Source organism: Piliocolobus tephrosceles, chromosome X (genome assembly GCF_002776525.5).
Source record: "Piliocolobus tephrosceles isolate RC106 chromosome X, ASM277652v3, whole genome shotgun sequence".
Classification (NCBI taxonomy): Eukaryota; Metazoa; Chordata; class Mammalia; order Primates; family Cercopithecidae; genus Piliocolobus; species Piliocolobus tephrosceles.
In genome coordinates this window covers 73752212-73875928 of record NC_045455.1, presented here as the reverse complement: position 1 = coordinate 73875928, position 123717 = coordinate 73752212, and the positions used below count along the sequence as shown (strand labels likewise).

At 40.2% G+C, this 123717-nt stretch overlaps 1 protein-coding gene across 1 annotated transcript; it reads left to right on the top strand.

Moving 5' to 3' along the window:
* Positions 1 to 10150: 10150 nt before the first annotated feature.
* DNAJC15 (DnaJ heat shock protein family (Hsp40) member C15) lies at positions 10151 to 92286 on the top strand. Its single transcript, XM_023187291.2, has 6 exons — positions 10151 to 10678; positions 48535 to 48586; positions 51056 to 51129; positions 61046 to 61122; positions 68087 to 68157; positions 90275 to 92286. Exons 1-6 carry the CDS (start codon positions 10571 to 10573, stop codon positions 90343 to 90345), a joined length of 453 nt encoding a protein of 150 aa, XP_023043059.1. The 5' UTR covers positions 10151 to 10570; the 3' UTR covers positions 90346 to 92286.
* The last annotated feature ends 31431 nt before the right edge of the window (positions 92287 to 123717 follow it).

Below are 123717 nucleotides of genomic sequence, written 5' to 3'. Positions count from 1 at the left end.
CAGCCGGGCGCGGTGGCTCAAGCCTGTAATCCCAGCACTTTGGGAGGCTGAGACGGGTGGATCACGAGGTCAGGAGATCGAGACCATCCTGGCTAACACGGTGAAACCCCGTCTCTACTAAAAAGTACAAAAAACTAGCCAGGCGAGGTGGCGGGCGCCTGTAGTCCCAGCTACTCCGGAGGCTGAGGCAGGAGAATAGCGTAAATCCGGGCGGCGGAGCTTGCAGTGAGCTGAGATCCGGCCACTGCACTCCAGCCTGGGCGACAGAGCAAGACTCCGTCTCAAAAAAAAAAAAAAACAAAAAAAAAAAACTTACTTTTTAAAATATAAACCCTAAACAACAGGATTTGAAAAGCTTCTGGGCTGGTGAACACGTTGAGATGATGAGAGGATGGGGTGCCCGGAGAGGCATAGAGGCTCTGTGCACCCCTCCTCCTGATACCTTGTCTTGCGCATCTCTGCCATGTGGCTGTTTATAATAGTTATATCCTTTATAATAAACTAGTAGTAATAAATAAAATGTTTCACTGAGTTCTGTGAGCCATTACAGAAAATCCTTATACCTGAGGAGGGGGTGCAGGGGGTCATGGGAACCTCTGATTTATAGCCGTCAGTCCGAAGTACAGGTGGAAACCTGGGACTCGCAATTGACATCTGAAGTGGGGGCAGTGTCATGGGACTAAGCCCATAACCTGTGGGGTCTGTGGTAATTACAGGGTAGTTAGTGTCAGAACTGAATTGTAGGACATACACTTGGTTGCCAGGAGTGTGAAGAACTGGTTGGCATGAGAAAAAAACCCACACATTTGGTATAAAAAGTGTTGTGTGGGTAGCCAGAAACGATTTTTCCTTTTACAGACCATGTGTTTATTAGGAACATACTTTCTACACATTTCTTCTCTTTTTAGGACAGAGAGAGAAGAGGGAAGAGCTGAATTTGAAAAAATGTAAAACATAATAAATTTTAATTATAATAGGTAATACACAGAACTTGTTTTGCTATCTAGTAGAAAAAGTTCTCCTCTGTCAACTATAAATTTGGCTGAGAGACAAGGACAAAATAATTATATATTCACCTCCATCTTTCAGTAAAGGCAGAAAGAGCTTTCCATTTCAAATTTGTTTTGTTTTGTACCACATGTGGGTTAATTAGATAAAACCATGTCATGTGCCAGATTCAATCAGCCTGAAAATAATCAGAAAACCGAGTTTGGCATTGTTTATGCTGTTTTGGCTCAGCTAGACAAAAGCAGAAAATGTAAATTGGCTCCAGAAAGCAACATATGTGTACGGGTGCCAGCTTTTCTTTCATGGGATTATCTCTAGCTGGCACCTGAGCAGCAGAGGCTGCTCTGGGTGACCATTAGACAAATCTACATGATGTAGATACCCATTTTCCTCGATTAGACAGTGGACACCATCATGAAGGGGACTTATTTTACTGCTTTGACATAGGCCAAAACTAGCTTACCAACTATTGGCTGTCAGTCAATTGAAAATACATGTTAAGGTTAAAAAAATGAACCCACATTTCTGTTTGGCATATCCCCTTGTGGCTTCCTTTAAGCTCATTTCTTGATTTTTAATTGGTTGTAAGATTAAAAATAAAGGCTGGGCACAGTGGCTCATGCCTGGAATCCCAGCACTTTGGGAGGCAGAGGCGAGAGAATCACCTGACGTTGGGAGCTCGAAACCAGCCTGCCAACGTGGTGAAACCCCATCTCTACTAAAAATACAAAAATTAGCTGGGCGTTGTGGTGAATGCCTGTAATCCCAGCTACTCAGGAGGTTAAGGCACCAGAATTGCTTGAACCTGGGAGGCAGGGGTTGCAGAGAACTAAGATCGTGCCACTGCACTGAACTCCAGCCTGAGTGACACAGGGAGGCTCTGCCTAAAAAAAAAAAAAAAAAAAAAAAGGTTAGAAATAAAGCCCTGAAACCACTCCTCAGCTGTATTTCCTTATTGTAGGCAGTTCAGTGAAATATTATTAAAGAGAAGAAGGCAGAGCATTTCACTGTCTTCCTATCTTACGGTGGTTTTTTAGTGTTTCAAGGGACAAATATTTTAGCAAATATCCAAGCAATCACAGAGTGAGAAATAGTCATTTCAAAGACCTAATCATCTGACTGATGATGATAAGCTCCACATGAATTGGTTTTCTCTTCTCTTTTTGCTGTATAAACTATTTGACATTGCTACACAGAAAAATAGCGTATGTTGTTCTTTTTATACTTTTTTTTTTAAAGAATACTTTCTAGAATATTCTAGAATGTGGGATGGGTGGTGATCATTGTCTCTAGTATGAATTAAACTCTTCTTGCTTAGGTCACCAGTGATCACCTAGTTGCAAATCTCATGGGAGCATTTTATCTTTACATTTTATCCTTACTTGACTTATCTGTGAGCACCTGGCATTTCTCAGTTTTTGTTGTTGTTGTTTGAGACTGAGTCTCACTCTCTCACCCAGGCTAGAGTGCAGTGGCCAATTTTTGTATTTTTAGTAGAGATGGGGTTTCACCATGTTGGTCAGGCTGATCTCAAACTCCTGATCTCATGATCCACCTGCCTCAGGCTCCCAAAGTGCTAGGATTACAGGCGTGAGCCACCATGCCAGCTCTATTTCGTTTTTTTAAAACTTGCTTTGTTCCCATGACCCCACTCTCTCCTGGCTTCTTCTATCTTTTCGTTTTTTTTCTATAGTTTCTGTCACCTCCTCCCCTCTCCTTCCACTGTCTATTCCTTGAGTCTTGGCGTCTTTAGAGCGTAATCTTCACTTTCTTTTCTTACTCTGTGTATTTTTCCTAGCTTGGTAGTTGCCAATGAAATAAATCTAACAATCACTTTGGATCCTCCCTTTTCTTTATCGCTCCTATTTGTTCAATCCCAAATCATCTTGACTCTATCCCTTTATCATCAAGTTCACTCCTTGGATCAGTTAGAATGCTGTGGTTGCAAATACAGAAAACCCAACTAAAACTTGGCTTTAAAATAAGGCAATGATTTTCTCAACAAGTTAATATATTTAAAAAGGTGGAGAAAGGGAATTTTTAAAATAAAATAGGACTAATATGACATAATGATTGTCTTCATCTAGTTTTTGTTGCTATAAAAGAATACTACGGACTGGGTAATTTGTAAAGAAGAGAACTTTATTTCTTACAGTTCTGGAAGTTGGGGAGTTGAAGGGCATATGGTGCTGGTGTCTGGTGAGGGCCTTTGGGCTGCATCATCCCACTGTGGAAAAGTGGAAGGGCAAGTAAGCACATGCAAAAGATAAAAGCAGGAGGGACCAAGCTTGCTTTATAATAACTCACTCTAGTAACAACTAACCCTGTCCCATGAAAATGGCATTACTCCACTTATGAGGAAGGAGCCCTCATTACCTAAACACCTCCTATTAGGCCTCAACTCCCAACACTGCTGCATTCAGTATTAAGTTTCAACATGAGTTTTGGAGGGGACATTCAAACTATAGCAACCATTTACTGCTATGTGTGGACTTTGTTTGGATCTGAGGTGAACAAACTAGCTATTTAAAAGTTTTCTGTAACAATGAAATTTGGATATTAGATGACACAAAAGGTGATCAGTAATTTTTGTTACATGTCCCAATGGTGCAGCTATGTCAGAAGATGTCCATATTTGGGAGGAATGCATACTGAAATGTCCAGAGTGAAATTTCTTGATGCATTTTAAATAATGAATCAGAAAAAGGAAAATAAATGAAGAATTGTGGCAGAATCTTGAAAATAGTTGAATCTGGTTTTGGGAGATATGAGAGTTCATTATACTATTCTTTCTACTTCTTCAATGCTTGCAATTTTAAATACACAATTACAAAATTATAATAAAGGAAATTTTTACTCTCATAACTAAAATGTTTAGAAACGGGGTAGCCATCAAGTGAAGCTTCATATAGTCAACAATATCATCAAGGACTCAGTTTCTTTTTAATTTCCTCATGGCTTTCAATGGTGTTTGCTTTATCCTAAGGCCATCTCTTCTCATGGTATAGGGACCATATATCCTGGTTTGCTAGACAGTCTCAGTTACATCTATTGTCCTAACATAATTATTTATAGCACTATCTTTCTTTCAAATGTGACCTCGTTTTAGATGATAAATTAAATAGTCACCCTAGTTTATGGTTGTCAAATGACTGCCAACCACAATTAGTGCTTCACGCTTCTCTGTTCATGTCCAGCTAAAGAGAGAAGCTGCTGTCCCAGAAATAACCAACAAACCTTTCCTATAATCCCAATGTTCCAGAAGGGCAAGGTGTCCATGATGCTGAAATAGACATCATGGCTAGAGTGATGGGATGCATTGGTTGGCTTAGGTCAATCAGGGGCTACCCTGAGAATAGGGGACAAAGTCAATGGATGGGTCCATGGTAGGTGGGGCCAAGAGGGATTAAACGTGGGGAAGAATCCAGTCAAAGTCACTATACTCCTCCTTGCCATATCTTCTGCCAGTGCCATAGTTTAGGGCTCAGCATCTCTTAGACTATTGCGATAACTTTTTAGCTGATCTCCCTCCTTTATCTTTGGCCTATCACTACATTGCCGCCGCAGTGATCTTCTTAGTATGTAGATCTGATCATGTCACCGCCAGATTCAACAGTTTTTGATGTCCTGCTTTCACCTGTGAGATAAAATCTAAATGCCTCTGCTTATAATATAAAGCTGTTCAATACTTGGCCTTTGTCTGGTTATTTGTCTACCCTCATCCATCTTCAGTCTCTTCTTTAAACTTTAGCAAAACTGAATGACTTTAGTATTGTTTACATACAAGGCTTTCTCACACCTTCTTTCCCCAAGTCTGCCTCATATTTATCAGTTCAGCAAATTTGTTTTCATCCTCCCATTGTCATCTTGACGCTGACTTCTCCGACTCCTTCTATGAACATTTCAGGCCTGTTTTTGGTGCCCACTGCACTTTGTCATACAGTAAAGCCAGCCTCATTTCTGACCAGACCAGGATAGTGGTTGGTGGGTTAATTGAAAAACCAATTAAAATCTGAGATCACAACAATATACATATTTTAACCTTTTTTTTTTTTTTTTTTGAGACGGAGTTTCACTCTTGTCACCCAGGCTGGAGTGCAATGGCGCGATCTCAGCTCCCTGCAACCTCTGCTTCCCAGGTTCAAGCAATTCTCCTGACTCAGCCTCCCCAGAGGCTGGGATTACAGGCACCCATCACCACACATAGTGAATTTTTTTTTTTTTTTGAGACGGAGTCTTGCTCTGTTGCCCAGGCTGGAATGCAGTGGCACGATCTCAGGTCACTGCAACTTCCACCTCCCGGGTTCAAGCAATTCTCTGCCTCAGCCTCCCGAGTATCTGGGATTACAGGCACCCGCCACCATGCCTGGCTAATTTTTTGTGTTTTTAGTAGAGATGGGGTTTCACCATCTTGGCCAGGCTGGTCTTGAACTCCTGACCTCATGATCCACCCACCTCAGCCTCCCAAAGTGCTGGAATTACAGGTGTGAGCCACCATGCCCGGCCAGTAATTTTTGTATTTTTAGTAGAGATGGGGTTTCATTATGTTGGCCAGGTTGGTCTTGAACCCTTGACCTCAGATGATCCGCCTGCCTCAGCCTCCCAAAGTGCTGAGATTACAGGCATGAGCCACCATGCCTGACCACTTTAACCATTTTTTTCTTTTACATCATATATACGTCATTGTTTCTCAACCTTTTTTTTCTTCATTATCTCCACCCAAAAGCTTTTTTTGACTTTTTCCCTAATAACACTCCCTCTACCCACCCACATGAAATTTTAGTGTCACAACAGACATATTGTATATCTATTCATGTATTCTATGTGTATCTGCAGGGCTGCAGGGCCAAGGCCTTTTATTTGGATGTGGGTCCTCTGGTTCAGTTCTGCCTTGGATTTCTTCCACACTGATAATCCATCCTCTGTGATTCCTAACTTGAGTTTGTTTAGAACAAAGGTAGAGCAAGACATTTTAAAAGCAAACAGTATAGAATCATAGTCAGTGTTTGTGATTCTCTTCCCATGCTCACCATTCAACAGCTTTTTACAAATAACTTGTTCTATTAAATTTTTCCAAGGTATTTAATTTCATTTCCATAAAAACAACTATTTCCTCTCCCACAATTATATTTTATCACTACGCAATGTTAGTCAGATTTTGTAATTTCGAAGACAAGACAATTGGTTGGGGATCAACACAACTGCTGGGGGAAGGAGGCAGAGCTAGTGAGAGAAAATACATGAAGAAATAAATCGGTGAAAGAGGTAATATAAAGAAAATAGTAACTAACAATTTTGTAGAAGTTACTAGGTATGAAGCACTGTTCTAAGAGCTTTACAAAAGTGAACTCATTTAATTCCCACAAGGGAGTGCTATTATTATCACCTACTTTACTAATGAGGAAACTGAGGCACTGAGCGGTCAGCTGTCTTTGTCAAAAGTCCTTTCAAACAACAAATTTTTAGAACATTTTCCACTGAGATGTTTTGAAGACATACTACCAATGCAATCTGCCTTTCTTTTAAAAAGTCTACTGAACATAATGTAATCTGTCTTTGAAGTGGCATAACTAATAAAAGCAGGCCAATGAAAATTTAATGTGCCCTCCCTTTTGGGTTTCACAAAAATATTTTTCTTTGTTCTCAAGAAGCCAGAAAATTGAGTTTAGCTAAATCAGGAAGAGATCCTTATTGGGAAGAGGAAAAGGACTTCATTGCCCTTTTTTCCAGCCTTTCTTTCCTGAGGAGGGTGAATTTACCAAAGAACCAAGGGCTGGGAACTGAGTAATCTTTGTGGATGAAATTTTTCTTTAAAATTGGCTACATCTGCAGGAGTGGATACCTGAGGCAGCAGCGGAATGAGGTCAGTCAAGTTTACAAGCAGCCAGCCATCTGCTCTCAATAGTTTGGGGTCTGAGCTGAGATGCAACCCTGCTGAGTCCACCTTACCTCTACCTTGCTATATTTTCCCCTTCCCACTTCTTTTATTCCTCCTTTTCCTGGCTTCTGCTCTGAAAGCTTCTCTCCAGTCCCTGAGCAGGAGCAGTAGCTGCCCTAACAGGGGCTGAAGCTAACCTGGGTCTTGCTCTAATTGTTCATTTGTTCCAGGCCAGCAGCCTGCTACTGCTAGGGCCCAGCGGCTAGGGTACTCCAAACTCCAAGGAATCAGAGACCTTATTTGTATGTTTGACTCTATAGGTCCAATGCCTAGCATAGTTCCTCATATCTAACAGATACTCAATACATATTTATTGAATAAATAAATGAATGGAAGAATGACCTGTAGGCCTTGATCCAATTCATTTGCTTAGTTTACTCGTGTCCTTCATAGTTGTGGATCCGCCTAACAAAAATTAATTTCTGTAATGAGATTATTTCTCTGAAGAGTCCTGGAGTACTTTTTACCCAGTCCTGTGAATCACCGTTTTTCATTTCCTTCCATTTGTTTCCAGTTGAAATTTCTGGCATTTCCTCTCTTTCATCTAAAAAAATCTTACCCATTGTTCATTACCTCATCTCAGTGGCTAAGTCTTCACTAAACCTTCTCCGATGACCCCTGTTAAATGTGGCCATTCCCTCCTGTAAACTCTGAGAGCACTATGGTTGTAGCTCTTTTCATAAGTGCATTATACAAATTGCTTTCATATCCTCTTGTTTTCTTTATCCTTATGTAAATGAAAAGTTTTCTGAAAAGGAATTTAGAGGAGAGAGACTATCCCAATAAACAGTTTGTAAACCTGAGAGCCACAGATTTCGGTGTAAAAGGAAGGTTTGGTTCTATTTTAAGTTAGTCCTAGTTAGCCAGTTGGGATCCATCTTGAAGGATTGGCTCTTTGAGGTTTGAATTTGTTTACACAACTTCCCTGAGTCAGAATGTTGGACAAATGTTATTCTCCTTTTACGGGTAAGATTTGGAGAGGTTAATGGACATGTTCAGTTACACAAGCCCAGAAAATAATGGAGGTACACTAGAATTCAGACCTCTACCTTATTCCTGTAACCACCCAATGGGTTTACTCTGCTGGCAGTCTAGACAGAGCCAATTTATAAAAACAGGGGAATTGCAATAGAGAAAGAGTAATTGACGCAGAGCTGGCTGTGTGTGGGAGATTGGAGTCTCATTTCTACTCGAGTCAGTCTCCCAGAGCATTCAGGGATCAGAATTATATATTTATTTATTTATTTATTTATTTATTTATTTATTTATCTATCTATCTATTATTTTTTGAGACGGAGTCTCACTCTGTTGCCCAGGCTGGAGTGCAGTGGCACCATCTCTGCTCACTGCAACCTCTGCCTCCCAGGTTCAAGTGATTCTTCTGGCTCAGCCTCCCGAGTAGCTGGGACTACAGGTGCGTGCCACCACGCCCAGCTAATTTTTGTACTTTTAGTAGAGATGGGGTTTCACCATGTTGCCCAGGATGGTCTCAATCTCTTGACCTCATGATCCACCCACCTCGGCCTCCCAAAGTGCTGGGATTACAGGCGTCAGCCACCACGCCTGGCTGGGATCAGAATTTTTAATTCTGATTAAAAACTGGGAAGCCAGTGAGCTGGGAGTGCTAATTGGCCAGGTCAAAGATTAAATCATAGGGAGTCCAAGTTGTCTTCTTGCAGTATCAGTTCCGGAGTGGGGGCCCATGAGATCAGATGAGCCAGTTTATTGATCTGGGTGATGCCAGCTGATCCATGAAGTGCAGGGCCTGCAAAATATCTCAAGCACTGGTGGTAGTTTTTACAATAGTGATGTTAGCTCCAGCAGCAATTTGGGGAGGGTCAGAATCTTGTAGCCTCCGGCTGCATGACTCCTAAATCCCAATTTCTAATCTTGTGGCTAATTTGTTAGTCCTACAAAGGCAGTCTAGTCCCTAGGCAACAAGGAGGTTTGTTTTGGGAAAGGGCTTTAGTCATCTTTGTTTCAAACTATGAACTATGAATTACATTCCTCCCAAAGTTAGTTTGGCCTACAGCCAGGAATGAAAAAGACAGCTTGGAGGTTAGAAGCAAGATGGTGTTGATTGGGCCAGACCTCTTTCTCGGTTGTAATTTTGCAATGGCGGTTTCATTCCCAGTCCAGTTCTCTTTATAGTGCTGTGCAATGCATGTGCTCATGTTCTGGTATGTATTATTATTCTTCTGTGTCAGTGTTATCTTCCCTACAAGATTGTAAATTTCTAGGACCTAACTTCTTAGGCATGCTGATAATATTAACTCAGTGAACAAATTAATAGACCCTCAAAACTTTAAATTCAGGAATAGAATATAAAAATAAAGATTTTTATTCCTGTCAACTGATTCTGCAAAGGGTATAAGGAGCAAAAGAGCTGCCAAGTTGGTACAGGAGTTGGAAACACCATAAGCTTCAACTGCTGGTTAATTTTTGCTTTAAAAAGCTTGATGGAAGCCAGGCGCGGTGACTCATGCCTGTAATCTCAGCATTTTGGGAGGCTGAGGCGGGCGGATCACCTGAGATCAGGAGTTTGAGACCAGCCTGGCCAACACGGTGAAACCTCGTCTCTACTAAAAATACAAAAATTAGCCAGGTGTGGCGGCACATGCCTTTAATCCCAGTTACTCGGGAGGCAGAGGTTGCAGTGAGCCAGAGATCGCGCCACTGCATTCAGCCTGGGCAACAGAAGGAGACTCCGTCTCAAAAAAAAAAAAAAAAAAAAAAAAAAAAAAAAAAAAAAAAAAAAAAAAGCTTAATAATAAAATGGGCTTTTATATATACAAATCAGCACAAACTCATTTGAGGGAGAGTAAGATTTACAGACTTGCTTACAACTCTCTTTCCCTGCTCAGGCTCCTGAGTAGCTGGGATTACAAGGACGCGCCACCACACCTGGCTAACCTTTGTATTTTTAGTAGAGCCTTGATTTCACCATGTCGGCCAAGTTGGTCTCAAACTCCTGGCCTCTGTGATCCACCTGCCTCAGCCTCCCAAAGTGCCGAGATTACAGCGTGAGCCACCGCGCCGGGCCACAAGTTTCTTCTGTGTAATTTCACCTTAAATACAGCCATTTACTTGGGGGTGGTGTAAGCAAATTGTCTCTTCAATTTCTCTCCTGGGGTGGGAGAACTGTGGCATTAAACAGAAGTGCGAACAGTAGTTGAGGGTAGGAAGAAAGGCTGCCCGGAAGGGGGTCAGGAAAGCTCAGGCAAGCCCACCCTCAGGCACTACAGCTAGACTCCGAGCTTAATGGGCGGGCATCTGATTCGACCAACATCAGATCACAGGGCTTAAGCCCAGTCCCTTAGGGAGGCCTGGGGAGGGGCCAGGCCCAAGTATATAAAGCTCCCTGAGGGTCAGCTTTGGCTCTGCCAAAGTGTGATTCGACAACGTCCCAGTGCCCTTGGCTCTTTTCGGAATCTGACCCCGAGCTTGCACGGGACACATTGCCCAGCTCGGGTGAGAAGGGTAGCTTCTGGGACCCTCGCCTTTAATAGCACAGGGAGCGCAGAGTGCAGTGGAGCTGCGAGAAGAAACCGCGCTAACTAGTTTGTCCCTAAGGCCGCCTCGTAGTCGTCGCCGCGGCGCCTTGCGTCTCCGGGCCGCATTGCCATGGCTGCCCGTGGTGTCATCGCGCCAGTTGGCGAGGGGTTGCGCTACGCTGAGTATTTGCAGCCCTCGGCCAAACGACCCGACGCCGACGTCGACCAGCAGGGACTGGTGAGTGCTGCCAGCGGGCCCCACCCCCCTCTGGCTCCCTTGTAGTTTCTGCTTCGGCCTTCTCTACCGCCTCACCCTTGAACCTTTGTACTCCTCCGCATTCGCTCACCGTCTGTGCCGTAACGCGCATTTGTTCAGTGGAGAGACCGCCTTGTGCTTGGCTTTGACGATTGGGCGTGGAAGACGGAGCAATTCTGAGGATCTGTCTCCTCAAGGAGCTTCCAGTCTTGTCTGGGACACAAACCAGAAAATAGGCAATTGCAAATACAGTGTAAGTGCTGTATATGGATTTTCCTATCTCATAGGAGGCACTAATACCGTTTTGCAGGGGATGTGGTGGGATCAGGGACGCTTCTTGGAGAAAGCTGTAGTTAAAAATTAAGATCTGAATGAATAAAAGCAGTTCATTCAGCAAAGAGAAGGGGAAAATGTTTCAGGTACCAGGAGTAGTATCTCCAACGTCTCCGGCACAGAAACAGGGCTCTGTTGGAAACTGCAAGTGGTGTATTCAGGATGAACCGTGGAGGTGGAAAAAGGAAGGGTCTAACAGAGAAGTGTCCAACAGAAACATAGTGTGAGCCACATACGTATTTTTACGTTTTCTGTAGCCATGTTAAGCGAAGAGAAACAGGTGGGTTTAATTTTAACGATGTATTTTCTTTAACCTGATACATGCACAGTTGCACGGTAGTATTTCAACATTCAATATGAAAAATTGTCCAAGTGGTGGTTTAGGCTTGTAATCCCAGCGCTTTAGGAAGGCCAAGCAGGAGGATCACTTGAGACCATGAGTTGGAGGCCAGCCTGGACAACATAGGAGACGCCATCTCTGCAAAAGAAAAATGAAAAATATCAGCTGGGCGTCGTGGTGTGAGCCTGTAGTCCTAGCTACTTGGGAGGCTGGGTCTGGAGGATCATTTGAGCCCAGGAGTTTGAGGTTATAGTGAGCTATGATTTCGCCACTGCACTTCAGCCTGAGAGACAGAGCTAGACCCTGTCTCCAACAAAGAAAAAAAAAATGAGGCAATAGAGATTTAGAAAGTTTTAATTAACTTGTCTAGGATCATCCCTGGTAAGTGGCAGATCTACGATTCCAAATGCTACACCTTTTCCACTATGACTTGCTGCCTCCTTAGAAATAAGGATTTCTGGATATAGTATTCAGTGTATGATATAGCTGAACAAGATTAGGCAGAAGTGATCGTTTTGTGGAGAACTGTAAAAACTGAAAGCCAGTATCAGGCTTTCAAGGTAGTTGGGAGCTGTGGTAATTGGAAGATAGAACTAATATTGGTGATTTTTACATCTGTAGGTATTTTTACTTGGAAGAGGAGAGAGTTTACAGAATCCAGAGTATCAGATAGGAAGCATCTTTAGTAGTCCAGGTACATGAAGGCTAAAGTGTAGGCCAGTGATTCTGAAACTGTCTGTGTCCTGTAATATCCTGAAATCCTGAAGTCACATGCATAGACAATATAATCTACGTATAAACATAACTTTTATTTTTTATTTATTTATTTTTTTTGAGACGGAGTTTCGCTCTGCCGCCCAGGCTGGAGGGCAGTGGCTGGATCTCAGCTCACTGCAAGCTCCGACTCCGGGGTTCACGCCATTCTCCTGCCTCAGCCTCCGAAGTAGCTGGGACTACAGGCGCCCGCCACGTCGCCCGGCTAGTTTTTTGTATTTTTAGTAGAGACGGGGTTTCGCCATGTTAGCCAGGATGGTCTCGATCTCCTGACCTCGTGATCCGCCCGTCTCGGCCTCCCAAAGTGCTGGGATTACAGGCTTGAGCCACCACGCCCGGCCGTTTTTTTTTTTGTTGTCTTTTGTTTTTTGTTTTTTTGTTTTGTTTTGTTTTTTTGATTTTGTTTTTTTTGTTTTTTTTGAACATAACTTTTAATAATCAATATAATGCTTTAATTGAGACATAAAGGTGAAATATTTTATTAGAAAACATGTCTACAGGCTGCGTGCGGTGTCTGGCTCCTATAATCCCAGCACTTTGGGAGGCTGAGGCGGGTGGATCACTTGAGGTCAGGAGTTCAAGACCAGCCTGGCCAACAGGGCAAAACCCTGTCTCCACTAAAAATACAAAAATTATTTGGGCATGGTAGCACATGTCTGTAATTCCAGCTACTAGGGAGGCTGAGGCAGAACTGCTTGAACCCAGGGGGCAGAGGTTGCAGTGAGCGGAGATCACGCCACTGTACTCCAGCCTGGGCGACAGAGCAAGACTTTGTCTCAAAAAAAAAGAAAATAACATGTTAACATGTCTACAATTTAAATATGTAAATACTTAGACATTACTACATTAGAAAACATAATGAGTAATTATTAGTTGCTGGCATATTGCACCAATTCATAGAATCACTGTGTGTGTGACGGCTACCAATGCAAATTGTTTATCAAATGTATTATATTGGCTCTTCAAATAGCAGAAGGACCATCGTTCTTTACAAACTTATTTTTCCTAAATGGCGAACAATTTCTGGTAAAAATTTGAACAAAAGAGTGGAATCTCCCTCAATTTACATGGCACTTGCACTTGTGGAAGATTCAGTCTGTACTAAAACAGTGTAATAATGATATATTTATATATAATAAAGTTCTGGACTAAGATTATCATAAACTTTTCACCTACTTAATCTTTTAAAATTGACGGATGCAAACAGTTCTTTGTTATACAGGATTGTCTCATGTATTTTAGGACTTCTTAGGATCAATAGTCCCCCATCCACCAAATACCCTCCCTTCTATTCAAATTATTGTGCAACCAAACAGGGCCTCATGTACTTTCAGAATGTCCCTTAGGGATTGTTCTGCTTCTTTTGGGAGTTCCTGGTCCAGGCAATGACAAATAATGAGGCAGAAGATTGTTGATAACAACTTTAGGCAACTTGGAAGTACTAAAAGCAGTGAGAAGCTGACAAAAGGTAAATATTAGGAAAGGAAAGAAATGGCCTAGGTGTGGGGCATATTTGGTATTCTTATTGAAAATAGAAAATAATGTTTGTCAATGAGTTAAAGAAAAAAACTTTCACGCTATTTTAGAAATGTAATTCATTTTAAGGTTTATGAAATATATCTTCTTGGGCTGGGCATGGTGGCTCATGCCTGTAATTCTAGCAATTTGGGAAGGTCAGGTGGAAGGATTACTTGAGCCCAGGGGTTCGCGACCCAGGCTGGGCAACATAGTGAGACCCCTGTCTCTCTAAAAAGAAAAATCAAAAAGAAATAAATATATCTTGTCATATTTATTAAATAACTTTTTCTTAGGTAAGCTTCCCTTTTGAAACTAAGAACTAGTGTTCAGTAGCCTGTTTAAAAGATTAAAATAATTTTTAAAAATAGGCAAAATATCTAGCATTTTGAATAAAATAGCATTTTACAATTAACGGTTTAATAGAAGTTGTGATCAAACTTTGCACTAGCAAAGCTGTTTCTCATGGAAAGGTAGAAAAGAAACTTTAAGAGGAGATTATTATCAAATTTTAAAGCAGTTTGAACAAAACTCAGTTTGTATGAAATGATAGTCATTTAGTTTCATTACTTTCCTGAAAACTGTAACTCCTATTATTTTTATTTTTCTTCAGTTTTTATTTTAAGTTCAGGAGTACATGTGCTAGATGTGCAGGTTTGTTACACAGGTAAATGTGTGCCATGGTGGTTTGCTGCACAGATCGTCTCATCACCTAGGTATTAAGCCCAGCATACATTAGCTGTTCTTCCTGATGCTCTCCCTCCTCCCACCCTCACAACTGTTGTTATTATTAGAATAGTGTAATGTGTAAAAACAACTAGACACATACATGTTTCATTATAAACAATCCTGATATGTGAAAACTAAAACCTGTCAAACACACATATTTTCAGGCATTCATTTCCAAAAATAAGACAGTACTTTTACTATTTTGTAATGATAACATGATTTAAAACATGCTTTAACAATACTTTGAAGCTTACATTGGTAATCAATCACATGGATTATGTACTGTATACCTATATTTTTCGCTTTTTTTTTTTTTTTTGAGATGAAGTCTCGCTCTGTTGCCCATGCTGGAGCGCAATGGCGGGATCTCGGCTCACTGCAGCCTCCACCTCACAGGTTCACCTGAGTCTTCTGCGTCAGCCTCCCAAGTAGCTGGGGCCACAGGCGCCTGCTACCACGGCCAGCTAATATTTGTATTTTCAGTAGAGATGGGGTTTCCCCATGTCTGCCAGGCTGGTCTCACACTCCTTACCTCAAGTGATCCACCCTCCTCAGCCTCCCAAAGTGCTGGGATTTTAGGGGTGAGTCACCGCACCCAGCCTAACTGATTCTTCCCCACCGTTTTTTACACCATAGTAGAAGGCTAGAATGTTAAGTTTCATGGACAGGGACTTTATTTGTTCTCTGATATGTATTTCTAGCATTTATAATGGTGCCTGATGTGTGGTAAACATTCCAAAAAGAAATTGTTGAATGAATGAATGTTATTCTTGAATGGGAAGAAATGAGAAGAACTTTTCTTTTAGTGAATGGAGTCAGTAAGAATTTCCAGATGTGTACCATTGAGAACCATAAGCAAAAATAGAAAATTCAGCGTATTTAAAATGTAGCTCATTATAGTCTTCCCTGAACAGGCTGATTCTCCTGTTCTTTCCCCTTTCTTGACTAGTGCCATCCGTCATCAACTCCACTTTCTCCTTTACCTCCACCGATCAGTTCATCAGTCACTTAGCCTCATCTCTGTAATTGTTTTCTTGCTATTCCTTCCCTTGCTACTCTCTTAGTCTTTATCGTCTCTACTCTGGCCTGTAGTGATCGCCTTTAAAAACAAGTCTCTTTGCTTCTGGCATTGTATGCTTTTTAAACTTCACACTGCCATCAGTTACTTTTCTGCAATACAGACTTGTTAATGATACCGTCCCTTTTTATGAGTGTAACACGATCTAAACCTTTCTCAGGATCTTATACAGGACTCTTCATGTACTGATCCTCAAATGACGTGTCCAGCCACATTTCCCATCCCCTCCATTGCACTGTACCCTGTACTGTAGTTACATTAAGTTTCCTTCATGAAATTTTATGGTTTTGTGACTTTACTAGAGCTTTCTCTTCTCTCTGAAATTCTTTTCCTGGCTAACTCATATTCATTTTTTTTTTTTAAGACACTTCCAATGTGAAGCCTTCCCTGACCCCAGTTCCCCTTGCCTAGTAGAAGAAAATTGTTTTATACTGTGTTTCCTTAGGAAGTTGCACAAGTTTTTATTATAGTTTATTAAGATACATCAAAATAATTTATATTAGTATAAGCACCTATGGCGTGAAGTCCTCAGGGAAAACACTGTGTCTGTGATTGGCATTGTAATTGGCACATGATAGTCATTTAATTGTTTGTCTATGAAATAGCTATTCTGTTATTATTGAGCAACTTAATAAATAAACATGGATATTTGATTTTAATATCATATTGACACCTGTATTTTTTCCTTGTAGAGTCCTCTTACATGTTAACATCTAAGGGAGAGCAAGGGTCTGTGTCTGTGTTGCTCACTGCTCTTTCCCCAGAACTTAGCATAAGTCCTGGCACATGCCAAATAAATGCTTATGTGGTAAAAGCTAAGTAAGTATTTTTTGAGTGAGTGAATAGTCTCCGTCTCTCCTGTCTCCATCACAACTACCACCCCTCTTGTGAAGAGGAAGAATACTTTTTTTTCTTCTTCATTTCCCTCTGGTACAACTATTGTTTTTCTTGGACTCAAATTTTCAGTCTCAAAATGGAAGATTTAGCATTTTATAACACTTTCAGGCAATTTATGTTTATCTAAAAGGTTATTTACTGCTTCTGTTGTTTACGGAGAATAAAATGCCTTAGGGAATTTGTTAAAAATTTTGATGCCTTCCCCCCGTCCCCCAGCTGTAGCAACTATGATGGAGTGATCTGTTTTCCCAGTTTTCAGAAATTTTTTGATTCATGGTAGTGGAACGTTTGAAGTAATTTTTCTGTTTTTTAATTGTTGTTGTTATTTTGACTTTCTAGTGGATATTTGAAACCAGGTAGTGGTACCAGATACCTGACACAGCCCATTTGTTGATTTGCTGCCATTATTTAGATAATGTTTCTTCTCTTTGAAATATGCCTTTTTAACTAAAATTGGATATTCTTTATAGATGGGGATGAAGTTTTAAGAATACTCATTCAGTTCCCAACATAGTACCAGGCACATGATTGCTCTGCCTCATAAATTTTTGTTGAATTATTAAATTAACAAACGAATGAAACCAACTAGCTTGGAGATAAGTAGATTAGGGAAATGTTATAGAGTGATGAACGGACAGCCTTAAGGAATTAAAAAAATAATAAGATAAATGAGACTATGCCTCTTTGACTTTTGTAATAGTCAAGAGAGGCCTAAAATGTAAGCATCTAATAAATATGTGTGTAATCAGAGTACGTGTAATACTCTGACTTCTGATGTGCTTTTTCAAGTTTTGATCATTGCTTATTAATATTTCCAATAACACAGGCAGTCTCCAACTTAGAAATAGGTTCTGTTTTTAAAATTTGTCAATTAAATTCATTTTAATAGATTTTTGGGTAACACCAAATATATGGACGCTATAAACTAAGTGTGTATGGGGAGGATATAGATAAACCAAGATTGCCACCCTCAAGGGCAGAGGATAGCAAACTTAATTTGTAAAGGGTTACATAGTAAACATTTCAGGCTCTGCAGACCATATAGCCTCTATCACAACTACACTGTTGTAGAGTGAACACATAGACAATAAATAAATGTGGCCATGTTCCAGTAAAACTTTATTTATAAAAACAGTTGCTCTAGGAGGCAAATTTGGATCAAATTTAAATGCCCAGTTAAAGACAGGCTCTCTAAGTGCTATCATATTTTTGTTCATTTATTTATTCATTCATTTAACACTATTTATGGAGTCATACATTACTAGGTAAGGTTCTGAGCCTAAGTGCTATAGTGGATACAAAGATTAATCAAATATGCATTTTCTCCTCAAGGGACTTGACCAGAAACTAAATCTAGACTCCTAGACTGGGAACTCCCCCGCAGCGGAGATCCTGTCTGATTCACTTTTGAGGAATTCTAGGGCCAATCACAGTACAGGGTAGGTTGCAGATACTTAATAAATGTCTTTTCAAGGATAAGTGAATGAAAGACTAAGGCATAGGTGTGTCGTAAGAGAGATACATGGATAAAATGCTTGATTTCATAGGAATGAGCCGTTGTTGTTTGGGAAATCAGAAAACTTTGTGAAAAGTGAGTTGAATGAGTTGAACATTGAGAAAAGGGAATGAGAAAAGGGAAGAATATGAGTTAAGTTAAAAAAATAAAAAAATCTTAGGCAGAGGTAGCAAATTCAGATGCTTAAAGGGGCTAGGCAGGTAGCAGAAACAACTGAGGGGATGACTGGGTTAAATGGTATTGTATTACATGAGTGATGATTCTAGCAAAATGAGAGAGCACTTGCTTTTCTAAAGGAGGCAGATCATTGGAATAAACCATTATTACCAGACATTTGATTTTTCAAAAGAAACCAGAAAGAGAAAAACAAGTTTTTCTAAAATGTGGGTTATATCAAGGAAGAAAAATAAGGAAAAGTAGGTTGAGTTACAACTGTAGATAGCTCCAAATGGCAGGTTAAGGAATGTGGACCAAATTGGTAGGCAGTTAGTTTTGTAGGAGTTGTGTGATCAGTGGAGGCCTTCAGGAGAATCACATGCGTTACGGTGGGCGGTACTCTGGGAGTATAGAGGAGGAGATGATGGCGGCAGTAATAGTGATGATAGCTGAAGTGTTTTGTGCCAGGCTTTATGCTAATGTTTTAAATGCGTGAGCTCATTTAGTCTCTTTAGTAACCCTAGGAGGTATAGATACTATTATAACCCTCTACTTGTAGACAAATAAATTGAGGCTTAAAGCACTGAAATAATTTGTGCAAGGTCACACATTTGAGAAGTAGATGAATCCCAGAGGTATGCCTCTGCTCTTATTCAGAATATTCTCTTTGTTTCTCTTTCCCCTTAAACTTTTCTAATTATGTCAGTCAAGGTCTACCTAGGAAAACATACAACTTAAATATGTAAAACAAGGGAAATGTAATTCCAGGAATTGGTTTCATAGCTAATGGAGTTGTTGAGAAGCGAAACAGGATAGTGAAGCAATCCAGAGACTAGGAACAGCAAGGAACCACTAGCACTCCTAGAGCTAGCTATAGGGCCAAAGGGAGGAGTTGGTGTTTTTCAAAACCACTCTGCATTAATTGGAACCATGGATGTCTGCTTAGGGGGAACTGGAGCCACTGCTGCTGCTGGAGCAGTTGCTAAAGACGGAGAGGAAGGGGCGGTAATACCGTTGTTTCTTCCTTGTTTTCACTGTCCAGTTTTTCACCGTCGCATCCCATTGGTCTGACTCTACTGGGAGCCAGCTGACACAAGAGCCTGTAGGACTTAGCTCTTCTAACGGAACAGAGAGTAGCCAAGGAATTGATTGGTGAATGCAGCTAGGCCTAGGACCAACACATCTGTTTTCAGCTGTATTTTGAATTCCACTGATACTGAGAAATTTGAAAGCACAGTCTCCTTAAAGCAGTGTTAGAAAACACTTTTTGAAATGCTAAGTATTCCCTTAATCCACAGTGTAAGGGAAATAGAGTATTATTTTGAGGAATTCCATTTGCACTGTCTTATGTTCTTGGAATATAATTTCCATGCTATTGGGGATGAAATAAGTACTGTTGCCAGGCATGGTGGCTCACACTCGTAATCCTGGCACTTTGGGAGGCCAAGGCGGGCAGATCACTTGAGGCCAGTTCAAGACCAGCCTGGTCAAGATGGCGAAACCCCACTTTTACTAAAAAATACAAAAATTAGCCGGGTGTGGTGGCGCACACCTGTAGACCCAGCTACTCAGGAGGCTTGAGGCAGGAGAATACCTTGAACCCGGGAGGTGGAGGCTGCAGTGAACCCAGGTCGCACCACCACACTCTAAAGAACTCACTATCACAGGAATAGCACCAAGGGGATGGTGCTAAACCACCCATGAGAAATTGCCGCCATGACCCAGTCACCTCCCACCAGCCCCACCTCCCACATTGGGCATTACAGTTGAAAGTGAGATTTGCTCAGGGACACAGATCCAAACCACATCAAGACAATCTAGTGAGACCCCATTTCTACAGAAAACTTTAAAAATTAGTCACTTGTGGTGGCATATGCCAGTAGTCTTAGTTTCTTGTGAGGCTCAGGTGGTAGGATCAGTTGAGCCCAGGAGTTCAAGGTTACAGTGAATTATGATCATACCACTGCACTGCAGCCTGGGTGACAGAATGAGACCCAATTGGAAAAAAAATAAAATAAACCAATATTGATACATTATTATTAACCCAAGTCATATTTGATTCAGATTCCCATGCTTTTTAGCTGATGTCCTTTTTCTGTCCCAAGATCTCAGCCAGGTACCACATTACATTTAGTTTTCACATCTCTTTTGGCTCCTTGTGGCTGTGACAGTTTTTCAGACTTGCCTTATTTTTGATGACCTTGACAGGTTTGAAGCATACTGGTTAGGTATTTTGTGGGATACCCCCTACTGGAATTTCTTAGATGTTTTTCTCATGATTGGACTGGGTTTTAGGTTTTTGGGAGGAAGATCAGAAAAGTGAAGTGCCAGGCTGGGCACAGTGGCTCATGAAGCCTATAATCCCAGCACTTTGGGAGGCCGAGGCAGGTAGATCACCTGAGGTCAGGAGTTTGAGACCAACCTGGTCAACATGGCAAAACCCATCTCTACTAAAAATATAAAAATTAGCTGGGCATGGTGGCACATGCCTGTAATCCCAGCTACTTGGGAGGCTGAGGCAGGAGAATTGCTTGAACCTGGGAGGTGGAGGTTGTAGTGAGCCGAGATCATGCCATTGCACCCCAGCCTGGGCAACAAGAGCAAAACTTCATCTCAAAAAAAAAAAAAAAAGAAAGAAAAGTGAAGTGCCATTTTCATCACATCATATGAAGTGTACATACTGTAAACATTTATTGCAATTGATGTTGATCTAATCTGATGCGGTAGTATTTGAGTTTTCTTAACTGTAAACTTTATTTGCATACTGCACTTTGTGAAAGAAAGTCACTTTGTGCAGCCCATATTTAAGGAATAGAGAGTTATGCTCTCCCTCCTTAAGTGTAATCTGTCAGATTATTTGGAATTCTTCTGTGTGGGAGATTTGTCCTTTTATTCCCATTTATTATTTATATTAGTTTGGTTTCATGGATATTAATTTTATGCTTTGGATTATAATCCACTACTATATTTTGTTGCTCAAGCTGTTTTATCTTTGGCCATTGGGATCTCTTTTAGTTGACCCTTGTGTACCTTTGACACACCCCCAACATTGTGGGGGGTTTTTTGAGCACTTCCTTGCATTCTGGCACTACATGGTGCTCTAGGCTCATTTTGTGTATTTCCTGCCACAGTCCTAAAATCAGGCATTTCTCCAATGAGTCCAGTGTATATAACATTTGATCTCATTGGGAACTTCATTCTGGGTCATAACTTCAGATCCTAATCCATTTTTATCCTCCCACCCAAATCTTCCCCAATTCCTTTGTCTTTTCCCTATGTAACTGATGAGGTAAGAGTAAAAGATATAAAAGATATCCTTGTCTTGGTACACATGGCTGCTGCTTTCAGTCCATCAAGGACAGTAAAATTTTTCCCTAAGCTTCAGTAAAGCGCATTTGTGTGTGTTTGGTTTGGGCTTTTTGTTTTTCAATATCTGGTGTTAGGGACTGCTAATGGAGGGAGGGTGCTGCCAGGGGATTGTGAAAGGAAGTAGAGAGAAAGAGACTCATTAACCTTTCTGCCATTTGTCATTATATTTCCAGTTTGTTATAGAATCTTAGTACAGGTCAAGTGAACAGTAAAGAACCTATCTCTGAGTATAAGGTAAAATATTATTGCATATTCATTCCTCTAAAGGACTGAATATGGTCTTCAGGAGAATGATTTTCACTTCCTTTTGGAATACCTAGAATTCAACAGTCACCACCACACTGAAAAACTAGTTTTTACATAGTAGGCATTAGAACTGAAGAGAACTAAACCAAGGGAGAAAAGAATGGTACTTTAAACTACACTTTCCTCCCCAAATAATGCCTAGCTGCAGTGATGTTAGAGTTTAATTCAAGGACTTCATTACTATATAGTACTTAAGAGATTTCTATATGTATTATGTGGTTTGTGAATAATTTCCGTATTGATTTGTAAATAATTGTTTTCAAAGTACCAATTTATTTTTTAATTTTTAATTTTTATTTCTTTTGAGACAGTATCTTGCTTTGTCTCCCAGGCTGGTGTACAGTGGCGTGATCATAGCTCACTGCAGTCTCAATTTCCCAGGCTGAAGTGATCCTCCCATTTCAGCTTCTCAAGGAGCCGGGACCACAGGAGTGTGCCATCGTGCCTGGCTAATTCTTTTATTTTATTTTATTTTATTTTTTTGAGACGGAGTCTCGCTCTGTCGCCCAGGCTGGAGCGCAGTGGCCGGATCTCAGCTCACTGCAAGCTCCGCCTCCCAGGTTCACGCCATTCTCCTGCCTCAGCCTCCCGAGTAGCTGGGACTACAGGCGCCCGCCACCTCGCCCAGCTAGTTTTTTGTATTTTTTAGTAGAGACGGGGTTTCACCGTATTAGCCAGGATGGTCTCGATCTCCTGACCTCGTGATCCACCCGTCTCGGCCTCCCAAAGTGCTGGGATTACAGGCTTGAGCCACTGCGCCCGGCCTGCTAATTCTTTTATTTTTATGTTTTGTAGAGCTGGGGTCTTGCTGTGTTGCCCAGGCTGGTCTTGAACTCCTGGGCTTAAAAGATTCTCCCACCTCTGCTTCTCAAAGTGCTGGGATTACATGTGTAAGCCACTGTGTCCAGTCCAAAGTACCAATTTAATTTTACATTTTAAAAATTGGATTCTGAAAGTCTGCCTTCTTATCTGAAGACTTTTTTTCAGATTCCATTTTATTTTGTTATTTTTTTTTTTATTGTGATTGGAGAAAATGTTTTTCAGTTTCTTTTTTTCTTTCTTTTTTTTTTTTTTTTTGGGACAGGGTCTCGCTGTCATCCAGGCTGGAGTGCAGTGATGCAATCTCAGCTCACTGCAACTTCAGCCTTCCAGGCTCAAGCAGTCCTCCGACCTCAGCCTCCTGAGTAGCTTGGGAATACAGGTCGCACCACCACACCCGGTGCAGCCCTCAACAGAGAGGAGACCGGAGTGTGTAGCTCCTGTCTGCAGGCAGGTCATCCTGTAAGGGTGTCTGGCTGAGTCTGCAGGGTTTTTTTGTGCTCAGAATGGAGGAACTGCTTGTTGATTGGTCCGTGGGTGGCCATGGGCAGGCCTGGAAAAAGCACCATCCAATTGGCCGATTGGTCATCAATGAACTTCATACTCCGGTTGGTGGACTTCACCCAGAACTGGCAGCCTGGTCCCCAGGCTTCAGGCCAGTCCTAGCTTCAAGGAGGGGGTTCCACGGGGACCCAACCCTTCCTGCCCAGGAACCTCACAACATCCTGCTGCCCCCAACGTGCCCTTCACGGCACCCTGGCTCTAGGTGCTGCGGGGAGCCCACAGGCCCGTGCCAAGCTACCCTCAGCCCCTTGGCCGGACCTCCCTCCCGGGCTTGTGCCCGAAGTCTAGAGGGGGCCGAAGTGGCAGGGGGCTGGCCTGTCAGCACCCGCTCTTAGTGCATGCATGCCCGGCTGGGTTGAGACAGAGTCTCAGCTTAGCCACAACTTTGCCCCACACTGGGTGGATGCCGGGAGTGGGGAGAGACCAGGGAGCGGGAGCAGGCACTTATGAGCCTGCAGGGGCAGGGGGCTTCCTGGGCCCCTGAGAGTGCAGCTGGGCAGCTGCAGCTGCGCCCAGGAGCACTGGCTCCTACCCTGCCGAGCTGGTAGGTAGGGAGCCTCCTGCCTGTTCCCAGCTCCCGGCAGCTCTGCTGAATGCCCAGCCCCCACAGCACCTTCCGCTCTGCAGGCAGCGACCTTGTGGCGGCCGCTCCAGACAGGCCGTAGCAGCCACTGCCTTAAAGTAAAATGGTTTGCTTTAAGGGAGTAAAAGTAGCTTTCATTAAAGGGGATGATTTCCCAAGCAAAAAGAAATAAGCAAAACTACAGAATGTTGCAGATAAGGTATACATTAGATATAAGCTGAAAAAGAGTTTGAGGGGTTCTTGCCAGAGACTTCAAAGTCAGTATGATAAAAGCTTGTCGGAGTACTTGATAGGAAGGAGGCCAGCTAGAGACGCAGTGGGATCATTTTTATGATCAGGGTGCAGATTTAAGTGTAAGGATAAAAAGGGAGACACCAAAGATCAATGTAGTTGTTCTTATGAAGAATGTCAGGAAGAATTCATTTTAAAAGTTTATTTTAAAGTAGACAGGTCAGAGGGTTTTCTGCCTTCTGAAGTTAAAACTTGTTAAACTCATCTCACTAGGTGAGATCTTCCTAAGATTTTTCTTTTTTAAATAACCTTTATTTTTTCCCCCCTGATTTTAAAAAGAAATGATTATGTAATATATAGTAATTGTAATAGCTACCATTTGTTGACTGTTTATCCCATGTTAAATATACTAGTTTATGTATATGAATGACCTAACTTATAAAAATTCATAGCAACCCAAGGAATTAGGTACAGTCATCATCCTCATTTTACTGATGAAGAAACACATAGAGGTCATGTAACTTGGGCAGGTCATGGAGCTGACAAGTAAGGAGCCAAAACTCATATTTCTTTTATTCTAAAGTCTGATGATTCCAAGACTATGTTTTAATGAAAACGTTCGTTTTTTATAGCCTGCTTTTATTCTGTACTTAACATATGGTTGTTAAACATTCCTCAATAATATAATTGTCGATCCATATTTTACACGTGCCTTAATTTATTTAATGATTCCCCCATTGTTGGATAGTCAGATTGTTTCCATTTTTTTTTTTTTTTGTATTACAAATAAAACACACTGATGAATTTTCTCTTAATTGTTTTAATGGATTTTTCTGATTATTTTCTTAGGATACATTTTTTGAATTGTAGTTACTAAGCCTCAAGACATTCGTATATTTAAGGTTGTTGACTCCTGTGATGAAAGTAACCTCTAGACACATTGTCCTAATTTGTATTCCCAGCATCAGTTCAGGAGATTGTTCATTGAACCATTCTTTTGACAGTTTGTAAGACTTCAATTTGTTGGCCAAAATGTATACCTCTCGTTATTAACAGGCTGTGTACTAGAGATATGACAGATTGTCACCTGGCCCCATCCAGAAGAAAAGCTGAAAGAGAGACTAGTAATGCCACCTTCATACTTATCAAACTATTTAATTTTTTTTTTTTTTTTTTTTTTTTTTGAGACGGAGTCTCGCTCAGTCGCCCAGGCTGGAGTGCAGTGGCGCGATCTCGGCTCACTGCAAGCTCCGCCTCCCGGGTTCACGCCATTTTCCTGCCTCAGCCTCCCAAGTAGCTGGGACTACAAGCGCTCGCCGCCACGCCCGGCTAATTTTTTTGCATTTTTAGTAGAGATGGGGTTTCACCGTGTTAGCCAGGATGGTCTCGATCTCCTGACCTCGTGATCCGCCCGTCTTGGCCTCCCAAAGTGCTGGGATTACAGGCTTGAGCCACCGCGCCCGGCCTTTTTTTTTTTTTTTTTTTGAGACGAGTCTCGCTCTGTCGCCCAGGCTGGAGTGCAGTGGCGCCATCTTGGCTCACTGCAAGCTCCGCCTCCCGGGTTTACGCCATTCTCCTGCCTCAGCCTCCCGAGTAGCTGGGACTGCAGGCACAGGCCACCTCGCTCAGCTAATTTTTGGTATTTTTAGTAGAGACGGGTTTCACCGTGTTAGCCAGGATGATCTTGATCTCCTGACCTCGTGATTTATCCGCCACCCCGCCTCGGCCTCCCAAAGAGCTGGGATTACAGGCATGAGCTACCACGCCCGGCCCAATCTTGAGTAATTTTTATAATCCATTAAAGGGAGTGTGGGAGTGACTTCAGATTGTTGCTTGAAGGCATGAGCTGTGGTCTGGAAGTAGGATCCCTGGGCTCTAGTCCGGTGCAGACACTGATAATTGTTGCTGCAGTTTGCAAGTCATGTAACTTCTCAGGCCCTCAGTGTCTTCCTCATAAAATGTGGGTTTTGGCTAATATTCTCTGTCATTTTTTTCAACTGTATGATTCTGTGACATTGACTTAATTTATTATTACAGTCAGAAATGTCAACAAAACATCCTGTGGAAACTTTTGAAAATGAAACAGAAACATCTTTTTGTATAAAATTATAGTGTTTCTGTACCTAGAAGTCTGCGTGTGCTTTTGCGTGCACCTTTCCGTGCAATCAAACAGAAATGAAAAATTTCCAGAAAGGGTCAACAAGTAAATTTATTGAGGGGAGAAGTATGTGATTGAGTGTCTAGGAGTCGGTGGGTGTGGACACCAAGGGAAGGGTAATTTGAAGACGTAGGCAAAATAGTTCAGAAGTTAATTCCAGACTTTAGAAATTCATTGGCCAAAAAATTCTACTAAAATTTCACTACAGGCCGGGCGCGGTGACTCAAGCCTGTAATCCTAGCACTTTGGGAGGCTGAGGCGGGCGGATCACGAGGTCAGGAGATCGAGACCATCCTGGCTAACACGGTGAAACCCCGTCTCTACTAAAAAATACAAAAAATTAGCCAGGCGCGGTGGTGGGCGCCTGTAGTCCCAGCTACTCGGGAGGCTGAGGCAGGAGAATGGCGTGAACCCGGGAGGCGGAGCTTGCAGTGAGCTGAGATCCAGCCACTGCACTCCAGCCTGGGCAACAGAGCGAGACTCCCTCTCAAAAAAAAAAAAAGAAATTTCACTACAATAATAAAATGATAAAAGGTGTTGGTTGGGTGAAAAAGGCCCTTTCCTTCAAATGTTAGAAAACAAAACTAAGGATACTATTTAAACTTGAAAGAGATAAATTTGGCTGGGTACAGTGGCTCAAGCCTGTAATCCCAGCACTTTGGGAGGCCGAGGCAGGTGGATCACCTGAAGTCAGGCGTTCAAGACCAGCCTGACCAATATGGTGAAACCTCATCTCCACTAAAAATACAAAAATTAGCCGGGCATGGTGGTGTGTGCTTGTAGTACCAGTTACTCGGGAGGCTGAGACAGAAGAATTGGTGGTCCCCGGGAGGCGTAGCTTTCAGTGAGCTGAGGTCACACCACTGTGCTCCATCCTGGGCGACAGAGCGAGACTCAGTCTCAAAAAAAAAAAGGAGATACATTTAGGACTAGTGAATTAAATAGCAGGGATGAGTAAGTTAAAGAATATCACCCCTAGACTCAAATGAACCTTGAGCTGCCCAGAAGACTGAACCTTTGAGAGCAGCTGTATCTGAAGCTTCAGGCCAAAGAACAATTCTCAGAAGTTGCATTACTAGACTTGACATATGTGCCAGCCATCAAGCCCCACAAAGCAAAGATATAGAGCCTACTGTAGTTCTTTCATCCTAACAAATTCTTTTCAAATGCTGAAGTCTTTTTAAAATATGTTTTCTGGCTTAATTTTCCAACTACAATTTGGTTTTGGCTTTGAAATTTTCGTCTCTTTTTGACTTACCTGTTTATCTGTGGGGGTAATAACCTGTTACCTGGTTATCATCTTGAAATGACTCCATAATGTTATATAGATGGAAGTTGACTTTATATTTTACACGTTGTCTGGTCTAATCTGTGTTTAAAATATTCTGCCGGCCTAGTCTGTTTTTAACATATTCTATAGGTATTTAACATTTTGTAGATGATCCCTACCTCCCAACACACATATAGACTAGATTCCAGTAACATAAGGTAACAGTGATTTGAGGGCAGAATCTCAGTCAGAATTCGACATCTAACCTTTGTTCTCTCCCTGTATCTTCACATTTCCCTCCTTGGCCTAACCTTGACCCTATGCTTCAGTTTTACCTCTACTTTTCTAAGAAGCAATCTGATTGAGAAGCAGAGTGCTCAGTCAGCTGGCCAACAGCTGTCTGTTTTACCGTCTCTCCATCCATATATATCCATGCAGTCAATTAACTGCTAACTTTTATTTAGCCTATACTATATACTGGGAATACAAAGGTGAATGAAGCCTACCTCTTGCCTTCTAGAGGTTCATAGCATGGTGAGGGAGGGAAGTTTTGAAGTGTGACCTGGGATCACAATGGAGCAGTAAGCTGGGAAGTAGTCAGGTGGTGATATTTAAATAGGTAAGACCATAACACTAACATTGACGTCTTTCATGGTTGGATGTTTACTTAATCCTCCTGTCTGTAGTGTAGTAGGCCGCGTCTTATCTGTGGGGTCTGTGTTCCAAGACCACCAGTGGATGCCTGAAACCATGGATAGTACTGAACCCTACATATACAGTATTTTTTTCCTATAGTACTGGTCCCTTCATATACAATGTTTTTTCCTATATGTACATAATTATGATAAAGCTTAATTTATGTTAGGTACAGTAAGAGATTAACAGTAACATAATACAATTGAATAATAATAACTATAGTGTAATAAAAGTTATGGGAATATGGTCTCTCCTTCTCCGGAAATATATTATTGTAACCATGGAAAGCAAAACTGTAAGAGAGGACTACTATAGTTTTGTTTCTTCCTCCTTAGTAGCTGAGAAGCAATATAGAGCAGGTAGTCTCCTGTGTTAGGGACAGGGATCAATCATAACATCTTTATTTGAAGGGTGGTGAAGCAGAAGGGCAGAAATGCATTAAGAGGCATTGAGGGGAGAAGGGTGTGACTGAGTGTCTAAGAGTCATTAAGAGTCAACTAGGATGGGGGGATATGACTCAAGTGCTCCAGCTCCCAAACTGAAAGCCAGCAGATTCAAAAGAGGGAGAACTTATTTTGAGAAAAAATGTCATGGTGCCACATAGGGTAGGGACCAGCTGTGGTGCTGTAGCTGGCAAGTCTAAAATTTGTAGGGCAGGCCCACAGTCTGATAGCTTTCAGATAGGATGAGATTCTTGAGGCAGTATTTCTTCTTCTGCAGAGAAACTTCAATTTTGTTCTTAAATCCTTGCAAATGATTGGTCCATATATATTGGCCCACATAGATTATCAGAGATAGCCACATCTCCAAAATACCTTCATAGCAACCCCAAGGTCAGTGTTTGACTAACGGGGTAAGCATAGTGTAGCCAGGTTGACACATAAAATTAACTGTCACCATGTACCTGGGTTCGAGAACTTAAAGCCAAATATGCAACCTGGTTTGGCAAGCCTGTGATGAGTTCAGGGGCTCCAGGTGCTCTCCAGGCTGTCAGGAAGGACATGGTTGATGACGGGGGCAAGATTTTCTGACCAGTTACATTTAATCCCATTTTGGTTTAATGTGAACAAAAAAAGTTGCTTTTTATATTTTTTTATTTTTATTTTTTGAAAGGGAGTCTTGCTGTGTCGCCCAAGCTGGAGTCCAGTGGTACAATCCTGGCTCACTGCAACCTCTGCATCCCGTGTTCAAGCGATTCTTCCACCTCAGCCTCCTCCTGAGTAGCTGGGACTGCAGGTGTGTGCCACCACTCCCAGCTAATTTTTGTATTTTTAGTAGAGACGGGGTTTTGCCATGTTGGCCGGACTGGTCTCGAACTCCTGACCTCAGTTGATCCACCCGCCTTGACCTCCCAAAGTGCTGGGATTACAGGCGTGAGTTGTCATGCCCAACCTCAAATTTTCTTATATTATGAGAAAGTAGAGCCATGATTCACACCGTTATTTTGAGTATATGCGAAACAGTACTTAAAAGATCATTCTTTTTATTATTTATTTACTTATTCTAGACCTTTTCTGACAGTGTGAAAAAGATTATTCTTAAAAAATCATTATCTATAGTGAAGATTTAAGTTTGAGGAGTTTTTTGTTAATTATACCGAAGAGTGGAGTAACATTCATTTGGGGTAAGCCTAAGAGTTTTTTTTCTTAACATGTTTGGCTTTTGATTTTGTTTTGTTGTTTTGCTCTTTTATTTACTCACTAGTCTTGCTATAGATACTTGTGGTTTAAGAGAAATTAAGCAACTTAAAAACAGCAGCTAGAAATGTATTTAGCTTTGCCTTTCTTTTTTGCTTAAGGTAAGGCTTTCATGGGAATTCGTGTTTTGGGAGAAGTTCAAATGTACTTGCTTTTGTCTATGGAACAATAATGGTAAGGGTAGGGTATATTAATGTAGATTAATTCAATTTCGATATGAAAGTCTGTGAAATTTATATTGACTTGAAGATTTTAGGGCAGGAGAATTTTTTTTTTTTTTGAGACGGAGTCTCGCTCTGTCGCCCAGGCTGGAGTGCAGTGTGGCCAGATCTCAGCTCACTGCAAGCTCCGCCTCCCGGGTTTAGGCCATTCTCCTGCCTCAGCCTCCCGAGTAGCTGGGACTACAGGCGCCCGCCACCTCGCCCGGCTAGTTTTTTTTTGTATTTTTTAGTAAAGACGGGGTTTCACAGTGTTAGCCAGGATGGTCTCAATCTCCTGACCTCGTGATCCGCCCGTCTCAGCCTCCCAAAGTGCTGGGATTACAGGCTTGAGCCACCGCTGCCGGCCTGGAAGTTTATTTTTCTTAATGTTTGTTTAACAAATTAGTTATTCTTTCATGTTTTCCACATAACCTGTGGATTATCTTAATTTTTTTTTTTTTTTTGGTAAGGAAATTTACCAGACGTAAGGTCCTAACTTTATTTTCTTTGTCTTTCGTGAGAATTTTGGATATATTTACCTGGTCCAGGATATTTTGAAGCATGAGCATATGTTAGATGCTTAATTAAGTTTAACTAGCATTGTCCATTATATTTTCCCATTTCAAAACATAATTTCAGTCACCAGTATAGTACACATATAATATGAGCTACAAGAGACATCCGGGTGGTGGCGAGAGACAGGACTAGCTGGATTTCCTAGGCCAACTAAGCCTAGCTGGGGAAGGTGACCGCACCTATCTTTAAACACGAGGCTTGTGACTCAGCTCACACCCAACAAATCAGGTAGTAAAGAAGGGTCACTAAAATACAAATTAAGCTAAAAGCAGGAGGTAAAGAAATAGTCAAATCATGTATCACCTGAGAGCACAGGGGGAGGGACAATGATCTGGATATAAACCCAGACATTCGAACAGGGAGTGGGCAACCCCCTTTGGGTCCCCTCCCAGTGTGTGGAAGCTGTTTTCATTCTATTAAATCTTGCAGCTGCACACTCTTCTGGTCCGTGTTTGTTGTGGTTCGAGCTGAACTTTAGCTTGCCGTCCACCACTGCTGTTTACTGCCCTCGCAGACCTGCCACTGACTTCCACCCCTCCAGATCTGTCCACTGCGTTTCTGATCCTGCGAGGTGCCCATTGCCGCACCTGATTGGGCTAAAGGCTCTCCTTGGTTCCTGAAGGCTAAGTGCCTGGGTTTCTCCTAATGGAGCTGAACACTGGTTGCTGGGTTCCACGGTTCTCTTCCATCGCTCACGGCTTCTAATAGAGCTGTTAACAGTCACTGCATGGCTCGAGGTTCCATTCCTTGGAATCCTTGAGGCCAAGAACCCCAGGTCAGAGAACAAAAAGCTTGCCACCATCTTGGGAGCGGCCCGCCCAATATTGGGAGCTCTAAGAACAAAGACCTGCCCGTAACAGTGGGAAAGCTTCTTAAGATCATGTCATTATACAAACTTTTAGAAAACGATGCTTTGCTAGATTTTGGAAGTCCAAAGAAATAAAACACAGTCCCTACCTCCAGAAGCCTACATGTTGGAAGGGATTTGAAATAGGTAAACGAATATTAACTAATGTAATATGTATTACAGTAGAAAGATCTGCTGAGTACTATGGAGTACTGAAGAGTTTTGTTTGGGTGAGAGGTGAGTGAAGAAAGCTTTATTAAGAAGATGAGCTTGAAGTTGATTGCTGAGTAAGATTTCCCAGGAGGAGTAAAGCAGAGAGGAACAGAAGGAGTAAGAGTAAATAATATGAGAATGAAAAAAGGACCAACATGGAATATCTGTCACGTTCACATAGGTGCTGGTCATTTTTCATGACCTTCTTTGAATCATTATGAGCATATTACGATACAGGTATTTGTATCTTAATTTTATAGATGAGGAAATGGGCCCAGAGAGAATAGCTTAGGATCGCAGAATGTTGAGTTGGAATTGAGGCCCAGGCCTGATTAACTTGAAGCCCATAGACTTTCCATAGCAGCCCTTTACATAGCATTCAGGTGCGAAGGAGTAGAAAGTATAAGGGGCTCATGCTTGCTGCATGGATGAAAAACTTGAAGGCTTATGTAGAAAGTAAAAGTTTAGTAAGAGCCATGAGGAATGGGAAAGGGTACTAATTAATGATGAGGAAGATGATGGTACAGAGTAGGCTTGAAGGGCCAGCGGGCATCAGAAACTAATTGTGTAATGATGCTATTTAGTGAGAACATAAGATTTTTCTTTAGCTAGACCTAGCAGTCTAGGATGAGGATTTTCTGTGGTAACTCTGCCACCATTTTGAAACCAATCAATGATATCGCTGACAATTTGCCATCTGTTGCTTTCTGCAGTGCTATTATGCATATACCTGGAAGTTTTTAAATCCAAAATATTCATGCATTGTATATGGTCACAGAGAATGCAATGAAAGCTATGCTTTTGGTAATTTTTGACAAGTGTACTCTAAAGTCGTGAATTTTAAAAATTTAGGCTGGGTACAGTGGCTCATGCCTGTTATCCCAGCACTTTGGGAGGCCAAGGCAAGTGGATCACCTGAGGTCGGGAGTTTGAGACCAGCCTGAATAACATGGAGAAACCTCATTTCTACTAAAAAAAAAAAAGTTATCTAGGCATGGTATGGTGGCTCATGCCTGTAATCCCAGCTACTGGGGAGGCTGAGACAGGAGAATTGCTTGAACGCTGGAGGCAGAGGTTGTGGTGAGCCGAGATTGCATCATTGCTCTCCAGTCTGGGCAGCAAGAGCAAAATTCTGCCTAAAAACAAAAACCAAAATACTTGAATACCCTTGTCCCATATCACAGAAATTTGATTTTTGGATATATATCATTTTTTTCCCCCACAGTGACCATGACAAGATTGTTAAAACTAAATTTCTAAATTTGACATAAGTAGAATGTTAGGTTTTTGGTTTTTCTTACATAGAGACCACTGTTCCTAAACATTATGCTGGACCAGTTGTAAAAGAATTTTTTTGGTGGCGTTTGTAACTGATTTCATTTTTAAGTATATATGTGCATGTATTTATGGAAAGATCAGCTTGTTCTATAAGTAGAAGTATGTGCTACCCTAATTTTGTGTAACAACAACAAAAATGTATCCAGTAATTTATTTAGATTTTCTGCAGGCCTAGAAAATGTTAGCTACTTTTTTTTTTTTTTTGAGACGGAGTCTCGCTCTGTCGCCCAGGCTGGAGTGCAGTGGCCGGATCTCAGCTCACTGCAAGCTCCGCCTCCCGGGTTTTCGCCATTCTCCTGCCTCAGCTTCCCGAGTAGCTGGGACTACAGGCGCCCGCCACCTCGCCCAGCTAGTTTTTTGTATTTTTTTTTTTTTAGTAGAGACGGGGTTTCACCGTGTTAGCTAGGATGGTCTCGATCTCCTGACCTCGTGATTCGCCCGTCTCGGCCTCCCAAAGTGCTGGGATTACAGGCTTGAGCCACCGCGCCCGGCCGTTAGCTACTTTTTAAAGCCATAAACGTCTGAATCTTCAAAGAAAATGTTTCAAAAGTAAAACTTGCCTAAGGCAGCCTTGTGATTTTTTTTTTTTAAAGAATTTTAAAAAAAACATGCCTCATAGCATCCGCATTCATTATCCACTGCTACATATGTGTGACACTTACGGCAGTTTTAGCCTATACTAGGGTACAGGAATATGCTTAACTTTTTAACATCGTACTTCCTGATTTCTTTTATTTTCATATCTCAATTTTTCCTAAGTCAAAGAAACAGCAACGTTTTTCTGTTTCTGCAGAATTCACAGATGTGCTATTATGTTTGTCTAATCACGTGAACAGTTTTTGACATTTAACCTGGTTATTGCCTAGTTGGTAGAAAATGAGTGTAGCTGTGGTACTAACACTATGCCTGATTCACCATTTTACTATTGTCTTTTCAAGGTCATTTTTTCTCATTCTGTTACTGGCAGTTTTAAAGCATCATTGTTTAAAAAACATTCAGAATAAAAATCGAAGTACATCTCCATGTTTACAACTGGATCAGATATGGTGTTGTGCATATAAAAGAAACAAGATATAGATCCTCTTAGTCCAAGGATATGGTACTGAAGTTTAGTAAATGAGAAATAGCATAATGGTGAAAGCATGCTAATTTTTTTCCAACCATAGTAAAATAGAGAACATGTTAATGGAATTATCTGATATTTACACAGTTATGCCAAGTAAACCATATTCAAAAAACCCAATGTGTTTTAGATGTTATTTTTAAAAATTAAAGCCAAAGAAAGGTATGGTCAGGAGTTCTGTCTGAGTTACTTACTTAGACTTAGATTGACTCCCTTTCTCTTATACTACTGTTGTCTACATTGGAAACTAGTTTCTTTTTCCTGTTTGAGTCATCCACATATGTGGAAGTTTGAGGAGAATTGTTATTGTTTTACAACTCACGAAATCTGTGTCTGAAAAGAGATACCAATGGCTTTTTAGTGAATAAAAAAAGTTAGGTAGTAGATAAACTTTTTTCTAGGAAACAATTCATATTATTCTGGGCCAATTAAAGTTTTGTTTGTTTGTTATTTTATTTGTTTGAGACAGAGTCTTGCTCTGTGGCCCAGACTGGAGTGCAGTGGCATGATATTGGCACACTGCAACCTCCATTTCCCAGGTTCAAGCAATTCTCCTGCCTCAGCCTTTTGAGTAGCTGGGACTACAGGCACCTGCCACACACCTGGCTAATTTTTTATATTTTTAGTAGAGAGGGGGTTTTTGTCATGTTGGCCAGGCTGGTCTTGAACTCCTGACCTCAGGTGATCCACCTGCCTCAGCCTCCCAAAGTGCTGGGATTATAGGTGTGAGCCACTGTGCCTGGCCAGTTTTAATTGTTTATAGATCTAACAGTCTTACTATTTCCACAGGAAACTTTATAAGGACTTTTATTCTTTCCTTTAAAATTTAAAAAATTTTTTTAGTTTTTTTGAGACAGGGTCTCACTGTCACCAAGCTGAAGTACAGTGGCATAATCACAGCTCACTCCGGCCTCAATACCCTGAGCTCAAGCAATCCTTCCACTTCAGGCTCCCAAGTGTCCGGGACTACAGGCACACCCCACCACACCCAACTAAGTTTTTTTTTTTTTTTTTTTTTGGTAGCGACAGGGTCTTCTTGTGTTGCCCAGGCTGGTCTCAAACTCCTGGGCTAAATCAGTTCTCCCATCTCAGCCTCCCAAAGTGAAGACTTCTATTCTTATTTCAGATTGCAAAATCTGATTGTATAGGATACGTGATTTAAAAAAAATTTCAAGTCGATTTCAACTTCTTTTTTTTTGAGACGGAGTCTCGCTCTGTTGCCCAGGCTGAAGTACAGTGGCTGGATCTCAGCTCACTGCAAGCTCCGCCTCCCGGGTTTATGCCATTCTCCTGCCTCAGCCTCCCGAGTAGCTGGGACTACAGGCGCCCGCCACCTCGCCCGGCTAGTTTTTTGTATTTTTTAGTAGAGACGGGGTTTCACTGTGTTAGCCAGGATGGTCTCGATCTCCTGACCTTGTGATCCGCCCGTCTCGGCCTCCCAAAGTGCTGGGATTACAGGCTTGAGCCACCGCGCCCGGCCGATTTCAACTTCTAAATATGTTTTCTGTTTGTTTACTATCAATTGTTCATGCTCAAAAAGTTTTATTTTAATATCAAATTAAAATACAAAGAAAAGTAATTTAAATTAAACCCTTTCAATAGAGAATTTTTAAGATTTAAAATTTTTTTTCAGCCTTGATTTGAAATTGAATAAGAAATTTTAATTCCAGTAAATAAATGGTTTTTTGATTAGCTGTGCTGTATTTTATCGTTTTAGTGTGGATAAGTAAGATTTGATTGCACAATTTTGGTTATTTACTGAACATCCTTTTTTACTCTAGTGATCTACCTAATGTGGGTTTCTTTTTATTGTTTTTATTTCTTGGTATTTTATTTTATTTATTTTTTGAGATTTAGGGGGTGTTACTCTTGTTGCCCAGGCTGGAGTGCAATGGCGCCATCTCAGGCCACTGCAACCTTCGCCTCCCAGGTTCAAGCGATTCTCCTGTATCAGTCTCCTGAGTAGCTGGGATTACAGGCACCTGCCACCATGCTCAGCTAATTTTTTTATTTTTAGTATAAGAGATGGGGTATCACCATATTAGCCAGGCTGATCTCAAACTCCTGACTCAGGCGATCCACCCACCTCAGCCTCCCAGGGTGCTGGGATTACAGGCGTGAGCCACTGTGCCCAGCTATTTTATTTTTTATTTCAATAAGTTTTGGGGGAACAGCTGTTATTTGGTTACATGGATAAGTTCTTTAGTGATGACATCTTAGATTTTAGTGTACTCATTACCTGAACACTGTAGTCTTTTATGCCTCACTCCCACCCCTTATCTGCTCTGCGAGTCTCCAGAATCTGTTGTATCAATTCTTATGCCTTGCGTCCTCATATCTTAGCTCCTAGTTGTAAATGAGAACATACAATATTTGGTTTTCCGTTCCTGAGTTACTTCACTTAGAATAATGGTCTCCAACTCCATCCAGGTTGCTGCAAATGCCATTATTTGTTCATTTTTGTGGCTAAGTAGTACTTCACAGTGTGTGTGTGTGTGTATACATTTTCTTTATCTACTCTCTGACTGATGAGCATTTGGGCTGGTTCCGTATTTTTGCAGTTGTGAATTGTGCTGCTATAAACATGCACGTGCAGTATCTTTTCATATGATTACTTATTTTCCTCTGGATGAATACCCAAGAGTGGGATTGCTGGATCAAACAGTAGTTCTAATTTTAGTTCTTTAAGGAATCTTTGTACTGTTTTTCATAGGGGTTGTACTAGTTTACATTCCTACCAGCTGTGTAAAAGTGTTCCCTTTCACCATATCCACACCAACATCTATTTTTTTTTTTTTTTTTCTTGAGACAGAGTTTTGCTCTGTTGCCCAGCCTGGAGTGCAGTGGCGTGATCTCAGCTCACTGCAACCTCTGACTGCTTGGTTCAAGCGATTCTCCTGCCTCAGCCTCCTGAGTAACTGGGATTACAGGCACGCTCCACCACAGCCAGCTAATTTTTGTATTTTCAGTAGAGACTGGGTTTTACCATATTGACCAGGATGGTCTCGATCTCCTGACCTTGTGATCTGCCTGCCTCGGCCTCCCAAAGTGCTGGGATTACAGGCATGAGCCACGATGCCTGGCCTGTTTTTTGATTTTTAAATTATGGCCATTGTTGCAGGGGTGAGGTGGTATGGCATTATGGTTTTGATTTGCATTTCCCTGATAATTACTGATGTTGAGCAGTTTTCATGTTTTTTGGCTATTTGTATATCTTCTTTTGAGAATTGTCAATTCATGTCTTTAGCGTTACTTTTTTTTTTTTTTTTTTTTGAGACTGAGTCTCACTCTTGTTGTCCAGGCTGGAGTGCAGTGGTGTGATCTCAGCTTACTACAACCTCCGCCTTCTGAGTTCAAGTGATTCTCCTGCCTCAACCTCCCAAGTAGCTGGATTACAGGTGTGTGCCACTACACCTGGCTAATTTTTGTATTTTAGTGGAGACAGGGTTTCACCATGTTGGCCAGGCTGGTCGCGAACTCCTGACCTGAGGTGATCCGCCTGCCTTGGCCTCCCAAAGTGCTGGATTACAGGCATGAGACACCGTGCCCCACCGTTAGCATACTTTTTTGTGGTATTATTTGTTTTTTCCTTGCTGATTGGTTTGAGTTTCTTGTAGATTGTGTATATTAGTCCTGTGTTGGATACATAGTTTGCAAAGATTTTCCCCTACTCTGTGGGTTGTTTATTCTGCTGATTATTTCTTTCGCTGTGCAGAAGCTTTTTAGTTTAATCAGTTCCCATCTATTTGTATTAGTTTTTTTTTGCATTTGCTTTTGGCTTTTTGATCATTCAGGAGCAGGTTGTTTAATGAAATCTTTGCCTAAACCACTGTTTAGAAGGGTTTTTCTGATGTTATCTTCTGTAATTTTTATGCTTTTAGGTCTTAGATTTATCCATCTTGACTTGATTTTTGTATAAGTTAAGAGATGAGGATCCAGTTTCATTCTTCCACATGTGGCTTGCGAGTTATCCCAGCACCATTTGTTGAATAGGGTGTCCTTTCCCCACTTTATGTTTTTGTTTGCTTTGTGGAAGATCAGTTGACTGTAAGTAATTGGCTTTATTTCTGGGTTCTCTATTTTGTTCTATTGGCCTATATGACTGTTTTTATACCAGTACCATGCTATTTTGGTGACTATGGCATTATAGTATAGTTTGAAGTCGGATAACATGATACTTCCAGATTTGTTCTTTTTCCTTAGTCTTACTTTGGCTATGTGGGCTCTTTTTTTGGTGCCGTATGAATTTTAGGATTGTTTTTTCTAGCTCTGTGAAGAATGATGCTTGTATTTTGATGGGAATTGCATTGAGTTTGTAGATTGCTTTTGGCAGTACAGTCATTTTCACAATATCGGTTCTATCCATCCATGGGCATGTGATGTGTTTCCATTTGTGGTGTCTGTGTTTTCTTTCAGCAGTCTTTTGTATGATGGTTTTCCTTGTAGAGGTCTTTTATCTCCTTGGTTAGGTATATTCCTATGTATTTTTTTTTGTTTGTTTTTTCTTTGCAGCTATTGTAAAAGGGGTTGAGTTCTTGATTTGAGTCTCAGTTTGGTTGCTGTTGGTGTGCAGCAGAGCTACTGATTTGTGCACATTAATTTTGTATCCTGAAACTTTGCTGAATTCATGTATCAATTCTAGAGATGTTTGAAGGAGTCTTTAGGGTTTTCTAGTATACAATCATATCTTCAGCAAATAGTGACAGTTTGACCTCCTTTACCAATTTGGATGCCCTTTATTTCCCTCTTTGTCTGATTGCTCTGGCTAGGACTTCCAGGACTATGTTGAATAGGAATGCTTTCAACTTTTCCCCATTCAGTATTATGTTAGCTGTGGGTTTTTCTTTTATTACCCTAAGGTATGTTCCTTCTGTCCTGATTTTGCTGAGAGTTTTAATCATAATGGGATGCTGGATTTTGTCAAATGCTTTTTCTGTGCCTGTTGAGATATCAGGTGATTTTTGTTTCCAATTCTGTTTAGTATATCACATTTATTCACTCGTGTGTGTAAACTATCTCTGCATCCCTTGTTATGAAACCTACTTAATCATAGTGGATTATCCTTTTGATATGCTGTTGGGTTTGGTTAGTATTTTGCTGAGGTTTTTTGCATCATGTTCATCAGGGATTTTCGTCTATAGGTGTTCTTGTTGTTGTTGTTGTTATGTCCTTTCCTGGTTTTGGTATTAGGGAGATAACTGGCTTCAAAGAATGATTTAGGGAGGATTCCCTGTTTATCTTTTGGAATATTTTCAGTAGGATTGGTACCAGTCCTTCTTTGAATGTCTGACAGAATTTAGCTGCAAATCCATCTGGTCCTGGACTTTTTTTTTGTTGTTGATAATTCTTTTGATTACCATTTCAGTCTCACTTCTTGTCATTGGTATGTTCTGAGTTTCTAGTTCTACCTTGTTTAATCTTGGAGGGTTGTATATTTCCTGGAATTTATCCATCTTCTCTAGGTTTTCTAGTTTGTGCATGTAAAGGTGTTCATAGTACTCTTGAATGATCTTTTTATTTCTGTGGTATTGGTTGTAATATTGTTATAAAGTATTTGGGTAGACAGGGAGAAGGGAGTCCCCAGCAGAAAACTTTCCTTCTAACGTAAAACAGCTCAGAAATAGCTCCCTTCTAACCTCATGCAGTTCAAAGAAATAACTTCTCCTCTAACAACAAGCAGCCCGAAAGATCAGGCTGTAAATCACAGAGAAACCACTGGAGCACAGGAGGAGGGCGGGGAGTCTCCTGGGTAATCACCAAACTTCACACTCATACAATGGGCCCCAGTAAAAACAGTGGGCCTTAATAAGCACATTCCTTTCCCTTTAGGACACCAAGATAGAGAAGCTAAAAGTGGACTGGGGGGTGGGGGTGGGGGGGTAGGGGGGGAGAGAGGGGGGGGGGGGGGGGGGGGGGGGGGGGGGGGGGGGGGGGGAGAGGGGGGGGGGGGTTGGGGAGAGCGTTGGGGGGCTGGGGGGATGCCTGCACCTGCAAGAAGATGTCTGGGAACAGACACAGAAACTCTCCCTCCCAGATAAGCAAAAGAAAGCATCACAGACTAAGTCTGCCCATGTGATCCAGGAATGAAGTGAGAGCTGATTAAAAAAAAAAACGAAAAAACTCCGCACTACACAGATAACACACCTGGTCCCAACTAAATCATCAGGCCCTAGGAGGATAAGACATCCCCTCCTCACTGGCACCGCCCACGCCACCTGCCACTAATCCCCTCCTCACTAGCCCATTTATAAAAACCCTTACATTTTTACTACAACTTAGTAACCCGCTCAGGACCCCTCTCGGCAAGGGAGAGCTGTTCTTTCTTTTTGCCTGTTAAACTCCCGCTCCAAACTCAAGTCTGTGTGTGTAGTGTGTGTCCACGGCCTCTATCTCCTTGACCATTCGACCAAGAACGTTGGTATTTACCCCAGACAATGAGGCTGCTTCAATATCTCCCATTTCATTTCTAATTGAGCTTATTTGTATCTTCTTCTCTCTTGTTTTCTTGGTTAATCTAAGGGTCTACCAATTTTACTTAACTTTTCAAAGAACCAAACCACTTTTGTTTCACTTTTGTTTTGTTGTTGTTGCTGTTGTTTCAGTTTCCTTTAGTTACTCTCTGATCCTTCTTTCTTTTCTCTTGCTGGGTTTGGCTTTGGTTTGTTTTTGTTTCTCTTTTTCCTTGAGGTGTGACCTTACATTGTCTATTGTGCTCTTTCAGAATTTTTGATGTATTGCATACATTTTGATTTAATGTTATGAACTATCCTTTTAGCACTGCTTTTGTTTTATCCCAGAGGTTTTGATAGGTTGTGTCACTAATGTCATTCAATTCAAAGAATTTTTTATTTTTCAGCTTGATTTCATTGTTGACTCAAAGGTCATTCAGGAGCAGGTTATTTAATTTCTATGTATTTGCATGGTTTTGAGGGTTCCTTTGGAGTTGATTTTCAGTTTTATTCCACTGTGGTCTGAGAGAGTACTTGATATAATTTCGATTTTCTTAAATTTATTGAGACTTGTTTTTTAATTTTTTTTTTTGAGGAGTCTCGCTGTTGTTCTACTTGTTTGATTTTGTTGTTGTAACTTTGCAGTGTATTTTGCATTTCATAAGTGTGTCTTTCATTTCCAGAAGTTGTGGTTGTTTTTCTTTATGGTATCTATTTCTCTGGAGATTTTTAATCCATATCCTGTATTTTTTCACTTTTCTTTGGTGCCTCCTTGAGTAACATAATAATCGACCTTCTCAATTCTTTATCTGACAATTTAGAGCTTTCTTCTTGGTTTGGATCCATTGCTGGTGAGCTAGTGTGGTCTTCTGGGGATGTTAAAGAACCTTGCTTTGTCATATTACCAGAATTGTTTTTCTGGTTCTTTCTCGTTTGGGTAGACTATATTAGAGGAAAGATCTGGGGCTCAAAGGCTGCTGTTCAGATCCTTTGTACCATGGGGTGATCCTTTGATGTGGTGCACTCCCCTTTCCTCTAAGGATTGGGCTTCCTGAGAGCCAAACTGCAGTGGTTGTTACCGCTCTTCTGGGTCTAGCCACCCAGCAGAGCTACTAGGCTCTGGGCTAGTACTGGGGAGTGTCTGCAAAGAGTCTTGTGATGTGATCTGTGTTTGAGTCTCTCACCTGTAGATACCAGCACCTGCTCCAGTGGAGGTAGCATAGCAGTGTTGTGGACTCTTTGTAGTTTTGTTTACTGAACTGGTTTTCTTGAATACTGGATGTACTAGCAGTGCAGTTGTTACGTGGACAGACTCAGGACCTCTGGTTAGTCAGGATGTTACAGGCAGTAGAATTAGCTGTTCTTTTATGAGTTGCTATAATGGCTTGAGTTAATTGGTCTCTAGCCAGTAGGTGGAGCTTTCAAGAGAGAATCAGCTGTGGCAGTATGGGAGGATACAAGCTTGCCCTAAGGTAACCTGGATAAGTTTTTGGTTTTTTTTTTTTTTTTTTTTTTGAGATGGGGTCTTGCTCCGTCGCCCAGGCTGGAGTGCAGTGGCTGGATCTCAGCTCACTGCAAGCTCTGCCTCCCAGGTTTATGCCGTTCTCCTGCCTCAGCCTCCGGAGTAGCTGGGACCACAGACGGCTGCCACCTCGCCCGGCTAGTTTTTTGTATTTTTTAGTAGAGACGGGGTTTCACCGTGTTAGCCAGGATGGTCTTGATCTCCTGACCTCGTGATCCGCCCGTCTCCGCCTCCCAAAGTGCTGGGATTACAGGCTTGAGCCACCGCGCCCAGCAAGTATTTGTTTTTTTCAGCTGATGGGTGGGGACATAGAACTCCCAAGAGATTACGTCCTTTGTTTTTGGCTGCATGGTGGGTTGGTGGTGGGGGCTGGCAGCAGTGTGTTGAGAAGGATCACCAGGTTGGGGAAGGGTGAGGCTTGTCTGAGCTTAGATTGTCCTTGGGCAGGGCTTGCTGTGGCCACTGTGGGGCATGGGGGTGTGGTTCTCAGCCCTGGGAACATGCCCCAGGCTGCGAGCCTCACACTGAGAAAGCAAGCATGGCTTTCAGGCTCCCTGCATGCTGCATCTTCTGCGTTCATGTCTGTACTTCCTGTTTGACCCTCTCCCACCCCTTTCTCGATTCTTCCCAGGAAAATTCACGCGCAATTAAAATTATTACAAAGTTCACCTGGAAGTTTCCTTCTACCTGTGGTCCTCCCCTAATTCCAATGGCAGCCTTCCTGAAGGACCCCCTGTGAGATAAAAGTCAGAAATGGCTTCCCTGGGGACCCGGAGTGCTTATAGGGCGGTTCCTGCTGTTGCTTCTACTTTTATTTTTCGCTCAGCACTCCAAATTCATTTCAGCTGTAGGTAAGGTTAAATTCTACTGATTCTGGAATTTTCAGGTTCCTCAGTGAGGATGCATGTTCAGAGGCAGACTTTCCTCCTCTCACACTTTGGGCACTTAACAGTTTTTCTGCTGTCTCATGGAGTTTGCAACGGCAAGCTGCTTCTTTGAAAGGGTCTGTGAATTCTGTTGGTTTTCCTGGTATGTTTCTGGAGTAGTTCTTGGAGCAAAAGTTCATGATGTGAGTCTCCATGTGCTGTTTCTGTGCGAGCTGAGTGGGAGCTGGAAGTTAGTCCAGCCTCCTCCACCATTTTTTTCTCTTTTTGTTGTTTTTAAAGGTTACAAGGCCTTTTTCTTTCTGTAAAGTAAGTCTTTACAAGTAGTCTATTAATTTTGTTATTTAAAAATTAAAGGTTTTTGTTATATTATTGAATGAATGAAAAGTGAAATATATGTGACAGGTCTTCTGATGTGCTCTAGGAGTCGAAAATTGAATGAGATCCTCTCTGACTTCAGTGAGCTCATATATTTATATTTCTTTTTTTCTGGAGACGGAGTTTTGCTCTTGTTCCCCAGGCTGGAGTGCAACGGTGCGATCTTGGCTCACCGCTTCCCGGGTTCCAGCGATTCTCCTGTCTCAACCTCCTGAGTAGCTGGGATTACAGGTGTAAAGGTAAACTGAGGCTGGAGCCGAACCGAGAACGAAGACACAAGGCAAATGGCAGTGAGAATAGCCTTTTATTAGGGCTTGCGGGCGAGGTTCCTCAGTCCAAAGGCGTGGGCCAAGGGCCGAGGAAGTAGCACTGAGGGAGGAGGGTAGGGGCTTTTTATAGCCTAAGAGATAGGGAAGCTGGTTGTGCAAACAGGGCCTGGGGGGGTCTTGAAACTACTAGAGCAGGAGTCGAGTAAGGGTCATGAGGAAGGGGTCTTTGGAAACTGTTATACGAACTTGTGGAATGCAGGTGAGCTGCAGGTCATGGGGGAGTGTGGTTGCCCAGACTTTGGCAAGTCTGCCGGTGTGTTCAAAGAGGAAAGGAAGTCTCGAACAAAGGGCCTGCTATGCTAGGCCGGGTAACGCCGCCATGTTGGGTTTAGATTCCTGCCTAACAACAGGCATGTGCCACCACACCTGGCTAATTTTGTATTTTTAGTAGAGTCAGGCTCCTCTGGAACTCCCGACCTCAGGTGATCTGACCACCTGGGCCTGGGATTATAGGCGTGAGCCACCGCACCCAGGATTTGTTTCTTTTTAAAGAAAGATTCTTATGTTGGAGCTTGTGAGTTGAAAGACTCCCAGAAAACCCAAGGAATCCCCTCAAATTGTATACAGATTTTTGTGATACATTTATTTGTGTTTTTCTGAGTATTCGTGTGAGGAGACCACCAAACAGGCTTTATGTGAGCAACAAGGCTGTTTATTTCACCTGGCTGGAGGCAGGCTGAGTCCGAAAAGAGTCAGCAAAGGGTGGATTATCATTAGTTATTATAGGTTTTGGGATAGGTGGTGGAGTTAGGAGCAATGTTTTGCAGGCAGGGGGTGGATCTCGCAAAGTACATTCTCAAGGATGGGGAGAATTACAAAGAACCTTCTTAAGGGTGGGGAAGATTACAAAGTACATTGATCAGTTAGGGTGGGGCAGAAATAAATCCCAATGGTGGAATGTCATCAGTTAAGGCTATTTTCACTTCTTTTGTGGATCTTCGGTTGCTTCAGGCCATCTGGATGTAAACATGCAGGTCACAGGGGATATGATGGCTTAGCTTGGGCTCAGAGGCCTGACGATTCCTCTTCACTACAAAGTAGTGAAGCGTTGGAGCAGCGAAAAATTTTGGGGGTGGTATGGAGAGATAATGAGCGATGTTTCTCAGAGCTGCTTCAAGTGGGATTAGGGGCAGCCTGGGAACCTACAGTGGGAAAGATTCAACTGAAGAAAGATTTTGGGGTAAGGGGTGATATTGTGGGGTTGTTAGAAGGAGCATTTGTCGTATAGAATTATTGGTGATGGCCTGGATGCGGTTTTGTATGAATTGAGAAACTAAACGAAAGACACAAGGTCCGAATAAAAGAAGGAGAAAAAGAATTATTAAAGGACTAAGACTTGGGAGTAGCCAGGATGTCCAATTAGAGAGTGTCCAAGGGGGTTCAACGTTATTGTTTGATTGGTTGGAGAGTTTTTGGGCTCTATCCTTGAGTTTTTTTATGTTGTCATATACCAAGCCAGATCGATTTAGGTAAAAACAACACTCTTCATTTAAAAATAAACAGAGTCCAGTGAGTAAGTCGAGGCCTCGGTGATTTTGGAGGAAAGAGAAATGCAAAGCCAGCAACTATTTGTTAAAGAAGGATTAGAAACGGCTATGAGAGAGTGAGACTGATAGTGTGGTGGAGATGACTGGGGAGAGGTGGCATAAGAACGGGAACCAGAATAAGAGTAAGTATAAAAGTAAAGAATAGGACTTCATCAGAGTGAAAGTATTGGAGTGTACTTTGTCACTGAAGGTCTTCTATCCACTTAGAGAGACTTAAGGGTGGCAATTTGAGGTAAAACCAGGAGCCACTAAATACCAAGAGCCTGAGAAACTGCTTGGGTGATTTGACTTATAAAGGCTGGTCTGTTACTGGACTATATAGAAGTGTGAAGGTCAAACTGAGGAATTATGTCCGCAGTGGCCTTCTCAGACCCCGTGGGAAAGGCCTCTACCCACCTAGTGAAAGTCTCTACCCAGACCAGGAGGTATTTTAGTTTCCTGACTAAATAAAGGCATGTCAGTAAAGTCAATTTGCCAGTCCTGGGTGGGGGCAAAACCCCCAGCTTGATGTGTAGGGAGGGAGGGGGCCTGAGAAATTCCTGAGGAGTAGTAGAATGGCAGATGGAACACTGAGAAGTGATTTCCTTGAGGATAGATTTCCACGATGGAAAGGAAATGAGAGGTTCTAAGAGGCAGGCTAGCGGCTTCTAACCTACGTGGAAGAGGTGATGAAATGACGACAAAATAGAATGGGCCAGTGAGGCTGGAAGGGGATATTTTCCTTGGTCCAAGAACCATTTGCCTTGTGTGGGAAGAGATTGATTGGTGGAAGTTTCAGTGGGTGGGAGTGGCTAGATGAGAAGGAGAAAAGCTGCCGTAAGGGATACAAGTTGGAACTCTAGCTGCTTCTTTAGTTACCTTATCAGCGTAAGTGTTGTCCTGAGCAATGGGATCTGATGCCTTTTGATGGCCTTTGCAGTGAATGACTCCAGCTTCCTTTGGAAGTAAAGCGGCTTTGAGAGGGATTTTTATTAAAGAGGCATTAATGATGAAGGACCCTTGCATAGTGAGGAAACCCCTTTCAGCCCATGTAACAGCATGGTGGTGCAAGATAATGTGAAGTGGGAGCAGGCATTTCAAATGGCGAAAGCAGTAGCAAGAGAGGGAGAGTGTGGTGGGAGGTGCCACGCACTTTTCAGTGACCAAATCTCATTTGTATTCAGAGCGAGAGCTCACTTATCACCAAGGGAATGGCCCAAGCCATTCATGAGGGATTTGCTCCCATGATCCAGACGTCTCCTGCCAAGCCCTACCTCCACCACTGAATTTGCCCCCATGATCCAAGCAGCTCCTGCCAAGCCCCACCTCATTACATTTCCACATGAGATGGGAGTGTGGACAAATGTTCAAACTATATTGTAGCAGGACGGGCGGCAGACAAAACTCCTCAGACACAGAAGGAGTTACAGAAGGAAGGGGTTTATTCGGCCGGAGGCACCGGCAAGACTTCAGTCTCAGGATCATTTGCCTCTCTGGTAGGTAGCTCTAGGCTTCCACTCCTCTGCCAGGGAATGAATCTTCTATTACTGAAATGGCCTTGATGTCACTGCCTGGTGAAAAGGTGTGACTTAAAGCTGGAACTGGTGGGGAGAGAAGCCTAGAGCAAAGTCCTTCATCTTGTCCTCTGGCTCTAGATTTCGCAGAGTTTTTGCATATTAAAGTTAGATCACCTTCATGAGGCTGCCCTTGCTAACCTGATGTTTCTCATTATAAAGTCATTCCTTGAAGGTTGGGACTTTGATTTCCTATGACTCGGTGTATATTTCCTTACAGAACTTGAAGGCCGATGGCTGAATGGCATTTTGGTTTTAGCCTCCCTTTAGTCTCAGCCTCCATCTTACTGTGTCTGCACCAGTGAAGAAGTATATTCATTCTGTTCCCTAGGGAGATTATGCTAGTTGTTTTTAAAGTCTCTGCCGACTCTTCAGAATTTGCCTCTCAAATCCTTATCAGACAAAAATGTTTCTGTGGTTTCACTGCTTAATTTTGTAGCCATTAGAATTTGTTTTGGCTCCAAATGCCTAAAACCCCAAAATATAGTGGCTTAGGATGATAGAACTTTTATTTTTATCCCATGTATTAATAAATAGAGGCAATTCAGGGGTGGGAAGGCAGCTCCATCTGGAACCAATGTCTTTTCATCTCATTGTTCTTCCTACTTTTTCCAAGAGGGCTGCTCCAGCAATAATGTATGCATTCCAGCCAGCAGGAAGGAGAAATGGAAAAGGAGAAGGACATCTCCCTACCCCTCTGTAGGACTTCTCAGAAGTTGCATACACTACTCTGGTTATATCTTATGAGCCAACGCTTAGTTAGCATAGCCATACCTAAGTCTAAAGGAGGCTTGGAAAAATGTATCTAGCTAAAAACAGGTATTCCTGATCCTATTGAAAAAAAGAGAAGAGATATCGAGGATTACCATTGATCTTTGCCACACAAATCTTTTGTTATTGCGACACTAATAGTTTCCTGAGATGTTTAAGGAGAAAAGCTCAGAATAATATGGGTATATAGCCAATTTAAAATAAATTCTCATCAGAATTAGCTTACATCTGACATTCTGAATTTTGGGCCCTTATTTTAAAATTTTTACACTGGTCTAGAAGGGTAGACATTAACTTTTGAATTTTTTATCGTTTTTTTTGAGACGGAGTCTCGCTCTGTCGCCCAGGCTGGAGTGCAGTGGCCGGATCTCAATTCACTGCAAGCTCCGCCTCCCGGGTTTACGCCATTCTCCTGCCTCAGCCTCCCGAGTAGCTGGGACTACAGGGCGCCAGCCACCTCGCCCGGCTAGCTTTTTGTATTTTTTAGTAGAGACGGGGTTTCACTGTGTTAGCCAGGATGGTCTCGATCTCCTGACCTCGTGATCCGCCCGTCTCGGCCTCCCAAAGTGCTGGGATTACAGGCTTGAGCCACCGCGCCCGGCCTTTTTTATCGTTTTTGTTAAGTTTGGAAGCTTGACTTCTTTCCTAAACATTGATGTAAGATTTCATGAAATTTTTAAATACAGCAAATGCTGTTAAACATTACAAATGTAAAATATGGAGGAGGAAATAGGTGCTTTTTATCTTTATAGAAGATAAATATATCAAACCCACTTCAAAATCGTCTATAGAAAAAATTTTAGCAATAGGTAATATAAAAGCTCTCGGTTAGAATGGATTCAAATATATGGAAATTAAATGAAAATCTAGAATCATTTCAGTTCACTGAGAATTAGCTGATACAGTGAGCAGCAGATATAATCCCATAGACTGCGTATTTTTTTAAAGTTCTGATCTTCACAGTGGAGCTTAAAGAAAATGTAGTATTGTAACGTAATTATTCTCATTATTAAAAATGATTTACTTTTAAAACCCAGCATGTTACATCATAAGTAATACTCATTTTTTCTTCCATAGGTAAGAAGTTTGATAGCTGTAGGACTGGGTGTTGCGGCTCTTGCATTTGCAGGTAAGATAAAGAATATATGCCAATAAATTGCAGGAGAAATATTTCCAAATAGTGTCTACAGTGATTCATTGAGTAGACCCTTAGTATTCTGAGGTTTTGGTTTTCAGACATAATACCTTCTCACTCTTTCCACCATTTGTAGTTACTGAACATTTGTCATTGTAGCAAAATCTAGATAAACTTTATGGGGAAGAAAATTAGTGATACAAGAGCCAGGAAAACTAGCGCCAATAATAGTTTATCTTCCTAGCACTTTTTTTCAGTTTGAGGTATAGTATACTATAAAAAGAAATTTTAATATTGTGCAATGTAAGTGGCATGGAGTTCCTTTATTCTCCCATATTTGTTTTTTATTGCAGATAGGTTTATACATTTTAAGCTGTCAGTTCTTTCTCATGAGCATAGTTGTTCCGTATAGTTTATTAATTTGTCTCTCAACATATTGGTATAATTACCTTGATAAATCCAGGAGAATTTTTTTCACTGCTAAAATTAGCTTTTTGGAAAGAATAGTTCTGAAGATCTAATTAGCTGAGTCTGTCATTAACGTACCATAGTTTTAAATTACATAGCTATTTCTTAAATATTAATTTGCGAATATGTCCTTATTGATAAAGATTTACTTTTTTGTTCTAGCATTTGTGTTTGTAAGTTCTATCAGTTTGATCTTGTTAATTGGATCTTTTAGGCAAAGCTGCATTCCATTGTAGCTATATGGAGTTTAGTAAGATCTAATAGAAAAATGAGAAATAAGAGGGTCTTGTTTTGTATGGCATGTAATTTCTCATAATTATCATTTAAAACACTATTTTAATCTTTTATCTTGGAAGTGATGAAACACTTCAACAATCAGAACTTTGAAATCTCGATCAGTGGTTCAGATTCTCTTGGTGTTTTTGTCATAAGGGTCTTATGTCTCAGTTATATAACTTAATGAATTTCTGAGGTGTCATGAGAAGAATATCAGGTCTCAAAACAGAATTCTGACAAACTTGCCCCTAAACATAAAGGAATTTTAGTATTAATTAGAGTAGGCATAGTTATGAATTCAAATGTAAGATTTTGATTTGAAATTAAAGATATATTTTTCCAGTATCATCTTTGTAAAATGACAAGAATTGGTGTGTGTATTCTGTATAGACCACACTATTCCCAACCTCATATTACTGACTAGAATATTATATTAAATAACAGCAAGATCTTTTCCAGAGCCAAATACAACCAAATAGTAGAATTTAGGAGAAAGTACACTTAGATTTGTTAGCACTAGGTCTTCTAGTTAGAGTCACTTCTTGAAGCATTCAAATGCTTTTTAACTGAAATTAGAAGTCAATCACTGTGGTTTTGAAGAATTTTGAGGTAATATAAAAGCTACATTTCATACTATTACAAAATCAAATGGAAGATGACATCTATGTGATAAGAGATACAGACAAGTTAGGGAATCAGCCTCATTTAATTTCACTTTATTTAATGTTCTCCTTTATCTCAAGAGGTTTTTATCTTCACTTTTCCCCATTTCTGGCATCCTGTCTTTCACTGTAACATGTTTGCACAGAAATAACATTATACATAGGCAGGTAAAGTTTTCTAAAAGGTCTATCTAGGTAGTTGAATTTTGGCAGTAGAACTCTTGGTTTGCAAATAGACTTACAGTTAGAAGTTGAATTAAAGCATGTAGTGTCATATACTGATTTTCTAGCAAGACTTTTGGAGAAAGAGATACTGGTAGAAGACAATCTGATTGGGGTACAAAAGATAAATTAGCTAGATAATATATTACTCTTATTTGATACCCTGAAAATAATTTAAAACCTGTTTTACTATTGACTTTTAGTTGTTAAAACTCAGGGGAGTTTTGATTATTAAGATTCCTAACTAAGGAAAGAACTAAAAATAAGTTTTTGGAGAGAGTAGCCAACCTCAGTGAGAAAAATTGATAATCAACATCCTTGGTAAATATTTCATATGTAATTGCTTTTTTACTTTAGAAATAATTCCATTAAAACCATTTCTGTGCAGTATAGATCATAAATATGATTTCTATATATTTCAAAGTGATTATCATAAAAAGCAATACAGTTAATCATTTTAGTATTTTAAGTATCTTTTATACATAATAGGACTTTACAGTTTGTTGTAGAAAGAATACTAGGATGTTATTTTTTGTGACATATACCATCATATAAATGTAAGATATTATACATAAACATTGAAAATTTCTAGTTTTATGATCATAAACCAGAACTTGATAAATTTAACGGCTATGATAATAGTATTAACATGAAATTCTGCCCTCCAATAAATTAAAAATATGAAAAAAATTGACCATCTTTCTGGTAAGTTTTGAAATACTTACTGAAATGACGTATGTAAACTATCAATAAATACTGTGGCAAGCACTTTGAAGGTGTTGATTGATTTTGATTATAGAAAATTATGTTTGCTTTTATTCCTTTTACTATTTAGGTCGCTATGCATTTCGGATCTGGAAACCCCTAGAACAAGTTATCACGACAACTGCAAAGAAGATTTCAACTCCTGTAAGTTAAACGTGGCTTTAGTTAGAAAACTCATTTTGATTTTTGTTCGTGTGACATATTTGAGTTAACTTAGAAAATGGTCTTGGATTTTCCAATGTTTGTAGAAGTTTATTTCCTTCACTATATCATTGGTGAGTTTGTCTAATTTACTGGCTCAGTTTCTTTTAATATCTTGGTCACATTATTTTTATATCTAACTTTATTCCTGGTTTTGACATCTAATTATTATAATCTGTTTAGTAGTATTACATCAACTTTGATGTAATTGTTTTCCCCATTTAGTTACTGTTCATTTATTCAATAAACATTTATTGAGTCCCCATCCCTGTGCCAGCAGCTTGGAATAGCTGGTGAACAAAGAAGACATGGTTCTTGTCCTGATGAATCTTACTCAAGAGTTGATGCCATCTTGAAATTTGAAACTAGTCCCTTTACAACATCATGCCTGGCCATCTCAAACATAAAACTATGAGATTCCAACCGTGAAATCCTGTAGAACTTATTATACATTTTTGCACCAGCATTATAGCTACTCTGGGGAGCTGAATATAAGTGAAAAAATGAATGATAGTATGTATCCGTAAAAGCAACAGTATGGATTGTAGTTTGCAACCACTGAAGACAATATAAAGAAAAGTCACTGAGGCCCTGCAGTGTCAACGTTGGCTTCAGGGAAGAAGCAGATCTGGGATAGATCAACTTGGTTGAGATTTGAGACTCTCAAATTGCTGCAAACCAAGTTGATCATCAGCTCTTCTAAGTTCCTGGCACAGGGATGAGGACTCACTAAATGTTTCTTAAACAAATGAATACTAATTAAACAGGGAAAGTAAGTTATGTCAAAGTTGATGTAATACTACTAAATGTAAAACTACTCAACTAGCTATTTTATATATGTTTTTTCAATAAATATTTCAAAACTTACCAGAAAGTCTTGTTTTTTCCAAATTTATAATTTATTGGAGGACAGAATGTCATGTTAATACCATTATCACAACTATTAAATTTATCAAGTTCTAGTTCATGATCATAAAACTAGAAATTTTCAATGTTTATGTATAGCATCTTACATTTATATTATGCTATAGGTCACAAAAAATGAATTGTTTCTTTTAGCAAAGGCGTTACAGGCTTGCGAGGCTTAGTTAGCCATGAACAATGACAGCACCAAAGGATGACATACTGACAAATAATTAAACTTAGATTCAAAAAAACAGCAAGTGATTTTACTGTCCTATAAATGCATGTCTGTGATTAGAGGGGAACATAGGCGTATTTTCTGTTTTCCTATTTTTGTTTTATTCAGCTAAAATATTGGTAGGTATTCAGTAAATATTCTCTGAGCACCTACTACATACTACATTATCATAGACAGTGGGATACAGTTATGGACCAAAGACATTGCCCTAGAAGCTTACATGTTGGTGGAGAGACACAGTAAAAAAAAAAAAAGAAAAGAAAAATGAAGTAAGATACATAATACCGGCCGGGCGCGGTGGCTCAAGCCTGTAACCCCAGCACTTTGGGAGGCCGAGACGGGTGGATCACGAGGTCAGGAGATCAAGACCATCCTGGCTAACACGGTGAAGCCCCGTCTCTACTAAAAATACAAAAAACTAGCCGGGCGAGGTGGCGGGTGCCTGTAGTCCTAGCTACACGGGAGGCTGAGGCAGGAGAATGGCGTAAACCTGGGAGGCGGAGCTTGCAGTGAGCTGAGATCCAGCCACTGCACTCCAGCCCGGGCCACAGAGCAAGACTCCGTCTCAAAAAAAAAAAAAGACACATAATACCTAGAAGTGTTGAGTGCTTTTGAGAAAACTAAGTCAGGGTAAGAGGCTAAAGAGTAACAGCAGTGAGGAATCTTTACATTAGATAGGCCAGGTCAGGTTTCTCCAAGAAGATAAGGGAGCAGGCCATATGAGCCTCTGGTGTGAGAGCTTCCTGTGTGGTCGGATCACTACAAAGGTCCTGAGGTGCAAATGAGCCTAGCAGCAAGAGTATCTCCAAAGGAGTGTTTGAAGGAAATAGTGGTAGCTTGGGCCCAGATCCCTTAGGGCCTAATAGACAATGAAAAAAAACTTCAAATTTTACCTTAAGCATGATAGAAAGCCCATGGAAGGGTTTGAGCAAGGAGGCAATGTGATTTGCATTTTAGGTTATCACTCTGCTTGCTACCTAGAGTCAGAGTAGAAGCTGTGAAACCAGTAAGCGGGTATTGAGATAGTCCAGGTGATAGATGATGATGGCTTGAAATAGAGTAGTAGCAATGGACACAGTAACATAGTTCTTTAAATGAATTCTATTTATATCTTTCCATATGGTTATAAATAATAAATGGAGAGAATTTCAGAAATTGTTTCTTTTCTGTTATGGTGATCTTCAGTACACCGTAAATAGAAAATTACCAAGCTTTGCAGAACTACATTATTTAACACTGTAAAGGGAGAGAGAGCAAGAAAATGAGAAAATCTTCAGTGTTTGGTAGAGGCTCACAGATAAGGCAGGGTAATTCAGGAGATTATAAGGGATACGCTCATGTAAACTCTTTCTTCAGTGGCTCACATGACCTGCTCCCTCATCTTCTCAGAGGAGTCTTATTTGTCCTATTTAATATAAAGAGTCTGAGCCTGGTACCTGCATTTCTTAAAGGGAAATGATGTGTACCCCCCTTTCCCTCCTTGTGGGCCTCAAGGTAAGAAACCTGGCTTTCAATAAATCTGGCTGCTTTTTCACAAAGTGCTACTGTTAGAGTTTACAGTAAAACATCTTAGAATATCTTTATCTTTATCATAATCGTTATTATATTTTTACCTCAGTAAAGATGCAAGTATTTTTAAACAATTTAAAAAATAGTAATCATTCCAGGGAAACTGAGAAATGAAGTATGTGCCTACTTTCTCTTGGTACTAATGAATCCCAGTGTCACACCTCATAAAGACAGTATATATAGTGTTTTGATTTTGTAAATATTATTAATTATTGAACCAAATAGGGTTACTAAAAAGACAGGAACTGTAATTAGGTGTCACTAAGTCTCTGTCGTTCAAAGGAGATTGTCCAGGGCTCAAGTTTCAATGGGGGTCTCTTTTCATTGGTTTTTTAAACTTTATTTTTTTTTTCTCTAAGCTTTAACATGTTGTTTTTCAATCTTATCTTTCTCTTTTTCATACTTTTTTTTTATTTTGCTGAAATAGTGCGTAGAATAAGTTTTTTATACGGAACACATGGATGATAAATGTTTTTTCTGCTTTGTTAAACAGTTTGTTTCTTTTGTTCTCACTGTTAATTATCAGCTGGTAGCTCCTTGAAATTTGGTGGAGCCAACATTAGAGAAGTATAGAAATCTCTGCTGAGACTAAGCCTCAGTGCCTGCACTCCTGCATTCCTGCATACTCACAGCTAGATTTTTTGGTGGTCTTATTATTCTTATTCCATTGTAGACAACCTGTTGTTTTGGTTTTTGTTGTTTGAGTTTTGGGTTTTAGGTTTTGGTGGTGGCGGCTTTTTTTTTGCTCTGAAAGTTTGTAGGATTTTCTCTTTCTTACTGATGTTCTGGAATTTCACAAGAATTCTTAGCCCTAACTTATTTGAAAATGGTCTTTAGTTCTGTAAGATTTTCTTGCATTTTTTTTTCTTTTATTATTTATTCCTTTCATTGTCTCTCTTCTCGGCTTCTGGAACTCCGAACAGAAAGATGTTGGACCTGATAAAAAGATGTCTATCCTGTATGTCTCTTACCAATTTATCTCTTATTTTCCATCTCCTTATCTTTCTTTGCTCTTCATTCTACAATGTTTTCACAGCTTATTTTCCAGATCACGAGGTTGGCCTTTAGCAATGTCCATTCTGTTATTCAGTCTATCCACTGAATTCTTAACATCGGTAATTTTTTTTTTTTTTTTTTGAGACAGGGCCCGGTCTGTAGTGCAGTGGCGCAATCTTAGCCCACTGCAACTTCTGCCTCCTGAGTTCAAGTGATTTTCCTACCTCAGCTTCCCGAGTAGTTGGGATTACAGGCACTCGCCACTACGCCCAGCTAATTTTTGTATTTTTATTGGAGATGGAGTTGCACCATGTTGGCCAGACTGGTCTCGAGCTTCTGGGATTATAGGCGTGAGCCACTGCACTCGGCCAACATTAGTAATTTTCTAACTTCCAAGAATTCTTTCTTCTTTCTAGCAAACTATTTTTTAATTATGTGGTATCCTTTTGAATATTTCTAAAGCCATTAATTAGAATTTGGCCAAATTCTCTTCTTTTATCTCCTTTTCCTAAAGCCAGTTGTTAGGTGTTCATATTGGTTCTTTTTTTCCCCTCCATGATACTGGATTTGCTCAAATGTCCAATGATCCTTGGTTGTTGATTTATATTTATGATGACTAAATTGACTAATAGAAGTAATGTTCTTAACTTTCCTTCAGCAGTTTGGTAGGGTTGCCTCAACAACTTAATGGAATGAGAGTGTTGACCATGGGCTGTAAATAACATAGGTGGGTTTGTTAACAGGCATGTCTTTCAGAGCAAGGAGACTAGAGGCAGGTACCTGGAGAGTCCAGGAGAGGTTGAGCACTGTGTACATTTTACTCCTTGACATAGCTTCTCACCTCCCTACACTTCTGGGTTCTGAAATGGGATCTGCTGGTATGCCTCTTTGGTTCTTTTAGTACCTACCACCCAGAATAAGATGCATATCAGAGAAAGAGGCATGTGGTTCTCTTTCTCAGCCTAAGGGCAAAAGTGACAGGTGCCTGGCGTCTTAGGCTCTATATTAGTAGAGTAGGAATGATCTGTTTATATTGTTCTGGTTTAATAAGTTACGCTGATTTTTTATTGTTGTTGTTGACTCTGAATTTAGTGTTCTTGTTTTCTGAAAAGGGTTTCTTCTTTTCTCTGGTGTTTGAAGCTGCTGGGATTTTTCTGTACATGCAAATTTTACCTAGGATTTCTTTAAACTTTCTGGTTTGCTGTTTATTCCATTTCTTGTTTTCCAGGCCTATTAAGGGTGTTTTAAAATGTACACTGTCTTTTCTCATTTCAAAGGCACTTTGGAAAGCAAAATACCTTTATGATTCAGTCTGCTCTTTTGAACCAGTGCCCTTTTGCTTGATTTTTTAATTAATATATTAATATATATTGTTGACTCAGCCAATGGCTAATTACCCTTAAATTTTTTTCTGGGGATAAAACCCATCCTTCATTTTTGTTTTTGAGGCTTATAATTTTCTATTTGTGAATCTGTCCTTTTATTTGAATATTTTATTTGAATATTATTTTCTAAATTGCATTTATTTTGTTTTATGGTCAAGTGAAATTTATGGAAAAATATACTAATTAAAATCATCCTTCTTTAGCTTTATATATCAAATAGATTATTGTATATAATAAAGTTTATAGCTTATGATAAACGTATTCTTTTAAAACTGTGGGATGATCCAGTTCTTCTCTAGTTGCCTGGAGGACTTTTGTGTTTCAAGCTATTGAATGAACGAATAAGCTAATGAAGACTTTGGTTTAACTTAGTAAAGGAGACACAAAATGATCTAACATGGCACTACAGCATTTAGTTCTAATTTTAGAAGGAAAATGATTTTGATTTTTGTTGTTTATATATACAATATTTTATGAATGGGATAGTACAAAATAATCATTTGTAAGGTCCACGATGTGTTTCTGTTTTTAGAAGAAAAGGACGATTTACTCCATCTATTTGATGGTATACTTGTTCCTTATAGTAATCTCATTTTTTGGATCTAAACATTTTCTTTGACCTACCACAGCATTGTCAGAAAATGGTTCTGCAGTGGCTTATATCTGTAAGTCATAATATAATGCAATATGGGTATATTCTTTTCAAGCTTAAAAGGACCTTTCAGTTTTATTAGTGAAAAGGAGTACAGAGTTACAATTTTGTGCTTGCTCATGCATAGATATTAATTCAGACATAACAATAGATTAAAATACTGTGATAACAGTTTCATTCTATTTAAAGTTATATATTATAAGACCTAAAATTTCTAGAAGTTTAGGAAGCATGATTTTCTCTGAAGAAATGTGTAAATACAGTTGACCCTTGAACAACCTGGGTTTGAACTGCACAGGTCCACTTAATCATGATTTTAAAAAATAAACTCAATGAGCCCTCCACGTCTGCAATGAAGTATAGATAAAAAATGTAGTATTCATGGGATGTAAAACCCACCTACACTGAGGCCAAGTTTTTGTATCTGTGGTTTCTGTAGGGCTGACCCTGGTGCCTGAGTATGTGCCAATTTTAGTATGAGTGGTCCTGGAACCAGTCACCCACAGATACTGAGGGCTGAATGTATTTTAGTAGTGAGTAACATAGCAATTTTTTGTTTTCTCTTTGTATACTTTTCTGCACACAGCCCTAAATGTTAAGTCTCTGTTCTTAAAATGGTCTAGTTCTTTTGGAAGGGTTGTGTTGATTATATGTATATACAGATTGACTTACTCGTAATAAAATCAGTGTTCATAGGAACTTCTTCCCGACACTAGATTTTAGGTAGCCTTTTCTGAAACTCTATATCTACCTGGGCAAAACTGAAAGTGAAAAAATTGCTCAGATACCAATACCTGCTTTTAAGGTTAATGAGCTTTGTGACTATAGTGGGAATGACAGTTAATGAAACATGATAAATTTATCTTTTTTATTATGCTGGCTCCAAATTTTAGAGCTCCCTAAGGTAAATAAAGACTCATTGAAATATTTTTTTTCCTGAATAATTACTCTATGTATTAGTTGAGGCATGATTTAAAAACAAAAGTAAGAACAAATATTTGGTGATACTTCTATTTTGTTATGACTAAATCAACTAATTAATTTAGGGAGTAAGGTATGCATCAAGTACAAATTTTGGTTTCCTGAAAGAAACCTTAAAATCAGCCCCTGTTCCTCCAAGTCCCTCGTTTTTTGAGACAGTCTGTCTCCATTGCCCAGGCTGGAGTGCAGTGGTGTACTCGCAGCTCACTGCCCTCCCAGGTTCAAGCGATTCTCCTGCCTCAGCCTCCAGAATAGCTGGGATTACAGGCGTGCACCACCACACCCAGCTAATTTTTGTATCTTTAGTAGAGGCGAGGTTTCACCGTGTTAGCCAAGCTGGTCTCTAACTCCTGACCTGAGGTGGTCCGCCCACCTCGGCCTCCCAAAGTGCTGGGATTACAGGCGTGAGGCACCACAATTGGCCGCCTTACTTCTTTCCATTTGTATCTGTATCTATATTTCTCTCTATATCTCTCTTTATATGTGTACATGCTCTCTGTGTATGTTTAGAAAGATATAAAATTTGTTGAGGTTAGTATGTGTACTTAACCCAATTTGGTATCCTTCCTCTCCTCAAAACTTGTGTCAGGGGTGGGGTACTATTTGTCTTTTTACTGATTATAAATTACTTGAAACTTGGATAGTACATTATATTCTCACGGTATTGATTCATTGATAGATTAGCATCTGTGTGATGAAGGACAGACCTTGATTCTCATTTGAAAAGTGCTTGGTACACAGCAGTTGCTGAAGTGTTTATTGAATGAATTAATTGCCAGGAATTATTTATTACCAAGTAGAAATTTATAACAAGCTGTTTAAAGAGTATAGCTTATATAAATGACCAGATCTGACTCCCTACAACCCATTTTTAAAGCTCTAGTCATTTCCTTGGTTTCTTTTCGTATTCTTTTTCTTTAATTGTATAAATAGCACGTGCTCATTGTTGAAAATTTTGAAGTTGAAAAAAAAATTATAATCCCACCAGCTAAAAATAAGTTTAAAGCATTATTTATATGCTTTCAGATTTTATTTCATGTAAGCATACCTATTTTTCCCTACTTTTGTAAGGAAATTATTTCATGCTTAGAAAGATATATGCCTGTAATCATATATGTGTATGTTTCCTCCTAAAAGCTGAGTTTGTACATCCTGTTTCTCTGTTTAGTGCTGCTGAAAATAGTGTCTTTACTTGCTGTCTCCATTCCTGTCTTCCCATTCTGTCTTAAAACACACTAATCGTACGCTCATCTCACTGTCTGCAGCTCCTCTCAGTTTTTGATGTCCTCTTTGCTAAATCCAGAAGTCAGTTCTTGGCTCTCATTTTTCCTTACCTATCAGAAACTTTGCAACCATTTTTAGTTTCCTCACTCTTGACTTGTAGTTATCTTCCTCCTTTACTGCTAGGCCTTCTCAGCCTCCGTTACTGATTCCTCTCCGTTTCTATATCACTAAGTGTAGCAGTCTTTAGGGAACACTCCTTGGACTTCTAATTTTTAAACCATCTCATTCAGTCTCATGGCTTTAAAATGCTGTTTGTCCACTAATGACTCACAAGTGTTAAGTCTGATGTTAAGTCACACATTCTCCACTTGGATATTTAAGATATTTCAAACTAAATATATCCGAAATCATTCTCCTCGTGTCTGTTATTCACAACAAATAAACAGCTGCTCCTTTCCTAAGTCATTAAATGGCAGTTTGACAGTTTAGGCCAGAAACCTTGAAGTCATTTGCACAGCTTGGGTTCTCTTGAAAGCAGAGTGAGATAAAGATTAGCAAGCTATACCTTTATTAAAGGGTGCTCTTAGCATAAACAACTCCAGAAAGAAAGGGAAGGATGTTAGGCTTCAGTGCAGTCCTACCAAAAGCCTTAAGCCAGTCTCACAATAACCTCTAAGCAAGGATGACCATTGTGGTTATCCCAAGTTGGGGCAAGGGGTCATAGGATTAAATGACATTACCCAGGAAGTGAGTATATAAGAAGTGAGTATATATAAGAAGTCCAAGGACTGAACCCTAGAGAACTACAGTGTTCCTATCCCATGTCAACCAGTCAGTAGATACAGGCTGCCCTGCAAAGTGGGATGAGCTTGACTTCCTTTAGGCAAAGCAATTCCTAAAGTGTCTGACAGCTGGGACCTATCAGCCAGCCACAGCCCCAGTGTCCGGGGAGTAAGTCCTTCTCTCCTGATGCGGGATCTGGTGAACACCTAACAATGTCCTCAACATCATTCTTAATTTTTCTTTTACTTATATCCCAAATTCAATCCATCAAGCAAATGTTAGTTCTGTTTTCAGTATGCATCCAGAATCTAACCGTTTTTATCACCTGCTCTGCTACCACCTTAGTTCATACCATCATCATATATTGTCTGGATTATTGTTATGTTTTCTAAACTGGTCTGCTGCTTGCACCTTTCTATTGTCTACATGGCAGTTAGATTAAATCGAAGTTAGATGGTTACTCCAGTGCTCTGGCTTCTTCTCCCACTTAAAATTCTAAATTCCTTCCATTGTTTACAAGGCCCTCCACAGTCTGGTTCCCATTACATCTTGAATCCTCCTCTTCTCCTTGTTCACACCTCTCCAGGAGCATTGGAACCTTTCAGTCCTCTCTTGGCTCGCAGTGAAATCTGAGTATGAAACACTTTATAAAACCCAGTACAATTCCCAGCCTCTCTTGGCTTGCCTGTCTGCTAGTGGGACATACTCCCCACTTCGTCAGTTCCTCCCCATTATCTGCTGGCTACTGTAAAAGGCTAAACAATGTCTGCCATATCAACATAAATGACTTGATCGAGGTTATCCAATGAGAAAAGTACTACAGAGCTTAGAAAAAGTTCAAGCGTTTTGCTTCTACCAATCTCTTTTGTTCTTCCTGTTATATCTTGGTGTAGAAAAATTAATCTACACCAACTTTTTGTAGAAAAAAAAAAAGTTAACATTTTTTAAGACTTCCTATTGGTCAGAATTTCTTGAGAAGTTTCTTTGTTTGGTGCTTCCCCCCCGCCCATAATTTTGAGTTGACTTCTAGTAAAATGCATTACTCTCACTGCAGCTACACGATGAGATTGAGGTCATGCCACCTCATACGTGAAACTAATGATTTCTTGCTCTTTCTTTCCTATACAGAGCTTTTCATTCTACTACAAAGGAGGATTTGAACAGAAAATGAGTAGGCGAGAAGCTGGTCTTATTTTAGGTGTAAGGTAGGTGTGCAGCATAAGTATTGTTTTGTTCTGTGGCCAAGCTTATCTTTAAAAAAGAGAAAACGTTACAATAAGGTTATACTTAACATTTAAAATTATGAGTAGGCGGCAGAGGAAAAAATACCAAATTTTTACATTTTAAAGCCTCAAATCTAGAAGTATCCCACTCCCTAAAAAAACAAAACAAAACAAAAAAACAGGCAAAGTTGTGAAGTACCTTTATTCTTTAACAAGGATCTATAATTGAATACTAATGTTTCAGTTAATCAAAATATCCCTTTTTGTGACATTCTCTCTGGACTCAGTTTTATAATTTGATATGTATCGTTTTTTAAAATTATAATGCAGGATATGTTTCATAGTTCTTTTCTGCTTCTGCATTGTGACATCAAGCATATTTATTGTGCTTGTTTCACCTTGGTATCCTTTTATTGTCTAACTTTGGACAGTATGAGAGAAAATTAATGATATGTGATTGCTGTGTGATATCATTTAACATTTAATGTGAAGAATATTTTCCCCTACGATATTCATTTGTTTATCATATATTCCCTTAGAGCCTACTCTCAAGTTTTTGTGGGAATTGGTTACAGTATGTCATGTACAACAAATCTTCTGATGATATAATGAACACAATTAAGCAAATTAGGTAATAAAGTGCTATATTGACAAAACATTTTTGATATCTTGTAAATTTTTTTAAATTTAAAGATTTTTTTAAAAAGCCAAACATTTTATTATTTTTTATGACCTAGCAGAAAAAACGAAAGAGTTGGGAGGAGCCCAGTTTAGCTTGGTGCTTTATTTAAGAGATCTCATCTAAGAAGAGATGAGATCTCTCCTTATCAGACAATAGAAAATAGAAAATCATTTTAAGCATGAAAGTCGGATTAGGAAGTTAGCTATACTGCCAACTATTTCTTGCTTAATATCATTCAGAATGGCATTGTTATTTTTCCTGAACTTTTATCGGCCTCCCAAAATACCCTGTTAATGATCTTGAAATCTGAGTATGAAACACTTTATAAAACCAAGTACAAAGGTTTTTGAGGATATCCTTTAATATTATGCAGGGCACTTATGTTGTTAGGACAGACAGGAATTGCCTATATTTTTACATTCTCTTAAGATATGTTTATAAAATTTTATCCCATAGAACTGAAAGCTGTATAAAATTCACTTGGAAGATTCAGTGATTAAGAGCACAGACGCTGGTGATATCAAGTAGATCTGGGTGCAAATACCAGTTTACCACCTGCTAAATGGGTGACCCCAGTTTCATCATCTGAAAAATAGAGATAATAGGTTAGTTTTAACTGCATGAGGTTGCCGTGAAGATTAAATTATATAATATATGTGAACTTCTTTTTTTGGAAGTTTGTTTTTTTCTTTTTTGAACTTTTAGGTTCAGAGTTACATATGCAGGTTTATTATAAAGATAAACTCGTGTCATGGGTTTGTTGTATAGATTATTTTGTCACCCGAGTACTAAGCCTAGTACCCAATAGTTTTTTCTGCTCCTCTCTCACCTCCTACCCTCCACCCTCAGGTAAGCCTCAGTGTCTTTTTCCCCTCTTACCATTTAGCTCCCACATATAAGTGAGAACATGTGATATTTGGTTTTCTGTGTCTACATTAGTTTGCTGAGGATAATGGCCTCCAGTTCACCCATGTTCCTGCAGAGCCCATGATCTCATTATTTTTTGTGGCTGCATAGTATTCCATGGTGTATATGTACCACATTTTCTTTATCCTGTCTACCACTGATGGGCATTTAGCCTGATTCCTTATCTTTGCTATTGTAAATAGTGCCACAGTGAACATGTGCCTGCAACACATGGTACTTACTAACTACTCGATAAATGTCAGCCAAGCAAAGCAGATTCTTCCCCTGATTCTGTCGCTTAGGCATTGCCCTGTATGATCTTGGTCAAGCATTTTTGTTTTGTTTTGTTTTTAGCTTTTCTATACTTTGACTTCTTCCTTTTTGAATTGAGATTAATAATATTCTGCCTTGTTGGAACAATAAAAGAAAGATATGATGATACCTTTGTATATAATACCTACCAAATATCAGGTGCTGAAAAAAATTTAGCTCCTTTTTCTTTCCATGTCTGTCACGAATGCAGAAGCTAGACATTTGCCCCCTAACACATTAAGTGGAACGGTAAGTAAAACTTATCTGCTTTCATCTAGCCCTTTCTTTTCAGTCAGGCAATGTTGATTATGACAAGATGATTTAAGATGCGAGTATATTGCTATGGTTCCATTTTCTGTGATCCTTGATTCTCAGCTATGTAGACTCTATAACAGGCAGGTGAAGGTGAAACGGAGCTGATCCTTTGGATAACCTATTTTCAAAATGCTCTGTGTGTACTAGATGATTCCATACATTCTGACATATTACATATAATGAGAAATGTTTATTGAAATACATATTTGAGTCTTTGCCTTATGTTTTTCCTTGCAAGAGAGTAGTGTCCTGCACTATAACTGATGTCTATAACAAAAAGCCTGAATTATTTTACAAAGCTGCCCAGGAAAATTGTTTTTATACCTGGTATAGTAAGTCCTCACTTAATATCACCCATGGGTTCTTGTAAACTGCGACTTAAAACAAAATGACTATAATGAAACCAATTTTTTTTTTCATCAATGTTATAAAGAAAGGATGTTGAAGGAAATGACATTATTCAGGGACCTGCCATACATTATTTTGCTTAAAATCACAGTTTTTAAGAACCTATCAACAACATTGTGTATTGTCTGAAATGATGCACATTTATGTTTTTTTTTTTTCCGAGACTGAGTCTTGCTCTGTCGCCCAGGCTGGGGTGCAGTGGCACGATGTCCGCTCACTGCAAGCTCCGTCTCCCAGGTTCACGCCATTCTCCTGCCTCAGCCTCCCAAGGAGCTGGGACTACAGGCGCCTGCCACTGCGCCCAGCTAAATTTTTGTATTTTTAGTAGAGACAGGGTTTCACAGTGTTAGCAGGATGGTCTCCATCTCCTGACCTTGTGATCCACCCGCCTCGGCCTCCCAGAGTGCTGGGATTACAGGCATAAGCCACTACGCCCAGCACATTTATGATTTCTAAGCTTTCTAAAAACTTTTGTGGAACTCTGTTTATATAAACTATATTAGTCCATTCTCACACTGCTATGAAGAAATACCCAAGACTGCGTAATTTATAAGGAAAAAGAGGTTTAATAGACTCACAGTTCCACATAGCTGGGGAGGCCTCAGTTATGGCAGAAGGCAAGGAGGAGCAAAGGCATATCTTACATAGTGGCAGCAGGCAAGAGAGCATGTGCAGGGGAATTGCCCTTTATAAAATCATCAGATCTCGTGTGACTTAGTCACTATCATGAGAACAGCACAGGAAAAACCAGCCGCCATCATTCGGTTACCTCCCACCGGTTCCCCTCCCATGACATGCAGGGATTATCAGAGTTATAATTCAAGATGAGATTTGGGTGGAGACAGAGCCAAACCATATCACTATATGTTGCTCAAAAGCTCAGTAGTGAGGAAAAAAAAGACGAAACGAAAACTGCTCCATTTGCCACAAGGTCCAAGAACACCACTCCACATATCCCCACTGCCAGCCAGGTGCATTCTAGGGAGCCGTTTGAAATCTCGGATCTGGGGAACATCATATGTAAAGTTAAATTTTCAGCTTCATAGTGAAGTTGTGTATACTGGAGGTATATCATCATAGCTATATCTAATTTTTATAATAAACTTAAAAACTAGGTGTCTCTCATGTTGTTTAATCTTTACAGCAACAAGCATGTATTAATATTAAAATGTATTAAGGTCCAAGAGACTTAATATAATAATAACTAAAAGGAAATAAACACTGCCAGCAAAGCAGAATACGTCTCATTTCCAGAGCTCACCATTAGGAGTCTGATCATTATTATCTTTTTTTTTTTTTTTGAGACGGAGTCCCGCTCTGTCGCCCAGGCTGGAGTGCAGTGGCCGGATCTCAGCTCACTGCAAGCTCTGCCTCCCGGGTTTATGCCATTCTCCTGCCTCAGCCTCCCCAGTAGCTGGGACTACAGGCGCCCGACACCTCGCCCGGCTAGTTTTTTGTATTTTTTTTTATTTTTAGTAGAGACGGGGTTTCACCATGTTAGCCAGGATGGTCTCGATCTCCTGACCTCGTGATCCGCCTGTCTCGGCCTCCCAAAGTGCTGGGATTACAGGCTTGAACCTCGCGCCCGGCCTGATCATTATTATCTTAAAGGCAGAGTGTTTTGAATGCCATACTTGTGCATATGAACTTTCCTTCCTTGTGTTTACTTTAGTTCAGTGGTTGGTGTACCTCAGTATGCATAATACTTTATGGAATTTTATGTACAAAACCATGTGGACTGATTTTCATAGCATTGTACTTGATTATCAAGGAAATTTGACAGAGACATATATATGTGTGTATGTGTGTGTTATGTATATGAAATTTGGGTTTTACTGAACTTTGATCTTCATTATTTAGAGGGCCACATGGTGATGAGCTTTATGAAATGAGGTTTTTAAAGCTCTCCCTTTTTTACTGTAAAATTATTTGCATAGTAATCCTTTATAATATTAGTATTTTACTAATATGGAGTATTTGTTCTTTTAAGGAGTTTACCTTTATAGTCATTTTTGGAGGGTGATGTAAAATGCATTAATAAGCACCTGCATTATATGCAATCCTAAGTTCTGTTTTAAGAAACAAATCATAGCTTCAGCCCTAAAGTTATTTAGAATCTACGTAACACAATATGCCAAATACATACAGAACAGCTAGAAAACATGAGTAATAAAGGCAAAACGTGCTACAGAGCGCCTGTGTAGCAAAAAAAAAAAAGGAGGTGATAAATGTAGATTAGCCACAGAACTCGAAATCATTGAACTGTAATATTTCAATGTAATATGGTTTTTATTTCTTAATAGGCAGTTAAACAGTATAGTGTTCATACATCTGGTATGATGTTTAACAGTTACTTTCTCAAAATTCAGTAGTCTTTTAACCAGACAATGTTTAATTGTCTATCTGGGAGATACCCACAAGCCAAAAAGTAAGTTTATAATGCTGCCTGAAATACATAGGTAAAGGAATACTCTTAAGTCCTTCTAGGAAAATATTTAATTCATTTTACTCATGGAAGACTATGTTATGTGCTCACGCAGCAGTTCATAGTGCATTTTAATGTGCTTGGTGATCTGTCACTTACCCACGGATTAGAGGTAGCAAGTAACTAGCAAGGAACTTCCAAAGACTAGAACAATAGCAGAATCAAGGATTGACCAGTGATAGCATGGGGAAGGCTCTGTTCAAAATGGAACTTAAACAAATAACATTCTAGGTCTATTTAGTAGGAGGACAAGCAAACATCTGCAGACCTTGAGAGTTTAATCGGTGGTAATGACAATGCTGCGAGCCATCCAAGAAATGTTAAATTAGGTTATTCATACTTTATTTTCCAAACACAGGAGATATCTAATACATTCTCATAAGCATCCTTTACTTTCATGTGTGCTAGGTTATGTTAGTCTTTTTACTTGTATTATCTAATTTATCTTTAAAATAAACCTGGGAGGTAGTAGGTTTTATTACATGTATGCTACATTTGAGAAAATTGCAACTGAGTTTAAGCAAGACAAACTTTCACAGCTAATAAATAGTAGAATCTGTACATGCTTTTAACTATTATGTTGTGGTTCATCCATGCAAATTAAATTATGTTGAGTTTGACAATAATTGCCCTGTGCTTTAAGTCAACTATTATTATCCCCATTTGAGACTCAGAAAAGTTAAGTAGCTTAAACAAGATAGTATAGCTATTAAGTAGCAGTAGTAGGATTTTGTTGTTGTTAGTGTTAATTTTTTTTCCTTGCCTAGAAAATGTACTAATGAGCAGCATTTCCAATGCTGGATAAATTGGGTTCTACCCAAATAATTTTAGGATTATTTAATTATCTACTTTAATGTTTGTTTACTGCATAGGCTTTAACAGCCAAGCTTTTCCCATAGGTTTTTTTCCACAAAGCTAAACAACTATGAGATATAAAGAGTTTTGAGATCCTTTGTAAAGATAAAAGATAACTATAATGAAGCACTTGCTACATTCCAGGTACTGTTTTAACACTTCGTAGGCATTAATTCATTTAATCCTTGTAGTTGCTCTAGCCCTGTTTTACAGTGAGGAAACTGAAGCACCAGGAGGATAAAAATTTGATCAGGTTTACCCAATCTTAAATATCAATGCTGGGATTAAAATCCAGCAGTGGGCCAGGCGTGGTGGCTCACACCTTTAATCCTAGCACTTTGGGAGGCCGAGTTGCGCAGATCACGAGGTCAGGAGTTGGAGACCAGCCTGGACAACATGATGAAACCCCATCTCTACTAAAATACACAAATTAGCCAGGTGGGGTGGTGCGCATCTGTAATCCCAGCTACTCGGGAGGCTGAGGCAGGAGAATTGCTTGAACCCAGGAGGCGGAGGTTGCAGTGAGCTGAGATCATGCAACTGCACTCCAGCCTGAGAGACAGAGCAAGACTCCTTCTCAGCGGGTGGGGGCGTGGGGAAAGTCCAGCAGTGTACCTCTGGAATCCAAATACTTTTCTGTTACACCATATATACTGCCTTCCCCCCAAATAACTTAGAAGCATAAGTTTTCAAACTTACAGTGTTGTCTGCAGATGCTGACTCCCCTAACCTATATATTGCTTGTTTTTTAAATTGTGAATAAGGACTGGCATTACAAAGGACTGAAGAAAAGCACATGTAACATTGAATCAATGATTTATTTTGATGGTTAGTAGAATTAAGTGGAAAGCTGTAATTTCATATTTGTCCACAAGATGGTGAAATTCTCATTAAGTTTTAGTTTCTTGAAACCCATATAAACCGTTAATTCATAATCTGTATTTGTCACTATTTATTATAAGCACTTTAATTTCTTTTTACAGCCCATCTGCTGGCAAGGCTAGGATTAGAACAGCTCATAAGAGAATCATGATTTTGAATCACCCAGATAAAGGTAAGTAGAATTCCTGTTTTTCATAATATGTATATCAAAATATGCTGTGAATTCCTTTCAGATTACTTAAAGTCATTATAAATGATATGTAATTGAGATGGAAGTTTGTGTGCCACATGTATTGTGATTTTTTTTTTCTCATAGAAGAGCATTTAGATTGGAGTGATTCACACAAGTAGATTTATATTATCTGCTTTCAATAACTTAGTTGCTGGTTTTTATATATGACTTCCCAAACCCATGTGATGCACCTGCCGTTTTGATCAAGAAAAATCAAAAACATGAGTTATGAACTGATTTGGGCATAACAAGTTATATTTATTTAACCTTAAATGTAAAAGCACAAGAGTTAGAGGAGTTCCTCCAAATCTGTGAATGTAATATGTCATAGATGATTCTGAATTTCTTAATTTTATTCTGGAAGACTCTGAGGCCGAGCCATTTGTTTTTAACTGGCCAGGTTTTTAATGTAAATTTATCTTACAGAAAGACAATTATTATAACTTTAACTACACTACAGCTGCTTGAGAGAGAAAGCCCATATGTTCATTGCTGTTTCTGCTTTAAAATAACAGATGGTAGAAAGTTACACTGTATTTCAGAAGTCAAAGGGGGGTGGGGGAGGAGAGTGAAGGGTTTCTTGGATTCTTATTTACAGACTTTCAGTTTTCTAATTATTTAAAAAAAATTAAAAACAAATTTTGGATTACTCTCCATCCTAACCAATACCAAAATAAGGCATTCCTTTTCAGCTTTCTCACTTAATTACTTACCATAAAAATTCTTTTCGCTGAGCATCATCTCTGTTGGTTTTTGCACTTACTGTTCTTTAGTGTGAATAAACATGAGAATAAACTTTGAAAAGAGGTTTTGCTAAAAATTTCTAAACAGCTTCAACAGTTACTGAAAGATTCACTCGGCGAATTTACTTTGCATTGTGGGCTTTTGGAGTAATTGGCTAAGAAAGAAATGTGTTGAAGTGCCTCCTTGAAGCCCTCTGTTTCCTAAACAGTCCCTGTTCCTTCCAGGTCAAGTGAATACCCTTCTCTGATTGATTGCAGTAGGGTCAAGCACTCCTGTCTGTCTTTCCGATGATTGACAAGTTGTTGATTGTGCCCGCTGGCAAGGAACCAAGTTCTAAAATGTATCTAACAATATGTATTTTTAGATAATTGTAGTAAAAAAGAAAATGTTTATCTTATGAGCCAGTAGTATTTAAAGAATTACTTGATTTATTTTGAGATGGTATATTTATTCGAGGTGGGATTGTTGACTGTATTGGCTTACTAATATCCTTTAGTCTGGCCCTGTGTGAGTAGCTGGGTGTGAAAGAATGGACTTGGGAGCGAGGGGTCAGCATTTTTCTTTGGCTTCTACCTTCTAGCCAGCATTGTGGCCTCGAATACTCCTGTAACTCCAAATATGAGTTTTATTGTTTACAAAATGAAGGGACTTATTTCTAAAGTCATTTTTATTTGCATTATTTAATAACCTTTTATGCCTGTTCAATTAATGCAGAGGCTGTACCCTATGTTTCTGTTCAGATCAGATTTTTAACATGAGAAAAATGCTTTTTTTTTTTGGATTGTTGTACCTTCTAAGAATATATTGACAACTGTGGACCCTTTTTCCATATAACTGCTCATCCACCCAAAATTTAAAAACATTTGGAGTTTCAGAAAGTTCATGCACTCCTAAAACCCATCCATATAGTCACAGTTAGGAACTCCTGCTCTGGCAGAAGTGTAGTGTGATAGGAATGTTGGAACTTCTGTCTTTGATGGAGTTGGGAGATGATAGCTCATAAAGCTGAAAATTATCTTTTAAGAAGGAAGATTGTTTTGTTTTCAATGAGAAGGCAACAGATTTTCAAAAATGCCTCATTGCCTTTGGAAAGAGAAATCCGAGAGTATTTGGGGAGTATGAGAATGGGCAGCTCTTAATTTTGTTTCTTCTTAGAATCCTTCAACATATTTACTTGGGCCAGGTCACCACTGGGTATTATAGGTAGTTGGAAATACTTAAATCTCATTTCTAGTGCTTCTGAATTCATGAATGTGTTTCCCCACCTCACCCCCAAGTAACTTTTTGGTTGGTTTTGCTACCACCTGATAGGACAAGTTTGGAATTTCACATGTGTGACCGACTATAATTTGTTACACATTTCATTATCTGCTGTGCAAAGAAAGTGACACCAGAAAATTAGGTGTGGGAAATGGCTGAAAATAAATCTTTGTAATTAGTTTTAAATAAGCATTCAGATGTATTTTGGTGAAAAGGAAATTTTTCTTTTTCAATGTAGTGAGATAAAAAATTAACGTAGTAAAAGCATCTCAGGTCCTTGATCTAATGCTTTCAAGGCTAATATCTTTTAGATGACTGCTTTTCTTAAATTGATGAAGAAAGAGGTTGGTGGTTATGAAATGAGTGGTTTTACAGTCATGCATAGTGAATGTAGAAGGGGAGAGGACAGATTGCTCAGAGATTTCTTATAGGCTGTCTAATGCAGTCTTAATCAATGTGTATTTTGCCTGTTCTTGCCAGGCCAGTTTGTGCCGTTAAAAATAGAAATCGGAAGTAAACATTTAGAAAGCTTTATAACATTGCCATGATACCCAAATGTGTGATACTTTCACACTGTGTAAAAGTATTGGTCCACTACAGATAGGAAATGTTTAAAACATTTAAAAAGTACTCCTTTGCTGTAGCTTGAGAGGCGCTGATCTAATCAATGCTGCCTCCTAAATCTGGACTTTCTGCTCTGTCCCGGGGAAAATGTCCTATTAGCTCTCCTTCAAGACTTTTAGTGATTAAGAGCTTCCTGTTCACAAGGCAGCTTGCTCTGCTGGTGAACAGCTCTAACTACTAGAAAGTTCTTTGTTGTATTTAGATGAAATCTGTCTGCCTGCAGTGGGGAGATTCTCAACCTTTTCCCACTCATATGCCTTTCAATAAACACACAGTATTCTCACACTTCCTTATTAGAGTGTTTAAGTCCAAATTAAATTAAATATTGGGATTAAAAACAAGTCAAAGTAATTATGCTGTTGAATGGATTTTCTCTAATTACTCTCATTGTAAAAGAAGCTAATTTTTATTTGAAGTCCTGGTAATAATATATTGTAATTTCTTACAGCACATTACATTTAAAAATGTGTTCTAAATATTTAGAAAAAGAAAGAGGTGATCACCAAGAGTCAGCATGGATTCACTAAGAAAAGGCGATGCCTAATTAACTTGTTTTTGTTTTTTTGGATAGATTTAGTAGACTATTTGTTTTGGAGGGTTCATCTTTTCCCTTCATTTCAACATTTTAGATTTAAACCTTTGTGTTAACTAATTTTTTTGGTAAAGAGATAATTTGGTTTTAATCATGCATTGATTTTCCTTGATAAATGCTGAGATCCTTAAAAGTAAAGAACATAGCTTATTCTTTATAACTTATGGCTGACACGTCATAAACTCTAAATTCATAATTTTTTTTGGTGAGTAAATGAATAAACAAATAGATAAAAACAAGGCAAACAATTGGTAGGTAAAACAGATTTGGGAGTGATAACTAATATATTAAATAATTTCTTAGATTAGATTGACAGGAAACAACCTGACACTAATCTTGCATTTATTCAAAAATTATTTATTTAGCACCTACTACGTGGCAGGCATTGTGCTAAATCTTAAGACAACTTCAACAAGACAATTAGATCTCTGTCCCCATGGCAGCATGCATTCTAATGGAGGAGCAGACAAAAAAATAAGTAAACCTATTTCAAGTTGTAGCAAGGCAATAAAAAGTATGAGCTAAGATATAAAATGTAGGAGAGAGGCAACTTTACATAGGATGACTGGGAAAACCTCTGTGAGGAGACAGGATGAGAAAGAGCTAGCTGTGTGAAAAGTGGTAAAGAAAGTAAAGGGGCTTAACGTGCAGAGCCTCTGAGGGAGGAAAGAATTTAGTGTGCTGAAAGACCTGAAGGAAAGTTAGTGTGATAGGAATATAATAGGCAAGAGGAAAGATAGCATGAGGTAAAGTGGTAACCACATTTTAAAAACTAGATATGTATTATGATAATGAAATACTGTAAGTTCTATATAAGATATCAACTTTGTTCTAAATGCAAAGGGAAGTTACTGTCAGCTTTTAAGCACTAGAGTGATACAATCCAGTATACCTTTTAAGAGGTCATTTTTCTTTCATCCTCAAACTCTACTTTTTTTTTATTTTTAAGTATACTTTTTATTGAAGTATAATATGTGGGCAGAAAAGTGCACAAATCATAACTATATTCCTTTTTCACTTTGCCAACCTTTGCTCTGATGGTGTAAAAATATTGGTGGGTAAAACTAGTGGTGTCTTAACATTAGTCAAGGCAGTGACATCAATCTGTCCATATATATGTATATGGGGAAAATGAATCATGTGATGCCATATACAAAACTAATTCTTAATGGATTATAACCTGTTAAAACCTTCGGACAAATTTAGCAGAGTTTATTTGAGCAAGAAATGATTCATGAATTGGGCTGCACTCAGAACCAGAAGAGGTTCAGAGGACCCCCTTAACAGCATGAGCAGCAAGCTTTTATAGGCCAATACAAAAGCAAAGCAGAGAAATCACCTGATTGGCTTCAGCTAGGCATCTACCTTATTTGGCATGGGCATGGTATGGTGAAGCATTTACCTTGTTTGAGCATGGCGTGGTGAGTTGACTGCTTGTGATCTGCTAAAGCTGTCTGTTTGTTATACTTCTAAGTTGGGTTTCAGTTTGTGTAAGCACTAAGTTAGGTTGTAGTTCATTATGTGGGAACTAAGTACAGAGACACAGAGACAGCCCCAGGCTAATGACATCCTGCTTATTTAATTTAACAAACCTAAATATGAAAGGTAAAAGAAACTTCCATATTAAAAAAAACATAGACTTAGGCAAAGATTTCCTATACAGGGCATAAATTAAAGGGGAAAATTTTGCCTCTGTTTATGAAAAAAATTAACTGTTTGTTTTGCCTTTTTTTGAAAGTTGATAAATATTGTTATCAAGAAACTCTGGCCTCTTAAAAGAAATTGGGCAGCATTCTTTACTTTCTGAGTATTTGTGTAAGATTAGTCTTATTTCTTTTTTTTTTTTTTTTTTTTTTTGATATGGAGTCTTCCTCTGTTGCCCAGGCTGGAGTGCAGTGGCACAATCTTGGCCACTGCAAGCTCCGCCTCCCAGGTTCTCACCATTCTCCTGCCACAGCTTCCTGAGTAGCTGGGACTACAGGCGCCTGCCACCATGCGTGGCTAATGTTTTTGTATTTTTAGTAGAGACGGGGGTTCACTGTGTGAGCCAGGATGGTCTCGATCTCCTGACCTCCTGATCCACCCGCCTTGGCCTCCTGTTAATCTCATTTGTAAGTATTTGTAAGAGCTCACAAATGAAGCCATCTGGGCTTGGAGACTTCTTTGTGGGAAGGTTTAAAATTACTGATTCAATTTATTTATTTTCTTTTTATTTCTTCATTATTTTGAGATGGAATCTTCCTCTGTCGCCCAGGCTGGAGTGCAGTGGCACGATCTCTGCTCACTGCAACCTCCACCTCCTGAGTTCAAGTGATTGTCCTGCCTCAGCCTCCCGAGTAGCTGGGACTACAGGTGTGTGCCACCACGCCCGGCTAGTTTTTGTAGATTTAGTTGAGATGGCATTTCACCATGTTGGCCAGGCTGGTCATGAACTCCTGACCTCAAGTGTTCCACCTGCCTCGGCCTCTCAAAGTGCTGGGATCATAGGCATGAGCCACTGCACCCGGCCATTTCAATTTATTTAAAAGATACACATTTCTTTCACATCTTTCATTTCTCCTTAATATCGTTTTTATTAGGTTTTTTTCTTAGGAATTTGTTCATTTCACCTAAAATTTCAGGTCTATTGTAACAAGTCGGTTCATAATATCTTCTTATTACCTTGGTAATGTTTGTAATTGCAGAGTTAAGCCACATTTTTATTCCCAATATTAGTAATTTATTTATATCATCTCTTATTTTATTGATCTCTATTTATAAAATAAATTTTTGCATCGTTGTTACTTCATTCCTTCCACTATCTTTGGGTTTAATTTGCTGTTCTTTTTCTAATTTTTTGAAATGAATATTCAGATCACTGGTTTCAGCTGTCATTCAGTTCAAAATACTATAATTTTCATTATGATTTTTTTCTTTGACCTGTGTGTTATTTGACATGCATTCCCTCATTTTTGAACAATAGAGGATTTTGTAGTTATCTCTATAGTATTGATTTCTAGCTTAATTCCATTTGGGAAGAGAACATACTCTGATTTCAGTGATCTAGCATATGGTCAATTTTGGGAAAAATTTATGATCACTTGAACAGAATGTATATTCTGCAGTTACTCGATGCAGTGTTCTAGATATGTGAGTAAAGTTCGTTGACTGTATTGTTCAGATCTTTTCATTCTTACTATTTCTTGTCTGCCTACTCCATTATCTGTTAAGATAGGCGTAAAACCTCCTACAGTGATTGTGGATTTGTCTGTTTCTTCATTTAGGGGGCAAATGATTTAGGATTGTTATATATTACATATGGATTTCTCCCTTGTTTTAAATATCTCTCTTTGTTTATAGTAGTGCTTTTTGCCATAAAGCCTACCTTATCGAAAATACGTATAGCTGTACCAACTTTTCTTTGGTTAGTGTTTATGTGGTATATCTTTTTTCCATCTTTTTATTTTCAGCCTTTTTGTGTCTCTCTTGTTGTTTTCTCTTCCAAGCAGCATGCGGTTGTTTTCTTTGAGTGTGACAATTTTAGACTTTTAATGTTACTATTTAATCCTTTTACATTTAATGTAGTTACTGGTATTTGAATATATACATATACACATGCACCTATATATGTTGGCCGTGTGTGTGTATATATGTGTGTGTGTGTGTGTGTGTGTATATACATACATATATATATATAAAACATGTTACTTTTGGTTTTCTATTTGACTCACCTATATTCCTTTTTCTGTTCCTTGACTTTTAGTTGGTTCAGTTTTTTAAAAATTTTGTAATTTTTTCTTTAATAACTTGATAGATACGTTTTTTAAAAAGACAATTTATTTTGGGAGGCCTGGGCAAGAGGATTGCTTGGGCTGTGGAATTCAAGACCAGCCTGGGCAACATAGCAAGACCCTTTCTCTAGTAAAATTTAAAAAAAATTTTCTGGACATCGTGGCACATGCTAGTTGTCCCAGCTGCTTGTGAAGCTGAGGTGGGAGGATTGCTTAAGCCTGGGAGATGGAGGCTACAGTGAGCTATGATCATGCTACTGTACTCCAACCTAGGTGACAGAGTGAAACCCTGTCTCAGAGAAAACAAAACAAAACAGTTTCTTTAGTGACTATCCAAAGAATACAGCAATACTGACTGGGCGAGGTGGCTCACGCCTGTAATCCTGGCACTTTGGGAGGCCGAGGTGGGCAGATCACGAGGTCAGGAGATCGAGACCATCCTGGCTAACACGGTGAAACCCTGTCTCTCCCCAAAAAAAAATACAAACAAAATCAGCCGGGTGTGGTGGCAGGTGCCTGTAGTCCCAGCTACTCGGGAGGCTGAGGCAGGAGAATGACGTGAACCTGGGAGGTGGAGCTTGCAGTGAGCCGAGATCACACCACTGCACTCCAGCCTGGGTGACAGGCAACGGAGCGAGACTCCGTCTCAAAAAACAAAACAAAACAGAAATAACTACAGCGTACTTTCTTGACTTACTACGGTCTGAAATAAAATATTACTTTGGCCACTCCTCAAGTAATACTGGGTCTATTCGTTTTTTCCAGTTCATTGTTCTTTCTTCTACACTGTCTTAACTATCTACTAAGCTCTTAATGTCATTTCTAAAATTTTTATGAAATCCAATTCTCTGTGAAATTCTCTATAATTTTATGTATCTTTTCCATCTTTCCTCTGTTTTCTTAAATATATTACTCATAGTTATTTGAATTTCAGGCCTTCTGTTTGTATGCAAAGTAAATTTTTTAAATGCCATACATTTTGTATGAAAGCAACAGTTTTCAAACTTTTTTGTCTCATACCAAAAAAGACTTTATATGGATTCTATGAGTATTTACAATAATAGAAATTAACACTGAGTAATTGTTTTCTTTTTCTTTGTTTTCATTGAGACAGGGTCTTGTTCCATTGCCCAGGCTGGAGTGCAGTGGTGTGATCACAGCTCACTTCAGCCTCGGCTTCTCAGACTCAAGCAATCGTCTCACCCCAGCCTCTCAAGTACTTGGGACAATAGGCATGTGCCAACATACCCAGCTAATTTTTTATTTTTATCTTTGTAGAGATGGAATCTCACTATGTTGCCCAGGTCCTGAACTCATGGACTCAAGCAGTCCTCCCACCTTGGCCTCTCAAAGTGCTGGGATTACAGGCATGAGCCACTGTGTTGGCCTAAAACTGAGAAAGTTTAAATATATTTACCTATTAATTCATTTAAAAATATTAAACTTGTTATATTAGTATAGATAACATAATCTTTATAAAAATTTGTCTTTTCCACAATAAAATTTGTGAAGACTAATGAGTAAAGTGACATTGTTTTACCTTTTTGCACCTCTCTTTTAATGTCTGGCTTAACAGAAGGTATTAACAGAAAATACCCTGATACTTACATCAACCTCTACATTTATTCTCTTGTGATACGTTGTTTTGTTTAAATGTATGAAGAAAATACAACTTGACACAAATGAGTAGTTGGGAAAGGAAATAGTATTTTATTCGTCTTTTCAGATAATTGCAGATATTCTTCATTGCTACTAAACCAGAACTCAACAAGTGGTAGTTTCTTAAAGATTAGTTGCATTGTGGAACCTGAAACCATGCCAATGAACTTTCAAAGTCTATTATATTAAAATCCGTTGGTCTATCTTTTACTTTGAATTTTCTTTTTTCCCATCTGTGATTCTGTAACATCATTCATTGGCCATTTGGGGAATACTGCTTCACTGAGAGTTACAAATCATCCAAGTGTTGATGTATTTCATTTTATCAGTATTTCTAAAGACGTGGTCCCCACACTGTCAGCAGCTTCCCCTGGGCACTTGTTAGACATGCAAACTCTTGGGTTCCACCCTAGACCTACTTAATCAGAAAACCTATGGTTGGGGCCTAGCATTTTGTGTTTTACGAAGCCCTCCAGTTGATTCTAATGTACACTAATATTTGAGAACCACTGCTCTACGGGTTCCAACTGGGTTTGTGGGGTGTTTAGTGGGGTTCCTATGCCTGGAAGGTTCTGATCTCTAATCACAGTCTCCTTAACATTTTGAAACTTCCAAAAACTTTACTATGCTTTTCAGAAGCTTCTTGCTTTTTTCGGAAACTTTCTACTTTGCTTCCACCCTGTACAAGTTCAGAATTTGGTATGTACTTAGAGGGAAAAATCAGCTGTGTATCAGGCTCTATTTTCAAGCTTGCCTTTGTCAGTTGAGTTCTAAATCTTTGAGTCTACAGTTTTTGTCTTAGCAGCTTGTGATACCTTGCCTGCCCCAGTAGCAGCCTTCTTGTGTCCTTTGCCCATACTTTTAATTTCTTGCCTTACACCAAGCATCGTCAAAAAGGGAAAAAGCAATTTCAGAATGTTTTTTCTGAAACATTCTGAAACTCCGGAAGGGGAGGAAACTCCCCTTCTGGAATCTTTGGACCCTCGAGTCATGGTTTTCTTAGAAGTTTCTCTATAACACTAGTTCAAGAGGTGGGGTTTTTTAGTAGTGGTTTCATTTTTGTTGTGAATTTTGTCTGGCTTTTTTTTAAGTTGCTTTCAATGTGAGCATCTAACGTACTACTCCATCATAACCAAAAACAAAAGTAAAGAAAGTTACTTTTGAGACAGTATGACAAATGAATTGACTAGCCGGTCGTCTAGGAGGCTGGTAGGGTAATCTGAGTGAGAAATAATGATGACCTGGTTTAGGATGGAGACAAGAAAGTGAATTTGAGATATGTTTTAGAAACAGAAGCAACAGTTACTGCCACTTGATTTGACACAGGACATTTAGTATTTCCCCTTGATTTCTGAGTCAAAAAATTAGGTAGATGGTGGAGCTATTTACTGAAATGGGGATGATCTAGAGTGGACAAGTGGATTGTAAACAGGTTTAGGAGAAAAAAAATATTGTCTTGATGTTAAATGAATTAGTCAGTAGATGGTCCAAGTGGGAATGGAGAATAGAAATTGAATAAATGACTCTAGCGTTCAGAGAAGCAGACTGGACTTAAGAATCATCAATTTAAGATGGTGTTGAAACCAACTTTAAGAGGTCATGAAAAGTGAAAGTAAGGATAGAAATAGGAGAGAAAAAACCCGAACATCCAGGTCTAAGGAACCAAACACGTATAGATCAAGTTAGAAAACGGGAAATCATCAAAGGAGACAGAAGAAAAAAAATGTAAGGAGAAAAATGATACCATAGAAGCTAAGACAGGAATATATTTAAGGAAACCAAGTGATAAACTGGGCTGAATGCTGCTGTGAGAACCATTAAAATAAGGATAGAGAGGAGGGTCCAGAGTATTTTTTCCACATTGGAAGACTTTGATGACCTTAAACAGTTTTAATTGGTGCTGGGCTAAGGAGTGAAAAGATACGGAAGTTGAGTTAGCTTATATACACAGCTATTTTGAGAAATTTTGTGAGGAAGAGAAGGAGAGAAGTGGAATAGTATCTGCAAGAGAGGGATGAGTCATTAAGGGAAAAATTTATATTTTTTGTTTTCTTTTGCTTTTTACTTTTGTTTTTTAATTATAAAAGCTTGTTGAATAGTTTTTAGTAGGTTTGTATGTCAGTGGTAATGATCAACTAGAGAAGGTGATGATTTAGAAGAGATTAAATGTTGGGGGGAATAAATGTAATGTTTTAAGTCTCAAAAGTCAATTGTATAATTATGGGACAGAGATTTGACAGAGTTTCACATGGAAAAGAGCCATAGGACATGTATTTGATCTCAAGGCCTATAAGATTCAACAGCATAAAAGCTGCTAAAATTTTAATGTGGTCTTAAGCTGCATAAAGGACACATAGTATCTTTATTAAAGACCAAATATTACTGCAGTCCTCTGTGTTTATTTGTTATGCATTGATTCAATTAACATTTATCCAGCTGTACTGAGCTAGGCATTTAGATCTTACCTAGAATTTTGTGTCTGTTTCTGGATCCCAGATTTTTTAAGGATACTAACAAATCACATATTCAGAGGAAATTGAATAGGATCATGAAGTGTCTGGAAACAATGTCATATGAGCAATTATTCATTCAACAAAATGTATTGAGTATTTAATATAAGCCAGATAATGCACTAGATACTGAAGAAGATAACCAAAGACCTTGCTGTTAGGAATCTTACATTCCATTGTGAGAGGCAATAGTAGATAGGTAATTGATAGTTTTAAAATGGCCACAGATTCTTCATAGCTCCTCCATCAAGAGGTGGTCTGATTTTTCACCCTTTGTGTTCAGGTTGGCCTTTGTCATTTGCTTTGACCAATAGAATATAGCAAAAAATGACATTATGTGATTTCCGAGCCTGGGCCTCACGAAGCATTGCAGCTTCAGCTCTTACCTTCTTAGATCCTTAAGACCACCAAGTGAAGAAGACGAAGCTGTCTCCCTGAAGGATGAAAGACCAAGTAGAGAGAGGCCTAGCTATCCCAGCTTAGGCCCTAATGAGGCCATCCTGGACCACCCAGCTCAGAAGAACCACCCTGCCAATCCACAGAAAAGTGAGAAATAACAAGAACATTGTTGCTTTTAGCCACTAAGTTTTGGGGTGGTTTGTTATGCAGAAAAGGCTGATATAAAAAATGCCCATGATGTCATGGATCATAAGCACTTTGAAGAAAAAGCAGAGCATGAGATAGAGAATGGCAGCTGGAGGGGAGGCGGATGCTGATTTACTTATAGCCTCCTTAGAAATTCTGTCTAAGGAGATAATATTTGAGCAGAGACCTAAGGCAGTAAGTCATGCAAAATGAAGAAAGAGTATTTCAGGCTGAAGAAACACCAAGTGCATAGGTCCTGAAATGAGAGCATATGGTTTGTTTCTGGAATTATAAGCAGATCAGCTGGAGCATTAGCAAGCAAAGGGGAGAGTGGTAGGAAATACAATTGGAGAGGAAGCCCAAGGCTAAATGATGGAGTGGCTTGCAAGCCGTACTACAAACTGCAGGTTTTATTTTTAGGTATTATGGGAATGCTGTTACCTGTTTTGCAATATTAGGAACACTATTTTGGCAGCTGTGAAGCAAATAGGGAGTCAAGAGTGGAAGCAAGGAGGTCACTAGAGAAAATTGTAGTAATCCAAGAGAATGATACTGTTTTGGATGAGGGTTGTTGTAGTAGAGGAGGTCAGGGAAAAAAAAAAGGGGGGGGTCTAGGCCAGGCACGGTGGCTCATGCCTGTAGTCCCAGTGCTTTGGGAGGCCAAGGCAGGCAGATCACCTGAGGTTGGGAGTTCGAGACCAGCCTGACCAATATGGAGAAACCCCATCTCTACTAAAAATACAAAATTAGCTGGGTGTGGTGGTGCATGCCTGTAATCCCAGCTACTCGGGAAGCTAATCCCAGCTACTTGGAAGACTGAGGCAAGAGTATCACTTTAACCCGGGAGGCGGAGGTTGTGGTGAGCCAAGATCTAGCCTTTGCACTCCAGCCTGGGCAACAAGACTGAAACTGTTTAAAAAAAAAAAAAGGTCTAATTCCGGATATATTTTGAAGGAATAGCCAACAAAGCTTATGAATCAGGGGTAAGACAAAATGAAGAAAGATGATTCCTAGGCTTTTGGCCAAAGCAGTGGTTAAAGAAAAAGAAAATTTGCTGAGAAACTTAGAGGGGATCTTTGCAATATCAAATACCTAAAATGTGGTATGTATATGTGAAGTCCCTCTTCTATGCCTCTATGAGAACAGAGTTGTGTTCACTGAGAAGAAACTCTAAGCAGTGAAAATTTGACCCCTATAAGGAAGACTTCTCTTGTAGCTGGAACGCAAGACATCAGTCAGCTAGTAATTATCGAGGCTTCTGGAAGTCGGTAGAACAGGGTCCTCTTCTAGACACTGGAGCTACAGCAATGGAAAAAGTGATGTGCAGATAGAGGCAGCAAAGGTAATTTGATTGAAAACTACTAGAGAGCAACTTATTAGTGATGTCATAGAAGGAATTCATTTATTGGGTAAGAGGTAGAACCCTTCCAACTCTGGGTTTCTGTGATTCTCTAATGATCTGATAAACCGAATCAGATTCAAATATTTTTCTTCAGATTCCCTTATCTCTGCATTCTTCTTTTAATGCTATATTGAGATATAATTCACATACCATACAATTCAGTTCATCCATTTAAGGTATACAGTTCAGTAGTTCTGGCATATTCTTAGACATGTGCAAACATCACACTTAATTTTGGAACATTTTCATCACCTCAGGAAGAAACCCCTTTAGCCATTGATCTGTCTGTCTGTCCTTGTCCTAGTACCACACTGTCTTGATTAGTGTTGCTTTGTAGTAAGTTTTAATATTGTGAAGTATGAGTCCTTCTACTTTATTCTTATTTTGTAGAATTGTTTTGGCTATTCTTGGTCCTTCTGTAATAATTCCATATGAATTTTAGAACCAGCCTGTCAATTTCTACAGGGAAATCAGCTGAGATTTTTGATGAGGATTGCATTAAATCTGTAAAGTGGGGAATTTTGCCATTTTAACAGTGTTAAGTCTTCTGATCCACAGAGACAGGATATTTTTCTATTTATTTAGATCTTCCTTAATTTCTTTCAATAATGTTTTGTAGTTTACAAGTCTGAGTTTTATACTTCTTTTGTTAAATTTATTACTGTTTTATTATTTTTAATGCTATTGTGAATGGAATTATTTTTATAATTTTATTTTTAGATTGTTTATTATAAATATATAGAAATATAATTGAGTTGTAATTGATCTTTTATCCCATAACCTTGCTGAACTTATTTATTAGGTCTAATAGTTATTAGTGGATTCTTTAGGATTTTCAGTATACAAGATCATGTCATCTAGGAATAGTGATAGTCTTACTTCTTGCTTTCCAGTCTGGATGTCTTTTTCTTTTTTAACCTCATTTTCACCACCATTACAATGTTGACTAGGATCGTTAAGAACAGACATCCTTGTCTTGCTACTGGTCTTAGGGAAAAGCATCCAGTCTTTCTCCATTCAATCCGTGGGTTTTTTGTAGATGCTTTTTATCTACAAACATACTAACACTTAGACAACTTCTCTGTATTCCTAGTTTGCTGGGTGCTTTTTTCACAAAAGGGTGTTGAATTTTGTCAAATGCTTTTTCTCCATGTATTGAGATCATTATGTGAATTTTATTTTTTTTTGATGAGATTGGTTATGTTTATTTTTTGGTGCTTAAACCAAACTTGCATCCCTGTGTTAAATCCCACAGGGATGCAAGGTTTATAGTTCCTGCATCCCTTGGTTGGTCATGGTTTATAGTTCTTTTTATATGTTGCTGGGTTTGGTTTGCTAGTATTGTGTTTTAGTATCTTTGCATCCATACTTATATATCTTGTGATATCTTTATCTGGTTGTGGCGTGATGATAATATAGGCTTTATAAAATAGGAAATGTTCTCTCTTCTATAAGCCATCGGGGGCTGGGCTTTTCTTTGTGGGTAGTTTTTTGTTTACTGATTCAGTCTCTTGTTACAGGAATATTCAAGTTGTCTCTTCTTGAGTCAGTATCAGTAGTTGTATCTTTTAGGAGCTTGTCCATTTTCTCTAAATTATCTAATTTATTGACATACAGTAGTTTTTCTTCTTTTTCCATTGTCTTAGGTTGAATATTAAATTATTGATTTGAAGTTTTTTTTTTTTTTGAAACAGGGTCTCACTGCCACCCAGACTGGAGTGACACAGTCATAGCTCACTGCAGCCTCGACCCCTCGGGCTTAAGTGATCCTTCCACCTTAGCCTCCTGATTAGCTGAGACTACAGGCACATGTCACCTTTCTCAGCTAATTTTTGTATTTTTTGTAGAGATAGGGTTTTGCCCTGTTGCCAGGCTGGTCTCAAATTCTTGAGATCTGCTCCCCCCTCACCCTCCCAAAGTGCTGGGATTACAAGTGTGACCCACTGTGCCCAGCCATCTTTTTTTTTTTAACATGGACATTTATAGCTATAAATTTCTCTGCACCGCTATCGCTGTGTCCCATAAGCTATGGGTGGTGGTATTCATGTTTAAGGTCTTATTATGGTCGGAGAATATAATGTATTATTTATGTCCTTTTTCAACTTATTAAGGTTTGTTTTATGGCCTAGTATATGCTCTGTCCTGGAGAATATCCTCTGTGCATTTGGGAAGAATTACATATTCTGTTATTGGGTAGTATTCTATAAATATCTGTTAGGTCTTGTTAGTTTATAGTATTAAGTCTTCTGTTTCCTTGTTGATCTTTTGTTTGGTTGTTCTGTTATTGAAAGTGGGGTATTAGCTGGAATTATAAAATATTTATTCTTCATTTCTTAGTTTCTGTTTTTGTTTTGGTTGGTTTTTGCTTCATATATTTTGGTGCTCTATTGTTAGGTACACATATGTTTACAGTTGTTCCATCTTCCAGATTGATTGGCCCATTTTTCATTATGGAATGTCCCTTTTTGTCTCTGATAACATTTTTGGTTTCCAAGTTTACTTTGTCTCATTAACTACTCTAGCTTTTCAGTGATTGCTGCTGTCAGGATATGTCTTTTTCCATCCTTTTACTTTCAGTATTTTTGTCTTCAAATCTAAGTGTGTCTCCTGTAGAGAACATATAGTTGGGTCATGCTTGTTTGCTTTTCTTCTATTTTTAATAGAGACAGTGTCTTGCTATATTGCACAGGCTAGCCTCAAACTCCTGAACTCCAGTGATCCTCCTGCCTCGGCCTCCCAAAGTGCTGGGTTTATAGGCATTGAGCCACTGCACCTGGCTGGATCATGTTGTCATTTAATCCAGTCTGACAGCCTTTGCCTTTTGACTGGATTGTTTAATCCATTCTCATTTAGTGTTATTATTTATTATTTATTTTTATTTCAATAGTTTTGGGGGAACAAGTGGTGTTTGGTTGCATGGAAAAGCTTTTTTATGGTGATTTCTGAGATTTTGGTGTGCTCATCACCCAAGCAGTGTACACTGTGCCCAATGTGTAGTCTTTCATCCCTCATATCCTTTTTCTCTCTTCCCCTCAAGTCTCCAAAGTCCATTATATCATTCTTATGCCCTTGTGTCCTCATAGCTTAGCTTCTACTTATAGTGAGAATGTACAATGATTGGTTTTCCATTCCGGAGTTACTTCGCATAGAATGATGGTCTCCAATTCCATCCAGTTTGCTGCAAATGCCATTATTTTATTTCTTTTTATGGCTGAGTAGTATTCCATTACATATATGTACCATATTTTCTTTATCCTCATGTTGGTTGATGGGCATTTAGGCTGGTTCTATATTTTTACAATTGTGAATTGTGCTGCTATAAGCATGTGTGTGCAATTTTTCGTAGTGGTTTTACCAGTTTATACTCCCACCAACAGTGTAACAGTGTTCCCTTTTCACCACATCCATGCCAACATTTATAATTTTTTGATTTTTTAATTATGGCCATTCTTGGAGGAGTCAGATGGTATGGCATTGTGGTTTTGATTTGCATTTCCCTGATAAGTAGTGATATTGAGCTTTTTTTTATATGTGTGTTGGCCATTTGTGTATCTTTTTTTTGAGAATTGTCTTTTCGTGTCCTTAGCACACTTTTGGATGGGATTATTTATTTTTTTCTTGCTGATTGGTTTGAGTTTCTTGTAGATTCTAGATATTAACCCTTTGTCAGATACACAGTTTGTGAAGATTTTCTCCTACTCTTTGTGGGTTGTTTATTCTGCTGATTATTTCTTTTGCTGTGCAGAAGCTTGACTGAAAGCTTTTATTATGAATGTGTGTTGAATTTTCTGAACCTATTGGCATGATTATATATTTATTTTGGCTGGGCGCGGTGACTCACGCCTATAATCCCAGCACTTTGGGAGGCCAGGGCGGGCAGATCACCTGAGATTGGGGGTTCAAGACCAGCCTGACCAACATGGAGAAACCTCATCTCTACCAAAAATACAAAATTAGCTGGGCATGGTGGTGCATGCCTATAATCCCAGCTACTCGGAAGGCTGAGGCAGGAGAATCGCTTGAACCCGGGAGGCAGAGGCTGCAGTGAGCCAAAATCTAGCCGTTGCACTGCAGCCTGGGCAACAAGAGATAAACTCTGTGTCAAAAAAATAAATTAATAAATATATATTTTTTATTCTGTTAATTTGGTAAATTACATCAATTAATTTTTGGATATGTAAGCCAGTCTTGCATTCCTGATATAAACCTAACTTGGTCATCATATCTAGTCTGATTTGATAAGTGAATATTTTGTTTGTTTTGCACCTGTGCTCATGAGAGATATGGATCTGTGGTTTCCCTGTGACATTTTCATTAGGGTTTGTTATCAAAGATATGCTGACCTCATAAAAAGAGTTGAAAATGTTTTCTCTTCTATTTTTCGGAAAAATTCGACAAAATCATGGCCAGGATTATTATTTTTTGGGAAGATTTTTAATTACATGTTTAGCTTCTTAAATATTCTTTTGATTTTCCATTTCTTCTTATATTAGTTTTGAAAGGTTTTCTTTTTCTTGGAATTTATCTTTTACATTTTTACATGCTCTGACATGAAGTTGATTACTTTTTTAGAGAACTAATCTTTCACTGTGTTGATTCTCTCTCAAATGCTAATTTCTATTGTGCTACCTTCCTTGATGCGTGAGTTATTTAGGAGTGTGTTGATTAATATTCAAACGTTGGGATCTTCTAGATGTGTTTGTTATTGATTTCTAGTTTAGTTCTCTTATGGTCAGTTAACAGACTCTGTTTCAGTGTTTCTCAAACTCTATTGGAGGACTTTTTTTTTTTTCTTCTCTCAATGGTGGACGGACAGCTTTTGTAAAATATAATGAAAATGAAAGGAGAAAATTGAGGAAAAAAGTATGTATATAAGATCCAGGTTTTACAGGGGTACACTATTATTTCAAACAGCTATATTTTCTGAACACTTAATCTCAATTTCCAAACCTATGGTCTAATAGCAGTTGTAAATCAACATTCATCCATGGAAGACACTTTACATAGCACCATTTATTGTTATTTTAATCTTTGAAGTTTGTTGAGGCTTACTTTATACCCTAGCACATGGTCAGTTGCAGTAAATGTTCCATGTGCAGTTTAAAAGAAGATACATTCTACACTTGTAGGGCGGAATGTTTTATGTGTGTCAGTTAAATCAGGTTTGTTGATGTTATTTAACTTCAGTGTTCTTACTCTTTCATTTTGTCTACTTGTTTTATGCATTGTTGAGAAGAGGGATCACTCACTAAGATTGTGGATTTGTGTGTTTTTCCTTTTGGTTTTCTTCTTTTTTTCTTTGTGTATTTTGAGGGCTATCTTAGTAGGTATATTCAAATTTACAATTGCCTTCTCTTACCGGTAGACTGACCCTTGTAACACTGTGAAATTGCCCATTTTAGTTTTGCATTTTACCTTAAAATGTACTTTATCTTATAATTAGTATAACAATGTCAGCTTTATTTTTGATAGTGTATATGTTTTTCTATTTCTTAAAAGTATAGTCTCTTAATATATAGTCTGCTGGATTTTTATTAATCAACTTTATTGAGATATAATTTATATAGAATAAAATGCACCCATTTAAATGCATAATTTGATGAGTTCTGGCAAATATATATGTGTATGTAACCACTAACAGTCAAGACATATACCATCTCCATAAGCTCCAAAGGTTCCTTTTTGCCCCTTCCCATTGCCAGTCCCTCCCCACAGCCTGGGCAGTCCACAGCCTGGGCAGTCACCATTCTTCTTTCTGCCATGGACTATAGATTAGACATATCTTTCATTTTATTTTATTTTATTTTATTTTATTTTATGTTATGTTATGTTATGTTATGTTATGTTATTTTATTTTATTTTATGTTATTTTATTTATTTTTTGAGACAGAGTCTTGCTGTCATCAAGGCTGGAGTGCAGTGGCACGATCTCGGCTCACTGCAACATCAACCTCTCCCTCGCGGGTTCATGCCATTCTCCTGCCTCAGCCTCCTGAGCAGCTGGGCCTACAGGTGCCTGCCACCACACCCGGCTAATTTTTTTTAATTTTTAGTAGAGACGGGGTTTCCCTAAAATTTTTTATATTTTTGTATTTTTAGTAGAGATGTGTTAGCCAGGATGCTCTCAATCTCCTGACCTCGTGAACCGCCCGCCTCGGCCTCCCAAAGTGCCGGGGTTACAGGTCTGAGCCACTGTGCTCGGCCTTAGACATGTTTCATATGTATGGAATAGTATTAGATACTCTTATGTGTCTGGCTTCTTTGAAGGAAAAAAGCAGTGCAGAATGTTGGACTCATCATAGTACATTTCCCTTATCTCCAGGATGTTGGCCCTCAAGACCTGACTGACTTGGTAGCCCTCCAGTGCTTTTATACTGATGTGTTTATATTTTATTTAGCTCTTCTAGTTGGGTGTCAGTGGGAGAGTTGGTCTTAAACATGATGGTTCACAGTAGCCAGAAGCAGAAGACCTCTGGCAATATTTACTGGTAGAAGTACAAAGGTACAGAAATACCAAGGGTGAAGGTGAGTGTTCTAATTAAATGGAACTCACTGAATTCCCCCAGAAAAATGAGAGGGGTTGAAGAGTGTTATTTTCTTCATTCTTTTTCTTTTCTTTTTTGGAGATAGGGCCTCACTCTGTCGCCCAGGCTGGAGTGCAGTGGTGCGATCAAGGCTCACTGCAGCCTCAGGCTGCAGGTGTGCACCACGACACCCAACTAATTTTTTAATGTTTTGTAGAGACAGAATCTTATTATGTTGCCCAGGCTGGTCTCAGACTCCTGGGCTCAAGCAGTCCTCTCACTTCAGCCTCCCAAAGTACTGCGGTTACAGGCGTGAGCCACTGTGTACAGCCAAGAGTATTTTGTTTTCGTTAAATTTAGGGTATGCATCCTATCCTGTGTTATCAGTCAGGATTCACTGCCAGCAACCAGGTATTTTAACCAGGAGAACATTTAGCACAGGTTACACGTTGTTCGAAGATCTGAAGGAGCAAGTTCTACACTTGACCTACAAGAATCATTCCTAAACAATTACAGAGCTACTGTGTCAGGGAAGCTGCTGCCTCACAGGCTGCCACTAGAACTGTGGGAGAAGCACAGTTGCTGCCACCACTATAACCACACTCTTGCTTACTGGTAGTGATAATGATAAAGAGGTTCAGCAAGAAAGGCTTTCCCTCATTTCAGCCTTCCAAGTCTTACAAGAATGGCTCTAATTAATGGAACCTAATGTGAATCAAACACTGCTTGAAGAGACTATAGGAATTGTAGTTTTGGACTGAAGAATTTTTCCAACTATTTAGAGGTAGAATGAGGGTCACAAGGACCAGTCCAAAATGTATAAGACTTTCTATCATCTATGCCTTTAATTTTTTTCAAACTGCTGAGTGAGCATATTACAGCCTATGATTTACATATCCAGAATGCATATCAATCAAATGTTATGTTTAAGTTTAATTAATATTTTAGTATTTGCTGAGGATATTCAAGACATTGAGGACATCACCCTGATAACTCTAAGAATTTAAACAGCTTACCACATTGACGTTACCTAATTCCTGATTGCTAGATCGTCTTCAAAGATAATCATGAAATCAACAGATTTCATAACCAAGTGCTTTAAACTTTTATCAGCTTTCTTTGTAACTCTTATAGCACATTCAAGGACATACTGTGATATATTCCATAAGTGTTTATAGCAATTCAGATCTTGATATGAAAATGTCAGTGGTATCCTCAAGGGCAAAGAGCTAAATATAGCTTTCTCCAGCATTACCCTTTCTGCCACAACGCCATGTTTGTTGATGTATTTTCTTTGCTTTCTTTTCCGTTCATAAGTTGGGTGGTATGATATCAATAAAAGGCTGGAAAAAAGTCAGGACAATGTACACCAATATTAGCTAGATGCTTTTTGGTTTGTTGTAAGCTACTGAGACCTTATGATGTTTTCAGCAGCTATAGATGGTTTGCACTTAAGGGGAGAATACAAAATAAAAAACACAGAGACTGGTGAGCTGTAATATGATTGTTAGTCTGAGCGTTAAACAATGACAGTGTTCAGGACTAGAAGTTAGAAGGCGTATGATGTTTAGCTTTCATGTGACAGTTTGGGGCTAGTATTTTTGTATGTCAAATAGGTTCTGTTTGTGATTTACAATGATTCTGCATTTGAAATTCACCTCAGTTTTCCTCTTGCTGTTTACATTAGAAAGAATTCATTGCAAAGACCTCTAAAAAGGAACTCAGTTTTATTTTGGGGCACTGTAAATCCAAAACTACACTCTGTCAATATTCTAATAGAATCATTTCAGAGAACAAAAATTTCTTTTGACCTTATTTTTATCTCTCATTTATTAATATTAGATCATTTATCTCTATTAAGTAAGTAGGTTTTTAGCACTGGGTAGTACATAGTTGCTTTTTTAAACATGCATTTTATTTTTGTGACATCATAAGACTTGATTAATACTTTAAAAAGACCCCTTGAATTGATTTATGTTCTTCAAAAAGATACCCCTTTTCACAGATGAATGTGTCTTTAAAAAAAAAAAAAGAAAAGAAAACAGTCATGGAAAAGACTGTTACTTTATTTACCTAACCATCCACTTAATTTTAGAAAATTCTCTGGTCAAATACTGGAAAGGTGAATGTCTGACCCATGAAGTATTTGAATATTTTTCAACTTATTCCTGATCATAACTTTCTTTCATCATTTTTCTCAGAGGTTTTTTTTTTAATTGTTGGATAGTTGTAGGACTTCACTAATCAAGTTTAATTTATACTGTTTTGATTTCTAGTTAGCTTATAAAATAATTTGTCAGGATTAATGTGTGAGACAATATCAGAGAAGAGTATTTTTAGTATCAATGATGAAGTATAATTTAATTCATTTTTCTTTGTTGTCTCAGGTGGATCTCCTTACGTAGCAGCCAAAATAAATGAAGCAAAAGACTTGCTAGAATCTGGCACCAAACGTTGATGCTTGAGGACCACGCTGAAGGAAAAAAAAAAGAGGGGACTTCAAAAAAAAAAAAAAAAAAAAGCCCTGCAAAATGCAAAATATTCTAAAACATGGTCTTCTTAATTTTCTGTATGGATTGACCACAATCTTATCTTCCACCATTAAGCTGTGTTATAAAATAATAATAGTCTTGCTTTTCATTATCTTTTAAAGGATCTCCTTAAAATTCTATAACTGACCTATTTTCTTATTTTCTTTGTTACATTCATACATTTTTAAGGTTTTTGTTACGTTCTAAATCCCCCCCCCCCCCCACACACACATACGTGTGCAAAAAGTATGATTATCAAGAATGCAATTGGGATTGTGAGCAATGAGTAGAAGTTTTCTTATTGCTTATATTTGTACCCTAATTGTCTCTTTTTTTCAGGGAATTTGGGACTCTGCCTATATAAGATGTTTTAAATGTCTTGAGAGCAAGTACTGGCTGATACCCCTTGGAGATATGATCTGAAATGTAATGGAATTTATTAAATGGTGTTTTGTAAAGTAAGGGTTAAGAACCCCGCTCCCTCTGAGACCCTATAGCTAAAGCATGAGGACTTGGAGAGCTACTAAAATGATTCATGTTTACAAAATGAGCCCTGTGAGGAAAGGTTGAGAGAAGTCTGAGGAATTTGTATTTAATTATATTCTCCCAGTACTGTATATTTATTCATTACTCAGTCTACAAATATTTATTGACCCCTTTGATGTGCAAGACACTATCATGGGTCCCCTGAGAGTTGCAAGTATGAAGCAATCATGGATCATGACCCAAAGGAACTTACATGTAGAGGAAGGATAAATCACACACATAGTGAATGCTGTTAGATACAGGTGATATATTTTAAAAGTTCAAAGGAAGAAAATAATATGTTAAACACTGCATGAGAGGAGGAATAAGTGGCATAGAGCTGGGCTTTAAAAAAGAAAAATAATCAGAGATACCATATGATTGGTGAGGTGAGTCAGTGTTATTTCTTCTGAGATGAGTGTTATTCTGAGATGAGAATTAGCAGAAATAGATAAACCAATTGGAGTGATTAGAGTGCAGGTTTTCTAGAAAGCAAAGTTTGGACAGAGTGGTCATCAAAGGCCAGCTCTGTGACTTACACGGCATTAAATTAATTTCTTAAAACATAGTCCCTGATCATTATCACTTTACTATTCCAAAGGTGAAAGAACAGATTCAGATACAGAGTGCCAGCATTGTTTCCCAGTATTCCTTTACAAATCTTGGGTTCATTTCAGGTAAACTGAACTACTGCATTTTCTGTATCTTAAAATAACTTTTTAGATATCCTAGATGCATCTTTCAACTTGTAACATTCTGTAGTTTAGGAGTTCTCAACCTTGGCATTATTGACATGTTAGGCCAAATAATCCTTTTTTTGTGGGAGGTCTCTTGCGTTTTAGATGATTAGCAATAATCCCTGACATGTTATCTACTAAAGACTAGTCTTATCAGTTGTGACAACAAAAATGGTTCCAGATATTGCCAAATGCCCTTTAGAGGACAATAATCGCCCCCAGTTGAGAACCATTTCTGTAAAACTTTAATTACTATTTTTTCTTTTGGTTTATAAAATAATGATCCTGAATTAAATTGATGGAACCTTAAAGTGGATAAAATATGGTTCTTACTTTAAAGTCCCCGTACATGTCCTGCTAATTTTCTCATGCTTTAGTGTTTTTCATTTTTCTCCTGTTATCCTTGTACCTAAGAATGCCATCCCAATCCCCAGATCCCCACCTGCCCAAAGTCTAGGCATAGTTGAAGGCCAAGCTAAAATGTATCCCTCTTTTTCTGGTGCATCCAGCAAAAGTAATATCATGAATTATCAGCTGTCTGAGAGCAGCATCATATCTGTCTTGTTTACTGTTACATTGGCAGCCAATAAATATTTGTTGAGTGAATGAATAAATTCCCATAGTACTTTATTCTTCACATGATACATACCTATAGGGGCTATAGCTTGGTACCTTGCGAAGCAACTCTTGGTGTAACATACTTTATTTCTCATACTAAAATGCAAGAACCTTCAGAGCAAGAATATTGCCATTCATGTTTGTAACCTCTTTCCTCTGGAGCACTTGCATTTAGCAGGCATCATAAAGTTTTACATACCAAGAAAATGTTGCTGTTTTCTGAATACTATGCATCAAAACATGTTACCGCTAATTTGGAAAGTTCTGCTAAGGAATATTGGGGCACCCTCAGTTGCACCTTTTAATTGGTGTCATATTTTCCTAATCCATACTTTATTCATGAGAATTTGAGTCACCCCAGCATTAGCTTAGAATTTCCTTAATTCCCGTTTTCTTTGCAGATGCCTTGGAGTCAGGTCTGCTTTTGAATACTATCTTCCTGTTATGTGACCTTGGGCAGTTCCTCAATTTTCTAGTCAATAACCTGTATCTATAAAATAGAGAAAATAATCCTATCAAATACGGTTATTGTAGAGAATAAGGATGTATAAAGCATTTAGTCACGTAAATGCTCAAAAAATATGATTTTTACTTTCTTCACTGCCTCATTTAGTTAGTTTTATCTTTAAAAATACCTTGGATTCAGGGTAAAGTTTCAGGTATGTCCCAGTAATCATTTATTTCACCCTTGAATCTGCAATTTGGGTAGAACATGGTGGGGACAGCTCGTCTGCATTGCTTGCAGCATTAACAGGCTGGAGGCACCAGTTATCCGGCCAGCAAAGTTGGGCCTGGTTGTTGGCTGAGAGCCTCGGTTTCTCTCTGCTTAGGTTCCTATTTACACAGGCTTCTCCACAGGGCTACTAGAGCATCGTCACCATAGCAGCTGTCTTATGACAGAGTGGTCCAAGAGACAAAAAATGGAAGCTGCCAGATTGCCCTGGGTCTGGAAACTGTCAGGGCATCACTTGTGCCATATTAGAGCCTGCCTTGATTCAAAGGGAGAGGATAGAAAGGACTGAAAGAATCAGTGGTCATCTTTAATATGCAGCAGGACAGGGTTGGGATTTTTTCTTCCCCTTGAGTGTGTGAAGGCATTACTTAAAAACAAAATCAGGCATATATAATTTTGAACTACAGCTACTTGGAGTATAAGCTCAGAAAGTTTCAGATAACAAATACAACTACTATTTTTCTGCTGTTATCCTTGTTCCTAAGGATGCCATCCTAATCCCCAGATCTCCACAACTATACCTACATAGTTGAAGGCCAAGCTAAAATGTATCCCTCTCTTTCTGGTGCATCCAGCAAAAGTAATATCATGAATTATGAGCTCTCTGAGAACAGGGATCATATCTGTCTTGTTTACTGTTGCAGTGAATAAGTACAGTTGCAGATACTCAGGAGTAATTCTCTCAATGGCAGTATACTTACAAAACTGAATTTTCACCAGCTACACACCCCTCCCTCCAAACTCCTTATTATCTGTAAAAAGCTTGTTTGGTTACCTGTCTTCAGTCAAGATTGTGCTTGCATATTTGCTGTCACTGCATATTCTGCTTAATTAAGTTCTGTTGATATTGCAGTTTCTGTGTATTCTTACATCTTAGATGCAATCTGAGGGACTAGGAAGGCCTTTTAAAAATAAAACAATTCAGATTGCAGAGAAAGTGTAAGTCATGGACAGTTAATTAAAGGGGAACATAGAATGCTATTTAGATTTTAGTTGATGGTGCCAATCTTCAGCGTAAAGTCAAAAGTGGGGAGAAGTTTAGTAAGGAAAAAATGTTGGGGTTGGAATACATTGTTTAGTCTTCAAAGCACTTTTTGTGAAATATATTTTAGACATTCAACAAATATTGAATACTTACTATATCAGGCAGTCAAGATACAAGTTCATTCTTAAAATGTTCATGTTCAAGCTAAATACAAAAAAAATACGTTCTTAAACAGAAAACTTTTCCCTCATACTTTTAATTAACAAGACATATAGGAGTTGCATTAATGGGCATGCTTATGATTGATCATCCAGCAGTGTCATTAGAAATACATTTTATTCATGTGCAGGAATCTTTTGGTTGTCGTGGGGAACCTTGAACACACAAAAGAGCTTTTTATTGATAAGGTAATTCAACACACTTGACAATTAGCTTAATACGGTTTAATATCATTTGTGAGAGAAGATGAATCAGCCAGGCTCTTTCTGTCAAGAATATGAAGTTTCTCTGACTCCACCAACTTAAGATGAGCTACAGAGACTGCAGTGAAAAGTGAAATATCCAAGTACACCAGCTTATTTCACACAGTGGAACCATGCTGTCCTCTGGCACCCTTCACCTTGCCCAACAGTCATCAACCAGATACAGGCTCCTGGCTGCAAGGAGGATTTGATGGGAATGAGTAAATGTGTCAGCATAGTCCCTCCCTTCTACTGGAAAAGCAGCCGCAAGAGCAAATCCTATTAATGGCTGGATCAGTATCTTCTGCTTGTCAAAAACATTCCATGAATTATGAGTCAACATTTTAGTTATGGTGGCAGTGCACACATTAAGAGATTAGGATTTTTATTAGCATAATTTATTAGCTGGAAAAGTTGAGAAGGTTCTCTGGACTCATTTTTGTAGGTGGAACCTAAGTGATCTGGCTCATTGCCCACCAGCGAAATTGCTGGGCATGGCGGACAAAGAAAATGTTCCTTCTCATGATTTTTTATGAGCTGAGTAGCTATTGTTCCCAGCTGAGTGCTCTTTTCCTCTTTTTATTGTTGCTGAGCAAAAGAATTTATAAAAAGCTCTTTCTTTTGTATTAAAAACCCTGCTCAACTGAAATGCAAGTTCATTAAGTAATGTTCATTTCTCTTCCTGCCATAATAACCCTTTCCCTCTCTGTTCGATTCAACAGTGTCTAGCAGCACTGGTCAAAGTTTTAAGTCTGAGCAGACTATATTACATAGATGTAGAGAAATAGATATTCAATCTTCAGCATTAAGGGGGAGCTTAATTTCACATGAGTAGAATATGATCACTTAGATGTTGGCCATAAATTTCAAATTAGTATCTCAACTTAGCAGGGGGGAATCAATAGTGGCAAACTTCAATTATGACAGGATAAAAATCACATAGAGATAGTTCAATATGGACATCTAAACTATAATGCTAAAGGCCAATAATTAGAATAAGTTCATTTTAAGAAAAGCAATAATATTAGCATTTGTTTAGTACCTGTGCCAAACATTTTGCCTATGTTACCTTGATTTTCATAGCTAGCCTAAGAGGTGCTATTATGTATCCCCATTTTACAGGTTAACAAACAGGCTCAGAGGAGTTTAGGATCTTTTCCAAGATTACATAGCCAGTAAGTGATGGGACTAAGATCCAAATTCAGACTCTGAAACACATACTCTTTATATTATATCTCACTCGTTCTAAAAATGTGGGAGTCAGAATGAAGGGACTTGTATGACTTTTGGCTCATTCTTTGATGCACGTGGCCTGGAGTTATAAATGTGAAATGAGGTTTACAAAAGGATCCAGTGTCATTGTGCATCATGAGCAAGGAGTACCTAATCTCTTTAATTCTTCCCTGGAAGCTTATGACGTGCATCCAAGTGCACATAGCAAAAGTTCTGTTGTAAAGTTTAGCAGAGTGAGTTTCTTTGACTCAGAGTGATGATGGAGGAAGCTTCGATGAGATTTTATCTGAAATGTTCATGGACAAGAGCTTTCAAGGAGAACATCCAGAGCAAGTTTCCGAAGACAGCTCATGAAAGTGAAGCAGCAAGACCTTGCATGAGAAATGAAGAGATAGCTCAATGTATTAAAGATGAAAACAAGAAGACCGAATTTATTGAAAGGAGCAGAGAGGCAATGAAAACAAGACAACTGAAATGAGGTAACTTGCAGCAGTTGAAAGGGAATTTCAGTACTTTTGTAGAATTTTAAAAAATTGTTTTCTGCTGTTTATTTTCAGTTTTGAACAGGGTTATTTGTTCATGCCATACTTATTTGCCAAATTCCAAAATTCTATCTATATAGTTTTACAGTTGTCTGGTGGAATCAATGGAACTTTAGTTACCAGTCTAACAATGCATCTTTGAGATTGTCCAGTTAATTCTCTATTTCTGGTAGCTGTAATAAATAGTGAAAAGGTTTCTAACTCCTGGAGAAAAGTTTCTAACTCCTTATGACTCCTTATGACAAATATTCATAACAGACTTGTGAGTTCCTTGAACACGGATACACCCATATTCAAAAGAGTGTATTCCAAAGCTAACTCAGTGATCTTTTATCTATTGGATTAGTGGTGTCTTTGCTCTTTCCTTCTGTAAATGCGAATAGTTAAGGGTTGACTGCAAACGTGTTTACACTTTGGCTTCCATGCCTCTGGAATGTTTGTGCTTTGGTGGTGAGATGTGAGACTATATTTATATAGTCTGCATCTCTCAGGCTGCCCCAGAATGTTGTATAGTGTAGTGCCGAACAAAGCAGCAGGTACACACAGAAATGGAGCCTTTCCTGGTTAACCCTGCTTGGATCTGAGTTACAGTCTGTTTCTTGACTTCTTGGGACTTAGGTAATCAGTTAGCCTTATACTGTATCCCATTTTGTACTCGCTTACATACTGCATTCTTGTTTGGGCTTTCCTTTCTTTCTTATAAGCAGATATTTTTTTAAAGCCAATATGTGAAAATATGGATACACTACAATTAAATAAAATGCTGTTGTGTTTGTTTTGCTTTAAAATTGTAAAGGATAAACAATAAGGCAGTTAAAATAAAACCTAACCTGCCAAAATTGAATTTACACTCAATTTTTCTGTTGTATAACTCTTGAAGAACACCTCGTGTGTTATGTAACTTCATCTACATTGTGAACTATTTCATTTATTAGAAGTCAATGTTAGTCTTTCATTTTTTCTACACTTCCTTTTTTACTTCCTCATGAGATGCTTAGCCCAGTTGTCCCTCAGGACACGGTATCGATTGGTTCACTTTTAAAAGCAGCTATTAGAAACCCAAATCATAGACATGTGAATTTTCTCAGAAGCCATTATTGAAACTTGGATTTTTACCTCTCATACCAAAATAAAGAAGGGAAAAAACAGAAATCAGCCTAACAATACCTTTAAATTGATTTTTATATTTATCTTGTAATGCAAATACCAAAGAAAAGTACCTAGTTCCTTGGTTTATTTACTTATATCTTGCCTCTGTTATCTTCATATCAATTTTTGGCCTTAGCACTTTTGACTGCATAAAGAACTCCAAACATAGGCAATGGTAATAGAAATGCTGACACATCTGAACTGTCGGCCCCAGAATAGATTATTGAATATGACTGCACAAATGCCTGGGAACCTATACTTAGCGTGAAGAATAAGGCCGCTGTTTTCAACTTCCAGCAGGAGGAGAGTACAGACAGATGTGCCCTCTGTTTCCCCTCTCTGGCTCTCCCATTGTCTTTCCCTGGCTGGTGTGTGTGTGTGCATGCAGGCATGCATTGGGTAAAGTCTCTGTATGTCAGAAGGTATGAGGGTCTCTTGTATTTAATAATATCAAGGGAGTACAGTGTTTTCCCTCAAAGCCTGGCCAGCAGTTACTCCTGGAGAAAGAAGAACAATCTGGCTGAGAAATGTGTCACCCATGTAAACTGACCAGAAATATCTGGAGCCATGAACACCTAGTTACTGGGGTCAGCAATAGGCCAGGCAGTAATTGCTCAGTGCCTCGAAACACATCCTGCCCCATGGAGTGGTCACATCTTAATATCTACTGAGGCCAGTTAGACATTCTGTGGGCCGAGTGTGTGTTGCAGTTGCTTAACTGGCCTAGAGGTCTTACGATGTCATGGGCACCACCATCAAGTGATCTGTTTTCAAATCTGTAGAAGGAGGAGGACTGGTAGTGTTGGGCTTACATAACATAAAGGAGCTTGGATTTGTTTTGTCAGGAGATGAATGTGTTTTTCATAGCAATCTGGTGAATTAAGAACAATACACAGAATCCCACAGCGAGCGTGTTCTATTTGACTCTGTTGATGGGATTTATGTATGGAACAACAATTTTCTGTATAGACATAATTGAATACATATTACCATGATCTGAAACCATGCAAGAATATGTATGGTGTGTGGGAAACCTGAAAACAGATACAACTGATGAAATTATTAGTTTACGTTTTTTACTCAAAATATTTATGAAGCAGCTATTCCCTACAAATGCTCTATGTAGAAATGCAGAGACAAGTAGATGATTGTAATGTGTCACCATCTCTTTTTTGGATTGAACTGTTTTTTCTTTTTTTTAAGATGGAGTTTCGCTCTTGTTGCTCAGGCTGGAGTGCAATGGCACAATCTTGGCTCACCGCAACCACCACTTCCTGGGTTCAAGCGATTCTCCTGCCTCAGCCTCCCGAGTAGCTGGGATTACATGGACTGAATTTTTAATAGAGCAAGAATGCCAAAAGGGAAGTCCCTCAGATCTGGTGTGTGGCTCAATAATGCCCTCAGCTCCATGCGGCTTCTTCCCTTAGGGCTCTGGGTAAAGTCTCTGTATGTCAGAAGGTATGGGGGTCTCTTGTATTTAATAATATCAAGGGAGTACAGTGTTTTCCCTCAAAGCCTGGCCAGCAGTTACTCCTGGAGAAAGAAGAACAATCTGGCTGAGAAATGTGTCACCCATGTAAACTGACCAGAAATATCTGGAGCCGTGAACACCTAGTTAGTGGGGTCAGCAATAGGCCAGGCAGTAATTGCTCAGTGCCTCGTTCACTAGCAGCAGTGGGAATTGTCGTAGTGTAAATTGGTTTTAGGGGCCAAATTGATCAACCAAAAGAGGCTTGGAGATTTTTGGTGTTCGGGTTACTGACAAGGGTTCCGACTTTCTGGATCGCGTGATGAAATGCACGGCAGTTGACTCTGCTCTCCTCTAGGTTTTGTGTGTCCCTTCCAACCCCCATCAGCAACCGTTTCTTGTTCTTGAGGCTGCTTAGCCTAAGAACTGTTGGTCTTTGCTGTCTGGGAGTTACAAATCCACACTGGCAGTGAAAGCTTTTCTTTCTCCCTCCTCCTTTGTCCTTTCCTACTTTTGGCCTTTTTTCGCTTTTGCAGCAGTTACACTTGCATCCATCTGCTAGACACCCACAACATCAGGGCGCTGGGGCGTGGTTCCTGCTGGGCAGTCAGGGAGCTCTGGGTCCGTGACAGAACTGAGGCAGCTTCCCCCAGGTTGCCTCACCTTGTTTTCCCCTTCTGAAATATCACCCACCTACCTGCCTACAGAGAGAGCCAGGGCGTAGGGAGTAACAAGAAGAAATGCACAGCATGTTCTGGACTCCTCGAAGAGAAGTGTTTGTTCAAGGCATTATTAATATTTTTGCAAGGCACAGTAACGTTGATTGTTTTCATCCAAGAAGCATTTTGCATTTGCACAGAGTAGTCACTAGAGTGTTGAACCATTTTCTTTTGTACATGGAGGAAGTGGCTCATCCTCGGCCTGAGAGCACCAAATTTGAGTTGGTATTTTTTATTTCCAGTTCCAGGCGTGAATCTTTACTCCATTTTGCAGGTAGCTGGAAAATCTTCTGTTTGTTTAAATCCACATTGGGTAATACTGCATCATTTTAAGTTTTCTATCTGGAGCTCAGTGTAGGAGTTCACCAATGCCAAGCACGGACTCCGTGCATAGAATGCCTTGTATAGGCTCCACTCTGCAAGCCTCCCACACTGATGGATTTAATTTTTTTTTTAACATCCCAGCCAATCAGGTGTCTGACTGTAACTTGAAGCCAATTAGTATTTTTCACAGAGCCAGGTGCAAAGCTGCCAGGTAACATCTGCAAGTGACTTGCATTGCTCTAATGGGATCTGCATATGTTCAGCTCTATATGAAGATGTCTTTCACTTGACATGAAGTCATCTTTGGTCTTGTTCTCCCTCGACTCCATTAAGCAGACACACCTACATGTGTTGCCAATTTGGTCCACTTTCAAAGGAGGATCGTGCCTAGTGTTTCTTTTCATGATCTAATATTTATGCTGATGCCTCTTGGAAAACTGTATCTACCAATCCAAAGTGCTTTGAGAAGGGAGGGGAGGGGGTATGGCAACCCATCTGTCGGTTACCATCAAGGCATTTGCTGATAATATGTGGTCTAACCTAAATTATCCAATAAAGATTTACTTGAGGACTTTGTAAATTTCTTTTAAAAGATATATCTGATGGAGGCAATTTTTTTTTTCCTCAAAGATTATATCTGAGTTCCTGTAACTTTGAGGAATAAAGACATGGATTCTAGTCTCCTAGAATCTATGTGACTATGAATGACTATGTGTCTATGAATTCAATGACTATGAATCTAGAGCTATGTGACTCTAGGCAGGACAGCATTTGCTGAGCCACTTGCATTAGGTGCTCACTGATGGCCATAGGACCTGTAGAAGGAGCACACATTTCCAAGTCACACTGACCTAAGTTTGAATCCCCGACCCACTCTGTTAGCACAGTCATCTAGTGGAAGTTTTGTAACCTCTCTTTTGGTTTCCTGACCCATGAAATGGGTATAATAATACATACCTCAGAGTTTAATGATTTCATAGATACAGACATGCCTGCTTAGTGCCTGTACATGATAGCTTTTCAAAAACTGCTCATTTTCAGTGCCTATCTTTTTGACTCCACTGCTTTTATTTTATTTCAAGTACTGTACAGATATTCCAAGTGAATTTTTAAAAGAATGGATAACTACCAATATTTCCAACATCTTAACCTCAACTATATTCCTTTTTTCTGGGGTCTCTTCTAGTATATATTCACATAAAGCCTTAGGAATTGATCTTATAGGAAATGCCTGTAGACAAATATGCTCATCTCTAGATTGGAAATTGAACCTAAGTATTTTACAATGACACTGTAATGCAGTTTGAATATTTTTATTAAAATAAATGACTATCAATACTTGTGGCTAAATAAGAATACATGTTTAACAGCTGAAAACTTTATCCAAGAGCATTTAGAGAAAAAAAAAACAACAACAGTCCTTTGGCCAGGTTTATGGCAAAGCAAGGTATGATAATATTAATAGCTGTTCATTACTGAGTGCCTGATATTTGTGTCAAACATTCTTTATATTATTTCTTTCGTCCTTACAACACCCAGTTAGCTATGAGTCTGTTTTCAAATAATGTTTTCAAATGCATAACAAAAAAAAAAAAATTTCACAGGAAAGCAATTACTTTAAAACAACACTTTTTATAAAATTGAAAAACATTTGTGATATAGTAATGTATGTGGCTTATGATTAATGCATTAAATATCAAGATTTATTTCACAAAGAAGGGGTTCAAGAGCATAAGTACTTTTCATAGAACCACATGGTCAGGAAGGGGTAGGATTGGATCTGCTCCCATGTCTTCTACCCCCCTAGTCTCCTCTTCCCCCTTATCCTGCTGCCTTAAGACTCTTAGGGAGCTTAAGACTCTTAGCCTAAGTTCCGGAAAACTTCTCTCCTGGCTTAAAGTGAATGCTGGGTAATTTATTTAGTCTGCTTGGGGTAGTCATTCATTCCAACATGATTGTAGTCCAAGGACCTCCCTTCCTTTCAGAACATTTGTCACTTGTCATGTTGCATTTAGGACGCCAGAGGAGGCATCCAGTGAAATGAACAGGAGGCACTTTTGTGACAAATAGACTTTGGAAGCCAAAGCTGGAACTGGAAAAGACCTTGCAGATCTTCAAGCCTCCTTAAGGTACAGCCTGTTGGATTTCCAGATCCGTGACGTTTTTTAAACACTTGATCACAGCAAAAAGAATTAACACTGATTTAAAAGGAAGAAGCAGGGCCTAGGTGTAAGAGAGAATATTGCCATTTTTATGTCATCTTCACAGGGAAATAGCAGATTTCATGAACTCAGACTTTGGAGAAAGGCTAATGTGGATTTAAATTCCAGGTCATATACTTACTTGTTGTGCGGCTTTTGACAATTTACTGTAAAATGGAAGTGTATCACCTACTTCACAGGATTGCTGTGAGAATGAAATAAAGTGATGCGTGTCACACACTGAACATAGTACCTGACACATGGCTGGCGCTCCGTAAATATGTGCACAATTCAATTCCTTTCACTAAACCAGTGATCCTCTGCTTTGCCTGTTTCTTACAATCCCCTGTGTAGCTTTTACAAGTTCTAATGCCCAGGCGGCACCCCAGACCATCAGACTTTCTGGGGTGGGAGCCAGGCAACAGTATTTCTCCACATCCAGCCAACGTTGAGCATCCCTAGACTAGATGCAGGCTGAGTGAGGCCCAGGTACAGAGCCTCACCTGTCTGCAAGGGCTCTGCGGGAACACAGCTCAGGGAGGCAGCAGGGGTCAGGGCCTGGGACAGCGTGGAAGGGACCTCTCAGCTCACTCCAAGAGCTGCGGGCAAGGCCATCCCCAGGGCCTAACTGAGGGCAAATCACTCTGAGGGCTTTTCTTCTGCCACAGCACTTTTATCCAAGTGAAACAGAACAAAAGGGCAGCCTGGAGAAGGATTATGATCAAAGCAGGCAGCTTAAAGAGCGATGGTAAGGAAAGGGGGAAGCAGACAGTCAAACGGGGTGGTGAGAACAAGCCTGCACCAGCACATCTGACTGCGAAGGCTCTCTGACTGTCAGTGCAACTGTCCAAAGTGATCGTCTCTTTCACCCGCTCAGAAGTCAAGGACTGGGTGACTCATTGCTTTGAACAGAGTTTCCCCGAATCATTACTGGGAAGTTCAGTGTGGTCCCAGGGTCAGCAGCGCAGCATCATCAGAGAGCTGGTCAGAGGTACAGAATCTCAGACCCTGCCGCAGGCCTGCGGAGTCAGAACCTCGAGTGGTGGAGCCTAGGAATATGCATGTTAACAAATTCACAAGTGAGCATGATTGAGAAGCACTGCTGTGTAGAGTGAAAACAGAGCAAACTTTAGGCGGCAAACAGCACTTCTGAGTTTGAGCCCTGGCTCTTTCACTTACTGTGTGATCTTTGAAAGGTTGCTTAACTTCTCTGAACTCCTGTTTCCTCATTTGTAAATTGGGGATAGAACGATTTACCTTAATAATGGACATCCAAGGAAATTGTGAATGAAATAGAGGGGGGGGGTCTTCGGGTTTGGATTGGAAAAAAAAATCACTTTTGTTTTTCACAAATTTCTAACTAAAATTTAGCATTTTCTTTGATGATGAATGTCAGCAACATTTGTTAGCAGTCTGTGACTTTGTCACCGGAACAAACCACACATATTTCTATATTACATTACAGTTGTTACAGATAACTACAAATATCATTTGTATTCATCCAGTTCAAAATTACAGTTGCTTTTAGACTTGCTGCTAGATATTTAATGCATTAGTAATGAGGCACTTAACACCATGATATCACACATGTTTTTTTAATTTTATGAAAGCTGCATTTTAAATTAATTGGTTTCCTTTATAATTTTTTTATATGCAGTTGAAAACATTATTTGACGAGAGGTCCATAGACTCATGGCACAAAACACTTTTACAAGCCCTCCCTGCCTGGAAAGTAGTTGTGATGATTTAGTGATGGAATCAAATGTGTCCAACACTTTATAGAGACTCAAATAACAGTGCCCTGATTGTCCTCCCCAACATTGTCATGTCTTGCTTTGTCCTAAGCCTGGGCCAAAGATTCTCTAGACTTTCCTGGGGGTATGTCAGAATACCCACTGTCTGGTCAACTTTCCCGGCAGGCATTTCTCTGGCTAATCCTGGTTTTATGGAATGAGAGCTGTTGTGTGTTGAGTGGCTGCTCTTTGCCCCAGTGGTGAAGTATGCTGTCTCGAATCACACAGCCAGTAAGTGGGAAAGCTGGCGGGTAGTCTCCACGCTGCCATTTATATTCCTGGATGGGGCTACGTCCAGATGTTGGGGGACAGGCTAAGGACTCCTGCATCCTCCTGTTCAAGAAGATGACAGAAGGGCTATCTGTGAAATCATGAAGCACTTACACTCTCTTGGTTCTTGTACATTCAATAAGCATTCATTAAGCACTTACTATGTTTCTGGCCCTTTGCTAGTCACGTAGGCCATGAGCCTTGGCTCTAAGAAAACTATGGGCCCTGGGAGCAGAGAAGGGTATCCCCTAACCCAGTGGGGCAAGAGGTAGGGACTGAAAGGAGGTTCCCCTGAGCAGATAGTCAAATTGGCTGGGTACTGTAGTGCCCAGGTGTTTGGTCAAACATTATTCTGGATGTTTCTGTGGGATGTTTTTGGATGAGATTCACATTCTAATGGGAGGACTTTAAGTAAAGCAGATTGCCTGCCATAATGTGGGTGGGCCTTATCCAGTCAGTCAAAGACTTTCATAGAACAAATACTGACCTCCTCCAAGCGAGAATGCATACTGCTAGCAGACAGCTTTCCGACTTCAGCTACAGCATGACTTCTTCCCTGGGTCTCCAGCCTGGTGACCCACCTGGCAGATTTTCAACTTGCCAGCAGCCTCTAGAACCTCCTGAGCAAATCTCTTAAAATGGATTTCCCCTTCTATCTGCACCTCCCATTGATTATGTTTCTCTGGAGTGCCCTAATACAAAATCCAACTGGCTGTATTCATTTGTGATTATGCTCCTGTGTGCTTTACTTTTTATTTGATTATGTCTCATTACACAGCTCCTGTCCTGGGACTCTGGGCCCCTGAGGGAGTTTCATTTTATTACATAGACCCCTTATGACAATGTTATATCTGGGCTAATGTAACCAGTGGTGTTTTATTGGGCATGAACCATTTGGGGTGCACTGGGAAGCATGAGTGTAGGAGGGAAAAGGAAAGACATTTATTGGTGCCTACTGAGTGCCAGGCACTGTGCATTTTACACTCAACCTCTAATGCTCGGTGTACAACAAGGTACACAGAATTATTCCCATTGCACAGATAAAGAAACTGAAGTCTGGAAAGGGTGAGTGACGCGTCTGAGCACACCCAGCTAATAAGAAGAATCAAAGATGGCACCCCAATCTCAGTATCTGCCTGACACCCAAGACACCCAAGACCAGGCTCTTTAAAACATAAAATGCTGTTTCACACAAAAGGTATCAGGCCCAGGGAAGAGGAGCCCCTTCTCAGGACAGCCATGGCTCCATAGCCCAGTAAAGCTTCCCACCACCAAGGGGCCCTGCAGCCACACCACCCCCTCCCATGAGAGATCCTCTGCACCTTGCTTGAAGCTCATCAGGAAGGTCACCAAATTGTAAAATAAAGGAATCCTTCAGTCTCAGGAGGATCTTTGAAACACTGCACCTCAATCCTTGGCCCCAGAGCCTAGGTTCCACCCAGGGCTCCAGGGCCTCAGGCATTTGGCCCATCAAGTGCTGCTTGACTCCTCTGTATCTCACCCCATTGTGACCCTGCCATTTCGCCTGATGAGGGTATCCGTCGGGCAGCGTTGCAGCTGTTGTGCAGCCCGGGAGATTGCATCTATTGCTTGTTTCCTTATCTGTGTGCTCTTTCATTCTATCAGACAAGGAAATTAAATTGGTCTGGCACCATTTGCTCTCTAGAAAGCTACTTTGGCTGCTAAATCCACCGAAGGGGGTGGATTTATTTGGGTGTTTCTTTCCTAAGTGAGTGAACAGGCCTTTTCAGAGCCGCCCACAATTAACTGAAAGGCCCGAGCTGCTGTGCCAGGCCCACCTGTCATGGGGATGGAAGCCAAATGGGGCAGATGGGATCGAAGTGGGGCCAGAAAATAGCCTCTTAATTTAGCACCAGAGTCCTCTCCCACTCTGCTCCAGCCCCACTACAATTGGAAAAGTGTGGAAGGCACAAATATGAGTCACAGAAAACCATCCAGGAACCTGGGTGTTAAAACCCCACCTCCAGACTGCAGCGGGGAATGTTAGGAAAAAAGGGCTGAAAACCAAACGTCAATATTGGTTTTGCTCCTTGGTGCTTGGAAGGGTCTCCCTTGCCTTGTCCTTTTCATGAATGAACATTCACCTCTTCAGCCTCCAAAGGGTGCCCTCGCAGTTTTCCACAGCCTCCGCATCCCCACCTCTCCAGGCAGAGAGCCCACTGGCCCATTTGCATCTCCGGCATGTTGAAATGACCTGTTGGCATACTTATGGGCTGATATTATTATGGTTTTTTTTTTTTTTTTTTTTTGACTTGCCCCAAAAAGGAGCTGAGGTGGATTACAAACTTATAACTGAACTTTAAAATAAATCACTCACTTGAAAGTTGGTGGCAAGATCAGGGCAAAAGGAAATACGAAAAATTTGTGTAAAATATTTACTCTGGGGTCTTCTTGGTGGGCCATGGCTTTGGCCCTCAGCTTTCCAGCAGCCAACCCGAAGCTGGTGCCTATCAGTTCCTTGATTCATGCTGTTCACAGCTGGTCAGCCAAGGCTTGGCTTTTCCAGTTCTGAGGCCTAAGAGCAACTTCACTCATAGTTTCTCATAAAAAGGACCCTGTGCAGGGTCATGAACAATGTCCTCAACATGTCATGGACATTGTTCTTAGGATAGACGTATGTTTCACGGGGCTGTGTCATATAACATCCTTTCTGTCCACCTATGGCACCACATCACCATGCCCTTCGGGAAGGGCAGTTCCACAGGGTGGCCAATACAGTGGGCCTTGGCTCTAGTTTCCTGTTAGCCTGCCTACATTCACAATAGGCTTTCCAGAATCTAGAGGATTCAGGATGCAGTTCTCGCTCGCCTCAATGGAGATTTGAATGAGTTTATGCAGTAGTCATGAATGAATATTCATTCTCACCATCGCTGAGCATCTGAGCCCGCTCCTTGGCTTTGTGGAATTCCCTGAGCTAAGGCAGATCTTGCCTCCCATTATAGAGGCTGAAAGTGGCAGCTACTTGCTTTTCTAGCCTCCTTTGCAGCTAGCAGGTGGCCAGATGGCTCAGTCACCACCAAACAGACACATCGCCCGCAAGTTATAACCATGACAAGGGTGCTGGCAGTGGCTCCAGAAGGATAATCGTTTTAGGGCAGCACGTGCAGCAGCACAGTAAATGGGGTCATCCAGGGACTGGAGCTAGCAGTATCAGCAATGGAGACTGTGACCTCCTCACTTGACCCAAGCCACTGCCCAGGCCATAGGAGCCTGAACTTAGTTCTTCTGCCCTCCTGCTGAATATGTGATCCTCTCGATGTCCTTGTAATGAGTGTATATCCTGCTTAAATCAGCCTGAGTTGGCTTGATTGCAAGAAAAAAACCTGCTTGATGCAAGCAGCTGTTCTTCTCTGCCCCCCGCTCACCTACATGCAAGGCATAGGGAAGTCAAACTGCTGTGGAAACCAAGGATACATACATGCATAAGGACACAAGCCGGGTCTCCTCAAAGAGTTCCTGTGATAGATAGATGGATAGAAAACTTGTGGGCCCTGCCTGCAGCACAGACTCAGGGGCAGAAAGACTGTCCCAGAGCTGGCTAGCCCGGAGTCCACAGTCTAGATTTATACTGTCCAATATGGTAGCCAGTAGTCACATGTTACTGTTTACATATGATTTTAAATTAGTTAGCATTTAGTACTATGGAGAACAGTTTGGAGGTTCCTCAAAACAATAAAACTTGGGCTACCATAGGATCCAGCAATCCCACTGCTGGGTATATACCCACAAGAAAGGAAACCAGTATGTAGAAGAGATATCTGCACTACTATGTTTGTTGCAACAGTGTTTACAATGGCTAAGATTTGGGAGCAACCTAAGCATCCATCAACAGATGAATGGATAAGGAAAATATGGTACATAGACCAGGCATGGTGGCTCACGCCTGTAATCCCAGCACTTTGGGAGGCCAAGCCAGGTGAATCTCCTGAGGTAAGGAGTTCAAGACCAGCCTGGCCAACATGGTGAAACTTCATCTCTACTAAAAGTACAAAAATTAGCTGGGCGTGGTGGCGGGTGCCTGTAATCCCAGCCAGTCAGGAGGCTGAGGCATGAGAATCGCTTGAGTGCAGGAGGCAGAGATTGCAGTGAGCTGAGATCATGCCACTGCACTCCAGCCTGGGGAATAGAGCAAGATTTTGTCTCCAGAAACAAAAAAAAAGAAAAAGAAAAAGAAAGAAAATATGGTACATATATTAATACATAATGGAGTACTAATCAGCCATAAAAAAGAATGAGATCCTGTCATTTGCAACAACACGGATGGAACTGGAGGACATTATGTTAAGTGAAATAAGATAGGCACAGAAAGACAAACATCTCATGTTCTCACTTATTTGTAGGATCTAAAAATCGAAACAATTGAACTCATGGACATAGACATAGAGACTAAAAGGACGGTTACCAGAGGCTGGGAAGGGTAGTCGGGGGCTGGAGGCGGGGAGGTGGGTATAAAAAAGTAGAAAGAAAGTCCCAGCTACTCGGGAGGCTGAGGCAGGAGAATGGCATAAACCCGGGAGGCGGAGCTTGCAGTGAGCTGAGATCCCGCCACTGCACTCCAGTCCGGGCGACAGAGCGAGACTCCGCCTCAAAAAAAAAAAAAAAAAAAAAAAAAAAAAAAAAAAAAAAAAAAAAAAAGAAAGAATGAAGAAGACCTACTATTTGATAGCACAACAGGGTGACTATAGTCAATAATAACTTAATTGTTATTTAAAAATAACTCTAGGAGTGTAACTGGATTGTTTGTAACTCAAAGAATAAATGCTTGAGGGGATGGATGCCCCATTCTCCATGATGTGCTTATTTCACATTGCAGTCCTGTATGAAAACATCTCATGTACCCCATAAATACACCTACTATGCACCCACAAAAATTAAAATATAATTAAACAATAAAAATATTAAATTAAATTAGTTTAAATAGAATTAAAAATCTGTTTCTGCAGGCACGTCAGCCACTTATGGATGCTTGGCAGTCACATGCACCTACAGACTACCATTATGTACAGGACACATGGAGAACATGTCCAGCATCGCACAAGGTTCCATTGCACAGTGATGGCCTAGAACCTTAACATTCCCGGCTGAGTGGCAGGATTTCTGCCTTTCTGAGTCACACCTAACGCTTCTGGTGGCTGACGAGGCTGGGAGTTCCCAAGCAATGAGGCAGCAGTTCCACCCTCCTGCATCCTGGTGGTCTGAAATCCGCATCAGCTGCCAGGACCACAGAGCACTGGGCCAAGGCTCCGGGAACCCTGTTTTCCCTGCTGCATCTTCGCCTATGTCCCTTTTGCCGCTTGTTGTTGGCTGCTTCAGGGGGAATCAAAGGTAAAGACAACCTTGGGTCAAGTTCTCACCATCATTCTCATCATCCTGGAACCTGGACCAGGCTCTGCCTCCTGGGCTGGTGCAGAGGCCATCTCAGGTATGCAAATGAGTGTGTTATGCAAATAAGTGCTTTCTACAAATAAATGAGTCATGCAAATGAGATTTTTTATTCTCTGTCTCTCACACTGGGCTGAGCAGGGGCTTTGTACTTACTCCAGGACCCGGCACAGTGCTTGACACATCAAAGCACTCGGCAAACGTTCACTGGGTACACACGGATGCAACACAGATCCCAAGGGACGTGATGTACGACCATCATTTCCATGAAGAGTGTCTTCCTTTCAGTCCAAGGGAAGGGGGGCGACACAGTAATGATGATGATAATGAGACTGATGACATGTATGTGAAAAAATGAAAATATGGAATGTGAGTTTATTATAAAAATGTAAAGAAATTGGTTACATGTGTAAAGAAATGTGGAGATATGGGCATATTTTTCTTTTAAAATTCCTTCAACATTGTTGTTACCCATATCAGAGTAGTTAAGAATATGCTCTGACAGACATGGTCCTCCTCTGTGAAATGGGAGCTGTTACCTCATTTGGCTATGTAAGGACTAAATGAGATAATGCATGAAAAAATTCAGCGCTGCCTTTGGCATATAATAAATGCTAAGTACAAGGGAGCAATTATTGTTATTTTTGCACTAGAAATCCGTGTGATAACAATAGAGCGGAGCGGGACTCTCGGCGTCCCTGTCATTTTGTGGCTGTTGCTTCCCTCCCCCCTGGAGTGGGGATGGAAAGCTCTGGGCCTGGGCGTGATTTCTGTATCCTGACAGCCCAGCCCTCTGCCCAGAGGGCAACTGGGCCAGGTCCCCCCTGCGTGCTCCCAGCAAGAGGGCGCTGCCAACCTTCTCATACTTTTTCATGCTTCTTGGTTTAAGCCATGGGGGTTTGGAGGGATTTTTTTTTTTTTTTTTTTAATTTGAGATCTGTCATCCTTGCAAATGAGTTTGCCCTTTGCAGCAAATCCACACCAAACAGGGACACTCTCCAGTTTTCTTTCTGTTGCCTTTTCTCCTCCCTTCTGTTCGAGTCCTGCAGCTACTAATGAGGGCCTCTGTCAGCTCCCTGGGAGGACAGGAAGAGCTGCCCTCACTCTCCTCCCTATCCCTCTGTCTCTCTCTCCCAAACACACACACAGAGACTCAGGAGAGCTGCCCTTCTCATCTGGTCCTCCTCTTCCTCCTCTGCCCCATCTTCTGCCCTTTATCTTGCTGTTTTCACACTGTCTTCCTCCATCTCTCCTGCGACTCTTTTTCTCCGAATCTCATCATCTCTTCTACTTCCTCTCGCATAATAAGTGTGATATAAGTATTTGCTATGATTATGATGTCTCCCCATCTCTTTCTCTCTTTCCCTCTCTCTCTTCCTGTGTCTATCTTTGTAATCTTTCTGTCTCTCTTGGTAACTGGCTATTTCTGTCTCTCACTGGCTCTGTCTGTCTCCCTCTCTGTATGTATTTCTCTGTCGTCATCTTTCTGTGTGCATCTATTTCTGTCCCTCTCCTCTCCCTCGTCTGTGGCTCTTTGGCTGGCTCTTCATGTCCCTTAAATCTTCTAAGCCCCTCTGAGGGCTGTGGTCTGAGCACAGGAAGTAATAAGGAGGAGTATGCCCCACTCCAACCCCAACCACCCCAAGTCCTTACCACAGTGCCTGAGAAGTGGATCCGCTTCCCCTTGGCCTGAGATAAAAATGCATCTCTCTTCTTACAGCCCCTTTTCCTACAGAGAAAATACTGTGTATGGGGTCCTGCCTGGAAAAACTTCTGGTTGAGGAAGTCCTTTTGCGATGCTTACAAAACAAACTTTCAAAAACCAAATGTCTTGAAACAAAATCTTTGTGGCTGTTCAACTGATTTAGTCTACTGGTAGACACACAGAATAACTAAGAATAAGAAAGGTTATGGTGAAAGCATTGCGTTTTATCTTCACCCTTTCATAATCTACTTTTTGATACTTTAGCCCACTCTTCTTTGATACTTTAGCCACACTATAGCCCAGTATAACCTTTTCATAGTAAGAGAAGTGCCATTATGATGTCCATTTTTATTTTTTATATTTTATTTTTTTTAAAATTTATTTATTTATTTATTTATTATTATTTTTTTGAGACGGAGTCTCGCTCCGTCGCCCAAACTGGAGTGCAGTGGCCTGATCTCAGCTCACTGCAAGCTCCGCCTTTCGGGTTCACGCCATTCTCTTGCCTCAGCCTCCCGAGTAGCTGGGACTACAGGCGCCCGCCACCTTGCCCGGCTAGTTTTTTTTTTGTATTTTTTTTTTTTTTTAGTAGAGACGGGGTTTCACCGTGTTAGCCAGGATGGTCTCGATCTCCTGACCTTGTGATCCGCCCGTCTCGGCCTCCCAAAGTGCTGGGATTACAGGCTTGAGCCACCGCGCCCGGCAATGATCTCCATTTTTAAAAATGGGAACTGATACTCATAAAGATGCGATGATTTGCTCCCTGTCAAGGAGTTATTTTCAGTGCCCCAGGGCACAGAACACTTATCCCCTAGGGACCATGAGCCCCTCTCGTGCCCGTTCACGCCCCTATCAGCTCTAGGACTTCCGCCAGGAATCCCAAACATCTCCCAACAAACCTGCCCAAGAGAGAATCTGTGTGGCCTTTTTGCACATCGTGTCCTACGTAAGGCATCGTTCCCACTGCACGTGCCCCCACCATCCCCAGGCTGAACAACTCAGAGATATAATCACGTTCTCAGGCTCAGGCCTTGGCAGCGAATCTTCCAGCCATGCAGCCAGAGCTGCAGCAGAAACCCTGGCGAGAGGAGCCCTCTGAGGGGTTGGTAGAATACATTATTACTCAAACACTTGGATTTCTGCAAAAGTAGTGACACTTATATCCTGCTATGATATTGGGATAAACAAAATGTCATCTGTTGCATTGTCCTTGCCCATCCAAATCTTATCTTCTTTTTCCATGTAAGTAACTGGGGGGAAAAAAATTACCGAAACCTTCATATCATATTAGGATCCAATTTTAACCAGAATGTTGACAATTTCATACTGAAGGCAAGTGCATAGTTGCCATAAATGCCAGGCGAACTTCAAGGTGAAGGAACTCTCTTGTACAATCGCGAATGCAAATGTTTAAAGCTACTCAACAATTTTCCCCTTGCAGCTGTCCGTTTTATCTCTTGCAAAACTAGTAATGATACAAGCAGTTGATTATGGTTTACAATAGCAATAAACCTCTCAGAATTGGTTGTTTCCAAAATAAATAGCCATTCTGTTAAATGTTAAATAACAAGTCATAAACTGCTGAAAACAACCAATTTCTTGTGGATTATTGCCTGAATAAATTTCAGCAGGAATGGCAGATCATTAAGCTGTGAGCATCACAGATCAAAACCATTGGATTAAAAAAAAAAAATCAATCAATTAACTTAAATCCATCCAAAGGAATTCCCATTTTACAAACCAAGTCACAGCACACGTTTTTACGTCTTCTTTTGGGCTTTTCTTTTGCTAGTCATGGTTAGCTCAATTCTGGCCAAAATCCTTTCATTCTTTTTCGGAGATTAAGGCATACCTAACCTGGGTGGTTAAATTGACTCATTCTGAGAGCATGCAGCTTTCCTCAGCTGCATTTTCTACAAGTCTCCGTCTACGGTGTTCCAATTGATAAAACACAGACCTGTCCACTAAGTTAAACATTTGAGTCAAGGCTCAGTGGCAAATATATTCAAACTGCAGCTCTAATAGAAGCTGTTCTGGTAAGAGAAGCCAACTTCATCGGGATGATTGACAGAAGATTCCTCGCCATAGCAACCAGGGTTATCTCTCTGGAATAACAACATTAACCTCCTTCATAACCAGTTTTTCATCCCTGAGTATAAAAGGCAGCTGCATGCATCTTGTATGATCCTTTATTTTTATTTTTGAATGAACAGTTAACACTTCTATAAAAATGGGACAAGATGCAGCAAAATCAAATTAATTTTGAATTCCTCTTGAAAAAAAGCATGGCGATGGATCTTGTAGGCAGAACAGTTAAAGAGCAGGAAGGGTTCCTGTCTCTTCTGAGCATAGAGGGCAATAGCAGGGAGATTTCTATTCATCTGCTGCCTCTGAAATAGCCTCCTGCATTGATTTGCTTTCTGCTGCTGTGGAGGGTGGGAAGGGGCAAAGAATTTGTTTCTTGTTTTGTTCCTGTCTTATTCTTTGTCCTCACAACTCCCAACACACACACACACAGACACACACACACACACACACACACACACACTCTTAGAGGCTCTCAGGTGCAAAGCAATGAATGGTCTATGGGAAAATGGTGGGAAAATGCATATTCTTTCTGAAAAAAATATGCATTTTCCACCACTTTTTTTGGGAAGAAATTGCTAAATGGACCCCAAACCATCTCCTCTGACTTATATCTAATGTTTTGTGAAAGCTGTGGACATTGGTGCCTTGAAATGTCACTGAAGCGTCTCATCAGCCCCTCACAGAGAAGCTGTGCCATGCTCTGGACCTGACTTCTCATGCCAGTCTCTGCAAGTAGCAAGCATGGCACTGAAGCCACAAGGAATAAAAACTGTGGCAAGGAAAGACAGATTGTCCACCTGGACCACTGCCAAGTCATATCCTTCCCTGCGTCATTCCATCTTGGATGTGTTTCCCATTGGCACCAACTTCATTGCAACTGCCACCTTGAAAAGTGGAGCCATCTTGGTTGAGGCTTCTGTGTCACTTAAGGTCACAATCTTGTTGCCCAAGGCCCTGGTTGTAACCTCAAAGAATGTCAGTCCTCTGCTGAGGAAAGAGGCTGAGCAGGGAAAAGGTGCCACCTGGGCCCAAGCAAGGGGAACCTGGGAACATGGCATTTACAAAGAGCAGGACAGCCTGGGGCCTCAGAGGGGAAAGTGACCATTCAGCAGAACCACTCGGGTGAATCTCTGGCCCGATCTCGATGTAAGCAGACAAACTAGCCAAAAGGCATGACCGGTGGATTTCAAAAGACGTTCTGTGAGAAATGCTGTTATTTGTGAGTTGGAAGTAGGAAGAACTCTTTGAGATCCCCACTGTATTACACAAATGTTGACAGCCTCCTTCGTTTCCTTCAAAACCACCTTATTTCCAAAGGTGCTGCCTCACACCCCTCACCCCACCAACAGCATCACTGTCTTTGCCAAGCTCTGGAACCGCCTGGAATCCGGTTGAGGCCCCGAGTCTGTGTGACCCTGTTACCAGAAAGCAGTCTCAGTTCAGACCCCCAGAGAGGGTTCTGGGATCTTGCACAAGAAAGAATTTGGGGTGAGTTCATCGAGTAAAGTGAAAGCAAGTTTATTAGAGAAGTAAAGAAACAAAAGAATGGCTATTCCATAGGCAGAGCAGCAGCGTGGGCTGCTTGACTGACTACACTTACGGTTATTTCTTGATAATATGCTGAACAAGGGGTGGGTTATTCATGAAGTTTCCAGGAAAGAGGTGGGTAATTCCTGGAACTGAGAATTCCTCCACTTTTTAGACCATACAGAGTAACTTCCCAGTGTTGCCATGGCATTTGTAAACTGTCATGGCGCTGATGGGAGTGTCTTTTAGCACACGGATGTAACAGTTAATATATAATGAGCAGTGAGGATGACCAGAGGTCACTTCCATCACCATCTTGGGTTTGGTGGGTTTTGGCTGGTTTCTTTACTGCATGCTGTTTGGTTAGCAGGGGCTTTTTGACTTGTATCCCGTGATACTAGTCCTGCTGACCCCCTATCTTATCCTGTGACTAAGAATGCCTAACCTCCCGGGAATGCAGCCCAGCAGGTCTCATCCTCATTTTACCCAACTCCATTCGAGATGGAGTCACTCTGCTTTGAATAATTCTGACAACCCCGTCCCCACTGCTGAGCATCCCCATTCCAGGTCACCTTTCCACTCCAGGATTTGGATAAAATGTCACAGCCATGGGTATGGGACCTGGCCTCCTGAGCAGCTCCTAAGGAACCAGATGATAGCCAGAAATGCAGGGTGTTACCTCCCTGGAGTGTGAACCTGAACCCAGGTAACTGGAGGTGGAGAGTATGTCCTCCCTCCACCCTGAGGTGTGATTCATCCTGGTTAACCTTTTGCAGAAGTCCCACGAGCTGAGCGGACACACTCAGAACAGCCTGCGTCTCTAAGCCACTCACCAAGAAGCAGCATCTAGAGCAGCACCATTGCATCACCTTGATCCTCATCTTTTTTCCTTCCTCACGTCTCCAAGGTTATACCTCTCAAATAAAGCAGCCACACTCTAATCCTTGCCTCAGGCTCTGTATGGAGGACCGGGGCTAGAAAAACTAGCTACATGAGTCACACTCAGAGTTCCTCCCTGTGGCGAGCATTTTAGGCAAAGAAGTGGGTGGTGAAAATCATGGCCTTTCTCTATGAATCAATCCAAAGACTCTCCCCTTCATTTGCTAAATGACCCCTGATGTTACAGCCACCTCTGGAAGCTGCAAGTTTCCTGAAAGCTGAGGTTGAGGAAGGGTTGGTTGGTTGGTTAATTGCTTCTAAGAAGCAGTATAATAGGCCTTATTACTTAATTGACAAAGGGCTTCACTGGTGGAAAATGAAACCTCCTTGCCTCAAAGATGTTTGCAGTTAGTTTTCTTTAAAACAGAAAAGAAATGTTCTTGAATAATCAAAAGAAAAATAGCAATAGTAGCAACACCCTGAGTTACAAATGAACTGAGGAGACCTAAAGCCTCCCTTAAATAACACACACTTAGAGGGGCATTGCTTTTCCCCGTTCGGAGGAAAGAAAACTGATGCTCTTCCCCTCTCACTCAATGCCCTCCTCACAAAGTCTTGCTAACCCTGCCTCGTGTAAATATTTCATTATTTACAGGTGTGTTGGTTTATTCATGCACCTGCCCAGCATCCCGTGCTCTCTCTGTTTGTGTGGAGCCTGTGCGTGACTAGTTGGTTGCAGCTGGAGCTAATGAGGCCAAATCCTAGGTTGAATCCCCAAGGGGGCCAGTTAACTTCACCTGCTCCGTGGCTAGCGGCTGCACTCAACAGCTCTGAATGAAGCTTCTGTTATATATACTGGGCGAAGGGCAAAGGGGTAGAGGGAAAGGAGGAGATGATTCAACGTGTAGTCCCCACGTCTGCAGGAGAAACAGCCACCGCCTTTAGCACCTTCAACTCCTGCAAAGGTCAGCACTGTGTTTTTTGTTTTTTTTCCCCAAGACTGCTTCTTTTTTCCTAAGGTTAGAAGACGTGGGCATGTATGTTTTCAAATTTTCCCTTTTTATTTAATCGGCAAGTATTACATCTTATGAGTTAAAGAGTAAAGCACACTTTTTTGGCCTCAATTCCTTTGGGTATCCATTATTCATTTACTAGAACACACGGCCTATTGGAGAGGTGCATCTGTGGACATCAGAAAAAAAACTAGGTGGCGTTACAGATGGTGGCATAATGTTGAGTGAAAATATTCAAGAAAAAAATTATTCACTCAACAAATATTGACTGCCTATTATGTCTCAGGCACTAGAAATACAATAGTGAACACAATAGATTTTAAAATTTCTGCTCTCCGGAGCTTAAATTCCAGGGGGAGAGGGTGGTACAATAGATAGTAAATAAGGAAAAGGTAGTAAAAAAAATATGTATTTTACATGACCATAAGTTTGAAGAAGAATAGAGCAGGAAATGGACAGAGGTCACTAGGAAGGGTACTCCAACTATAATAGGATGGTCAAGGTAGACCTCAATGAAAAGTGATGTTAGGGCAAGGACCCGAAGTGACGGAGAGCGAGCTGTGTAGAGAGCAGAGGGAAGAGCAAAAGTGAGAATGGCAAGGAGGGAGCATGCGTAGTGCCTGGCGTGTTTGAGGAACGGCCAGGCAGGGGTGCAGTGTGGCTGAGGCAGAGGGAGTGAAGGGGAGGCGATGTTCCTGGACTGAACTGGGGTCTGCTCACCTGCTGCAATAAGGTCAGACATCCACACTGAGATTTGCAGGGGGAGAAAGGAGGGCATTTAGTTGCAGGGCACCAGGTAACATTGATTGGGCAGCTCATGCTCAAGACCTGATCCCTTGCAAAGGTTTGCAAGCAAGAGTTTTTAAAGGCAGGGGAAATTTTCAGGAAAACAAGTTAATACAGGCAAATGTAAATCAAGACATGGAGGTTATATATTGGTTTGACCTAAAAAGGTGAGATACCTTCAAGCGGGAGCTTTACAGATCATGGGTGGGTTCAGATTTTCTGATTGGCAATTGGTTAAGGAAGAGAAGCTTTGATTAAACATTTGGGGTTAGCAGAAAAGAATGTTGGCTCTGGCTCACAGGTGTGACTTATTCCAGGCCCATCAGGAAGAAAGAACGAAGAGCAGTCAGAGGTCAGTCCCCGGTTCCCCCTTATCCAAGGTCTGTGTGCCAGCAGATACATTTGGTGAGGGTCCAGGTTTTTGCAAAACAACTCGGGGACATACATCAAGAATTAATCTTTAGTTTCTCTAGGGAATCAAACATCCCGTGACTCTAACTTCCTTGGCTATTGTTTCAGGCTACTATTACCTTTTTGCTGATCAAATTGCTCATTTACTGTTCAGGGCCAGCTAAATGCCTGCAATTTTCCTTGAAGGAACTTAAGATTTTTCATTTCCATGCTTGTGGTGGTGGTGAGGGGGCCACAGATCCCTAAGAGGGATCCCTGCTCCATCTCAGGATGGGAGATGCAGCCAAGAAAAAAGGGAGGAAGGAGAATCAGGTGGCGTCTACAGGCCCTTGCAAAGGCTTTGACCTCTTTCTCAAAAAGTTAGAAAAGCCTTCATCAAAGATGTTGCTTCTGAGTCAGATCCCAGGAGCTGATTAGTGTTAACTCATTCATCTGCACTCCAGCTGAAGCAGGTGTTGCCAGACTGACCCTGTAATTTGCGAGATAATGTGTGTGTACCAGGCTGTGTTTTCAGACTTGAAGACAAAGTGGAGTTAGCATCTGCTCCTGCCCCTCCCTCACCCTTCCCATCCCCATGCACTCATACACACTACCGGCCTGAGAGTCATATGAGGCTTATATGGTCCCACCATGGGGGCCCACACAAGGAATGGGATTAGTTTGCCCACCAGCCAAGCAGGTGGGGGCTCAGCACAGATAAAGGGTTGTGTCATTTCTTGAGCCGTAGTTACAGATGTCGGCTCATGCTTGCTAAGGAAACAAATGAAAATTAACCGGCAAGGCAACCCCAGGGCAATTGAATGAAGGAGAAAGCAAACACTTCCCGGGTTCCAAGCAGGAAGGAGCCACATGGGGGCTACTTTGAGGGGCATGGAGGAAAAGGTAATTACAGAAGACTTTGAGGAGCAGATAAGATTTGAGTGAGTCTTGAAGCACAGGTGAGTGTGAATCTTCAAATGGGAGGGAGAGCATGACAAGTCATTGTCCCTTTGTGAGGGGTGGTAGGAATTTTTGGAAATGTTCAGGAGTCAGGAAGAGGACCATCTAGGCTAGAATGGAGTGGCTGTGTAGGAAAAGGGCTGGCAGAGAGTGAAGGAGATTGTGGAAGTCCCGGAATGCCAGCTGGAGAAGTTTGGACTTTTGCTGAGGGTGATTCTCTGCTTTGGATGGCAGGACTGTAGCAGACAGAACCATGTCTGTTCCCGTATGCATATAAGTGTGTGTGGTGTAGCCTTGCCAGATATAAAATGCAAGAGAAACTCTGTTAAGTTTGGATTTCAGATTAACAACAAATAAGTTTTCAGTATAAGAATGTCCTGTGAAGCCAGGCACGGTGGTTCATGCCTGTAATCCCAGCACTTTGGGAGGCTAAGGCAGGTGGATCACTTGAGGTTGGGAGTTCGAGACCAGCCTGGCCAACATGGTGAAACCCCATCTGTACTAAAAATAGAATTAGCTGGGCACAGTGGCGGGAGCCTATAGTCCCAGCTGCTAGGGAGGCTGAAGCAGTAGAATCACTTGAACCCAGGAGACGGAGGTTGCAGTGAGCCAAGATCGCGCCATTGTACTCTAGCCTGGGCAACAAGCGTGAAACTCAGTCTCAAAAAAAAAAAAAAAAAAAAAAAAAAGTCCTATGAAATATTGGGGACATAAATACAGGATGCCCAGGTAAATTTAAATTTCACATAAAGAATGTACAATTTATTTTATTTTAGTTTTTTGAGACAAGGTCTCTCTCTGTCACCCAGGCTGGAGTACAGTGGCATGATCTTGGCTCACTGCAACCTCCACCTCCTGGGTTCAAGCTATTCTCTTGCCTCAGCCTCCTGAGCAGCTGGGACTACAGGTGCACACCACCACACCCAGCTAGTTTTTGTATTTTTAGTAGAGATGGGGTTTCACCATGTTGGCCAGGCTGGTCTTGAACTCTTGACTTCAAGTGATCCACCCACCTCGGCCTCCCAAAGTGCTGGGATTACAGGCGTGAACCACCGCACCCAGCCAAACTATGTGCAATTTTTAAGTATAATTATGTCTTGCAATATTTGGGATGTCGTTATGCTAAAAAAAATTCATTGCTCATATGAAATTCAAAATTAACTAGACATTCTGTATTTTTATTTGCTAAGTCTGGCCATCAGTATGTGATGTTGAATAAATGCTACTTACCAATTCTGTGAACTCCAGGGCAGAGTCCCCTCCTGTTACACTAACTAGCCTGGAGAGTTCTGCCACCAGAGAGCCAATTTCTCGGCCACCTTTGGGTGCTGGCTCAGCTCTGTGATGACCCAAGTTTATGAGTTACCTGTGAGAATATCTGGGCCCCCCGTTTTCTCAAGAGTCAGCTCCAGATCCCCAATTCTGCCTCTCCAAATCAAGGAATAGGAGCCCTGGCTTTTTCCAGCAGCAGCTGGAATCAATAAGCAGCCCTGATGGGTGGGGTGGGCTGGAACACAGCCTGCTACCTTGAGCCCTGCAGTATTGATCACGCAGGCGGCTGTCCGTAAACCAAGTAGGCACGCTGAAATGGGGTACTGTTGTCAGCCTTCACTTTCACAGGGATGACTCTTCAGATTTCTCTCAAAGCCTGCCGGGCTCAAAGGGAAAACCAGCAAGTTTTTTTTTTCACTAATGTAATGCCTTGGGGAGCTGCTGCATTACATTCTTTTTTTCTTTTTTAGTGCAAAGTTGTGGGGGTGGAAGGCAGAAACCACAACAATCCTCTCTCTTTTGGGACTCTCTCTCTCAAATGTGGTCCATCATTCAGTTTTAAGAACTGAAGCACAAAATATAAAAACTAAAAAAAGTCATTTTTTATCGAAAGCCTCAAATGTGCTGGGCATGAGAGTGAGCAGTTTGTATGTCTTGTGGTGTTTTATCCTTCTAATGATTCTGTGAGATTGATATTTATTACTATTCCCATTTTACAGATTCAGAAATGGAGGCTCACCCAGACTACGTCATTTGCTCAGGACTGTGCATCCCGCAGTGAGTCTGTGCTATGGTCCAAACCCAGGTCTGTTTGACTTCTAACACTACTGTCTGCTCAATGAGCCCAAGACATTGCAAACACGGCTGGCTTGTCATCCTATTTGTCCTTTCAGATTCCTGAGTGATGAACGTCCTCTGAGAAACTGTTGCTAGTTGCTCTGAAAAAAGCCAGTACCTCACTCTGCCCTCAGATGACTTTCTTCCCACCTGTGTGTTGTAGAACCTCCCTGTGGGGCTGTAAAAACACACCCACCTTTATGTGTCCTCATTAATCCACAAGGTCCTCCAGGGCAGCGGCAAAGCTGTTTTTCTACCAAGTGTGCTCCTCTCTGGCTGCAGGGACTAGACTATTGTTCAGTCCACAAGCTCTGTAAATATCTGCTCGTGGCTATTACTGTTTTGAAATCTCTTTTCCCATTGGTTTAGGGAACTTCAAGGGTGCTGTCCTGTAACCATGTTTCATTGTGATGCCGGTGATTCACATTCTTACCTATGTTTTTTACACTGAGTTTTGTGTTTGCCTATCCTCACTGAGGACTCATCTGGCTGGTCCTTACCAATATTAATAGAAAGTTCTTCCGTGGTTGAATGACTGAACAAGTATGGTTGCCATGATGACTGTATTTGTACAAATCCAAGTTGGTCTTCTCAATGGTTCTTCCTATGATTTGGTGGAAGGGTATAGCGGGTAAATGAACCCAATAATGGGTAGCCAAACTTCCTGCGCTTAGGATCTCAAGGTCATTTTTTTAAAATCACAGTGATATAGGGCATCTCTTGGAGACTCAAGAGAAAGAGGGTTGTCAATGAGAGAGGGTGAAAGATGACAGAGGGGCTCTGATCCTACCTTCTCACAAAAGCTTCTTAGAAAAGTCAACCTACTTTTGAGAGGAGCACGGTTCTCAGAAACCCCTTCCAGGAAGTGGAGAGGCAAACTTTGCCATGATTCTGCTTCCAGGAGTAAACATGTGATCCCACATGTACTCTGCCCCTTCGGGGATGAAAGAGCTATGAAGGTGATGGTTGGTCCTCAGGGATAGACATTGGCTGAGAGGACTGGATGGATTTCAGGTCTGCCCACCTGAAGCCCAAATGCTAAGGAATTCTCTAAATGGGGATTATAGCATTTAAATTTTTTTATCTTTATGCTCTTCTGCCGGCCTGAGGCCCTTCAGAACAACAGTGATCCCCCTGTCACATTAATTCTTCTCACATAGACTGTTTTTCTTATAGGTCCTATCTGGGCCAAAGACGACTATGACAGAAATCTCAGCTTGTTCTTGCTGACAGAGTTAAATTTGGTCTGTTTCCTCTGCACAAGAAGAAAGCCTGAACTGTGCTCAACAACTGTCTTGAGGGCACATCCAGAGCCGAGTTTGTCTCTCTCATGTTCCTCCTTTTATTGTTTTTGTTACTGTACATATTTCAGTGATGTCAGGATTTTTTTTTTTAAGCCTCCACCTTAGGGGAAGCTCAAGAAATGGTCTGTGTTAGCACTGGTGAGGCCAAGACAGTTTTATGCATATAAGCCTGGCTGTTTATTGATCCCTTGGAATGAGAAACCAATTGGAATATCCTGGCTGTGAGAAATACAACCCTTGACCAGCCAAAGTCATTTGTCTGCCTTCCCTGTTGAAAGAAGCACATTTAAAATTTCTCACCTGGGAGAAACTTTCTGGAAAGATCATTTCATGCAAAAGAATACACTTCTTGGACCTGAGTTGCAATTTGGATTAGAAAAAAATGACCTTGTTATGTCTGAGCATATATTTTTGTTAGAAGCCATTCTGAGAACAAGAGCATGTGGCCGGGTGCAGTGGCTCATGCCTGTAATCCCAGCACTTTGGCAGGCTGAGGTGGGTGGATCACTTGAGATCAAGAGTTCAAGACCAGCCTGGCCAACATGGTGAAACCCCGTCTCTACTAAAAATACAAAAATTAGCCAGGCATGGTGGCACACACCTATAATCCCAGCTATTCAGGGGGCTGAGGCAGGAGAATCACTGGAACTGGGAGGCAGAGGTTGCAGTGAGCCGAGATTATGGCACTGCACTCCAGCCTGGAGACAGAGCGAGACTCCATCTCCCCCCCCCCCCCCCAAAAAAAAACATGGGTCATGGGTTATTCAAGGGGTTGTTGAATTGTTTATACAGGATCTATAGATTGTAGTAGATTTTGGATGCATTTTGCTCTACATTCCGAATGAGGGGTTTGAAGCTTGAACTGCTCTGTTGATTTAATGCTGTGGTTGCTAGGGAGAAGGCCCCAGCAAAGTTCAGAATGTTAAAATCAAGTGTTAAAATATGCTGGGAGGAAATGGAGAACAGTTCTCAATTTCCGTCATGAGAGCTTTAAGGATAGTCACTGGAAGAAAAAAAACAAAAAACTCCAAAAATTAAAGTCAGAGATTTATACTTTGTACACATTTTGAATTTTGGAGAATGTTACATCTTCCTTCAGAGGTTTTGTTTTGCTTTTTAAATTAGCCCGGTTCTATGAAATACATTCCCTAAGGAACGCTGAAGTCACTTCCGATCAAGATTCTTGTTCCTAGTGCTCTGAGGGCAACAATTGTACCCCAAAACTTTCTCTCTTTCTTAGAATCTGCCATTTCCGGAGGCCTGTGCTTGGAAGGCAGGTGACCAAGTGGCATTCGGGTACCTTGCCGGAGAATGGATTTTAGTACCTGCTCTGGGGTAACTAGGGTTGCCAGTTCTGCTAGGCAATTGGTTATGCAT

What these genes read in the sequence shown, in the direction of transcription:
- DNAJC15 (XM_023187291.2), top strand. Translation starts at nt 10,571, where the DNA reads ATGGCTGCCCGTGGTGTCATCGCGCCAGTTGGCGAGGGGTTGCGCTAC. An exon ending in TGCGGCTCTTGCATTTGCAG is followed by an intron (nt 48,587 to 51,055) that starts GTAAGATAAAGA and finishes TTTACTATTTAG; the next exon opens with GTCGCTATGCATTTCGGATC. An exon ending in CAAAGAAGATTTCAACTCCT is followed by an intron (nt 51,130 to 61,045) that starts GTAAGTTAAACG and finishes TTTCCTATACAG; the next exon opens with AGCTTTTCATTCTACTACAA.